Genomic DNA, 125,526 nt, shown 5'->3' on the forward strand with positions numbered 1-125,526 from the left:
CTAAATATATAAAAAGTTGGCGTAATAATGATTTATTCAAGTATAGTTTTTTAAAAATAAAAAATTGGCACATGTAGCCAACATAAATTAACATTCAACAAAAATAAAAAATAAACATGTCTCTCAAGTAGCCCTCTTGAACATATTTTTCGAAAAAAGGTGTCCTCTTGGTCCTCAACCTTGAACAGACCTCATAAATCACAGATTGTGATATGTTTTCTTAAAAGTGGCCTCGTTGGAGTAGTGACTGGCAGAAGCCTGGTCATCACTGGCAGTGCTGGGATCAGGCCTAGACTCGCCATGTTGTCACATACATACCAGGATTTTGGGGGGGGGGCCTGATTGAAGGAATTGGGGATGGGATGGGATAGGGAATGTTACTGTGTGTAACTTCATATCTGTAGGTTGCCTTTTCAAAGCTAGAAGGATAGGATGGGGGATTATAGGGGTAAGGTTGGTGTTGTTGTTCTGGGTAGTGAACATATCTGGGGTAGTTAAGGGGAGGTCTTGGTGGTGGCACATATGGCACTTGAAATGAAGCTTCCTCACGTGGCTCTGAGAAGGAGTGCAGCACTTGTTCGATAGTGCTTTGCATTTCAAAGTAGCGCTCAGGTTTGACTTTCTTTATTAGCGGGACAAAACTGAGCGTCAGTATAGTATCCGGACATAAAAAAGCATCCACCTTTTCAGACATGTTTTTCAACATTTCAAGTAGGCGCTCACTTATGTCAGGTTGCGATAGAGGTGGTCGCCTCCGTGGCACTTTGGCTGGCAGAACAATGTCTGCAGGAGCAGAGGAGGGCCCAGGGATAGCCTCTGCCACTGCAGATTGCTCATCTGGGTTTTTTTCCCACAGATTCAAGGATGTTTGGATTTGTGACAGATCCTCTGTGCCTTCTTCCAAAGAAATCTGGGCTTGGGTCTCCGGTTGTGCCTCCAGTTGGTCATCCATAACATCTTGTTCCTCCCAACTAGCTTCTGTCCTGTTTTTTAAAAAAAAGAGTGTAACTTAACTAGGCAAAATCAAAGTTAAGAGGTTTGCAGATACATAGATGATATAGATGAAAACTTACTCCCTCATCTCCACAATGGGTTGCAGAAAATCTAAGTCCTTGGCAAACATATAGGGTACCTTAGGCGCTGCCCCCGTGCCACTCCTTGCTTCTTTGAGATGGCGTATATATTTGCGGTAAGCATCACGCATTCTGCACCACCTTGTCTGTAAGTAATGCACTGAAAAAAAAAAAAAATAGTTTTTTATGTCTGCCTTTAGGTACCTAGCAACAGGAAATTCTTTTGGAAGTTTGCACTTTGAATTTAAGGTTGGGAAATCAACTATTAGTGGCATTGTTAATGAAACCTGCCTAGTCATATGGGAAGAACTGAAGGATTTGGTTATGAAGAAGCCAAACAAACACGAATGGTTGAAGGTAGCAGAGCTATTCTGGCAGCGTTGCAACTTCCCCAACTGTCTGGGAGCCATTGATGGGAAGCACATCCGCATCCTCAAGCCTCCAGCTAGTGGGAGCCAATATTTTAATTATAAGAAATATTTTTCGTTGGTATTAATGGCAGTGGCAGGCGCCAATTATAAATTTATTTATATTGATGTGGGTTCTTATGGCAGCAGCTCGGACTCGGACTTTGGTCGCATGCTGCGTGAGAATACACTAGACTTGCTCAATCATTCTCCCCTGCCCGGAACAACAGATCCTTCCCTCCCACATGTATTTGTAGGAGATGAAGCGTTTGCACTTGCAGAGCACATGCTCAGGCCTTTCTGACAACAGAAAAAAGAGTGTTCAATTATAGGCTCACTAGGGCACTAGTAGTTGAATGTGCATTTGGGATACTATGCAATAAGTGGAGATTCATGCATACTTCAATAAATCTGAGTATTGACCATGCTATCAGTGCTGTTAAAGCAGCCTGTGCACTGCACAACTATGTGCGTGAACGTGACGGATATCTATTTGAGGATTCCCTGAGCCATAACATGGAGGCAGCACAGTGGAATGTTACTAGGGGCTCCACTAGTGGTACACATATTCGTGGTGAATTCCAAAAATTCTTTATGTCGCCAGCTGGGGAGGTGCCTTGGCAGATGAATCCTATATAATTATAAAAATTGTGTATTGGTTTGCATTATATTATCAGGGCCTTTAAAAATTGAAAAGTGTGCTGTAACAAATAATGTTTTTTTTGGTAATTTTGCTTTATTTAAATAAAAAAAATATTGTGCACATTTGTGTTGTATATTCTTTTACTAACCTAAGCGAATCTTAGCTTAGTAATTAATTTGGGGACTCCTCCGTCGCTGTCTGACGCCGTTATGTGCACAATTTTGAGGGCATGTGGCCTGGTATGGATTTGTGGGCAAATATTCCAATAGTTAAATACAAATGGACAACATAACTAACCAATAGGACAGCATCTACAGGTAGTGAAAGGGAATCAAAAACTTACATTTGGCAGCCTGAACTTGGGGTGAGCACATGCTCCACTCTAGAAAGATGATTCTGGCAATTTCCAGCCATGCACGTTTTTTAACAACGTTGTCCTTATATTTAGGATGCCGTGTGTCATAAATCATTGGTTTCTCCCTCACAAGTCTGATCAGCTCCTCACAATCCACAGATTCCTTCGCCTTTGATGCCACTTTTCCCCCTCTTTTTGCCATGCTTGCTCCGGTCAGCACACCAAAACAGACAGGAGAGGAACTGGAAGAGGGGGAGGAGTAGGAGGAGGGGAGATCATTTATGTTCACACCGCAACACAGCTGCGAATCAGATGCGTCCCTATAGAAGATAATGGGCTTGTAATTCGCACCACAATTACCAGAAAACACACACGTTTTTTGTGCAATGCGCAGTGCGAATGCAGCGCACATATGTGAACCAGCCTCATTTAAATGAACCTAGTTTAAAATGTCCTGCGAATTGGATGCGTTGTAAACCGCATCTAATTTGCATAGGTGTGAACGGGGGCTGAAGGTTTTTTTTACCTTTATGCATTCAATGCATGAAGGTAAAGAACCCTCCGTATGCAGCCCCCCTAGTACTTACCCAAGCTCGATTCCAATCAAGCAATGTGCATGAGAGCAGTTGCTCTGCCGGGTCTCTGCCTCCTCATTGGCTGAAACAGAGAAGTGGGCACCATTGGCTCACGCTGCTGTCAATATTAGCTAATGAGCCAATTAGGTAGAGAGCAGGGGCGGAGCCGAGCCTGGTTTTGTTTGACTTATTAACACACAGTGCGGGGCTTCTCAAGTGGCTTGTTATGGGGGGCACTCAGAGAAGAAGAGGATCCAGGAGTGCCAGCGGGGAACCCCAGAAGAGGAGGATTGGGGCTGCTCTGTGGAAAACCATTCCACAGAGCAGGTAAGTATAACATGTTTGTTATTTTTTTTTTTTAATAATTTAACCTTAAATAGGAACCTTAAATAGGGAGCTTAAATAGGGAGAACCACTGCAAGGGTAGTTTTGTGTTTATTGCTTTTTATTTTTTCTTGTGCCTGGCGTTGGGCTTTTAGCCCCCGTTCACACAAGTGCGACTTGTCATGCGTTTTGACCGTTCCAAATCGCCTGACAAGTCGCACCCTATTGCCGGCAATGGAACCATTCAAATCGGTGGCACTCTAACTTTGCGGTGCCGCACCAGTTTGAAAAAAAGGTTACGGCACTGTTTTTTTCTATTTCAGGTGTGACTTACACAGACATCTGTGCATGACGTGGCACAGATGTGGCACAGATGTCATCCAAGTAGCACCTGAAATGTGAAGTAGCACGTGAAGTGAAGTAGCATGATTTCAAAGTAGCATCAATGTGATCTTTATACCTATACCTAATGCACTTTAAATGTCTGGTTATGAAAACATGAAAGTGACACTAAACAATATCCTTTGCCTCCCTATACTGTATAACCCATACACATCCACTAGTTATTGGCACTGTAATACATTTTTCATTAAATCGTTTCTTATGTCTCAACAATTTTTTATTGCATTTTCAAAGAGAAACAACAAAAAAAAGACAAAAGGAATAAACTCAATGAAATAATCAGATAGTGGAAGAAAGAAGGAAAAAAGAAAAAAGGGGGGTGGAAAAAAAGAACAGAAAAGAAGGGAAAAAGGAGGAAAATGCTTGCAGGCTGCCATTCGCTGTCAGGACCAGTCTTGTATCAGTCAGGGCCGACTAAATTTAAGCTATAGATATGATTTAAAGCTGTCCACGTCTATGTTTATCAACCGCGGACACCAAAATATCAAAGTGGACTTATGTCCTCTCATGCATCTGGGCTGTCAGTTCCTCCGAGCATGTGCAGAGTTGCCACCAGAGCTGCAAAATCCCTAGATGAATTGGGGACATGGACAGAAGGGGGAGATAGAGAGCAGCAGGATCAACCAGGATTTTTGCAGAATACAGAAAACAAATCTCCTAGTGAATGACCTTTCCTTTTTGGGTTCTTTATGAATGCTTGCCGGAGGTCTTTGGCTCAGGAGAGCTTGGGTATTATCTACATCATCCGGTGAACGTTCAATTCCCCTGGGACACCTGCTCTGTCCTCAGTACCAGCATGGGATTCAGAGCCATCTGCCTGCTGTTGGGATAGAGGCCCGGACCAGGTTTGAGGTCACAAGCTTATCTTGCTTGCTGTTTGGTAAGCTTGCATTTTTTATGGTGGTCACTTTTTGGATACGGTGGTGGTCTGTCACTGAATCAATATAATTATCTCAATATATTTATGAACTTTATCACCTCATCCACACTTTTTGAACATTTATTGATTTTTAATTATTGAACTTTATATTTCTATATTTTTATTGAACACTTTATGTAATACATGGTAGATATTGATTTCATATCAGTATATATTCTCACAATTAAGGTTTGTTCACTTAATTAATTTTTATGGAGTGATTTATTTATTTATGTTCAACATTGATGTTAACCATTTATTATCAATATTTGGGACTTCCACTTATTTCATTTCCTTTATTTTTTTTCAATTTTAGTGCTGCTACTGTTTTTCTTTTTATGATATGAAATAACTCCTTGGCCCATTCAGAAATCGTCGGGATTAAATAATTTCTTACTGTGTTTTACTGTATCTTTGTTATGTCCTCCCATAAACTTCCTGAACCCCACCCCTGTTCACTTTCTTTTGTTTGGAAGGAACAGTGTATGTTATGTAGCACCCTCTAGTGTGCTACTGGACTAGTGGTAGTGCAGGTAAATTACCGTTTGGCTCAGGGCTAAGCCTGAGCCATGGGATCTGGGTCACGTTTCATTAGAGTTCAAGGCTTGATGACTCACACAGGCAGCTCTCTGGTGCCTCCCCCTGGTTCTAGAATGTTGGAGAATGTTCTAGAAAATTGGCAGGCGGACTACTTGAGTCGCCAGCAGTTGTTCCCGGGAGAAATGGTTCCTTCACCCCGATATCTTCCTGTCAATATGTCAAAGATGGGGGATCCCAGACGTAGATCTGTTTGTGTCCAGGTTCAACAAAGAAATCGACAACTTTGTGTCAAGAACAAAGGATCTGCTAGCATGTGGAACAGATGCCTTGGTGTTCCCGTGGAATCAATTTTCACAGATTTATGCATTCCCTCCTATTCTGCCTGCGTCCACGACTTCGTCGCAGGATTTAGCAGGAAGGGAAGTCAGTGATTTTTGTGGCCCCCAGCGTGGCCCAGGGGATCTTGGCATGCAGAGCTCATAAGGATGACGGTAGGGGTCCCATGGACCCTACCACCACGTCCAGACCTTCTCTTGCAAAGGTCCGGTATTCCATCCTACCTTACAAATGCTAAATTTAACGGGTTGGCTATTGAGACCCACATTCTGAAGAAATGTGGGCTGTCAAGTTGAGTGGTATCTACCTTGGTTAATGCAAGGAAGCTGGCCTCCAGAATCACATATTATAGAGTCTGGAAGGCATATGTCTCCTGGGATGAATCCAGGGGTTTGCACCCCAGGAAGTATGTCATGGGTAGAATCCCTGACTTTCTGCAGATGGGGTTAGAAATTAAGCTGGCCTTGAGTACTTTCAAAGGCCAGGTCTCAGCCTTATCGGTATTGTTTCAACGACCACTTGCTTCGCATTCTTTGGTTCATAGTTTTTTTCAGGGGGTAACACGGCTTTATCCCCCGGTTAGGTCACCCCTGAACCCTTGGGATTTGAATTCAGTTCTGTCGGCATTACAAAAACAGCCTTTTTGAGCCAATACGACGTATTCTCTTGGACCTTTTGACAAGGAAAGTTTTTCTGGTAACCATATCTTTTGCAAGAAGGGTATCAGAGTTGGCTGCTCTTTTTTGTAAAGAGCCATATTATTATTCACAAGGATGAGGTAGTATTGAGTCCTCATCCTAACTTTCTACCGAAGGTAGTGTCAGATTTTTTTATCTAAACCAGGATATTGTTTTACCCTCATATTCCAGAACCCTGTTCTATGGAAGAAAAATCACTACATTCTCTTGATGTGGTGAGAGCAGTCAAGGTTTACTTAAAGGCGACTGCTCAGATTCGAAAAACAGATGTTTTGTTTGTGTTGCCTGAAGGTCCTAAAAGAGGACAGGCAGCATTGAAATCTACTATTTCTAAATGGATTCGACAAGTAATCATTCTAGCTTATGATTTGAAGAGGTAGATTCCACCCTCTCAATTCAAAGCACACTTCTCCAGGGCTGTTAGTGCTTCGTGGGCAGTGGATCACCAGGCCTCCATGGCTCAAATCTGCAAGGCCGCAACTTGGTCTTCAGTGTATACATTTACCAGATTCTATCAGGTGGATGTAAAAAGACATGAGGATGTCGCCTTTGGGTGCAGTGTGCTGCAGGCAGCAGTATAAGTCCTCTGATCTCATGTTGCCCTACTTTGGTTGTGTCTCCCCCCCCCCCCCGCCTCAGTTGGCATTGCTCTGGGACATCCCACATAGTAATTAATATGGCTCTGTGTCCCATGATGTATGATTAAGAAAATAGGATTTTTATAACCGCTTACCTGTAAAATCCTTTTCTTTGAAGTACATCACGGGACACAGAGGTCCCTCCCCTATTTCTGGTATACATGTGTATTGCTTTGCTACAACAACTGAGGTATTCCCAGTAGTGGGAGGGGTTATATAGGGAGGCAACTTCCCGTTTAGGGTGTGCCAGTGTCCATCACCTGAAGGTGGCCTATAACCCAGATAGTAATTACTATGGCTCTGTGTCCCGTGATGTACTTCAAAGAAAAGGATTTTACAGGTAAGCTGTTATAAAAATCCTATTTTTTCTGCCTCTAAACGCCCCTGCCTGTTAACCTACTGTATGTGTCTATGTACACATAGGCTTTAGAGGCAGAAAAAAAACCACTGCTTGTGCATCCAGGAGCAGCAGCGTTTTGGCAAAAAAAAAAAATATTGACGTCTGTAAACCTGTCCAAATTCGCCTAAGCGCTAGGCGCGTTTAGCTCTTGAGTATTATTTAATTTCAATGGCCAGAATAAATTATTTTGGCCAGTATAATGAATTAACACCCAAGCGCTGGGTGGGCCTAAACACGTTACACACTTTTACAAGTGTAAGGCGTTTTTTCTGCCAAAGCGCTGCTGCCAAGAGGAAAGGCTTCTGGGGGAATTAGCAAAATTTTCTCTGTACATGAGGCCTTAAAGTGGAACTTCAGACCCTGCTAGATCACTTCGCTGGCCCCTTTTTCAGGTATACAGTAGCTATGTTAGACATTAAAAATAGGTGCCTATACTGTTTCAAATCCAGTAATATCCTGCTCTGCACGTGCTCATTTGCTCTCTATTTTTTGGCACTGTTCCTAAAATGTAGAGGCTGATCTGCTGACAGCCTAAAGATTTATTGCTGCTCATGGGCTCTGGGCTTCAGCAAAATGGCAGCCTCCCGCAAGAAGAAGCAGGAGCAATGCTAAAGGCAATTTACAGCAATACACTCATTTTGTTAGCATAACACCCAATGTGAGCAGATAAAGAAGCTGCTTACCAGATGTATCTGACTTCTTTAATTAAAAAGAAAGCCAAATAACGCTTTGGCAGGATAATGCCTGCTCGCATGTATGAGGAGCTCGGAGATATGCAGGAAACCTCTTCCTCAAAGTGTAAGGCAGGATATGCAAAAACAATCAAGAAACTCCCATAGCATAATACTGTTTAATAATAACATAGGAATAAAAAAGAAAAGCCAAATGGCTCCTTACATTAAAAAGTGCCTACCCGGCACTGGGGCTGCTGGCTTGTCACACATAGAAAGGCTGGGTGAGCTGGACCTGTGCCGCGTCCACCTCTGAAAAGGGTGTGCGTTCCACCGTCCACAGCCGACAACCAGAGACCCGGAAGTGTCGTAGGGTATGACGTGACCAGGTACCGCCTCGACGTAAGTTTCGTGATGACATCTTCAGGAGGTGTACCTGGTCACTGAACGTCACGTTATTTATAGTGCTAGCTTGGATTGGTAAATATTTGCGGATGCGTGCGCAGCCGCAGTGGCGGTTTACATTGCACCCATCTACCAAATAAATGCATGAAGATCTAAAATAGGGATTAAGATTCCAAATGCAAAATAAGAACATAAACTAAAAATGCAATAAAGTATAAGTATAATTTTTTTTTTTTTTTGTATGAAAAGACAAACCTCTCTACTTTTTTAGTTTATAAGTGATTAAGCTTGGTGGTGATTTAAGAAAAATCTAGTTGAAAATAGAGGGGAGACACCCTAACCCGAAAGGAATTCACCCATCTTACACGAGAGATGGCATGTAATACCTAGATGGATCTAAACATGAAAAATAACTGTATGCATTTAAATATACATACGAAATGATGGATAAATATCTAAATCAAAAATATTAGCTCAAATAAATCTTGGAGGAACAGCACCACTGATTTAATCATTGGATATATAGCAGTTTAGATCCACCTCGATGTTCATGGCATATGGTTGTATAATATGTAATCTATACAACCATTTGGTTTCATTTTGTGAAACTGCCCTCTTCATATGTGTTCCTCTCCAATGTTTGGAAATCTTATCAATTCCATAAAAAGTACAGAGTGTGGGGTCGCTATTATGAAATTCTTTGAAGTGTCTAGACACACTATGTTTAGGGAAACCTTTTTTTATATTGATCAAATGCTCATTTACTCTGACTTTAAAGAGGGAGTCCCGCGAAAAAACATTTTTTTAAAGTCAGCCGCTACAAATACTGCAGCTGCTGACTTTTAAAATAAGGACACTCACCTGCCCCAGGGTCCAGCGATGTCGGCACCCGAGTCCGAATCGTCCCTCGGTCCTCGGGTGCTGCCGCTGCCATTCTCTGTAAGGGAATCAGGAAGTGAAGCGCTGCGGCTTCACTTCCCGGTTCCCTACTGCACATTTTGCACTGGTGCGGAGCTTTTTTGTATGTACTTTACACTCATTTTGGCAATAATTACTAATGTGGAATGTATGTTCCTAGCTAAAGAACATTATTTTTTATCAAGTTGTTATGGGTAAAGTTCCATATTGAAGGGTCAGTGTTCAACTGTTGGCCTCTGCATGCGTTATGTAAGGAATAATGAACTGTTGAACCATACGTGACGTCATGTTCTTGTATAATCAACACTTCAGATAAATTACAAGGCTAGGTTAATGTGTTATATACAAGGCTTTGGTGAGATGGTTTCTCACCATCTTCTGCAGCTTGTCTCTAGTCTCCAACCAAACTTATATCATGTCCATAGTCTGGCAGTCCTCTCCTGCATTACATATATTGAACATTATGTGCAGCCTTTGGTAACGTCAAGGGCCACAAATGAGGCCTCTCTATACCTTGTAAATTGACAACCACTGGTCTAGGGCTTGGAAACCACTTAACCACAGCCAGTAAAGCTAGAATTCATGAGAATCTCTAATAATTTAATCATCTATGGCAACCTTTCTCAAACTTTTTAACATGGAGGAACCCTTGAAATAACATTTTTTGATGTAAGGCAACCCCTACTAATAATCAAGGTAGTTGCCTTTGTTGCAAAGTACAGTAAATTAATAAAAAGGATTTAACCAGACAGTATTCTTACAAATACATATGATCAAATAAAAAATATATACATACACAAATATGCAATGAAACTAAAAGTCCATAATAAGTAGTCCAGATACCATGGCCAGTGCAAATGAACAAATCCAAAAGTGATAAAAAAAGTGACACCAAAGGAAAAAAGGGTTCTTCCTCTCTCCACAGTAGAAACACACCGCACTCAGCAAAAATATATGTCCCCCTTTTCTCAAAGAAGGTCATAGTTGGCTTATAGTATTTCCTACTGGTATTCTCCCACATGCAACCCTTATGCCCCGTACACACGGTCGGACATTGATTGGACATTCCGACAACAAAATCCATGGATTTTTTCAGACGGATGTTGGCTCAAACTTGTCTTGCATACACACAGTCACACAAAGTTGTCGGAAAATCTGATCGTTATGAACGCGGTGACCTAAAACACGTACGTCGGGACTATAAACGGGGCAGTAGCCAATAGCTTTCGTCCCTTAATTTATTCTGAGCATGCGTGGCACCTTGTGCGTCGGATTTGTGTACACACGATCGGAATTTCCGTTAACGGATTTTGTTGTCGGAAAATTTTATAGCAAGCTCTCAAACTTTGTGTGTCGGAAATTCCTATGGAAAATGTGTGATGGAGCCTACACACGGTCGGAATTTCCGACAACAAAGTCCTATCACACATTTTCCATCGGAAAATCCTATCGTGTGTACAGGGCATCAGGCTCTCAATCTCTTTCATTCACTATGATATCCTGTACACATATATGACTGTACATCACCATATGCTTAATAGCGCTCCAGCGCCTTTATGAAACTCTGTGCAAATCCCACTTGCAAAGCGGAAAAGGTGAAGGAACCTCTCATAGTGTGGTAGTTCAAATAAGAACTGTAAAATTGCACTTACATTTGATTAAAAAAAATACTCAGGCATATAAAAACATGAAATGGAAACTTAAAGATTGCGCTCCACCTGTGTTCCAAAGACCGGAAGTGACATTTCATCAGCAACCTCATCAGACTTTGTTTGATGACATACAGCTCTTTAATTTATATAAATTCATTTATAGCTGTTGGGTTGTGTAGTAGACACAAAAAAAGAAAAAAACAAACTGCGCTAAAGTCAAAAATTATAAAACACATATACCCAATCCCTAAAGTTACAGTGAAATACCACGTAAGCAATACCAGCAGCAATTCTCCTGCACAACATAAATACAGTAATCAAATTGGAAAACATAGAATCACGCTAGACATATGAAAAATACATAAAGTGAAAGTGCTCTCATGCACCAATCAGATAACAAAAGAGGTCATATAACCAAATCTGTATGACCATATAGTGAGCAACAAAAATACCGTATTTATCGGCGTATAACACGCGCCGGCGTATAACACGCACCCCAAGTTTAGAAGGGAATTATAAGGAAAAAAATGTTTTAAGGGAAAAAACTTACATTTAAATGCCCATCAATGTAGCCTAGCACAGCGTCCATCTGCATGCTTGTCCAGTGTCATTTGCAGCCTTGCAGTCATTTGCAGCCTTGCAGTCAGCAGCCTTGGTGTCATTTGCAGCCTTGCAGTCAGCATCCTTGGTGTCATTTGCAGCCTTGCAGTCAGCAGCCTTGGTGTCATTTGCAGCCTTATCAGTGTCCATGTGATGCCTTGCAGCTTTTACAGTGATGATCTGCAGCTTTCTGTGTCCATTTGCAGCCTTGCTCAGACTGCATTTAAACTGCAGTGACTTTTCATTGTCACTGCAGTTTGAAAATGGCGCAGCCGGCGCCGAAATACACAGAGCCAGTCCTCGGCTCTTCTCGGCGGCTCTCGTTCACTTTCGGCTCCACTCGTAGTCCCACCCGGGATGGGCGTGACTGAGCGGAGCTATCCCAACCTAGCCGAGTACACTCGGCTAGGTCTGGGCGGTGCTCGAGTGAAGCCGAAAGTGGCCGAGAAGAGCCGAGGACCGGCTCTGTGTATTTCGGCACCGGCGACGCCATTTTTAAATCGCGGTCGGCGATTTTGAAGCTAAGTCAGCGGGGGATCGCAGGGGATCGGCGTATAACACGCACCCGCGATTTTCACTTCACCTGCGGCTTCACTTCCCGGTTCCCTAATGTGCATGCGGGAGTCGCGCTGCACATCCTAACTGGTCCCCGCTGTCTCTGGGACCTGTGTGTTTCCCAGCAGACAGTGCGGTGGGGACGGGAAGAGGCATAGACTCCCGTGAGAGTCTATGCCAGAAGTGGGTGCAAATACCTGTCTTAGACAGGTATCTGCACCCCCTCCCCCTGAAAGGTGCCAAATGTGACACCGGAGGGGGGGAGGGTTCAGAAAAGCGGAGGTTCAATTTTTGTGTGAACTTCCGCTTTAAGCTGTCGTGTTGTTTGACCTACGTATTGGAGTGAACATGGACACTCCAAGACGTAGGTGACATGGTCTGAATTGCATGTAATCAAAGGTTTAATTTTGAAACTTTCATTGGGGACCGTAGATTGAAAGTGTGAGATTTTTTTGGGGGCCCCAGATTTTCTAGTAGTCCTACAGGCTTTACACCTAGTACAGAAATAAAATCCAAAAAAATCTCACACTTTCAATCTACGGTCACCAATGAAAGTTTCAGGATTAAACCTTTGATTACATGCAATTCAGACCATGTCACCTACGTCTTGGAGTGTCCATGTTCACTCCAATACATAGGTCGAACCACACGACAGCTTAAAGTCAGAATAAATCAGCATTTGACCAATTTAAAAAAAGGTTTACCTAAACATAGTGTGTCTAGACACTTCAAAGAATTTCATAATAGCGACCCCACACTGTACTTTTTATGGAATTGATAAGATTTCCAAACACTGGAGAGGAACACATATGAAGAGGGCAGTTTCACAAAATGAAACCAAATGGTTGTATAGATTATATACTATACAACCATATGCCATGAACATCGAGGTGGATCTAAACTGCTTTATATCCAATGATTAAATCAGTGGTGCTGTTCCTCTAAGGTTTATTTGAGCTAATATTTTTGATTTAGATATTTATCCATCATTTCGTATGTAATTGTGTCTAATATTTAAATGCATACAGTTATTTTTCATGTTTAGATCCTTCTAGGTATTACATGCCATCTTTCATGTAAGATGATTGAATTCCTTTCGGGTTAGGGTGTCTCCCCTCTATTTTCAACTAGATTTTTCTTGAATCACCACCAAGTTTAATCACTTTTAAACTAAAAAAGTAGAGAGGTTTGTCTTTTCATACAAAAAAAAATAAATATATTTATACTTAAACTAAAAATGCAATAAAGTATATGTTCTTATTTTGCATTTGGAATCTTAATCCTCTTTTTTAGACCTCAATACTGCAATTATACAGACTTCTATATATCATTCATTACTTATATGTGTCTTGTAAAATATGCCGTCCTTCATGCATTTACTTGGTAGATGGGTGCAATGTAAACCGCCACTGCGGCTGCGCACGCATCCGCAAATATTTACCAATCCAAGCTAGCACTATAAATAACGTGACCAGGTACACCTCCTGAAGACGTCATCACAAAACGTACGTCGAGGCGGTACCTGGTCACGTCATACCCTACAACACTTCCGGTTCTCTGGTTGTCGGCTGTGCACGGTGGAATGCACACCCTTCTCAGAGGTGGACGCGGCACAGGTCCAGCTCACCCAGCCTTTCTATGTGTGACAAGCCAGCAGCCCCAGTGCCGGGTAGGCACTTTTTAATGTAAGGAGCCATTTGGCTTTTCTTTTTTATTCCTATGTTTTTATTAAACAGTATTATGCTATGGGAGTTTCTTGATTGTTTTTGCATATCCTGCCTTACACTTGAGGAAGAGGTTTCCTGCACATCTCTGAGCTCCACATACATGCGAGCAGGCATTATCCTGCCAAAGCGTTATTTGACTTTCTTTTTTAATTAAAGAAGTCAGATACATCTGGTAAGCAGCTTCTTTATCTGCTCACGTTGGGTTTTATGCTAATGATATGGTGAAGGAGTACCCACTATCAAGCACAAACCTAGGATCACTTGCTTCAATCCGTTTTATTTGGAAAATCACATTTTTTTGGGACTGTCGTTCTTAATATTTGCTTTTTATTTTTTTTTCAAGTTCCTTATTATAAGGGTTTTGCTAGGAGTGTTTTGTCTAGTTTTTCTGAATGTGTGATTCAGTTTTTGCACATTGTTTTCACATCATTTGTAATTCATATTTAGATGTACTAAACGAGCTCCCCCTTTTTCACGTTTTTGCCATCTAGGAGTGTATTTCACTTTTCAGGGGAGCAGCCCATTATTTATATTCACCTTTATAATTTAATTTTGCACTGGTGCAGAGCTTTTTTGTATGTACTTTACACTCATTTTGGCAATAATTACTAATGTGGAATGTATGTTCCTAGCTAAAGAACATTATTTTTTATCAAGTTGTTATGGGTAAAGTCCCATATTGAAGGGTCAGTGTTCAACTGTTGGCCTCTGCATGCGTTATGTAAGGAATAATGAACTGTTGAACCATACATGTCGTCATGTTCTTGTATAATCAACACTTCAGATAATTTACAAGGCTAGGTTAATGTGATATATACAAGGCTTTTAATGTATTATACAAGAGGATTTCATAAACAGTTAAAGTGGCTGTAAATCAGCCTTTGTCAACCAAGGTTGTGTAGAACCCTAGGGTTCCTCCATAGGTTGCTAGTGGTTCTTTGAGCAATGGGCAAGTTCTTTCTCTTAGATCAGGATTCTCCAAACATTCTAAACAAAGGGCCAGTCCTTCAGACTTTGGGAGAGCCAGACTGTGACTGTTGGGAGTAGAAAAGGTCTGATGTCAGAGGGAAAAAGCAATGTCCCATCTTTGGTGTTAGTGGGAGGAATTGTGCCCCATCGTTGGTGTCATTGGGAGGAATTGTGCCCCATCGTTGGTGTCATTGGGAGGAATTGTGCCCTATTATTGCTGTCACTGGGCCCCAATATTGGTGTCATTGGGAGAAATTGTGTACCATCATTGGTGTCATTTGGCTCCGTTGTTGGTGTCACTGGGAAAAATTGTGCCCTGTTGTTGACTTCATTGGGAGGAACTATGCCCTATTGTTGACATTATTGAGAGGAATTGTGCCCCTTCATTGGGCTCCATTATTGGTGTCAAGGGTGGAAATTGTGCCCCATTGCCCCATTGTTGGTGTCAGGGGGAGGAATAGTGCTCCATTGTTGGTGTCAGTTGGAGGAATGGTGCCCCATCATTGGTGTCAGTGGGGGGAAATTTTGCCCCATTGTTGGTATCAGTGGATGAAATAGTACCCCAAGGGCTGGATAAAAGCAAGCAAGGGGTCACATCTGGCCCCTGGGCCGCAGTTTGGAGACCATTGTCTTAGATAACACTTAGATAACCACTGACACCAATAATCTTTTTAGCTATCTGTAAGGGGGGCTCTTCCGAATGACCATCACGCTAATGATTAATGAGCAGTAGATACTGTATGTAATTATTAGTAGGGGTTGCCTTACATCAAAAAATGTTATTTCAAGGATTCCTCCATGTTAAAAAGGTTGAGAAAGGTTGCCATAGATGAATAAATTATTAGAGATTCTCATGAATTCTAGCTTTACTGGCTGTGGTTAAGTGGTTTCCAAGCCCTAGACCAGTGGTTGTCAATTTACAAGGTATAGAGAGGCCTCAATTGTGGCCCTTGACATCACCAAAGGCTGCACATAATGTTCAATATATGTAATGCAGGAGAGGATTGCCAGACTATGGACATGATATAAGTTTGGTTGGAGACTAGAGACAAGCTGCAGAAGATGGTGAGAAACTGGGGACAGCTTACTTGAGTCTAGTCAAGATCACTGTTGTCATCCCCTTACCATCCAATGCACCCACTGCAGACTGCTGGGATCTGAGGGTCATGTGCTGCTCTCAGGCCCTTATGTTGGGAACCAGGGCTCTAGAGAGTGGTAAGTGTCCCTGACTGTTTGAGATACTCATCATCTACATTTATTACCTTGGACACAGTTTTGGGAGAATCACAAATTAACGTTTAGATGGGCAGATCTCTTCACTCTTCATCCTCTGCGAAATACTGTATCTACCAGGCTGTAGATACCACACTTGGACATCAAGGTAGTTGCCTTTGTTGCAAAGTACAGTAAATTGATAAAAAGGAATTAACCAGACAGTATTCTTAGAAATACATATGATCAAATAAAAAATATATACATACACAAATATGCAATGAAACTAAAAGTCCATAATAAGTAGTCCAGATACAATGGCCAGTGCAAGTAAACATATCCAAAAGTGATAAAAAAAGTGACACCAAAGGAAAAAAGTGTTCTTCCTCTCTCCACAGTAGAAACACACCGCACTCAGCAAAAATATATGACCCCCTTTTCTCAAAGAAGGTCACAGTTGGCTTATAGTATTTCCTACTGGTATTCTCCCACATGCAACTCTTATGCCCTGTACACACGGTTGGACATTGATCGGACATTCCGACAACAAAATCCATGGATTTTTTCCGACGGATGTTGGCTCAAACTTGTCTTGCATACACACAGTCACACAAAGTTGTCGGAAAATCCAATCATTATGAACGCGGTGACGTAAAACACGTACGTCGGGACTATAAACGGGGCAGTAGCCAATAGCTTTCGTCCCTTAATTTATTCTGAGTATGCGTGGCACTTTGTGCGTCGGATTTGTGTACACACGATCGGAATTTCTGTCAACGGATTTTGTTGTCGGAAAATTTTATAGCAAGCTCTCAAACTTTGTGTGTCGGAAATTCCTATGGAAAATGTGTCATGGAGCCCACACACGGTCGGAATTTCCGACAATAAGGTCCTATCACACATTTTCCATCGGAAAATCCTATCGTGTGTACAGGGCATTAGGCTCTCAATCTCCTCCATCCACTATGATATCCTGTACACATATATGACTGTACATCACCATATGCTTAATAGCGCTCCAGCGCCTTTATGAAACCCTGTGCAAATCCCACTTGCAAAGCGGAAAAGGTGAAGGAACCTCTCATAGTGTGGTAGTTCAGAGAAGAACTGTAAAATTGCACTTACATTTGATTTAAAAAAAATACTCAGGCATATAAAAACATGCAATGGAAACTTAAAGATTGCGCTCCACCTGTGTTCCAAAGACCGGAAGTGACGTTTCGTCAGCAACCTCATCAGACTTTGTTTGATGACATACAGCTCTTTAATTTATATAAATTAATTAATAGCTGTTGGGTTGTGTACTAGACACAAAAAAAGAAAAAAACAAACTGCACTAAGGTCAAAAATTATAAAACACATATACCCAATCCCTAAAGTTACAGTGAAATACCATGTAAGCAATACCAGCAGCAATTCTCCTGCACAACATAAATACAGTAATCAAATTGGAAAACATAGAAACACGCTAGACATATGAAAAATACATAAAGTGAAAGTGCTCTCATGCACCAATCAGATAACAAAAGAGGTCATATAACCAAATCTGTATGACCATATAGTGAGCAACAAAAATATATAAATTGTAAATTAACAAACACCTAAAAAGTTTGTGTATTAAAGGTATGTAAAATTATCCAAAAAAAGATGACATATCAAAATGAAAAGGCCAGATAAGGTAGTGTCCAAAGGGCCCACACAGCAATTACACCCGTGAACTAAAATAATAATTGGTGTCCATCCATAAATGGTGCAATCTTCACAGTTGAATGAAGGACTAGTGCAGAAATCCACCACCAGAATATAAGGGGTTACTGCTCACCAGAAGCCCGTGATCCCCCGTTACAGAGGATCAAGGGAAGCCTGTATATAGAAAAGCCCTCCAGATCATATCAGGTAAATCAACTATCCTCGATGTGTTGGGGGTGATAGTACGATCTCCAGAAACGCCCAAGGACCCTCATAACACTCCAAAACTCCTCATTTCATATCAAACTCATGAGTGGATGTGCATGGCATGGAAAGATAAAAAGACTGAAGGTACTTTTACCTTCATGCATTCAATACATGAAGGTAAAGAACCCTTCGTATGCAGCCTCCCCTACTACTTACCCAAGCTCGATCCCACTCCAGCAATGTGCATGAGAGCAGCTGCTCTTCCGGATCTCTGCCTCCTCATTGGCTAAAACAGAGCAGTGGGCGCCATTGGCTCACGCTGCTGTCAATAACAGCTAATGAGCCAATTAGGTAGAGAGCAGGGGCGGGGCCGAGCCTGGTTTTGTGTGTCTTATTAACACACAGTGCGGGGCTTGTGAGCGAGCATATACAAGTGCCCTCATAGCAAGCAGCTTGCTATGGGGGCACTCAGAAAAGAAGAGGAGCCAGGAGTGCCAGCGGGGGACAGAAGAGGAAGATCGGGGCAGCTCTGTGCAAAACCATTACACAGAGCAGGTAAGTATAACATGTTTGGTTTTTTTTTTATATATAATTTAACCTTAAATAGGGAGATTAAATAGGGAGCTCCACTGCAAGGGTAGTTTTGGGTTTATTGCTTCTTATTTTTTCTTGTGCCTGGCGTTGGGCTTTTAGCCCCCGTTCACACCAGTGTGACTTGTCATGCATTTTGACCGTTCCAAATCGCCTGACAAGTCGCACCCTATTGCCGGCAATCGAACCATTCAAATCGGTGGCACTCTGACTTTGCTGTGCCGCACCGGTTTGAAAAAAAGGTTCCTGCACTATTTTTGTGATTTCAGGTGTGACTTGCACAGACATCTATGCATGACGTGGCACAGATGTCATCCAAGTAGCACCTAAAATCGCGCTGACCTGCTACGTTCAAATTGTGCTACTTCAAGTGAAGTAGCACGATTTCAAAGTAGCATCATTGTGAACCAGGACTAAAACCGAGACACAGGATCCCCTTCGACAAGTAAACTCTTAATGCTCTGTGTATGTACTTTTTGGACTATTGACCTATACGTGTCTTTTTTTAATCTCTTACAGTCCATGCTTATGTAGCACAGGGGTTTGCTATCAAAGTTATCATGTTAAGTAATGTAATGTTTCTTAACCACTTCAATACTGGGCACTTATACACCTTCCTGCCCAGACCAATTTTCAGCTTTCAGTGATGTCGCAGTTTAAATGACAATTGCACGGTCATCCATCACTGTACCCAAACTGAATTTTTATCATTTTGTTTCCACAAATAGTGCTTTCTTTTGGTGGTATTTAATCACCTCTGCGTTTTTTTTTTCTTTGCTAAACAAATAAAAAAAGACCAAAAATTTTGAAAAAAATAAAAGTTTTGCTTTTGTTTCTGTTAAAAATTTTTGTAAATAAGTAAGTTTTCTCTTTCACTGATGGGCACTGATAAGGCGGCACCAATGAGCGGGCACTGACGGGCACTGATGATGGGCACTGATATGCGGCACTGATGGGCACTGGTAGGCGGCACTGATGGGTGGCACTGGTATGCAGCACTGATGGGCATTGATAGGTGGCACTGATGGGCACTCATGGGTGGCACTGGTGGGCCCTGATGGGCACTGATAGGCGACACTGATGAGCACTGAAAGGCTGCAAAGATGGGTTCTTATGGGTGGCACTGATGGGCACTGATAGGCGGCACTGCTGGGCACTGATGGGCACTGATAGGCAGCACTGCTGGGCACTGATGGGCACTGATACGTGGCACTGATGGGCACTGATACGCTGCACTGATAGGCATCCCTGGTGGCACTGGCAGTGGTAGGCATTGTGAGTGGGCACTGATTGGCAGCTGCCTGGGCATTGATTGGCAGCTGCCTGGGCACAGATTAGTATTTCCCTGGGGGTCTAGGGAGCATACCTGGTGGTCCAGTGTGAATGGCCATCCTGGTGGTCCTGGGCGGCTTCCCTGGTGGTCCTGGGCGTCTTCCCTGGTGTTCCTGGGTGGGATCCGAGGGGGGGCTGTGCTAATAAACAATCAGCACAGACCCCCCCTGTCAGGAGAGCAGCCGATTGGCTCTCCTCTACTCGTTTCTGTCAGACGCGAGTGAGGAAAAGCCGATCACCGGCTCTTCCTATTTACATCGTGATCAGCCGTGATTGGACACGGCTGATCACGTGGTAAAGAGTCTCCGTTGGAGACTCTTTACCTAGATCGGTGTTGCAGGGTGACACCCTGCAACAACGATCGCCGCGATGCGCGCCCCCAGGGGCGCGCAGCAGTGCGCAGCGGCTCAATATCCTGAGGACGTCATATGACGCCCAGTCAGGGTATTGAAACCACTTTGCCGTCGTCATTCTGCTATATGGCGGGCGGCAAGTGGTTAAGTAAGGGTTTGGCTCCCTCTAGTGACCGCTGAAACTTTATCAGGAACTTTTCTTCATTTGAGGTAAACAGTTATGCATTGTGGGATATGTAGTTTGATGAGGAAGTGACTCATGTTGTAAAGGGGAGTTCCACCCAGAAAAAAAAGTCATTAATGTGCATGAAATAAATAAAAAAAAACATTTGGATTTACTCACCTTTAAATGGCTGTTGCTATGCGGTCCCTCGAAATCTTCCTCCTTCATCGCCAAGGTTCGTTTCATCACTTCGGCGCCTCCACTCGCTACTGCTCCTGGGAGATGTGTGTCATCATTTCTTAGGAGTCAGTTGGGCAGCGCCAAGGGCTAGGTTGCCATAACAACGAGGCGGGCACTTCCGACGCCGACGCCAGTTGTTATGGCAACCTATATACTTTACAGCGCCACTATGACGCATTACTATGCATGCGCGAGAATGGGGAGAGAACGGGCGGTGCATGCTGGTCCAGCAGCAGCACCGTGTCCCCGGAACTGGATGCTTGTGGGCTTCACATGCCCACATGCAAAATGAAAACTGACAGGACACGATTATATAACTTAATTTTTTATATTACAGCGGACATTGGGGGAAGAAATCTACTAAACAAGTGAGTTTTATATTGTAATGTTCTGACCTTTTAGAAGTGTTTAAAAAAAAAAAAATTGAACATGTCGTTGGAACTCCACTTTAACTCAGTTTGGCAACTACTGAACCCACAACACCAAGTCACAGACCCACAATGCTAAGTCACAGACTTTCGGCCTCTCCGGACGCCATTCAACAACCAGCAGGGAGGTCTGTATGTGTGTGGTCAAAAGACTGCGGCCTATACGGGGCGGAGTGGGATTGCCAGCCTCTTCAGAGTACAGCCTGGCCAGCTTAGCAAGCGGATTGATGTGTAGTGCCAGGACATCTGGAAGTTCCCTGCATCCCAGCCATCCAGAGGAGCGGTACAGTGCGGCAGCGCCATCTTTCATCAGACTGAGGCAGCAAGAGGGGAGTCTGGACAGAGCCTCACAGCCTCTGGGTCTATTGCGTTGAGAGGGCACCTGCCCATTTCAGTAAAGTGCACTGTTTGCTGAGTGAGTTATTTACAGACTGCTGATAAAACTTGTTGTCCCACAAAAGTGATCCTGCCTATTTACAGGCCACACACAGCTGAATTCTAGGGTCTGTTATTCCCTGTGCTGTAAAGTCAGTACTGTATTACACTCACAGATAAGTAGAAGGTGTTACAAGTGCTCTATTCAGTTAAACAGCGTATCATTTATTCTATAGTTTGCTTTCTATCCGTTTCCTTGTTGGATTACAAATACTGCAGGTTAAACTAAAGGCTAGTTGAAGATATCAGAAGACAAGGAACGAATAATTTACTACAAAGTTTTACGGACAGGGCAGGACTTAGGGTGGTGGGGGCCCCTGGGCTTGAGTCGCTTTCGGGCCCTACCTTCTATACATTACCGTATTTATCGGCCTATAACACGCGTCGGCGTATAACACGCACCCCAAGTTTAGGAGGGAATTTTAAGGAAAAAAACTTTTAGGAGGGAAGTTTAAGGAAAAAACTTATATTTAAATGCCCATCAATGCAGCCTTACACAGCGTCCATCTGCAGCCTTGTCCATCCATCTGTAGCCTTTTCCAGTGTCATTGCAGCCTTGTCAGTGTACCCCTTGTCATTTGCAGCCTTGCCCCAGTTTAATTTGCAGCCTTGTCATTGGAGTCTTGTAGTTTAAAAATAGCACCACCGAGATACAGAGTCCTGTGTATCTTGACGGCTCTCGGGTCCTCTTGGCGGCTCTTGAGTTCTCTCACAGTCCCGAGCGGAGCCGAGAGAAGCTGAGTGTTTGGGTACAGCATCACACAACTGCGCAACTGTCAGTTAAATCGTCGCAGTGCTGTATCGCAAAAAAAGTGATTGAAGTGCAATATTTCTATTATTACATTGTTATATAAAATAAAATAGTTCAACTCACCATAAGCAGAATCAGTCGGAGCCTGAGCGTGTCACTTGCCAACGTCACCTGCCTTCAGATGCAGAGTGTCACTTGCCACGTCACTTGTCAGCGGATGCAAGGTGTCACTTGCCATGTCACTTGCCAGCGGATGCAGGGCGTCACTTGCCACGTCACTTGTCAGTGGATGCAGGGTGTCACTTGCCATGTCACTTGTCAGTGGATGCAGGGTGTCACTTGCCATGTCACTTGTCAGTGGATGCAGGGTGTCACTTGTCAGCGGATGCAGGGTGTCACTTGTCAGCGGATGCAGGGTGTTACTTGCCACGTCACTTGTCAGCAGGTGCAGGGTGTCACTTGCCACGTCACTTGTCAGCGGATGCAGGGTGTCACTTGTCAGCGATGCAGGGTGTCACTTGTCAGCGGATGCAGGGTGTCACTTGCCAGGGGATGCAGGGTGTCACTTGCCAGGGGATGCAGGGTGTCACTTGCCAGCGGATGCAGGGTGTCACTTGCCAGGGGATGCAGGGTGTCACTTGCCAGGGGATGCAGGGTGTCACTTGCCAGCGGATGCAGGGTGTCACTTGCCACGTCACTTGTCAGCGGATGCAGGGTATCACTTGTCAGCGGATGCAGGGTGTCACTTGCCACGTCACTTGTCAGCGGATGCAGGGTATCACTTGTCAGCGGATGCAAGGTGTCACTTGCCAGGGGATGCAGGGTGTCACTTTCCAGGGGATGCAGGGTGTCACTTGCCAGCGATGCAGGGTGTCACTTGCCAGGGGATGCAGGGTGTCACTTGTCAGTGATGCAGGGTGTCACTTGCCAGGGGATGCAGGGTGTCACTTGCCAGGGGATGCAGGGTGTCACGTGCCCCATGATATCTAACATTCGGGGGGGGGGGACGGCAAACCCCCCCCTGCTAGCCAGCCTGATTTGTCGGCACCGCTGCTTATTATTTAACGGGGACCGATCAGGCTTGTGTACTCTCACTTCCTGGTAGCGGTGGAACGCACGATAGGGCGGACGTGATGTAATCAGCCGGAAATGATGCAAGACATGGGAGGCCCTATCTTGCGTTCCACCGCTACCAGGAAGATCCTTGAGCCCACTCAAGCCGAATGATAAGTCCGGCCCTGATCACGGGTTCTATTTTGTAGTTGGGACACTGAATTACAACCTAGGGGGAGCCCTTGAGCATCGGCTAAATATTGTATTGTACTGCTGTATGTAAGTAACATTATATTATAACGGTTTGGTGTGTGTGTATTGGGGCTTCAGTGGGAAGGTGTTTAATATAGGTTTTGGAGCATATTGAGCACCTGTCCCATTGTACGCCTGTCTGCATATACTCCCTACTGTGATTATTGAACCTCACATATACACATACTGTTATCGCCTGTCATTTATTGTTTCTGATTGATCACATTGTTCATTGTGTTTAGTATTTAGTATATTAGTAAACTTTCTGAGTTGTTAATTGGTATTCTGTGTGAGCCTCTATTTACTATCACAGCTGGTGAAGTGACTTGATCCGGGGCTATGGTAACTATATTTTATGGTTTATCATTAATGTGTTTCTCTCTATTGCTGGGTCTCACACTAATATTACCAGGCTGGTGTGCCAGAGGGGTTGAGACCGTTCTTGGGGTTGAGAGGCAGGGTGCATAATCAAACATACATTAATCTGCTCCTCAGGGGGTAGCGATACACTTAGGATAATATGCCAATAGGAAAGTTCTATAAAGAATGTAGCGCTGTTTACATAGATATATGATTGCAGACTTATCTTTATATCTAATGCACTTTAAATGTCTAAATGGTTATGAAAACATGAAAGTGACACTAAACAATATCCTTTGCCTCCCTATACTGTATAACCCATACACATCCACTACTTATTGGCACTGTAATACATTTTTCATTAAATCGTTTCTTACGTCTCAACAATTTTTTATTGCATTTTCAAAGGAAAACAACAACAACAACAAAAAGACAAAAGGAATAAACTCAATGAACAAAATAATCAGATAACGGAAGAAAGAAGGAAAAAAGGAAAGGGGGATGGAAAAAAAAAAGAACAGAAAAGAAGGGAAAAAGGAGGAAAATGCTTGCAGGCTGCCATTCACTGTCAGGACCGGTCTTGTATCAGTCAGGGCCAGCTAAATTTAAGCTATAGATATGATTTAAAGCTGTCCAAGTCCATATTTATCAACCGCGGACACCAAATGTCAAAGTGGACTTATGTCCTCTCATGCATCTGGGCTGTCAGTTTCTCCGTGCACATGATATGAAATAACTCCTTGGCCCATTCAGAAAATGTTGGGATTAAATAATTTCTTACTGTGTTTTAGTGTATCTTTATGTCCTCCATAAACTTCCTGAACACCCCCCCTTTTCACCTTCTTTTTTTTGGAAGGAACAGTGTATGTTATGTAGCACCCTCTAGTGTGCTACTAGACTAGTAGTAGTGCAGGTAAATTACCGTTTGGCTCAGGGCTAAGCCTGAGCCATGGAATTTGGGTCATGGTTCATTAGGGTTCAAGGCTGAACGACTCACCCAGGCAGCTCTCTGGTGGCTCCCCCTGGTTCTAGAATGTTGGAGAATGTTCTAGAAATTTGTGGGCATAAGCTAGGAGGGTTGTCTTATATATTTAGGGGCCTTTAGGAAGTTGGTCTGGCAGGGGACTAAGTGAACCCTTAAATAGACATGCATCATGCCAGCAAGAGGAGTCAGGTGAAAGATGAAGATGCAGTGCTGAGGAGGCTGTCAGTGGCCCTCAAGGGGTTTTACCTCGGCCTGGGGCTCAGGTGGCTGACCTGGAAGGATCTTACCACAGAAGAAGTTAGAAGCGGCTTTCCTGAGAGGCAGCGGGAGCAAGGAAGGACAGAGTGAGCAGATCAGCATGGTGCAGGGACAGACAAGGGGAGAGACTACCACTTGCAGCAGATCTCTCTTGAAGACAGCGGTGTGCTAAGTCTTCATCAAACCTTGCCCTGGGAAATCTCCAGTGTGCCAGTCAGGTGGCCTGTTCGTGTGTGTCAGTCGGGTAGACTGGAAAGAAGAAGCAGCCAGGTGGGCTGGTAAAGAGGCAGCCAGGTGGGCTCGCATTTCCTGCTGTGATAGAACTGGAACCAGTGTCTACAAGGGGAGCTGGAGGTACTCCAGGGGGCAGTCCACAACCACTTTCTTGCGCTACTTCTAACAGGGGGGCCGGAAATTTCCTAGCCTGTAAGGGGCTTTTGCATTTTAAGAGACTGCAAGTACTGAGGAGAATCAATTGGAGTTGTAGCTGTATAGAGGATCAAGTTAAGTTGTGCAGGAGGATAAAGAGGAGCTGTAAATAGGGAGAGATTGTCCCTGGTTTCTTCCTACTGTTAAGTTGGGCATCCCATAGTTCCCAATCCCCATCCAAGTTATTACCCCCTCAATAAAAAAAAACAACTAAACAACAAAAACAAGCTCAAGGACTGTTTTTCTGCGTCTGGATGCCAACTGAAGATGCTATGTGCCTGGCTGTGCAGCAGTGGGGAACCCTGTCACTTGCAGCCCCTATGGGGGTAGGGGTGGGGGTATGGGGGTATCTGCAGTCATGTGCACTGCTCTATGCACACTAAACATCCCATAGTCTATAGTCCATCACGGAAGTGAGCATAGAGGGTGGCTACATTCCTACATACAGAGGGACCATACAAACTTAATTATATATTTTTATTTTAAGCCAAAGTATCATTTTAATGTAAAGGGATTTTTTTACTGAATTAGGCTGGTTATACGCATATCGCAAATTTGGTTGGTAGGTGTGTACCCCAGTTTGCTCAACAGAAGCAGGTTGTTCAGCATCTGCAGAATGGTCTTGTTGAAAAACCAGCATTTGATCAGTACTTGCAGCCAATGGCTGCAGCTCTGATTAGTGTATTCTGGCGGTGGAGGGGATGGAGTTCCCTCAGTCAGTATACAGTAACGCAGCAGGGGAGATCCCTGCAACCAAATTTTTTGCGGGCAATTTATCAGGGAAATGGCTGGTGTTGGCGCGTCAATCATCCTAGCGCCATGGTTGATATGCTGTCAGGATGATTAAAGCGCATTATTTCCATGATTAAATTGTTATTATTATTAATAGTTCAACTCGCCATAATGCAGAATCAGTGGGAGCCCTGATCATTTCACTTGCCACATTGCCTGTCACCAGATGCGGATTGTCACTTGCCCCGTTACCTGCCACAAGTTGCGGATTGTCACTTGCCACGTTGCCTGTCACCAGATGCAGATTGTCACTTACCACGTCACATGCCACACGTTACAGATTGTCACCTGCCACACATTGCGGATCATCACTTGCCACGTCACCTGTCACACATTGTGGATTGTCACCTGCCACGTCACCTGCCACAAGCTGCAGATTGTCACTTGCCACGTCACCTGTCACCAGATGCAGATTGTCACTTACCACGTCACCTGCCATACACTGCAGATTGTCACTTGCCACGTCACCTGCCACACATTGCGGATTGTCACTTGCCTGCTACAATTGTCATTTGCTGTGTCACTTTCCTGCTAAGGTGGGGATTGTCACTTGCTGTGTCCCAGAGTGAAGTCAGGCAGCAGAGAGATGATGTAATCTCTCTGCTGTCCGCGGCTGCCTGCACAGTGAGGGCGGAACTGCAGGGATGCAGGGCAGGCGCTAGGCGGTGAGAGATGATATCATCTCTCTACTCCCCCGCGTGCCAGCCCGCTGATTGGCCAGCCGCCCGCTCTCCCACCGAGCAGCCCAGCTGCCCGCCCGCACGCTCACCTGTCTGCCGAGCTGCCCGCTCACTCACACGCGACTAATTTCTCAGGGGGGGGGGGCAATTGCCCCGTTGCCCACCCGGAATCGCCCCTGGCGTGTATACCCATCTTTATTGTGTGCACATCAGTGTAACATTACTTGTTTAATGAAACACGTTGAGTTCATCCCACGGGTGGCGCTGCCAGTCTGAGTGTGGCTGTAGTGAAGTACAAAGAGTTCCACAAGTTTGTGATAAAGACCGGAGCCTTGATGTTGGCCAATAAAGTGAGTTCTTCCTGACCAATTTGTTTTCAACCCACAATCTCTGCATCCACTCTGAAGCAGTATTGAAAATGTTCACCAGGAACTTTTGACTTTACTGGAGACGTAAAGGGTTTGTAAACCCTAACAATAAACTGATCTTTGGTCTGTAAAATAGATCATTGAATCAGTTGTTATATTTTGTTCCATGAGTGCAAAAAAAAAAAACATTAACCTAAACTCTTCCTCCCAGTTCTTATCTTGTTCTACATAGCAATTAGTCCCTATGCTATGGAGTGAGAAAAATGGGCGGATTCAGTAGTTTAACAGACAACTAGGCAGGGTGACATCAGTTTTCATCCTTATAATGTGGTGTCATTCCACAAAAGGAATTTATAGGCTGAATGCCTTTCTGGCAGATAAAAATGTATTTTCCTGTACTTGCAGTTTCTTAAAAGAGATAAAACAAACAAAATTGTCTGGCGCTATGTTCAATCGCAGAAGTTAAAAGGACCAAAATATTGGATAGGATGTCCACAGGATGGTAAGGCCCGGCTGCTGTTTAATGTGAGCCAAAAATCATAGTCCAATACACTGAAACCAATACACTCAAGGTCCTCCCCAATCCAAACCAATAAGTGAATATTCCTTAAGATAGATGAATACAGTACAAGAACTGCCACAGCAATGTAAAAAAAATCACAAAGTATTTATTATAAAAACACACCAATGTCCCAAGAGTCATATGACTCATACAAGAAAATAATTAATCCATGGTATAAGGATCAATATAGCAGATGAGCAAAGTAAAAAGATATAAATGAACAGTTTTCTGCGATCCAAGCAAGCTTACATAGTCCAGATGGGTGGGTGTTGGCAGTAGTGGCAGAAATGCAACCTGGTAGGAGTGAGGACCCTCCCAGCAGTAGTCTGTGTCAATAAGAAGCCGGGTAACTGCTGTCCATACCGGAAGTGATGTACAGGATGTGATGTCACCAGACTGTCAAAGAGCAGCCGAGGATGGAGCCACCTTCTGGAACATTTGGAGAGGCTTGGAGTTCAAGCAAATCTAGGATGCCACGTTGTCATGATGACGCATTTCACGCATTCGCACTTTGTCAAGTCCTTAAAAGGTATATAATATGTGGAATGGGCATGTATTGCAGAGATGGGCTTTTTCTTTTGTTTTATTTTGCTCTTTGTATGCCATAAAACATATCCTACATACATACCACAAGTATCTTACTTTAAAAACATCAAACGTAAGGTATAAAAGTCCTTGAAATAGTGTTAAATCAGATTTTACCTGTCATATTACCCCTGACTGTTAGAAATTTATAAACCATTTGGCCTTTGGGACACATCTGCCATTCTACATAAAGCTAACTGACTTAGTATAAGCTTAGATTGTATAACCTGTTACATTGTTCTGTAAGTTTGGGCACAGCTGGCCTTTGAGCTCATTGCATTTCATTGCAGTGCAACTGCCTCCTTCCTGCAGTCTGTCCAACTGATATGCTTTGCCTTTCCAGGGTGTGAGTTACAATGATGAATTTGACAAAATGGACCTGAAGGACCAGGTGGCAATCCAAGAAGCCATGGAATAGCAAACAATTTTTATCACCCGAGCTGTTGTTAAGGTAATCCTTGCAAAGAGCAAAACTGGTTTCCCTCTTTCTTCCATCTCCATCCAAAAATGGGACTTTACTGACTTTTACCTTTCTTCATCAGGCAGCGTTGAAGACAAGGACATCCATCTTGATTGCTGCAAATCATGTTAGTAATCGTTATGACGGATCAAAGTCCCTGAAACATGACATAAACTTGTCTGATCCAATCAGGTCAAGATTTGACTTCTTCATCCTGGTTGATGAATGCAATGATGTGCCATCATTGTCTAGGCTTTAAATATATTTTAGGGTATTTTTGGTTATAAACCCAACCGCTATTCCATACATTGCTTTAGTAGCCAGGTTTAGTAGCCTTGCCTTCCCGCACCAAAGAATCCATTATTAGAGTGTACACCCTCGATGAAGTCCATAGATATTTGCTCTTTGTCTGGCAGATCAAACCTAAAGTAAATTTTCTTAAAGCAAGATTTTCTGTTTCTTCAATTTTTCGTTTGTCCTTCCTCATTAAAATATCTACTTGTAACAGATGTAGCACCCTGTTCATGCACAAAGATGTCTTTTTGATAGTCTTTACCTTAGCTTGCAGGGTCTTGGAGTTGACTGTGCTTTTCGGCAAGGAACCTTTCCTTGTTAGTCACCAGGATATGGTGGTGTTGAGGCATTGAGCTTCTTTCCTTCCCAAGGTGGATTCCTACCTTTTAATTTGGCTAATGTCTATTCTGAAGTTGGCTGCATAAACCAAGTAGTCATGAATATGAACTCCTCTGTGTCCTGTGATGTGCTCCAAGAAATAGATTTTACAGGTGAACCAAAAGTCTTATTTTTTTTTCTTTTGTGCTTTAATTACTACTGACATGTATATTAAAAACTTGTACTTAGTTAGGGAATATATAGGTCACTATTGCTGACCAGCTGCTGAAAATGCTAGCTTTCTCTGGTTTGAACTCATATTTTTGCATGTTTTCTGAGTCACCGACTGAGAGTTGTGAATCCACTGAATCTGAATTGCCATGGAACTGCCATTTTTAGGAAAAATTGGCAATGACACCCATATTATGTCTTTACCAAGGGTTCCTTCACGACCCTTCTACTGATAGTGTTGCACAGTGTGAAATCTCTGAGCTGCCATAGAAGAGCATAACTGTAGTGCTATTACTTGCCTAAAATCATTGCATGAAGGTGTAAGATAATCCCCAAAAGTAGGTAATGTTGCTGTGCATGTTTTTCTAAACATTTTATGAAATCAAAGTGTTGCACTGTGTTCACTGTTTTGGGGGGCAGAATGGTTTTTCAGCAACTGCACTATTGCACACAGATACTGACGTATGTTATTGTATGTTGGCTGGGTATATTCCAAGATGCATTTAAGCTTGTTCAGGTTACTAAGTAAAAGAGAAAGCTTACATTTATGGTGAGGGTCTAAAGGTTTGTTGTGAGACATTGAGGTAATTGCTGTACATGCATGGATTAAAGACTCCATAAAATCAGCTTTTTGGATGTGCTCCCAACACATCCACAAAGGGACACAGGAAGTCTTAAACCTTTGGGTTATCCTGACATCTACAGGAGGAAGAAAACAAACTGTAGGCCAGCCTAGGTTTTAAGCCCTCCAATTCCAGCAAGCCTCAGTTTTTTGCTGGTGTCCTAGGAGGATGGACATTTTTTTTTAACTGTATCCTTCATTCTGGATGGATGCCTCAGCTTTTCATTCATGCATTTCTTGGTGGCTCACACACATCATTGAAGCTCAATCTCAAGGATCGGGTTCCACCTTTTCCTTTCTAGGTGCACCCTACTAGATCTATGAGTGCTTTTCAGCATTTAGCATCTGTTTTCCAGCTTTGCAAGGCTGCCACCTAGTCTTATGTTCACATATTCTCTAAGTTCTGCCAGGTGGATGTTTCTGCCTCATCTGATGCCAGCTTTGGGTATAAGGTCTTTAAGGTGGCTCTTTGAGCTGTAAGCAGTCCCCAGGTCTCTGGTGTTTTCTTGGGCCTGTTAATGTTTGCTGCGTTTCTCATGTCTCAGTTGGACTGCTTTTGGAAATGCTGAAGGTTAAGACATTATGTATTCCTAAAAGGACTTTTGCACTTAATTTCCGTTGGAGTCATCCCCCTGTGTTTGTGATTGTGATCTCAGTGCTACTTTGCTACAAAACTGAGGCTTGTTGGTAGTGAAAAGGATTATCTTGGGCTGGTCTTCAGTTTTTTGGCTTGCCAGTGTCCAATCCTGTAGGCAGCAAAATAACTCAAAGGTTAAGACTTCTTGGGGTTGATTTACTAAAGCTGGAGAGTGCAAAATCTGGTGCAGCTGTGCATGGTAACCAATGAGCTTCTAACTTCAGCTTGTTCGGTTAAGCTTTCACAAAAAACCTGAAAGCTGACTGGTTTCTATGCAGAACCACACCAGATTTTGCACTCTACAGTTTTAGTAAATCAACCCCCCCTTGTCTCCTTCAATTGCCTACACTGAAGAGTTCCATTGTTCCTAAATTAACTCTTATGGTGAGCACAAAAATCTTATTTTTCACCACTACTTCCCTTAATCATACAGGCAGCTTTGGGACAGACAGATGATTGATACATTGTAACAAGAATAGAATTCTCTTCTTTGCATGTGCAAAAATGTAACTTTTTTTTTTGTGCAAATTACATTTACCCGGGGATTTCAGTTGTACCATTTCATATGAGCATTTTACCATACTGATGTAATAAAATGTATTTAATCTATGAGGATGTTTAAAGGAGAAGTACAGCCAAAGCTTGTTTGGCTGTACTTCTCCTGTGGATCACAGGAGTGCAGTTCGTTCTGCACTCCTGTGACCCATTTTCAGCTGACAGTGGACTGAAGCCCGCTGTCGGCTGACGTCACAGAGCCGGTCCAGGCTCAGGAAAGATCACGACTATATGGACTGACAGTGACCAGCTCTCTGCTCATGGAGCACAGAGAACCAAGTGATCGGCAGTGTTTGATCGCTTGGTTCTCAGTCTTTGAGCCAGCGGGGGACCGATGCAGCATCCACCTAAGTAAGTATAATTCTGAAAAAAAAAAATTCCCATACTACTCTTAACAAAATCGCAAGTGGGAACACTTGCTCCCGCTATGTGAAAGTGCGAATGGAGCCTCAGCGTTTTCATTATCAGAGAATCCTTCAGATCTGAAAGTTACAAGGGTTCCCTCCTTGTTAATGAGTTTAAAAAAGGTTGCCATAGAGCGGGGTTAGGCAACCTTTCAGAGGTTGTGACCTACCTAAAGAACATGGAGGAAAGCAATGATCCTCCCTTCACATCACCTACCACAGCAGTGTCCTCTGCCCCCACCCCACAGTAATGTCTTCTGCCCTCCTTAACATCACATCACCCCCCCATAGCATTCTCCCCTGTCACCCTTCACATCACCCCCTCACTGTAGTGTCCTCTGCCCACCCCCTCATATCAGCGTCCTCTGCCCCCGTCACCTCACCCCCCCCCCCCACACACACACTGTAGTGTCTTCTGCCCTTTCAACCCACCCTTTTTTCCCACCCCACCCCACCCAAATTTGGTGTGCTAACACAGTGGAACTAACACTACAACATATCCAAATATTGGGTCCCTAGCACTAAGTGGCCCTGAGATATGGGGCCCCAAATTCGGGGCACAAAATGTAATTCTCTGCTGCAGAAAAGTGCTTGACATTTTGCGACCCGATTTTGGGGCCCCATATCTCGGGGCCGTTTAGGGCTAGGAACCCCAAATTTAGATATATTGTAGTGTTAGTTCCACTCTGTTAGCACACTAAATGTGGGGTTCCTAGCACCTAGTGGCCCCGAGATATGGGGCCCCAAAATCAGGTCACAAAATGTCATTCTCTGCTGCAGAAAAGTGCTTGACATTTTGCGACCCGATTTTGGGGCCCCGTATCTCGGGGCCACTTAGTGCTAGGAACTCACAAAATGTCATTCTATGCTCTGCAGACGCTTCTAAAGCAAACGCGGTAAAACGCGGCTAAACGCGGCAAAAAGGGCGGTTCTAAACGCCGGTTTCAGCTTTTAAAAACATGTGTTCAGCAGAGTTTGCACCGGCGTCTCGTGTGCATGAAGCCTTATTCTAGTAATTGAAATGTGCTAAATGCATTATTCCAAAAGTTTCATGCTATTACATAGTGTGTATGTGTTTATGTATGTAAGAACAAATATATATATATATATATATATATATATATATATATACAGTATATACTTACAGTATATCTGTATATAAAGCAGACCAACCAGGCAAATGTGAGAAATACATTTAAATTAGATTATTATGTGCTTTCCATAAGCAGAACCAGTCTCCTCTGTCCTGACCACCCAGCCATATATGGCTTCCTAATTTTCAATGGGTCCCTTTGCTAAACCAAGGGTATCATGTCCTACCCTGAATCCTGTCCCTTTCAGCTAATAATTAACACTTGTTTCTGTTCAGATACATTCCATGGATTTCCTATATCATACATTAGCAAATCTTCATCAATAAAAAGCTTTTCAGCAGTTTTCTTATCTGTAGGAAAGATAATAAGGAGTTTATGGTCTCAGAGCAGGTATAAGTGTCCTAATACCAGTATGTTTGTACCTTCTGATCAGGATGGCGCTGGCCTGGAGAGGACTTATTTTAGTTCTCCTCTCATCACTGTATCATGGAAACTGTTCTGCAACTGCTAAAGACTTGATTACAATTGCTGGGCCTCTGAGAAGTAACAACGAGGGCTTACACAATGAAGCAAGGTCATTTGATGTGTTTGATTGCCACGAAAATGATGTACATGAGATGAGAGAGCGGATTTTGGTTCTGCAAAAGTATGGAGTCACCCACTACAAGATACATTTAGAAGAGAGCTCCATGGTCAAGGGTGACAGTCAAGTGCAGTGTTACAGGAGCCTTCTCCATGTCCTGGCTGAGGCTGGGATCAAACCTTTAGTAGTATTGCATAGTGGAGATGGGCTATCCATCCGCCATACTACTAAGCATAATATGTATGTAGACTATGCTGACTTTGCCTTCCGCACGTTCGGGGACCTGGTCCACACTTGGATCACCTTCGATATCCCCAAACATGAGACAACTGTCTCTTTAAAAGATCTGCTACAAGAACATGTGAAGATATCCAGCTTATACCGCAGCAAGTATTCCACAACTGGTGAGGCGTCCTATTGCATTTTGAATTATATCATGTTGAAGTCCTTTTATTATGTTGTATCTTAGCAACCAGATATTTTGGCTGTTTTCCTTATTATTTCCCCCGTTTACAAATGGGCATAAACCAATCTGCCACTTCGGAGCAGCTTTTTCCTCTGCAATGTCACTGTACATCACTGTTAAAGGGCAGTAATCACCTGATAGAAATTGATGTGATCAGCATCCTGCTCCCTCCATGGTGACTGTGACAGTAGTTGGATGCCCATGATTATGCCTTGGTCTGGGAAATATGTAATAATTAGATCCACTATAATTATAAGTGTGGATCTGCATACTAGTAATGTGTAAAACATGACTTACCGGCACAAAGAGCTGCTTGTAGTAGGTATTAAAGTTATACTCCAGCCAGGTGGCTGCTGTACTCCTGGGGAGCCTATCCTTATCATACCTTAGACCTTGAGCAATGGTGTCCTCTAAAGCGATGCTTTGAGATACATTGCTGTGTATGCCTAGGTTGCAAACCATTTCACCAGCTATATTTCCCTGCAGTATGGGTCCTGGTGGTTATTCCACCCAAAGCAAGTCTCAGGTGATTTTGATTCAATTCCCTGCTCTCCCTAGAAACATACAATGTAATTTATCCGCTGATCTATACCACCGGGTTAATAACTTATATCCTGATTCTTGCATTCTAGATGAGATAGATGATTTATGTATAAAATGAAAAATAAAGTCTCTTTGCTTATCAGAGATAGTTATGTTCAAATCCCTTTCCCATGTGGCAATATAGGATGAAATATGCGATTCCGGAGGTGTTATCAATTCTGCAGTTGCCCTAGAAAGGCCTTGTCTAAGGATTTGGCCCATTGCGCATAATTGCTCAAAAGCAGTAGGCCCAAGCAATCAAATGGTAAAGATGTAAGATAGTGTCGTAGTTGGGTTACCTGCCATATCGGAAAAGGTGGTAATAGCATTGACTGAATATCAGCTATAGACTCCCATCTTCCCGAGTCCCTAAAATCTTGCATTTTGATTTTATTCATTTCTATAAATTGATGGAATTTAGCATCAAATAGTCCTTGTACAAAATCTGGGTTTCCAATTACTGGTGTCATAGTTGACATCTCTGAAGGTTTTATGAACCTTGGTTTGGTTAAGCACGCTACTTTACAGGTAGTGCCCACGATAGGATGTTCCCTTACCTGGTTGGGGAATTTATTACATGGTAACGACGGGCGAGCCTTAAATGGGACGGTCATAATGGATTATTCAATAGATATCCAACTCTTTGTCCCTGTGTGGGTTGCACCAGTCCAAGATTCTGGATAGATGTACTGCTTGGTAATAGCGGACTGGGTCTGGAAATCCCAAACCCTCACATTTTTTAGGTATAGTAAGTGTATCTGCCTTGATCCCTAGTGGGCAATCTGCCCATAGGAATTGTATAAACTCCTGACCTAATTGGCTTAGGAAGTTAGCTGGAATTGCCACCGGCAAAGTCTGAAATAAATACAATAATCGAGGCATTACGTTCATTTTTAAAATATGGCAGTTGTGGAAAATTATGACGCATCGTATTGGTTTTGCATCATGTAAGATATATTCCCAAATACTTAATTCTCTCCATCACCCATTTAAACGAGAAGCTAGATTCCAAAGCAGAGACTCTAGCTTCTGGAATTGGTAAATTCATCGCCTCCGATTTTGCATAAATATTTTTATAATTTAATAATTGTGAGTATCGATCCAGCTCTCTAACTAGATTAGGTAGAGATATTTCCGGATTGATAATAAAAAAAAGTAGATCATATGCAAAGGCAGCTATTTTATGAGATGTCCTTCCAACCTGTACACCTGTTATATCTGAGTTACTTCTGATATGTCTCAGCAACGGCTCTAGAGTAAGTATAAAAAGAAGGGGTGAGAAAGGGCATCCCTGGCGAGTGCCGTTTGCCAATGTAAAGTTAGTAGATAATGCACCATTGGCCTTAACCATTGGGTAATCATACAATGCTTCCATCCACTTCATTGCATTTTTTCCGATCCCTATATGTCGAAGGACACCCCTCGTAAAAATCCCAAACTTACCCTGTTAAATGCCTTTTCAGCGTCTGTGGAGAGAAGCACAGCTAGGAATGTGGCGTTATTACAGAAATAGATGATATTGAGAGCTCTGGTGGTATATCCCTCGCCTCTCTGCCAGGCATAAAACCTACCTGGTCTGCATGTATAACTCTCTCCAAATAGGGCAAGATTCCTATTGCCATTATTTTTGTAAACAGCTTTAAATCTGTGTTAAAGAGGGAGTCCCGCGAAAAAAAAAAAATTAAAAGTCAGCAGCTACAAATACTGCAGCTGCTGACTTTTAAAAAAAGGACACTCTCCTGTCCCAGGGTCCAGCGATGTCGGCACCCGAGACCGAATCGTCCCTCGGTCCTCGGGTGCTGCTGCTGCCATTTTCTGTAAGGGAATCAGGAAGTGAAGCGATGCGGCTTCACTTCCCGGTTCCCTACTGCACATGCGCGAGTCGCACTGCGCTTCCTAACTGGTCCCCGCTGTCTCTGGGACCTGTGTGTGTCCCAGCAGACAGCGCGGTAGGGACGGGAGGGGGCGTAGACTCCCGTGGGAGTCTATGCCGGAAGTGGGTGCAAATACCTGTCTTAGACAGGTATCTGCACCCCCCTCCCCCCTGAAAGGTGCCAAATGTGACACCGGAGGGGGGGAGGGTTCCGAAAAGCGGAGGTTCAATTTTTGTGTGAACTTCCGCTTTAAGGAGATTGGTCTGTAGCTGGCACAGAACGAGGGATTTTTATCTGGCTTCAACAATACAGTAATATGTGCATGAGAGGTATGCTTTGGGATAGGGTTGCCTTGTAGTATTGAGTTAAATGCCGGTACAAATTTAGGAACCAGGACTTGACTGAATGTTTTATAATAGAGTAGAGTAAACCCGTCGGATCCTGGTGCCTTACCCACTGGCAAATTCTGGAGTGCCAAGTTAAAATCTTCTTCCGATATAGGTTTATTAAGTACTACTATTTCATCACTAGTAAGTTTTGGGAGAGAAGAGTCTGCTAGATATTTATTTATGAGATCCTCTTTTTCGGTAGACACGCAATGTTGCATTTGATCCGGAAGGTTGTACAGAGCTGAATAAAAATCCCTAAAACAGTTTGCTATTTCTGTTGACTTATGCCTCATTTCCACTGAGCGGATCGGTTCGGGTTGGTTCGGTACGGTACGCTATTTTGAGTGTTTCCATTATGAAAGCTGCCCATACAACCGAACCATACTGCACCATTCATGGTCCTGCTTCAGATGTGGGGCCATAGAAAATGGTACGGTACTGTTAGGGCAGAGCTACTGGCATCACACGATACATTCCACTGATTGGCAGATAGAAAAAATGTCAATGCTCACGTCAAAGACATTTTTTCTAAACCCCGTATGGCCCCTGGCTGTCCAACTTGCAGTGGAAACGCTCACCTGAATAGGCCAGACCATTCTAACCCTTCCAAACTGTACCGACCCGAACCGTTCCGCTCAGTGGAAACGAGGCATAAGTGACCTTTTTATTCTCTTTGGACGTTATGGCCTGAATTAAAGCCTGCATTGCTGGAATCTGGTAGAACATGCAAGGAGCCTGCCTACTTTATTTCCATATTCATAGTATAAACGCCTTCTATACAACATCTTTATTTTAACTTTAGATAACATAAGGGAGTTGACCTGTTCTCGCAAATTAGCTAGCTCTGTCATTAATTGTATCGCTTGTGATTTTTTATGTTGGATTTTGATATGGTGTATGCGTGGGATTGATGAGTTCAACTTTCCAAGATGTTCTTTTTTGCGCTTCGAATCAAGTTTAATCAAGGATCCCCTGATGTAACATTTATGAGCTTCCCAAACTGATAATGATCTAATATCACCTATATCATTTACCGGTAATTCAAAAAAAGTTGAAAGCTCTGCAAGGAGTTGTATACTCAACACTTCCTCCTGTAAAATACTTTCATGAAGGTTGTTTTGAGGGGGTTGTGTAGAAGTGGTGAGAGACAAGGTAATAGGGGCATGATCTGGCAAAATTATTGGTTCTATGGTACTCTCCACCACATCTTCCACAAGTGCATGGGAAATAAAGAAATAATCGATCCTAGAATAGGTTTGATGTACTGGAGAATAATATCTATAGTCTCGTGCATACATCACATACAAGCATGTGGGCTGGATGTGAGAGGTGGATCAGCAGGATGAGTGTGCCAGGACAGGTAGATGTGTCTCATCCCTGATTCCTTTCACCACTCTGCATATCATGCATATCATAGATGAGAAGAGGGTACAGCGGTGGAGCAGATGAGCAGGAGGGTACAGCAGTGGGGAAAATGAGCAGGAGGGGTTCAGAGGTGGGAAAGATGAGCAGGAGGGTACAGTAATGTGCCAGATGAGCAGGGGGGGGTGTAGTGTTGGGGCAGAAAAGCAGGGGGGTAGAGCAGTGGGGCAGATCTGAAAGGAGGTGTATTGGTGGGGCAGATGAGCAGGGGGTTACAGTGGTGGGGCAGGAGAGCAGGGGGAACAGAGGTGGGGCAGAAGAACAGGGGGGTACAGAGGTGAGACAGATGTGCAGGAGGTACATTGGTGGGGCAGATGAGAAAGCGTGTTACAGTGGTGGGGCAGATGAGCAGATGGGTTCAGTGTTAGGACACATGAGAAGGTGATTCAGTAGTGACACAGAAGAGCATGGGGATACGGCGGTGGAGCAGATGTGCAGGGAGGTACAGTGGTGGGGCAGAAGAGCAAGGGGGTACAGTGGTGAGGCAGATGTGCAGGAGGTACAGTGGTGGGAGGGATGAGAAGGGGGTTCAGCGGTGAGACAGAAAAGCAAGGGGGTACAGTGATGGGGCATATGAGCAGGGGGGTTCAGTGTTGGGCCAGATGAGAAGGGGGTTACAGTGCTGGGAAAGATTAGCAGGGGGTTCAGTGTTGGGGCAGAGGAGAAAGGAGGTACATTGGTGGGACAGAGGAGCAGGGGGTACAGAGGTGGGACAGATGTGCAGAGGAGAAAGGAGGCACATCGGTGGAACACATGAGCAGGGGGTTAGTGGTGGGGAAAAAGAGCAGGGAGAACAGAGGTGGGACAGATGTGCAGGAGGTACAGTCGTGGGGCAGATGAGAAAGGGGGTTACAGTGGTGGGGCAGATGAGCAGGGTGGTACAGTGTTGGGGCAGATGTACAGGGGGTTACAGTGGTGGGACAGATGAGCAGGGGGGTACAGAGGTGGGTCAGATGTGCAGGGTAGTACAGAGATGGGTCAGATGTGCAGGGTAGTACAGTGGTGGGGCAGATGTGCAGGGTGTTACAGTGGTGGGGCAGATGTGCAGGGTGTTACAGTGGTGGGGCAGATGTGCAGAGTGTTACAGTGGTGGGGCAGATGTGCAGGGGGTTACAGTGATGGGGCAGATGTGCAGGGAGTTACATTGGTGGGGCAGATGTGCAGGGAGTTACAGTGGTGGGGCAGATGTGCAGGGGGTTACAGTGGTTGGGCAGATGAGCAGGATGGTGCAGTTGTGGGGCAGATGTACAGGGGGTTACAGTAGTGGGGCAGATGAGAAAGGGGGTACAGTGGTGGGGCAGATGTACAGTGGTGGGGCCGATGTGCAGGGGGTTACAGTGGTGGGGCAGATGTACAGTGGTGGGGCAGATGTGCAGGGGGTTACAGTGGTGGGGAAGATGAGCAGGGGGGTACAGTGGTGGGGTGGATGTGCAGTGGGTTACAGTGGTGGGGCAGATGAGCAGGGGGGCACAGTGGTGAAACAGATTTGCATGGGGGACAGTGATCTGAGGTGGGAAGGTGCATGAATTGGAGTTCATCTGAGGTGTGGAGTTACAAAATTTGGGGCTGATCTGAGGCGTGTGAGTGCAGGATGTTAACTTCTCACTACTAAAGTAGTTTACAGCATTTACTTTATAATAAATCCTTTTTGTGATTAAGAGTGTGAAGTTGACATTTTTTTGTTATAAAATCGGCACGCTCAATTTCTTTGAAAACATTTTTCGGCACACTGTGCTCAAAAGGTTGCCTACTCCTGCTGTAAGTCATTACACCTAGCCTGATTTCTAGTTGATAAAGAAACAGGTTTTTTTATAAGTAGATTTAATTAAATCTAATATATAACAATGTTTTTAAAATTCCTCCACCAGGTGGTCAGCTATCAATTGCTGCAGATCCAGCCCTTATGGATGCATTCCCTACCATTCAAGAACATTTCTTGGTAAACGTAACCTCTTTACCAACCATTTTTTCACTTATATATGTTGTTTTGTTTTTTTTTGTTGTCTGTGGTATATAAACTAAACAGTCTAATGTACAGAAACCTAGCTCAAGCAAAATAATATATCATAAAAATAATTTAAGAAAGGACCCTTGGTGAAATTCACTCTGGATAGCTACAGCTCATGTTTCGTGGCTGTCAAACCCCTAGCACCCTTCTTCATATCTAGTGGGAATGCCCTAAGATTAGATCTTATTGGACTTGCATATACCAAGCGGCATATATACTTTTGGGGCAAAGGTTTCCCAGAGTCTCCAAAAGAGGCCTTACTTAACCTGAAATTTCACGCTTGCACGAACACCCAAATTACACTGACACTCTTGTTTACCGCATCCAAACAAGTTCTTGCTAAAGAACAGGGTTTTTAAACTAGGCGATGGGGGGGAGGGTCCAGAGACAGAGATAGCCAGCGCGGAAGATATTCCAGAGGGTAGTATTGGGGGCATTAGTGGTAGGTTAACCAAAGCACAAAAACACAAGGTGAGTATAGTAGCAAGTCCTAGTTGCAATCTTGAAACACCCAATACGAGGACAATATGCGACCGGTCTAAACTATGTGGCATGTTCACCAATGCCAGGAGCATGGCGGACAAGATGGGTGAACTAGAGATACTGTTGTACAAGGAGGATTTGGATTTTGTCGGAATTTCAGAGACCTGGTTCAACAGCTCTCATGATTGGCTGGCAAACATTCAAGGGTATACCCTATACCGCAAAGGATAGGGTAAAAAAGGGGGAGGGGTATGCCTATATATCAAGAATAATGTACAAGCGAATGTGAGAGATGACATCACTGAGGGAGCTAGAGAGTAGGTGGAATCCTTATGGGTAGAGCTCCAAAGGGATGAAGCTAAGGGGAAAATATTACTGGGAGTATGCTATAGGCCCCCTAACCTGAGGGAGGAAGTGGAGACGGATCTCCTATCACAAATTGGATTAGCAGCAAGGATGGGAAGTGTTATCATAATGGGGGATTTTAATTATCCAGACATAGTATCAGGCACTACTTACCAGACCGGCGAGTCCAATCGGGCAGAGGGTAGGCTCCCTTACGCGTCCGACTGACGGCCCCTGGTAGAGTAAACAGAAGGCACGAAAGTACGGAGTGGTATGAGAGCCTGTATTCACTGTCCAGATACTGCAGGGTTAACAGATGGGAAGGCTGAAGCTGGCTGGAGCACAGGCACAAGACTGAGCAGGTTTGTTTGGAAAGCAGGCTGGGCAGACAACAGACAGGCAGCTTGGATCCAAGGGAGCAGGCAGACGGATGGTCAGGAGACAGGCCGGGTTCGGTAACAGGCAGACGGCAAAGGTACAGTGGAGCAGGCAAGCGGATGGTCAAACAAGCAAAAGTCAGGTACAGGCAGAGTTCAGAGAGAGATCGGGGGACAAGGCCGGGTCAGTAGGTAATCAGGAACAGACAAGGTACAAGGTCAGGCACTAGAGCGACTAGCTGTTGATTAGGCAGCACTGGTCACAGGGGCACGCCGGCTTAAATGCAGCTTTTGGCGCCAAACGACGTGCACGCGCGCGCCCCGGCACACACAGGCACGCGCACCCGCCAACGCCCGCGCGCGCGCCCCCGCGTGCCCCCGCACACCGGCGCGCACAGCAGGATGACCCTGGACACGCACACCAGCACCGTGAGGGACACGCACGGCGGGGTCCACAGGAACGCGCGCGCCAACGCGCGCCGACGCGCCCTGCCGCACACCACCGCGAGCGCCCTGCCTGCCGAGGTACGCCCTCTGACAGTGCCCCCCCCTCAAGGGCAGCCTCCGGATGCCCAGCTGGGCCAACCTGGGTGCATGGGAGTCCTTGAAAGCTTGTAACAATTCGTTAGCATGGAGATTACTTTCGGGTTCCCAAGAATTATCCTCGGGTCCATACCCCTTCCATTTAATGAGGTACTGGAGCTGATTCTGCCTCTTTCTACAATCCAGGATTGCCTCGATTTCGAATTCCTCCTCATTGTTGACCAAAGCAGACTCCGGTGGCTTGGCCTTACGGTCAGGAAAGGAATCAGGGATAACTGGTTTCAATAACGACACATGAAAGACCGGGTGAATTCTAAGGGACTCCGGCAGACTAAGCTCAAATGCGACATCATTCACTTTTCTTTTCACCCGAAACGGACCCATGAACTTAGGTCCCAACTTCCTGGAGGGACAAGCCAACTTTAAGTTACTTGTGGAGAGCCACACTTGGTTGCCAGGTTCAAGGACAAGTTCTCCTCGTCTTTTCTTGTCAAACATCCTCTTGAAGGAAGCCTGGGACTGGGCCATGGTCTCCTGCAAGATCTTACAGTTTTTAGAGAAGAACTCCATTGTTTCAGTTACCGCAGGTAGGGTACATTCCGGGATAGAACTGGGAAGGAAGGAAGGGTTGAATCCATAATTGGCAAAGAAAGGAGTCTGGTTGATGGCTGAGTGTAGGGAGTTGTTGTAAGAGAATTCAGCGACTGGTAACAGGGACACCCAGTCATCTTGCGTAAACACAGAAAAGCAACGGAGGTATTGCTCCAGCGTCTGGTTAGTTCTTTCTGTCTGGCCGTTTGTCTGAAGGTGGTAGGCCGAAGAAAATGCCAATTCAATTTCCAGAGCACCACACAGTGCCCTCCAGAACCGGGAGGTGAATTGGACACCCCGGTCCGATACAATATTCGCGGGTACCCCATGTAGTCTCACTATTTCTTTGACAAATATCTTCGCCGTTTCTATGGCTGTGGGTGTACCCTTCATGGGGAGGAAGTGTGCCATCTTGGATAGTCTATCGATCACCACAAAGATGGTCGAGAAACCTTCAGAAGGAGGTAGCTCCACGATGAAGTCCATTGATAACATTCTCCAAGGCCTGTCAGGAATCGGTAAGGGTCTCAACAAACCCCAGGCCCTTGAGCGGTTGCATTTATTCCGGGCACAAGTGTGGCAGGAACCCACATACTTTTTACAGTCCTCCAATAATCGTGGCCACCAAAAGGTGCGTTGCACCAATTCCGTCGTTTTCCGGGCTCCGAAGTGACCTGCCAGCTTGTGGTCGTGGCACAATTCCAATACCAGCACTCGAAGTTTTTCAGGTACAAAAATCTTGCCTTCGTGCCAGAGCAACCCATCACTTAAACTGGTCCCAGTAGGTTGAGGAATTTCTGAGGAGGCTTGTTTAATTCTGGAAATTAAATCTCCCTGGAGGAGTAAAAAAATTTCCCACTGGCAGGATAGTATCTGGAGGAGCAATTTCCTTGGAATCATGAAACATTCGAGATAAAGCATCAGGTTTTCCATTCTTGGATCCGGGTCTGTACGTGATGTGAAAGGAGAAGCGGGAAAAAAAAAGTGCCCATCTAGCCTGTCGTGGTTTAAGTCGCTTGGCTGACCTTAGGTATTCCAAGTTCTTGTGATCGGTATAGATGAGAACAGGATGTACAGCACCCTCCAGCAGATAGCGCCATTCCTCCAGAGCCGCCTTGATGACCAAAAGTTCCCGGTCTCCCACATCATAATTCCTTTCAGACAACGAGAGTTTACGGGAAAAGAATGCTACTGGGAACAAAAGGGCTTTGGGGCCCTGCCGTTGAGAAAGTACTGCCCCCACCGCGATCTCCGAAGCATCAACTTCCAGCACAAACGGTAGCGCAGGGTCAGGGTGTTTAAGGATAGAGGCAGAAGTGAACAGTCCCTTTAATTTCTCGAAAGCCGCTTGTGCTCTGGACGTCCAACAGAATCGTGCTCCCTGTTTTGTAAGTTCCGTTATTGGCGAAATGATTTTAGAAAAGTCTTTAATGAATTTCCTGTAAAAGTTAGAAAATCCTACGAAACGTTGGACCCCTTTTTTGTCTGTAGGAGCAGGCCAGTCCAGGATGGCCGACACTTTTTGTGGATCCATCTTGATACCTTCTACAGAAATAATGAGTCCCAAAAACTGGATACTTTGAAGTTCGAACTCACACTTGTCAAGTTTAGCGTATAGGCCATGTTGCCTGAGCCGAGCAAGAACATTCCTGACGTGCCTGCGGTGATCAGCCAAAGAAGAGGAGAAGATGAGTATGTCGTCCAGGTAGACAATGACGTAGAGGTCCAGGATTTCTTTAAAGATGTCGTTCACAAAGTGCTGGAACGTAGCTGGGGCATTACAGAGACCGAAGGGCATGACCAGGTACTCGAAGTGCCCGAAACGAGTGCGAAAGGCGGTCTTCCACTCGTCACCCTCTCGGATGCGAATTAGATTGTATGCACCCCGAAGATCCAATTTAGTGAAAATTCTGGCAGTGCTCAGCCTTTGGAATAACTCAGGTACCAGGGGAAGCGGGTAACGATTCTTAATAGTTATCTTGTTCAATTCGCGGTAATCGATACATGGCCGCAGAGAATGGTCTTTCTTCTCTACAAAAAATAAGCCAGCACCGGCCGGGGAGGTGGACGGGCGGATAAATTTTTTCTTCAGGTTTTCGTCTAGATACTGCTTCAGGGTGCCCAGCTCCTGCTCAGTCAATGGGAAGATCCGGCCAAAAGGTACCTCGGTTCCTGGAAGTAGTTTAATAGGGCAGTCGTAGGGCCTGTGAGGAGGTAGTAATTCTGCACCCTTTTTGCTAAACACATCCGCGAAATCTTGGTAAGGCTCAGGAATAGCTTGAAGTAGATCAACATCAGGATGTAAACAGAGAAGTTGGGTAACCTCACGGCCGACCCCTTGCAGACAATGTTGTAGACAATATCCTGAGAGAAACTCAACATTACCAGAAGCCCAGTTGATTTGAGGGTTGTGAACCTGTAGCCATGGTATTCCTAGAATGACTGGAAAAAGGGGTGAAGAGATGGCGTCCAAACAGAGATATTCCCGGTGTCGATGGCTCATGATAGCTTCTAAGGGAACGGTTTCTTGAGTGACCGGACCAGAGCGGAGAGCAGAGCCATCTGCAAGATGAACAGCCAGGCTTTGAGTTTTGGGTTGGAGAGGAATGTCATGTTGGGAAGCGAAGGTCCGGTCGATAAAACAGCTGCAGGCTCCAGAGTCAATGATGGCTGGGACTTGGATAGCCTTTCCGGGAAGCTGTAAAGTGACAGAAATAGTTAGGTGTGTGCCAACAGTGGGTACAATAGTAGCACAGGTACGATCAGCAGAGCGACACTTACGCGTCTTGTTGGGGCAACTGCTGGCGTAGTGCCCGGGTTCCCCGCAGTAGAGGCAAAGGTTGTGTGCCCGTCTGCGTAATTTCTCTTCTGGGGTCAAAGAGGGACGGAGTAGACCAAGCTGCATAGGTTTTGGTGCATCACTGGCCGAGGCTGGTGAGGGAGCGGGAGATCTGCTGGGAGGACAGGGTACTTGTGGGAGCATCCAGGTGGGACGAAAGGTACTGGTGGTTCTTTCGGTACGTCGTTCTCTCAACCTACGGTCTATTTGGATGGACAGGTTGATGAGCTCTTCCAGGGTCTGAGGTACCCCTACCCGTGCCAACTCATCCTTGAGAGGATCTGACAACCCCATCCTGAACTGATGGCGCAAAGCAGCGTCATTCCACGCTGTGTCAGAGCTCCAGCGTCTGAACTCGACGGCATAATCTTCTGCCGCTCGACGGCCTTGACGAAGGGCATGTAAGGTAGCTTCCGCGGTGGCGGTAAGCTGGGGATCTTCGTATAGTTGAGACATAGCATCGAAGAAGGCATCCAAGCTCTCCAAGACAACTGACTTCTGCTCCAAAAGTCGGTGGGCCCATGTTTGTGGTTCGCCAGATAGTAAGGAGATAACGAAGCCCACCTTAGTGGCTTCTAGGGAGAACGTGCGTGGCTGAAGGGCAAAGTAGAGATTACAGGCATTCTGGAAGGCACGATACCTACTTTGGTCTCCAAGGAATCTTTCTGGTACTGGTACCTTTGGCTCTGGAGGTAACATGACCACGGAGGGTGCTGAGGTTGCAGCTGCGGACCCCTGCGGGCCGGAAGGTGCGGATAAGGCCTGTACACGCTCTTCCAGGCTTGAGTATCCCTCTTGTAGGCTCTTCACTGCCTGGGTTAGACCCGCCAGATGTCTGCAAAGTTCATCCATGGGAGAAGCCCCCTGCCCGGACTCGGTCATGGCTGCCTAATACTATCAGGCACTACTTACCAGACCGGCGAGTCCAATCGGGCAGAGGGTAGGCTCCCTTACGCGTCCGACTGACGGCCCCTGGTAGAGTAAACAGAAGGCACGAAAGTACGGAGTGGTATGAGAGCCTGTATTCACTGTCCAGATACTGCAGGGTTAACAGATGGGAAGGCTGAAGCTGGCTGGAGCACAGGCACAAGACTGAGCAGGTTTGTTTGGAAAGCAGGCTGGGCAGACAACAGACAGGCAGCTTGGATCCAAGGGAGCAGGCAGGCGGATGGTCAGGAGACAGGCCGGGTTCGGTAACAGGCAGACGGCAAAGGTACAGTGGAGCAGGCAAGCGGATGGTCAAACAAGCAAAAGTCAGGTACAGGCAGAGTTCAGAGAGAGATCGGGGGACAAGGCCGGGTCAGTAGGTAATCAGGAACAGACAAGGTACAAGGTCAGGCACTAGAGCGACTAGCTGTTGATTAGGCAGCACTGGTCACAGGGGCACGCCGGCTTAAATGCAGCTTTTGGCGCCAAACGACGTGCACGCGCGCGCCCCGGCACACACAGGCACGCGCACCCGCCAACGCCCACGCGCGCGCCCCCGCACACCGGCGCGCACAGCAGGACGACCCTGGACACGCACACCAGCACCGTGAGGGACACGCACGGCGGGGTCCACAGGAACGCGCGCGCCAACGCGCGCCGACGCGCCCTGCCGCACACCACCGCGAGCGCCCTGCCTGCCGAGGTACGCCCTCTGACACATAGACTGGGCGGAGGGAACCGCGCATTCATTTAAGGCTCGCCAGTTCCTTAATGTCTTGCAGGACAATTTTATGGGTCAGATGGTAGACGCACCAACTAAAAATAAAACATTACTGGATCTACTGATTACCAACAATACAGACCTGATCACGGATGTGGAAATACGGGGCAATTTAGGTAACAGCGATCACAGGTCAATTAGTTTCAGTATAAATCACACAAATAGGAAACATGAAGGGAACACAAAGACACTGAATTTCAAAAGAGCCAACTTCCCTAAACTACAAACCTTGCTAAAAGGCATAAATTGGGATAAAATATTAGGAACAAAGAATACGGAGGAGAGATGGGTTTGCTTTAAGAGCATATTAAATAAGGGCATTAGCCAATGTATCCCATTGGGTAATAAATTTAAAAGAGCGAACAAAAATCCTGGATGGCTTAACTCCAATGTAAAAATGCATATAAAAGCAAAGGAGAAGGCCTTCAAAAAATACAAGGTTGAGGGATCATCCTCAGCATTCAGACTTTATAAAGAATGCAATAAGAAATGTAAGGGTGCAATTAGGACGGCTAAGATAGAACATGAAAGACACATAGCGGAGGAGAGCAAAAAAAATCCCAAGAAATTCTTTAAGTATGTAAACAGTAAAAAAGGGAGGACAGACCATATTGGCCCCATAAAGAATGAGGAAGGACATCTGGTTACAAAGGATGGGGAGATGGCAAAGGTATTGAATTTATTCTTCTCCTCAGTCTTCACGAGTGAATCGGGGGGCTTCAGTAACCAAAACTGCAGTGTTTATCCTCATGACACAACACAGGAAGCACCTCCATGGTTAACAGAGGACAGAATTAAAACTAGACTTGAGAAACTTAACATTAATAAATCACCGGGACCAGATGGCTTGAATCCGAGGGTACTTAGGGAACTCAGTCAAGTGATTGCCAGACCGTTGTTCCTAATTTTTACAGACAGTCTATTGACTGGAATGGTACCAGCTGATTGGAGAAAAGCCAATGTAGCACTAATATTTAAAAAGGGCCCAAAATACATCCCTGGGAATTACAGACCAGTTAGCCTAACATCAATAGTATGTAAACTCTTGGAGGGGATGATAAGGGACTATATACAAGATTTTAGTAATAAGAACGATATCATTAGCAGTAATCAGCATGGATTCATGAAGAATCGTTCTTGCCAAACCATCTATTAACCTTCTATGAGGAGGTGAGTTGCCATCTAGATAAAGGAAGGCCCGTAGACGTGGTGTATCTGGATTTTGCAAAAGCATTTGACACAGTTCCCCATAAACGTTTACTGTACAAAATAAGCTCCGTTGGCATGGACCATAGGGTGAGTACATGGATTGAAAACTTGCTACAAGGGCGAGTTCAGAGGGTGGTGATAAATGGGGAGTACTCAGAATGGTCAGGGGTAGGTAGTGGGGTTCCCCAGGGTTCTGTGCTGGGACCAATCCTATTTAATTTGTTTATAAACGACCTGGAGGATGGGATAAACAGTTCAATCTCTGTATTTGCAGACGATACTAAGCTAAGCAGGGCAATAACTTCTCCGCAGGATGTGGAAACCTTGCAAAAAGACCTGAACAAATTAATGGGGTGGGCGACTACATGGCAAATGAGGTTCAATGTAGAAAAATGTAAAATAATGCATTTGGGTGGCAAAAATATGAATGCAATCTATACACTGGGGGGAGAACCTCTGGGGGAATCTAGGATGGAAAAGGACCTGGGGGTCCTAGTAGATGATAGGCTCAGCAATGGCATGCAATGCCAAGCTGCTGCTAATAAAGCAAACAGAATATTGGCATGCACTAAAAGGGGGATCAACACAAGAGATAAAACGATAATTCTCCCACTTTACAAGGCTCTGGTCCGGCCGCACCTAGAGTATGCTGTCCAGTTGTGGGCACCAGTCCTCAGGAAGGATGTACTGGAAATGGAGCGAGTACAAAGAAGGGCAACAAAGCTAATAAAGGGTCTGGAGGATCTTAGTTATGAGGAAAGGTTGCGAGCACTGAACTTATTCTCTCTGGAGAAGAGACGCTTGAGAGGGGATATGATTTCAATTTACAAATACTGTACTGGTGACCCCACAATAGGGATAAAACTTTTTCGCAGAAGAGAGTTTAATAAGACTCGTGGCCACTCATTACAATTAGTGGACTTTTGTGTGATCGTATGTAGGCAAGTCCGTTCGTTAGAAAGTCCGCCGCAAGTCCACCAAAAGTCCGTCGAAAGTCTGTCGGACGTGCTGTCGGACTTTTGTAGCCGAAAAGTCCGACCGTGTGTACGCGGCATTAGATGGCTTTCTAAAAAATGTTTGTCATAAGAAATGCAATTATTAAGTTCAAATATCAAATCCAATATAATCAGAGGATGCAGGGAGGTCCACTTAAGGGCAATTTGTCTCTGAGTCACAAACAGTGCACGTATTACAATAGAACACTTTGGTGGCTTAATCAATAAATGACCAACAAATCCCAATAAGCATGTAAGAGGATCCACTTGAAGATTCGCCTCTAAGATTCCAATAATTGTACCCAGAACCTCTGCCCAATACCTCTGGAGTTTTGGCAGCCCCATAATATGTGTATCGGAGACCACAAATTACCGCATCTAGGGCAAGCCGAATCGGCTCTTAAGCCAAAAGCACAGAAATTCAGGGGTTCTATACACCCTATGTAATATAAAAGAATGGGTTAGCCTGTGCGAAGGTAAAAGTGACACAGAAGGAAGAGTCCGAAGAATCTCTTCCCAGGCATTATTAGGAATGGGCCCAATATCCTGTTCCCACTTTTAGTAGAAGTTGTTTGAACTACTCTCTCCAGCACTGGCACTGGAGGAAACCAAACGGGAAGCTGAAAATAGGCGTAGCTGCAAAAATTGATAGAATCCCCTCTGGTTCAGAAGAAATTCTTTTAACAGCTGCTCAAAGAATTTGAGTGAACCATTCTCATATAATTGAGACAGAGTAAGAACCCCCACCCGTTCCCACCCCTGAAAACCCTGCAGGGTTGATAGCTCAGGGAGCCTTTAAATACCCCAAATAGGGGAATATTTATTAAGGGAGGAAGCCCCCATTAACTTCTTGACAGAATCCCACACCTTGAACAGCAGTACAAAGGTGGGCATGACTGAAAAAACAGAACACCCAGACAACCCCTCCAGGGTAAGCAACGGTGGGGCGTACCTGGAACACAAAGGTTGCTATTCTTAATGCCTCTGTTCATAAAATTTGAATGAGTTCGGACTCCATAGATAAACACCTATTTCCCTATGGACTTTGACCATAGCATTCCTTTTGTGTTAGGATAGGATCCATTCTTAGATCTCTCATCCCTTCCCTCCCATTTAACTTGAGATGAGATGTCCCTCCCTCTATTCTACTTTTTTCTTCTCACCTAAAAGATGTTAGGCCCTGGACTCGCATGTCAAACATTCCAGCCTGTAATCAGTAGCTGACCTTGTTCTTCCCATATCTATGTGATTTTTGTAGCTCTAGGTTCCTGAGCCTTTTTTGATGCTAACCAGACATCATGTACCCTAATGGTTTCATGCCATCTGAGGATATTCTTTTTTTAGGATTGTTAAAAACAACTTATTGTCAAATATTTGTTTATGATTAGAGATGGGTGTGGGCTAGTGAAGGGTCCCTTAATATCAATACAGGTACCACTGTTTATATCTTGTACTTATATCTCATCAACTGTTCTATTGTCAAACTCTCAATAAAAACTAATTAAAACAGAAAATAAGGGCCAATTCAGACTATATGTACAGTAAAATGTATGCTACACACGGTAACCCAAGTACAGCGTTGTGGTATTTTGCAGAGTTATTGATTTTGAAAGTATCCTAACGCAACAAACCAAACAAAACCAAAGAAAATTCCCAGCTCAACTCACCACCCGGCCTGCAACCAACCAAATTCTCTTGTCTAACAGTTTGCATTAAAAACAGGGGTTTGGTTTTCACACATTTGCAAGTACTGTATATGAGTAAGCTGAAGAGCTACGCCATGGCACCCCAATATTATCTGCAGTCCTATGGATATATAGAGGGCAGGTGAGCCTGGAGGGAGCCCACCCCTCCTTAAAGGCACATGGGCGCGTTACTCCCCTGAAGAAGTCACGTGATCGGTGACGTCACGCGTAGGGACGGAATAGGCTTTTTCACACTGCTGGAAGCATAACGAGCTCGCTGCTTGTAGGAGAAAGGATTTGTTCATACATTGCTTAATGTGAGTACATTCACTTATGTTTCTGAATAAAGCGCCACCTTGTTAAAAACCTACTTTACTATCTAGTACCTTTGTCCTTCATACCCGTTTTTTACATACACCTGAGATGTGGAGACTGAGTTAGGACCCGCGCTGGTCCAGGACCCCAGCTAGGACTATAGCTATTTGAACCCAGCTGCCTAAGGATCACTCAACGCCGCCAAGCGTGGAGATAGGGACGGGACTGAGGCTCAGGACCCTGCGGTTTAGCTACTATTTTGCGGTTGACCTAGCACCGCTAGGTAAGGGGCCACTACCTACACTAGTGTATTATGCACGAAGAGGACACAGAGTGAATTGTATCCCAGACACCCCACTGTTGTCTACTTGAGCACTAAGACTTTTTTGTACACCTGAAAAGACATTAGCACATTGCACTTTAAGTTGCTGCACTTATTGGCATGTCATTTACTGTTCTAATTGCAGATTAAGCACAGTATTTTAGGATCACCACTGTTGGGACATTGTATGATTAATATACCACTTATCACTTTATCATTTATTTTTTTGGATTGATCTGTCTAAATAGAGATGTTTAGGTCACCATAGCACCGGAACTTTATATCATATGTTTTGCACAATTATTAAGGATGCATTTTTGTTTTTTATTTATATGAATTGAATGTGTTTTAGATATACTCACTTTTTATTATCATTTATATGAAGATGTCTCTGCACATTGCTTTTTATTGACACAAGATCTTTATATCCCTTATTTTTTCACAAGGTTTTTAGTATGAACACAAACCTATGCGATTTTATTCATTATGCGATTTTATGTATTATGGGATATCAGTATACAGTTTAATTGATTACATACAGAGATTTACAGCAGTTTGTTCTTCTGGCTAGCGCAGCACCCCCCCCCCCTCTTCTATTAAAATAAACAATAAAAAAATAAATAAAAATTTAAAACGTTCCGTTCCACGTGCGCCCCCCATCCCACGTGCGCCCCCCCTCCCACAGAATCAAACGCATACATAAGTCGCGCCCACATATGTGAACGGCGTTCAAATCACACATGTGAGGTTTCATCGTGAGCGTTACAGTGAGAGCAACAATTCTAGCCCAAGACCTCCTCTGTAACTCTAAATAGGTGACCTGTAAAAATGTTTAAAGCGTCGCCTATGGAGATTTTTAAGTACCAAAGTTTGGCGCCATTCCACAAGTGTGTGCAATTTTAAAGCGTAACATGTTAAGTATCTATTTACTCGGCGTAACATAATTTTTCATATTATACAAAAAAATTGGACTAACTTTACTGTTTTTTTTTTAAATTCATGAAACTGTTTGTTTCAAAAACACGTTTGAAAAATTGCTGCGCAAATACTGTGTGACATAAAAAGTTGCAACGACTGCCATTTTATTCTCTAGGATGTTTGGGGGTTCTGAGTAATTTTCAGCAAATAGTTTAGCTCACTATGCTCCACCTATAATTAAAATAAAACCTTTGGCAGACTGACGCTTTAATTTGTTTTTTTTTTTCTAACTTTAATCAAATTATTGTGTTCATTTAGAGTAGAATAAGCATTTACGTCTTTATATATTATTTATTTTCCAGGAGTCAGTGGATTTCCTGGCACTAAACCTGGAATATAATTGCCAGGATTCTAACCTACTGCCAACATGGACAGCCTATAAGGTAAGATTTGTGGCCAGCAATAAGAGGTATTTAAAATAAAAAAAAATAAAAAAGCAAAATGTCTTTATTATTCTACTTTGAGATCCTAGTAATTTTCATATAATTATAATAAACACATGGCAGCACTCCAGTAGAGATCCTTGGCATCCTCTATTACATCAAATGGCTAAAAAGTAGCTTGACAGAAGGGCACTCTAGAAAGATTCAACTTCATATGGGCCTCTTGGAGACGCCATGTATCTGAGTCACATCCGGTCTCCTCTAGGCTAGATATGGCGTTGCTTGCCTTGGCGGACTCAGACTTTCAACTACTTGTACAGGCGCACCATTGGGGTCGACCCCCTTACCTGACACTTTGACTTGGCGGTTGCAGGTTCTTGTTTGTACTCTTTTTTTTCAGCCTGCGTCTTAGACGGGGTTGCTGAGTTTTGAACTGCTGGTTTGCCATGCATCCTTCCCATCCTTTTTTTTTTTTTTTATTGGGTGCTGTTATCGTACGCTTTCACATTTTGTTGGCTCTATTCCTTTATTGTTTTGTTTTTGTAGACTGCAGCCTACGATTTGCCTTATTTTTTTTTATTGTTGGTTGGTCTGTTATCGATGTATGACGATTTACATAATCTGATCCCTCCCTTGGGTGCTTTTTCTTTTTCGTTTTTCTTTTTTGCCTTAGAACACGCCTCTCTATTTGGGAGCTCGAGGCACTACGTCTCTCAACTACTTGCCGCCCCTAGGACATCCATGGATGTCCTTGGGTTTCAGTAGTTATACCGGGATGATGCCTGTACTACAGGCATCATCCTGGTATGGATCTTTTCAGTTGGCGATTACCTTTCCATCAGAAGTGATTAGAGTGGCTTATTAGCAAATCGATCAATTTGTGGGTGGTGGAAGGGGGGTGATTTAACCTGTTACATTGCATACCTTGCTCACAAGTGGTTACAGTCTATTATTCTGTCTTTGTATTTGAAAATTCGAATTTAAGAATACTTAAAAAAAAAAATGTAGCTTGATAGATATGCTTACGTGTTTCAGCCACTCCAGAGCCCTACTTACTACTATGCATAAGGCCCTGAGTGGCTGAAACACGGCAGTGTAACCATCAAGCAGCTTGTTAGACTTTTGATGTAAAAATTATTACCAAGGATCGTTACTGGAGTGCCGGCTTGTGTTTATAATGATCGTTACTGGAGTGGCTTGCAGAGACTGAAGCTGAGCACCAGTGTTCCCTGATGAATGGAATTGGGTGAGATCAGGTGTGCACATGTTCAATGAGAGATTATTGATAGATATAGATATTCATAGATATGTTTATTAAAACAATCTTTTGCTCAAAAACTTTTGACACAAAAAAGAAAAAAAATAATTTGGTAACATTTTTATTAAATCTTCTACCATATTCCTTTTCCATAGAAATTTTTTTTGTTGATGAAACCACACTTTTAGTGCAGTGTGCTTCAGAAAAATACAGTACCTGGGCCCTTTTACTGGGATATTCGCTCAGATTGCCAGTCCCTTTCTATATGTTTATCTCTCTAACAGCTATTGTCGATTTCCCCCACATAAGCTGATCTTTTAATTGTCCACCATTTCCTTTTCATAGCCAGAATGTGGCTCATAACCATAGGGGTGCGCGCAGGGGATGCTAGGTGTGCCTGGGCACACCCTTGACATCCCATGTGGCTCAGATTCCCCCTGCTGCCGGGGCCCTATGTCATTTACTCACCCCTTCCTTTTGTGAATGAACATGGTGAGTGATCGGTACTGGGTTCACACCTATGCAAATTGGATGCGGGTTTCCCCGCATCCAATTCACATGACAGGAGACTGTGACCGGCTCTCAATGGAGCTGGTTCACACATCTCCCGGGCGGCCACAGAGCGTACAGCAGAAGGGACCTGTGCGTCTTTGGCTCCGTTTTCAGCTCTGAATTCAGGCAAAAATTCAGACCTGAAACGATAAGCAGGGATGCACTGGACCCCCTGCTGTGCCCCGCGCCGCACATAGTGTGAACCCAGCCTAAAAAAAAAGGAGAAAATTAACAGCTTAGAAGAGAACTGAGCATGCTCAGTAGATGTAGCAATGGCTGGTCTACACAGTCTCAGGCTGCAGCGGGGACACAGACAAGGAAGGATCAGCAGGATCAACCAGGATTTTTGCAGAATACAAAAAATGAATCCCATTGAGTATGATCACTATGTAAAAACAGGTGTTTGAGCCGTGGTTTTACTTTCCCTGGCAACCCACTTAAATTCTAACATTACAGGCTGTAGATAGGGCTATGCACATGCTGCAGCCTTGATGCTTTGCTTCACAGCCCCAGCATTTTTAACTTGGCTAGCAGAGTTTGACAGCCAGTACCGCCTGCCAAGCTCACCCATTGAGGTAAATGGAAATGGGCTGTAACAGCAAGCCAACAGGATCTCCTCCTTAAAGAGGAGTTCCACCCATTTAAAAGTCAGCAGCTACAAAAAGTGTAGCTGCTGACTTTTAATAAACAGACACTCACCTGTCCCACGGTCCAGCGATGCGGCCGCCCGAAGCCTCACTTCTCTCCCCCTCCTCTCTGCGGCGCCGGCATTGCAAATGTGGGCGCCCGGCTGTAGCGTCACAGCTGGGCACGCACTGCGCATACATGAGCAATGCTGCACGTTATGAATGGCCGGGCAATCTTCTGGGACCTGTGACGTGTCCCAGAAGATTGCAGGGAGGGAGGGGGGAAAGGTGAACTTCCTTCCGGCGCCACGGAAAACTAGGTACCTGCTCCCCCCCCCCACAAAAAAATGACATGCCAAATGTGGCATGTCAGGGGGTCATGAGTACTTAAAGCAGAAGTTCCATTTTTGGGTGGAACATCCGCTTTAATGCCTGTCAGCCGCTGTGTGAAAGAGCTTTTTGAAGTTGATAATGTAGCTTCTGTGTCAGACAAAGAACTGCTTAACTAAGTTTAAATTGTATGGAACTGCTTATAAAGTGTTAGCTGGCTTTAATTTGTTAGTGTATCTAAATCTGCTACTCCATCTAACACTCCCCTCCCCCCAGATTAACAATGCTGCTGTCCTAAGGTGTCTTTGTTGCTCCTTAAAGTGGTGTTCCAACGAAAAAAAAAAAAGCATGAATGTTCCTAAAAAAAAACTAAAAAAAAACATTTGGAAAAAAATTTTTTTTTTTACTCACCTCTAAATGGCTGTTGCTAGGGGGTCCCTCGTAGTCTGCCTCCTTCAGTGCCTGGGCTGGTGACATCACTTCCCCTTGGTGCAGGAAGGGCTCAGCTCTGCTCCCTCCCTCTTGTCAATCATCTGGGACACATTACAGGTCCCAGATGACTGAGCGGACATTCGCGGCGCCACTCGCGCATGCGCAGTGAATGCCCGGCTGTGAAGCCACAGCTGGCGCCGCCGAATGGAGGGGGAGACGAGCAGAGCCTCTATCCCCCGCATCGATGGACTGTGGGACAGGTAAGTGTCCGATTATTAACAGTCAGCAGCTGCAGTATTTGTAGCTGCTGACTTTTAATTTTGTTTTTAAAATGGGAAACTCCTCTTTATTACAAAATGTAGCCACCATAATATAGAAGGTATGTTACTGGCAGGATCACCAGGTAAAAATAAAGGAAAACAAGCATAAAAAGAAGAAAACTAATGCAGCCACCACATCTAATGACTGGTAAGCTGCAATATATTACTTTTTGTTTTTGGATTTAACAACGCTTTAATGGTCTTTACATTTTTAGAACCTGAAGAAGAATCTAAAGATTTTAGTGTTTGGTTTATCCCTCACAAATTGTAATGGCAATCTGGAGAGCAGTAAAAATCTTATGGCATTTAACATACACACAGGTAAGAAAGTGTCATGTTTTATGATGTTGTGGCTGCACCCAGCTTAGACGTAATCCACCACCCAAGCTACCATATACTTACCTTTCCTTTGCCCCCCCATCCCCCCACATCTACATTCAAAGAAGCCAAAAGATAAGATAGTACTTCCAGGTTCTGAGGATCATGTGACTAACTCCATGTGACAGCACAGGGCCAATCAGTGGAATCCATAGCCTTGTGTGAGCTGTGACTCAGATAACTCATAGTTTGCAGAGGATATTCCTCCAATTCCAGCAGCTAAACAGAGAGGCGGGGAGTGAACCAAAGCCAAGTATGTTTTTGTGGAGAGGGCAGAGTTAAAGAGAATCTGTTGCTTTGCAAAAAAATATTTCTTTTACATTCCTTGATAGATACAGCTCTTCTAATTCTTGAGCATAGGGTTTGAGTACCACCTACAGGAGTAGGACACTAGACAGAAAAAAATACAGAGAGAATAGAGAGCTTTTTTTCTTTTTTTGGGCAAGTCCTCCACTTTCAATGACAGGTACAGGAAGTAAGGCAAGATCTCCCCAACAGGACTAAAAAATGGCAATAACAACCCTTTTGAGAATCTAATCTATATCCAAAGTGAACAAAAAAGGTTTGGTTGAAGTTCGACTTTAAATTCAGAGCAGAGATACCTATATTCTACCCCATTCCTCGTCAATTTTTTTCACTGCTTGTTGTGCCTGCAGGTTATTAACTCTGTTTTCTTCTTTTCAGCTATAACTGGGACAGGCACCACCTTCTTGGGATATGATGTCAACAATTTCCTCCCTGTATCTTCAGGTAAAATAGGGTAGGTATTTGTTGCATTTATGGGGTCAGTTTACACCAAAATGGTGCTTATTTATTGGTTTAGTCAGATGTTTGCTTACATCTTTTATCTCTTAGAAGTGAAAACTCCCAGAAATAGTTCAGAGACCCCAAGAGGTAGAAGAGAATGCTTTGTGAAGGGTGGAAAGAAGCTGAATATGTCAATAACCAGCAGCGGCTCTTCCATTAGGGGCGCCAAGGGGCCGCCCCCTCTCTCCTCTCCACCCCCTATATGCAGTGGATAGATTCATGCATAGCATGAATCTATCCACAGCCGCCGCTGCTGCCCCCTATTCATGTGTCCGGCCCCTTTCAGGTCACCTGGTGCATGAATTACAGTGGCCAGGGTTTTTTTGAAGCACCTGATTAGAGCCATAGGCTCTAATAGGCCTCAAAATTGGGTGGGCTTGGGTCACAGAGGATGTGTCCGGAGCCCACCCAGGTGTGTTGCAACAGCGAATGAATAACCGATGTGGCAGCACTCATCATCCTCCTCCTGTTCAATAGGGAAGCAGGTATGAAACACATTTCCCGACTGGCTAAAATGTCAGGCGACCCTATTGGATGCCTAGCGCCGGGAGGAGCAGAGAGGAGATGCACCGCAGAGAGGACTCCAGGATAGGACACCGGAGCCCACCACGCTGCTCTCACCGCCCACATCCATGGTAAGGATAGCAGGTGGTGGAGGGGGGGGTGTTAGCGCTGCGCGGGGGGGGGTAGCTGGCAGTTGTGCTAGTGCTGGCCGGGGGGGGGGGTTATTTGCCGCCCCCCCCAAAAAAAAACTACCAACCGCCACTGTCAATAACTGTCCATAATGGTGCTAAAAGCTAGATGATTATCAAGGGGAAAATTCAGTCTTTAAGCAAGAGAAGGGTGAAGGCCATCACAACAATTAAAAAAATGTACTAATGTAGACTTATCTAGAAGAAGACTTTGAAGACCGAAGCAAGGTGAAGATGACAACATTAGATTACCTTGGTTCCTCAGCACATTAGAATTCACATTCATGCCAATAAATCTTTACATAAATACATACTTTGCCATTGCCAGGGAAACCAAGGCCAGACCACGCAGCAGTATTTCTCCGGAACCTTAGCTTAGCCCAAGTTATGTAATTGACAGACAGAAGAAGACAAACTCCAAGAGTGTCTTCCTGAATCTGAGATACCTTTCTCTTTTCTCTTTTAATGATTTTTATTGTTTTTATCAAAAGGAAATAACAAATATATTCTCCCTTGGTCAAATAAAAACTTTACAGTGTTCACACATTTCACCAGATCAATACAATGAATACAACATTTGCCAGTTTGTTAGGCTACTTTTTCCATATACAGTGGGGAAAAGAAATATTTTTAATCCCCTGCAGATTTTGTAAGTTTGCCCACTTACAAAGAAATGAAGGGTCTATAATTTTTATCATAGGTGTATTTTAAATGATAAACACGGTGAGTCCCCCTCCTCAAGAAGGCACATGTACAGTCATGCCAATGAACATTTAAATGATTCAAAGAAGGATTGGGAGAAAGTAGTGTGGTCAGATGAGACCAAAATTGAGCTCTTTGGCATTAACTTGACTCGCTGTGTTCGGAGGAAGAAAAATGCTATGACCCTAAGAACACCATCCCTACAGTCAACCACGAAGGTGGAAACATTATGCTTTTGGGCATGACTTTAGTATAACAGATGTTTAATGCAGAGGCTATCCCAGCCAACCCACTCCAACCTTATATTACTCCCCTTTTACCCATTAAAGGAGACCACACCATTTCTGGAGTATTTATTGGCCGTAGCAGCCCCTTTATTAAATTTCTATAAAATAACATACTTGAAACAACAACATCTGTTAAACCTCAACTGGTAATGTTGGTCTATGCAGGACATCCTTCCCCCCCCAGCATCACATCACGATCATCCACCATGCACTGCGGTACCTTCAACTGAAAATAGGCCTCCAGCTGACAAGCTAGCTCAGAGACAACCCGAACACAGCCCGCAGTGCACCCATTTATCAAAATTCCAGCTAAATAACATCAGCTGGAATACACCAACGGGCCCATACTAACGATGAGTCCCGCATTCACCTTATCTGGGGGGGGTTTCTTCCTTTACCTGCAACGACCAACACCCGCCAACTGCCACGATGTGCTAACGAAGGTCTCTCTAAATAAAAGCATGTTAACAATACATAACCCAACTTATTACAGGGAGGGAGGGTGGGAAGCTGCTTCCTATTCTCACACTGATGCTGGGGAGGGACCTCCTATCCCTTACTTTCCTTCCAACTCCTCCTCTTCCCCTTTAGCCACCAATCCTATCTACTTTTACAAATCCCATTATTCCCCTGTTCACCCAGTCATGTAAGCCCTACGTTTATTTTCTTTTAGGCATTACTCCGGGCTTCTCTTTTTCTCTGCTAAAAGTACAGGCCGACTATGCCGCATTGAGGGACCATTGGACAGGGCCATCAATCTTGGTTGAGAACCTTCTTCCCTCAGTCAAAAGGTCTTCAGACCTTAATCCAATAGAAAATTTATGGAGGCGGCTGAAACTTTGAGTTGCCAGGAGACAGCCAAGAAACCTTAAGGATTAAGAGAAGATCTGTAAAGAAGAGTGGACCAAAATCCCTCCTGAGATGTGTGCAAACCTGGTCACCAACTACAAGAAACGTCTTACCTCTGTGCTTGCCAACAAGAGTTCCTCCACCAAGTACTAAGTCATGTTTTGCTTGGGGATCAAATACTTATTTTACTCACTGAACTGCAACTCAATTTATAACATTTGTAACATGTGTTTGTTCTGGATTTTTGGTTGATATTCCGTCTCTATAATTTAATATACACCTATGATAAAAATTATAGACCCTTCATTTTTTTGTAAGTGGGCAAACTTACAAAATCTACAGGGGATCAAATAATTATTTTCCCCACTGTACATTGTTGTTGAATTATATTCTATGAGAAACTCCATGCAAGACTGGGCACAACACCTGGCCCAACAAAAAAGCATTGAAGAAATCAGGTATGACCAAAAAGATTAGTACTAAGACATAGAAAAGTGAAAGCGAGGAGATATAAAAGGGAGGGCCAGAGTCTCCAAGAAAGGGAGAAGGGGGAATAGGGGGTCTAAACTCAAGTTGAATAATCTGTTATGTCTTATCCATTATCTGTCCCAATGGGGTCAAAATCTTTATGTTCTTTATGCTCTGCCAGTATTATATTTTATCCATGGATCCCACACCTTTTTGAAATGCTTTCACTTTATCATTTAAAATGGCCAATCATTTCTTATTTGATAATTTGCAGTTTACCCATTCATATTGGTATAGACATTGGTTTCCATGATCACCGGGTTTCTGGTGGACATCAGGTCCGCCAGACACACTGATTGGCTCCCACTGTGTCCAGTCACAGTGGGAGTATACCTCCAGCTGTGCGCCCCAGACCAGGAAGAAGAAATCACATACAGGTTTGTGATTTTGCACTGCCACAGTATATGTACGTGAGGCGGTCCTTAAGCAGTTAAGGGCTCATTCATACCATACATGCATGAAAACTGATGGGAACTGAGGGGAAAACTGACATTAGTTTCACATAAGTTTCCATTAGTTTTCATGCTCGTCAGTTATGTGCCCTATTCACACCAATGTTGATGTCATGTCAGTTTTTTTTCCTGTGCAGAAAAAATCTGCATGTGATATCAGTGTTGGGGTGTAAACAGGGCACATAGAGAACAATTGTTTTTTTTGTGCCCTTGCAGAATGCGTGCAGAAAAACTGATGTCTCTGCAACATGGTGTGAACGAGGCCTTTTAGTTTCAACTGAAACCCTCGCAACCAAGAGAAATGTTATATTCAGCAACTTACAACAATGTACCTTTTTTTCTGGGAAAATGATTTCTCTCGTTTAGATTCCTGGCACCATGGGAAAAGGCTGATTGTTTCTTTGGTTGCAGATTACAGAAGCAGCTGGATAGATCTTCACGGTCAGCATTCACCACTGTTTGGGAGAAGTTTGCCAGCCAGACACCAGATGATCGTGATGCCTTCTTATACGGAAGATTTCCTGGTGGTGTTTTGTGGGGTTCTTCCTCTGCTGCCTTCAAAGTTGAAGGGGGCTGGACTGAGGGAGGAAGAGGACAGTCTATATGGGATGTGTTTGGAGAACAAGGCAATGCTCAAGACAATGCCACTGGAAGTGTGGCCTCTGACAGCTACAATAAGATTGACTATGACGTATACCTCCTAAAAAGTCTACAGACTAAGGTTTACTACTTCTCCATCTCCTGGTCCCGAGTCTTCCCAACAGGGCGAAAGTCCACAGTTAACACATCGGGGGTGAAATACTACAATAAACTGATTGATAGATTAATAGAAGAAAATATCACACCAATTGTGGCACTATACCACTGGGATCTACCCCAGGCTCTGCATGAGGCAGGTGGCTGGCAGAATGAAGCCATCATTGACGCCTTTGAGGAATATGCAGATTTCTGCTTTAGCAGTTTCGGAGACCGTGTGAAGATTTGGATAACCTTCCATGAACCCTGGGTGGTCAGTTATGCGGGTTATGGCACTGGAGAGCATGCCCCTGGGATTAAAGATCCAGGGAACGCCTCATTTAAGGTGAAACTTAAAATAAAAAAAAGCATAATGTGCTTTCTAGATTTCAATCTTTTTATTACATGTTTATGCATTTAAGAAAACAGAGCACCCATGAGGGGGAAAAAGTAGACAACCACTTGGGTACAAATTCCCTTCATGGGGTAACCAATAAAGTGAAGACAAAGCCTTCAATTAGGGTAGAGAAGAGAATTACTATTACATCTCAACAATTGCTACAACGCTAGAGGAAAGAGCAGGTTCTAAAGAGGTCATCTCTCTTATTCGACATTCTTGCTTGCTGTCTTACTTGCACCAAGTGCCTAAACAAAAGCAAATTACTATCAAGTAGAAATTTTTCTTGGATGTCCAAAAGAAGGAAGAAGGAGGCAGGGCATGGGGGAAAATTTAAGAAGATTAGAGAGAAAGGACAGAAGTAGAAAAGTTATGATCAAGATCCCCGGCTTATGCCGCCCGACATATGGCCCATGTGTCCGGGGCTTAAGAAACACTACATTAGTGGTGGAAAAAAATTTCTGCAAGAGAAATCGCTGGAGAGCAGGTGAGTATCGCATTCAACACCTCAAGGGAGACTTTTTTTTTTTTTTTTTTTTGCTCGGAGTTAGGTTTTAAGAGCTGATTTTAGGGGTTAACTCTAAAGTGATCAGAGAGGACAGGGTGTGTAAAGCCACAAAACTTTTTTTTTTAGATTTAGGCTGGGTTCACACTTATGCGAATTGGATGCAGTTTTCCCCATACCCAATTCGCATGACAGGAGACTGTGACTGACTCTCAATGGAGCTGGTTCAAACAGTTCCGGAGCAGCCGCGGTCCACACTGGAAAAGGGTCCTATGCATCTATGGCTCCTTTTCAGGTCAGAATTCAGGCAAAAATCCGCACTTGATTAGCACCTGAAATGGAGAACGGCGACACACTGGACCCCCTGTTGCGAGCTGACCACCTTAGACAGTAGAGTAGGGAATGGCAAAAACCCCTGATGAGTTTTTTTTTAGTTGCTACCTCTAGCCTATTGGGGTGATTTCCTTTCACATTCTGTCTTAAGGTACAAAAGAAAAGTGAGAGGAGAGCTCCCTAAAGTAAGAGAAATCTGCTCCCTCTGGACAGGAGTAAAATCTGATAGGGGCTGTAATCCCAATCCTATCCAAAACTTGGAAAAAGTTTTGGCTTGACATATACTTTAGCCATATTTGAAACTTTATGATTTGTCATTCTGTAGAACTGCCTGCTCAGTAACAATCTCTTATGTTGTTTTCACAGGTTACCCATAATATTGTGAAGGCTCATGCAAGGGCCTGGCATGTGTTTGATGAAAAGTACCGTGCCGAGCAATTAGGAGCGGTGGGCATCTCTCTGAATTCAGACTGGGCAGAGCCGGCTAATCCCAATGACCCAGAAAGTGTGAGCGCTGCAGAGCGATATGTCCAGTTCATGCTGGGGTGGTTTGCTCATCCTATTCTGTTGAATGGAGACTATCCCGAGGTTTTGAAGACACAGGTAAACCAGAAGAACACGCAGTGCCCCAACATAGTGGCTCCATTGCCCACTTTCACTGAAGCGGAGAAAAACTATATTTTAGGTACTGCAGACTTCATTGGGATCTCGCACTACACATCCCGACTGGTCAATGTCTCTAGCAGCTCTGTTTGTGAGTCCAGCTATGAAAACATTGGTGGGTTTTCTACGCATGTGGATCCATCCTGGCCAACCACCGCCTCTCCATGGATCTCAGTTGTGCCATGGGGCCTCAGGAGGCTTTTGAATTTTGTCAAGGAAGAGTATGGGAAAGCAGTAATGTCAATATTCATAACTGGTAATGGAATGCCAACATCCAGTACAGAAGATGTATTCAATGACACGGCCAGAGTCCAGTACCTGACCTCCTACATCAATGAAGCTCTTAAAGGTAATGCCCATTGAATAAGAAATGTAATATTTAAAAGGCTTGAGAATTTGCATTTACTGTAAAGAATATCTTTTACTTTGCCTGTTTGCCTCTCAACCCACTGATACTTACCTTACTTTGCCACTTAATTGTCAGTGCCCTCAGAAATACCCGCTTATTCTAGTATGGAAGAGTATGTGACCTCTTATTAGACTGGTGGTACATAAGTTGATAGATAGATCAACTTGTGTATAATCAGCTATCTCATACTGTCCAGCTTTAGACCCACAGTCAGGGCTTTTTTTCTCAGAGAATAAGTGCAGGAACTCCCCGCTCCCAAGTCACCACTTGTCTCCGCCCCCTACCCACCTCTAAGCACTGTCCCATGTTTCCACCCCATACCCACCTCTCAGTACCACCTCTTTTAGAGAAAACAGAAGTATAATTTTGTGGTGCTAAGTTATCTGTATGGAATTTGGTAATTATAATAAGAAAAGCAGGAAAATGGATCTCATGCAGCCAGCAACAATAGCCCCCCCCCCCCAAGCAAAAATAGACCCCCCCAGCAATCAAAAACAACCCCAACAATATTAGATACCCCCTGCAACAATAGACAGCTTGCAACAAAATACCGCCTCACAACAGGCCCACCCCAGGAACATAGACCCCACCAGCAAAAATAGTTCTTCCAGCAGCCAGCAACAATAGACCCCTCCTCAACAGTAGTTCGCTCTCTGCAACAATTGACCACCAGCAACATAAGATACCCCCCCAGCAACAATAGACCCCTCCCTCAACAATAAATCCCCCCCAGCAACAATAGATGCTCTAGCAACCAGCAACAATAGATCCCCCACCAGCCAGCATTAATAGACCCTCCAGCAGCCAGCAACCATATACCCCTCCCTCAATGGTAGATCCCTCCCAGCAACAATTGACCTACTAGCAACATAAGATGGGGGGTCTTATGTTGCTAGTGGGTGAATTGTTGCTTTGGGGCAGCAACAATAGACCCCCCCCAGCAACAATAGATCCCCTGCCAGCTGGTATCATTGGACCCTTCAGCTTGCTATTGAGAGCACTGGTCATGGGCGAGGAGCCAGGAGTGCCAGCGGGGGGACCCGAGAAGAAGATGGGGGCCGCTCTGCGCAAATCACTTTAATTGAATGTACAACATAGCATATACAGCACAGGAGTTAAAATTATAATGTACAAAACAGTGAATGTAGTCAGGAGTATAACATATAATATAACTTATATAGTGCAGGGGACAGAGAAATATGATGTACACCATAGCATATACAGTGTAAGTGTCAGGAGTACAATTAGCAACATGGCAGGGGTCAGAAGTATAATGTGGGAAATGGTGAATGCAGTGCAGTGGACAGGACTGTAAGATACAGCACAGTGTACAGAGTGCATTGGTCAGTAATATTTTGTCCCTAAGTTGTGGTCAGTGGGAGAAAAAATGCCTCAAAGCTGGTGTAAGAAAGTGGAGTAATAGACCCTTCAATCTCCGTCATATAATGGAGAGTCCCACTTTGCTTCCCCTCTAAGAGCACTACAGTGCCTGGGTGTCTGTGTGGGTGCCTAGTGTGGATAGTGTCTGTGCATAGTGTGGGTGAGCAGCATCTCACCCCCCCCCCCCTCCACCAGCTCCACCTTTTCCACTTCTTCATCTTCTAAGCACTGTTCCAATCGCTTTGATGGACACCCTTATTGGTCAATAGGGATGTGCTGCAGCTAAAGAGGGGCCACGTCAGGAAGGTTTGGGAGGCTGCTGGCTAAAGATGCACACCCTTCATACCTGCCACATATTACCCCCCCCCCCCCCCCCCAGTGGTGTTTTAAATGCTCGTTTATCATGCTTTATTGGAGTATCCAGTTGATACAATAAGTCATTTTTGACCCTGCTCTTACATATTTTTTATATATTCTGACCTTTGTGCCTCTTTATTCTACTTGCAGCATTCAATTCTGATGGTGTAGTTATAAGATCCTACATAGTCCGGTCCCTCTTGGATGGCTTTGAGGGCCCTGAGGGATACAGCCAGAGGTTTGGCTTACATCATGTTGATTTCCAAAACTCAAATAGACAACGTACCCCAAAAGCATCCGCCTATTCATACTCCACAATTATTGCGAACAATGGCTTTCCTAGCTTTAAAACTAACAAAAAGTTTTCAAGTGCAAAATGGCCGCAGTCTCGAAAGTTGGCTTCCCAGCCAGCCTCGGAGGTTCCTTCAAAAGCAAAAGTTGTGTGGGAGAAGTTTTCAGGGCAGACAGCCTTTGAAAGAGACATGTATCATTATTCAGCTGTTCCAGAAGATTTTAAATGGGGGGTTTCAACGTCAGCCTACCAAGTGGAAGGAGCCTGGAATGAAGATGGAAAGGGGCCCAGTATTTGGGACACATTTACACATGTACCTGGAAATACATTTGCAAATGGCAATGGGGACATAGCATCCGACAGTTACCACCAGCTAGATGCAGACTTGTACATGCTTAGAGGCATAGGAGTAAACAGTTACCGTTTCTCCATCTCCTGGTCTAGAATATTTCCAACTGGACAAGGCACGCCCAATGACAAAGGTGTCGACTACTACAACAGACTCATTGATGGTCTACTAGCAAGTAACATTTCTCCAATGGTGACCCTCTACCACTTTGATCTTCCCCAAGCTCTCCAAGATTTAGGTGGCTGGGAAAATGACGCTGTCATTGAAGCCTTCAATGATTATGCTGACTTTTGCTTTAGGACATTTGGAGATAGGGTCAAGTTCTGGATGACATTCCACCAACCGTACACCATTGCAACAGCTGGGTATGGGACTGGTACACATCCACCTGCAGTAAAAGACCCTGGCTATGCTCCATACAGAATAGGTCACAATTTGTTGAGAGCCCATGCCAGAGTCTACCATACATATGATGATAATTATCGAGGAAACCAACAAGGTGTGATCTCATTAAGCCTCAACACAAACTGGGTGGAACCCAATGACCGAACAGACCCAAAGGACATTGAAGCTGCTGACCGTTACCTGCAGTTCGCACTGGGGTGGTTTGCTCATCCCATCTTCATAAATGGTGATTACCCTGAGGCCATGAAATGGCAAGTGGCCAACAAGAGTGAGCTACAAGGTCTCTTATCCTCCAGACTTCCAACTTTTACAGATGAAGAGAAGACCTATATCCAGGGCACAGCTGATGTTTTCTGTATTAACATCTACACCACCAAAATAGTTCAGCAGAAAATTGTCAGCCTGCACCCCCCATCTTTCAGTGCTGATATTGACATTGTAGAAAGATTTGATGATAGTTGGCCTACCACAGCTTTTCATGATGTTTACAGGGCAATAGCTTGGGGAATGAGGAGGCTTCTCAATTGGGTTAAAGAAGAGTACGGAGATGTCCCAATCTATGTCACTGAAAGTGGACTTTCAATGGACAGTAACCCAGATTTTGATGACATTGCTCGAATAGAATATTACAAGACATACATTGATGAAGCATTGAAAGGTCTGTAAACTGCCTGTCTGTCTATCTATATCTATCTTTATGTAGGCTGCCACTGATGACTTCCCTCTGAAAATTGCCTAACCGGTTATCATTTTGGTTTGCTGGCTTTACTACTTTCCAAGTCATAGGGATTGATTTACTAAAACTGGAGAGTGCAAAATCTGGTGCAGCTCTGCATAGAAACCAGTCAGCTTCCATGTTTTTTACCAAATCTTAAGGCCGGGTTCACACATGCAGTGGGGACGGAAAGTATTCAGACCCCCTTCAATTTTTCATTTTTTGTTATATTGCAGCCATTTGCTAAAATCATTTAAGTTCATTTTTTTTCCTCATTAAGGTATGTACACAGCACCCCATATTGACCGAAAAAACACAGAAATGCAACAAGTTTTTCACACCAGGATTTGGGGATCCTCTGCCATTCCTCCTTGCAGATCCTCTCCAGTTCTGTCAGGTTGGATGGTAAACGTTGGTGGACAGCCATTTTTAGGTCTCTCCAGAGATGCTCAATTGGGTTTAAGTCAGTTCTCTGGCTGGGCCATTCAAGAACACTCACGGAGTTGTTGTGAAGCCACTCCTTCATTATTTTAGCTGTGTGCTTAGGGTCATTGTCTTGTTGGAAGGTAAACCTTCGGCCCAGTCTGAGGTCCTGAGCACTCTGGAGAAGGTTTTCGTCCAGGATATCCCTGTACTTGGCCACATTCATCTCTCCCTCGATTGCAACCAGTCGTCCTGTCCCTGCAGCTGAAAAACACCCCCACAGCATGATGCTGCCACCACCATGCTTCACTGTTGGGACTGTATTAGACAGGTTTTGAGCAGTGCCTGGTTTTCTCCACACATACCGCTTAGAATTAAGGCCAAAAAGTTCTATCTTGGTCTCATCAGACCAGGGAATCTTATTTCTCACCATCTTGGAGTCCTTCAGGTGTTTTTTAGCAAACTCCATGCAGGCTTTCACGTGCCTTGCACTGAGGAGATGCTTCCATCGGGCCACTCTGCCATAAAGCCCCGACTGGTGGAGGGACTGCAGTGATGGTTGACTTTCTACAACTTTCTCTCATCTCCCGACTGCATCTCTGGAGCTCAGCCACAGTGATCTTTGGGTTCTTCTTTACCTCTCTCACCAAGGCTCTTCTCCCCCGATAGCTCAGTTTGGCCGGACGACCAGCTCTAGGAAGGGTTCTGGTCGTCCCAAACGTCTTCCATTTAAGGATTATGGAGGCCACTGTGCTCTTAGAAACCTTAAGTGCAGCAGAATTTTTTTTGTAACCTTGGCCAGATCTGTGCCTTACCACAATTCTGTCTCTGAGATCTTCAGGCAGTTCCTTTGACCTCATAATTCTCATTTGCTCTGACATGCACTGTGAGCTGTAAGGTCTTATATAGACAGGTGTGTTACTTTCCTAATCAAGTCCAATCAGTATAATCAAACACAGCTGGACTCAAATGAAGGAGTAGAACCATCTCAAGGATGATCAGAAGAAATGGACAGCACCTGAGTTAAATATATGAGTGTCACAGCAAAGGGTCTGAATACTTAGGACCATGTGATATTTCAGTTTTTCTTTTTTAATAAATCTGCAAAAATGTCAACAATTCTGTGTTTTTCTGTCAATATGGGGTGCTGTGTGTACATTAATGAGGAAAAGAAATGAACCTAAATGATTTTAGGAAATGGCTGCAATATAACAAAGAGTGAAAAATTTAAGGGGGTCTAAATACTTTCCGTCCCCCCCACTGTATGTGTATTGGATGCAGGTTTCCCCGCTTTCAAGTCACATGGCAGGCAAGTGTGACCGGCTCTCAATGGAGCCGGTTCACACATGTCCGGGGTGGCCACAGTCCGGATTGAAAAAGGGTCTGGTGCATCTTTGGGTCCAGTTCAGGTGCAAATTCAGGCTGAAATTCAGACCTAAATCACACCTGAACTGGTTTACAGAAACGCACCAGACCCCGGCCACAAATCCCATGGCTGCACGTGTGAACCCAGACTCATTGAACAAGCTGAAGTTAGAAGCTGGATACCATGCACAGCTGTACCAGATTGTGCATTCTACAGTTTTAGTAAATTAACTCCACTGGCCCAGAACAAGTATGCAGATAAGCGGCTCTGATTACCTTGGGTTAAAGCCCCCCCAACTTTGTCCTCAGGCCATACATGGTACAAACAGAGTGTCTGCAGATAGTTTCCTGTAATGGACAGCCCTAAAAGTGATTTTAAACTCAAGAAGTATGGGGTATTGAAAAAACAAATCTTAATCCTTGCCTCAGCTGTCCCATGTCAGCTCTAAGACTCACATGACCGCTGATAACTCGGTTTTCGGCCTCAGATCTCGGTACCGCCTATCTGCTGTGAACCTCCAGCACTCACTGGAGCTCTGGACTGGGCAGGTTACGGATGCAGCTGGCTGCTGCTCTCATCTTTATGCTGGGAGGTGCAGCCAGGTGGATCCTGACAATATTGTTGGGACCCTTCCAGAGCCTGGAGCAGCCCATCTTCATTAGCTGATAGTGAACAAACATAGGTGTACTCCTGTGACCCACAAGAGAAGTATGGCCAAAAAATCTTTTGTCATAGTTATCTTTTAATCCATTATCTGCATTAAGGTAAACCCCGCCCCCATCACTAAACACTTGCCTGGGTCCTGTCACCAATCCAGGAAACACTGAGGGCAGTCGGAGCCATGAGCTCCTGTTGCTGTCAGTCAAACTCCTGTGAGGAGGGAGCAGGGTAGTGGCTTACCAGTATTGTGCATGTCTATGGGTGCACACAGCCGTCTCGGGAGTGCGCCTGCACAGGTGCTCCCATAACATGCAGCACTCAAAGGAAGAAGAAGCAGATAGCGCCAACGGGCGATTTTCAGAATAATGCCCCGTACACACGGTCAGATTTTCCGATGGAAAATGTCCGATCGGAGCGTGTTGTCAGAAATTCCGACCGTGTGTGGGCTCCATCGGACATTTTCCATCGGATTTCCCGACACACAAAGTTGGACAGCAGGAGATAAAATTTTCCGACAACAAAATCCGATCTCGTCAATTCCGACCGTGTGTGGCCTGTTCCGACGCACAAAGTGCCACGCATGCTCAGAAGAAATTCCGAGACGGGACAGCTCGTTCTGGTAAACTTAGCATTCGCAATGGATACAGCACTTTCGTCACGCTGCAATGTTAAAAATGGTTTAATACAGCGCACTCTCTTCTTCTTTATAATGTGACAAGAATATAGTAGTTTTGCTGCTCATATTCACACAGACTTCTCACAAACTTATTTCGTTACTATTTATCGTGATTCCCTCAATATATTTTGATTTCTCACATCTGACAACATATTTTTGTATATTTTTTAGTTTTTTTTGGCTTTGATGTAGAATCTTTTTTTGTGTTTCTATTTTTTTTTTTTTTTTGTAATTTAGATTTGTACTCCCGAAAATGTGTGTGTGTGTTTTTTGTGACAAGTTCCCACAACACCATTGATATGTTGTTCTATTTAATCTGTAGGAGATTGTTTGGTGTTGTTGTCCCTTGTTAATTTCACATTTTATGTTAGAAATGTACCTGAATCCTCACCAACAAACTGTCTTTTTTTGGATGAAAACACACACAGGAGAGTATAATTTACCAAAAAAATTTATTAAGGGCTCACAACTATAAACAAAGAGGGAGGCAACGCTGGAGAAACTGCAGAAGTGGGCGAAGCCTTGGACCCCCAGGGCAGACATCAATTATTTAAAAGCAAAATTGGTGGCCTGAGGAGTCCTTATCTAAGGGAGGGCAGTCTGGTCCAGAAGTCCCAGAGATCCGGAAAGCAGCAGATGACATCTGTGTCCCCAGGCTGTGGTCATACAAGAGACTGCATCTTCTGTCAGACCAGACTGAACCCAGGGCAATCACTCTTTGGTCTTCCTTCCACGCTTCCTTACAAGCGGTGGCTGTGGTGGTGGAGTTGTGGCAGCAGGAGGAGGAGGATCGTCCATCTCAATGACATCCGTCTTGGGTGTTAGTTCCCCACTGAACCTCTTACGTAGGACTTTATAAATCAGGTCCTCAGAGAGCCTGCGTTGGCCCTCCTGCATGCCCTGCAATTTGGTGGCAGCCATGCAGGCAAAGGCCTCTTCAGGACTGGGGAAGGCTCTGAGGGACGCAGAAGCCTCCTGGATCAGCCTGTACGCTGAATCCTGCACGGGACTCGGAGTGGCCTTCCTGGCCCTTTTGTATGGAAGGCGGAGGGGAGGGACCTGAGACTCAGTCAGGCTGCGACTGGTCCCAGGCTTCCCTTGGCTGACACTTAGCCCCGCCTCCTCCTGGCTGCCACTAATCCCCGCCTCCTCCTGACTGCCACATTCCACAGCCTCCTCCTGGCTGAGGTCTTCCTGTGTATGAAAAAGGGACATAGTTTTAATTTTTTCTTCATCAATCACACACAATTTTCACCTCCTGACTGCTGCAAATTGAATGTTAACAAATATAACAGACTATCATTCTGAGCCCAGCATTTTTCATTCTTGTCCCAATTTTGGGGGCCCACTACTGTCTATTGATATGTAAAACACTTTTTTCAAGCAGCAATTAGTGATCAATACTAACATCTAGTAAACATCATTTATTTATTGACCAGAAATCAGTAGAACAATGCTATACCTGACTCCAGCTGGGCTCCTCCACTTCTTCCTGGCTGGAAGGCCCAGGTTGGACATCGGAAGCCTCAGCTGGGATGGAAGGAAGAGTGGAAGGAAGAGTAGAGAGGGATTCCCTGACTTCAGTGTGGTCTGACAGAAATCGCAGTCTCTCATAGTACCACAGCCTGGGGACATAAACGTCATCTGCTGCAGCTCCGGACCTTCTTGCGCTCCCTCAGATATGTGCTCCTCAGGCCACCAATTTTGGCTTTTAAATAAGGGATGGTTGCTGTGGGGACCACCGGCTTCACCAACTCCAGCAGTTTCTCCAGCGCTGCCTGCCTCTTCTGTTTGTGATTATAGTGGGGGTGTCTGACCTGCCACAGACAGGGCAGCTCCCTGTACTTGTCTATGAACAGGGGCAGGAAATTGTGGTAGTTGAACCCATCCATTTTCTCTGCAAGACACAACACAAGACAAACCCTAATGTAAGGCCAAACTCCCCTAATCTTGTTACAATATAGGCTTCCATTTCGAAGCAGTATAGGCGCAAGTTTAGATCTTACCTTCGTTATCACGATCGGCGTCTCCGATGCTCCTTCCTCCGCTCACAGATCGTACGTAAGACGCACGTGTGTTACGCTTTATACACACTGCGCATGCGTATAACTCCGCCCGCCCCTGACGTTCTTTCTAGTCTATTCCCCGCCCCTTTTCGTTCGGCGCAGTGGGGGAAGAGCACATGGCAGATAGACAGCAGGTGCGTGCTAATTGTAGCAACAAGGAGGAGGAGGAGGAAAGGCCGGAGTCTGAAACGTCCCGATCCAGAAGGAGATTTATTGACTCAAATATGTCCTTTGGAGAGATGTTGGAGATGGTGGACATCCTGAAGAAGGCCGACTATGATGGAAAGTATGGGCCTTACCCCAACCCCAATGTCCGAAAGGCCAAGATCATGGCGAAAGTGGTCAGGAGTCTGCACCGGAATTTCGGGGTACGAAGATCGAAAGATCAGCTCAGGAAGCAGTGGTCGGACCTGAAATTAAGAGAACATGAGCAGTACAGAAAGATCCGGAGAGTGCTGCAAAAAAGTAAGTAGTTGTGCTGTGTTCCTATTCTTTTTGTGTTTATTACGTTCGTGCTGCTCCATGTGCTTTTAGGAACTGTTGTACAGTTTAAAATGGAAACTTTCATGTTCATGGGCACATTTTTCGTTCGGATCAAACATTTTTCGTTCCAAATATAAAATACCATTGTTTAGCCCATATGCATTTGGCCACCATTTTGACGCACTATACTTGTCTTAAAAGAATTGGGTTGTGTAGATGGCTTTGTTACTAGAATGAAATGCAAACTAGATTCTGTGTAAGGAGAGGACACTCAGCAGCTGTTTACACATCTGGACACTGGAGCACTAGTGTGGGACAAAAGAACACCATTTTTATTAGGGGGGCCACACAGGTGCTCCAGTGTATACTATAGGGGAGTCTCCATCTGTGAAGCTTGTACAAAACAGGTAAAGTATTGCAGGTTGACAAAGGGCATTAAAAAAATTACATCTTGGAACTCTGCTAAAATAGATAATTGTACCCCACTTCCAAGCAATGTTTCCTATTTATAGTTCTGACATTAAATATCTGTGTGCTAATTATACCATTTTGTTTTACATAGGGGAGCAAAGACTCGGAGGACACCCCTCATCTGAGGAGACCAGAGCCCCCCCCTCTGGAAGAAGGTGAAATCCACCCAACACAATCTAAACAGGAGGAGGAAGACGTGGTGGAACTAGTCACCACAACAGGTGAGTGTCTGCGACCACAGGCTCAGATAAGAGATGGATTGCGGCATTTTTTTTAAACCAAATTTATTTTGGGGTTCCTCTCTTTTTAGGTGATCGTGAGGTTGTGGATCCAGATCCTTTCACATCCGAAAGTGCCCAGATCCTGATCGGGGAGATCATGGGGTGTAATTTACAATTGGAAATCATCAAGCAAAACATCAATGATGTTATTCCAAAATATAAAAACATCATTGATGTTTTGGGGCGAGTTTAAAACCCCTCCAAATAACTTTCTTCTTTTGTGTGCTACAATGTGCTAAATGTTTTTGTGATTTTTCTCAAAGCCAAATTTGGAGGATGCACACAGTGTGTCAACATGTGTTATCTGCCATCACGGGAGATCAATGGACGCGTTTTGGGGGTGCAACCCCTTCCTCAATAATAAAGTAGCGGTGAGGAAGGGCTTGCTCCCCCAAAACACATCCCTCGATCCCCCGTGATGGCAGGTAGCACATGTTGACATTGGGAAATTTGTGTGCATCTTCCGAATTTGGGGTGATTTCCCCCCATCTGAATGCAATATCAAACACAGTTCCTAAATACTCATGAAAAAAAGAGAGGGGCAGGTGGGACTTTAAATGAAGCATGTCAATTGAAAGTATAATAATGAATACATGTGAGTAGGTAAAATGATTGGATTTAATTAATAGTCAAGTCCATGATTTTGATGCATACAGTACCAATAAAGTAGTATAAATACAGACATAATCGCATGAATTGATATAAACGCATATTTAGCAGTAACAATCGAGGAAACTCAGTAGTGTAAACAAATCAATGGACATACATATATGCAATTCATAACAGAAGTACATGAATTAAAATCGCCAATCAAAATCACAAAATCGCATGAAATGAGAAAACTCAATAAAAAATTGATAAATGTCAGGGATATGATTTAGGCTTGATAGGGCATCCTTAGTTTGCGAACCCGACGCGTTTCTTGGCTTCTTGCCAGTCATCAGGGGTGGGATGCATAATTTAACTGAGGAAAACAAAAGAATATCATAAATATTGATACATGTGGAACCTCCGGCCAATAGAGAAAATCGTATCAGAAATGTCCAAATTGTCTACTTTGAATGGAAAAGCTACTTACAAAAATAGCCCAAAAGTCAAGAGGGGTCACCAGCAATGGGATCTGTTAGGGTGTGAGATATAACCGTCTCAACCGGGGTTGAGGCAGGGCACCGACCATCCTTCCAAAGTAATTGGAGGGTGGGCCAGGAGAGACCACAGCCGACTGATTCCTGAGCCCTCAGTATATTGGTCAATGAGTTGTAAATGGGAAAATCTGCAGAAAATTGAAAAAAATTGAAAAAAATATGGTGTGTCAAAGGAAGTAAAACTGGAGTAGAAAGTGTTGGATGAATGAAATGACTGAAAGAAATATGTGCTTGGTGCATATAAAAAAGTAAATGTGTAAAAAATAGGATAATAAGGGGAAATGAAATGGATGCATGAAAGTGCACATAAAAAAGGATAAGTAAAGAAACCCATAGGGAATGTGTGAAGATAGAGGATGTCCTGCACTGGGTAAATAGGTGAGAGGATGGGAATATGTGTACTGTAAGCAGAAAAGAAGATGTAAAAAATATATATTAATTACCCATGTGTTGAATAGTGGCTGCTTAACAGAGCGGTCCTTTCCCAGTGAAGCACAGTGAGGGAGTGAACCGTCAGTCTGTCGGTCCCAGCTGATATACTCTGGCCCTGGGCGGGTCCCTGCCAGCGTCATGCATGACGTCATTGGTAGCTGAGAGATGAGAGAGCAATCACAGCTGAGAGTAACTCAGTGGATGTCTACTCATCACAGCTGTAGGCGTCAGATGGAGAAAAAAACAAAACCCGGCTCACACCTTGCGGCGTCAATTGATGCCACTTGGGGGGCCATTTTGTGCATGGCGCCGATGCGTTGAGATCGGGCCCCAACCGCCCCGAAATGCATGAGGGGAGGTGGGGAGGGAGCTGAGCGCATCGCAACCCCGGACAAAGACTGCAAAATATCAAAACACTCCAGCCCATGTGCTGGATTTAAATCAATAAGTGGATTCCAGGGTGTAACAAGGGGCTAAATTCTGTGTTACATTTATTCATAGATTCATTTATATATTTACCCTTTTAGATATGTGGTCAGTAAATGCAATGATTAAAACACAAAACAAAGAATGTAATAAAAGAGATTTACTTAGCTTCGATTAAAGATGTATTACAGATTTTACAATACAGGATAAATTTAGCATTCAATCCAGGGAACCTCTCAACTTCTGAGTTTTCAGATAGTTCTGGAAGCGACAGTCCAAGATCTGGGGACCTCTTACGTCCTCAGCGCAGTTCGATCCCCTGCTCTATTGTCTGACTTTATAAAGGCTAAATAAGGCGCGAAAAGCTGGTTTTGTCTGGTACTAACAAAGCCTAACCAGAGAATGGTTCAGAGACAATGATCCTCTGTGAATGACCATCTGTTAGCTCAGAAACATACATTTTACATATATAGAAATACACACATATACATATATATATATACACACACATACACATACACATATATATATATATATATATATATATACATATATACACATATAAGTAATCACCTTAAAACTATTACTAAGTTTCTTGTAATTCAATAACTAAAGTTACACCCATACTACATTCCACCCCTTGACTTACAAGATTCTTAGTTTAGTTTATCATACTCAGGATTACTTATAGATATATCAAGATGTTCTACTTAAGGTAGTCCTTTCGCTTGTACTCCAATATAAACATTTCTGACTTCATTAATTTCATCCTTCACATTTCCAGTATTATAAGTATGTATGCGAAACACTCCTCATTATTAAATATGGTCCCATATATCCCACCCCTTGGGTATTTTCCACATGTAAATCAATGTATAACAGTTTTACATCCTTCCACACCTCGTCTTATTTATCTAAAGTTCTATCTCTTGACCCACTTTCTCTGTCTGATTTACCTGTCCAGGAAATCTCATTCTGCTATGTTAGGGCTGAAAAATATAAAAAATGTCCAGGCTTATAAAAACAACTATATGTTGGACTAACAGAATAACACCAAACTTCCTTTTGAAAGTACAGGCATGAGCATCAAAGTTCCCTTTCCAAGAGTTTAAACGCATAGATACTTGTCAAAGTCCTCCATATCTGGTGATGGACAGCAGAGTCTTAGACATCCGGTTACCAGATCGCAGCTGCAGCATGACACTTGAAACACTGTAGAACTGAAAGAACTGTAGAATACAAAGTCCATATCCTTCGGACTATTGCAGCTCACAAGTCACAAACGTGTAGGCACATAACCACATAGTAGCTGGAACTTCTACAGACAGTTCAGGCACATGACCATCAGAGCAGATAAAACAGTTCAAGTACTTCACCATCAGATTCAGGTACTTAACCATGATAGCGGATGGAACAGTTCAGGTACTCGACCCTCAGAACAGGTGGAACTTGCACCAACAGTTCAGCTGCTGATCATTGGTAAAGACTTTATAGACTATTGCTGCTGTCAAAAGTGTTTGTCTCCTTTCTCCAATATGCTTCTAGTTGACATCCTGACATGTGTGTTACCAAATATGTCAGTCCAACATTCCTTAATTAACAACAATGCCCATATAGCCCATTATAGATTTCTGAACAGGCAAATCGATAATCATTAGTGACCTGTCTTAACACTGAAAAACTCAGCTGTCTACATTAAAGGTGAAATATTATTACAGGTATATTACTCATCCCCCACCTGAACTATACACTACTCTGTCTCAAATTATAGGCCCAACTTTAAACTACTTCATGTGTGTTTCCTCTATGCACTTTGATCTCCTTCCACACTCTAAAGACATTCTGGCAGGCTAACTGGCTCTTTTGTCTACACTGATCCCAATATGTGCATATAATATGCCCATGCATATGTGTCACTGTACTCTACATGCCAGTCCCGTCCCAAGCAATCAAGGAGAATTGAGGAAAACAAAACCTAAGAACCTATTTTATAACTTTTTCCTTTACCAAGAAAATTTTATGAAAACTCAACCAGGTGTATAGAACAGGGTGATCAAAGAATCACTGAGTGTCAGATATAACTGACCATATATATAACACTAGAACACCTCATGTTGATAGAATTAAAAATTGTGTTCAGTGCAATAATATTAACCTAAATGTACAGTTATAAGTAGACATAAGTACTTTTTTTTCTTGAAAAAACAAAATGATATTTTTAAATTTAAACTGTCAATCATGCAGAAAAATGTACTTTATATGTAAAACCCCAGGCACACCCCACTTCTGGTACCAAAATAAGTATGGCAGAATATACAGAAGTATAGATGCCGCCATAATTTAGCTTACATATACACAGAAAAGAACAATATGTAAATGTTTGGGTAATCTTACACCCTTCAAACCATTTCAAGTATTATATCATTCCAGATATCAAAACAATCTTGCTGTCAATATTCAAACATTATTTGTTCTATATCATTTTATATTCAACTCAATCAGAGGAAACCCTTATAAATCTATTATGCAGCATCGAGAGTATTAGCTGCTCTGGTTTACAATCAGTTCCAATGAAAACTTTCAGTACATTTGCATATTGCATAAAAATAACAACAAAAACAACATAAATGATTTAGTTTGACTGTGATCTTCATCTTTAGTTCTTGGACATCAAACCATATCAGACAGGTGGGTTGATGCTGTTTAATATTGTCTAGGAACTAAACAAAATAAAAAAGGTATTTAGTGTGATATTTTTACCGTTCCTTCCTAGAAAGTAACAAATAGTTAGCAACAAACACATTTAACCAACACTTTCCACAAACAACAAAACATATGGCCATTATTTCTGTTATTCATGAGTGCACTTTTATTACCCTTATTAATTGAGCTCATATTACTTAATTATCACCACGTGGATTTTCATTAAAGGACGTCCATTCAAAGTTGTCATTAACCATGGTTGAAATAATTCACAAGAACATTATATGGTGTTCATTACATTTGTGCACAAACATTATACATCACCAAACTCATGTTGATGTTTCTATTGTAACCTCTTGTTCAATACCATACAGATCTACGAAACTTCTAGGAATAGATCTGGTTCCTTCTGTATTAACGAAAAACTTAAAGAAAAAACATTAGTGTTGTATCCTAGAACATAACACTTCATTACATTCACCAATAAAATTATAATAATCATGACTGCTATTCAGGATTTTAAAGGGTGTTAACATCAATCAGCCATTTACTTTCTTTGTTTCAAATAATCCTAGATTTTAAAACCTAACAATTTTAAATAGGATGTTATTTTTTCAACATAATTAGACATTTCTCAGATGTTCAGCACTGTCCTGTTTTATCACAGGCATAAGCTTTTTTACAGAGGGGGGGGGGGGTTTGAGGGGGAATATCTGCAACAAACTCTATCCCCCTCTCTTAGGGATGTCTCATTCAGGCAGACTCTCACAAATACAGTCTAAAGCTGCAGCTCTTATTTTCACAAAATGCTGGACTATTGTCCATTGTCCGGGGAGTGGGGGTTTGAGGGGGAATAGCTGCAACAACTCTGTCCCCCTCTCTTAAGCTCTCACAAATACAAGCAGTCTACAGCTGCAGTTCCTTTCACAACATGCTGGACTATTGTCCATTGTCCGGGGAGGGGGGGGGGGGGGGTACTGAAAGTTGCAGCCATTCCTGTATGTTTAACTGATCTTTTCAGTCAAACATACAAAAACTCACTTAAACATCAGTAGCCAAGTAATCACAATCTAAGCATCAATACAGGTCATATTTTTCCTTTTCCTACCTGTTTTCTGCTCATCGTTTTCAAACCTCAAAGAACAATTATGTGAGCACCAGCGAAAGGGCCACTCATCCACCTAACGCGGTCATCAGCTCATCTGTTCTATATCTCAAAAGATCAAAAGCTTGCCGGGGGCTCGCTAAGCACACAATGAGTGGAAACATTTGACCATCTACCCCCTTTTTGTTTCAATGCCTGCAAAAATATCCATCCTAATATAGATGCAGCTTTCTGTTCCGATTTTGAATATCGAAACAAATCAAGAATCAGGAGACAGTGGCGGGGGTCATCCACTTTAAATGCATCCTGATACTTGATCAATTCACGAGCCAGAGTAGACCAGCGTCTAGAATCTGACCACTCTGAGATGGGGCTCTTTTGACTGTCTCCCCCCTTCGCTTCTTTTATCCAGTTAAACATATCTGCCACTAACTGCCACCAAAGCAAAGCTAGCAACAAACCTCCCATCACAGTGCACACTAATAATACAGTTTCCCAATTGTCAAAAAACATTACAATTCACAACAGTATTACTAGGATTAATCACTGCACTTCAAACCAGCACTGAAAGGGTTAAATATCCTGCTCACAGCGCCATTATGTAACAAGGGGCTAAATTCTGTGTTACATTTATTCATAGATTCATTTATATATTTACCCTTTTAGATATGTGGTCAGTAAATGCAATGATTAAAACACAAAACAAAGAATGTAATAAAAGAGATTTACTTAGCTTCGATTAAAGATGTATTACAGATTTTACAATACAGGATAAATTTAGCATTCAATCCAGGGAACCTCTCAACTTCTGAGTTTTCAGATAGTTCTGGAAGCGACAGTCCAAGATCTGGGGACCTCTTACGTCCTCAGCGCAGTTCGATCCCCTGCTCTATTGTCTGACTTTATAAAGGCTAAATAAGGCGCGAAAAGCTGGTTTTGTCTGGTACTAACAAAGCCTAACCAGAGAATGGTTCAGAGACAATGATCCTCTGTGAATGACCATCTGTTAGCTCAGAAACATACATTTTACATATATAGAAATACACACATATACATATATATATATACACACACATACACATACACATATATATATATATATATATATATATACATATATACACATATAAGTAATCACCTTAAAACTATTACTAAGTTTCTTGTAATTCAATAACTAAAGTTACACCCATACTACACAGGGAATAAAGACCCTGGAGTTGGTACAAAATAGTTCTCAATAGACTCAAGGGAACACATGTAAAAATATGTTATGTAGTCACAGACTGTTACTCTGTTGGAAAATAAGTAACGGATTTGGGATAAAGATACAAAAAAATATATTTAAACTAAGGATAGCAAAAATAATGATAGTGCGATTTGGTCACCGAGGGAGCGGGTGTCTTCCACCCAAATATATATATAAACAAAAGAAAGTGACCAGTCGCATGAACACACCATATTTTTTTCAATTTTTTTCAATTTTCTGCAGATTTTCCCATTTACAACTCATTGACCAATATACTGAGGGCTCAGGAATCAGTCGGCTGTGGTCTCTCCTGGCCCACCCTCCAATTACTTTGGAAGGATGGTCGGTGCCCTGCCTCAACCCCGGTTGAGACGGTTATATCTCACACCCTAACAGATCCCATTGCTGGTGACCCCTCTTGACTTTTGGGCTATTTTTGTAAGTAGCTTTTCCATTCAAAGTAGACAATTTGGACATTTCTGATACGATTTTCTCTATTGGCCGGAGGTTCCACATGTATCAATATTTATGATATTCTTTTGTTTTCCTCAGTTAAATTATGCATCCCACCCCTGATGACTGGCAAGAAGCCAAGAAACGCGTCGGGTTCGCAAACTAAGGATGCCCTATCAAGCCTAAATCATATCCCTGACATTTATCAATTTTTTATTGAGTTTTCTCATTTCATGCGATTTTGTGATTTTGATTGGCGATTTTAATTCATGTACTTCTGTTATGAATTGCATATATGTATGTCCATTGATTTGTTTACACTACTGAGTTTCCTCGATTGTTACTGCTAAATATGCGTTTATATCAATTCATGCGATTATGTCTGTATTTATACTACTTTATTGGTACTGTATGCATCAAAATCATGGACTTGACTATTAATTAAATCCAATCATTTTACCTACTCACATGTATTCATTATTATACTTTCAATTGACATGCTTCATTTAAAGTCCCACCTGCCCCTCTCTTTTTTTCTTGTATATATGAACCTGGGATGGAAGCATGCCATTGATATTTAGTTCATGCGACTGGTCACTTTCTTTTGTTTATATTTCCTAAATACTCATGTCTGATATTGCCTTCAAGTTCTACCAAATGTGAACTTTGTAAGATCAAGATTTGTGTCTTTCTTGTTGGTTTTACACAGGCCTGTTTTCTATAAAATGGACATTTTGATTTTGGATAATGCCACCATAAAAATCGTTATACAACAAACATGTTGGTTTGTCAGAAAAACCTTTGGTAAATGCACATGTGATTGTGCAGGTATTAAAAAGATTGTTAATCAAGAATGTGTGGATTATTGTCTCAACGCTACAACACTTTTGGGGTGATGTAATTGTTGTTTTATGAGAAAATGGGGGTTATTTCCTAAGGGCAAATCCACTTTGCACTACAAGTGCAGTTTCAGTGCAGTTGCAAGTGCACTTGTAGTGAAATGTGTTTTTGCATTTAGTAAATAACAACCAACAGTGCTTTGTATAAGGTTACCCAATCACGCCATTTTCTGGACTCCACACATTTCTGTCAGGGTCAGCTCAAACAAACACAAGCAGTAAATGTCCACAAAGAATTTTTTTTTTTTTATTTATTATAAAAAGGCTTCACAGATTTTCAGGCATATTGATAGCCCCCTTACCCACAAAGAACTCCAGGTATCGTAACCGGACATCACAGGCACTCAGGGAGGGCAAGCCAGGACGGCCGCTTTCAAGCGCCGTCAGTGTTGTTTGATGTATCATTCCGGCCTCAGGCCCAACTGAGCCAGCATAGTTTGCCGAATGTTTCCTTAAAAAGTTATGGAGAACACAGCACGCAAGTATTATATGGTTCAGTTTATACTCCGCCATATGGATGGGTGTCATAAATAGGCGGAACCGGCTGGCCAGGATTCCAAATGTGTTCTCCACCACTCTTCGGGCTCTGGCCAGCCGGTAATTAAAAACCCTCTGTTCCGGGGTGAGGGTCCTCATCGGGAATGGCCGCATCAGGTGGTCCCCCAGCGCAAACGCTTCATCAGCAACAAACACGAATGGGAGTCCTTCCACATTGTCCTCTGGAGCTGGCAAGTTCAAGCTGCCATTCTGGAGACGCCTGTAGAACTCCGTCTGGGCGATGACTCACCATCGGACATCCGGCCATTCTTCCCCACGTCCACATACAAGAAGTCATAATTAGCCGACACCACCGCCAACATCACTATACTATTGAACCCCTTGTAATTATAATAGTATGACCCCGAGTTGGGTGGTGGGACGATGTGGACGTGTTTCCCATCAATTGCCCCTCCGCAGTTAGGAAAGTCCCACCGCTGGGCAAAGTGGGAGGCCACAGTCTGCCATTCCTGTGGTGTGGAAGGAAACTGTTGAGGAAACAACTATAAACATTACTATTTTTTAACAGAAACATGGCAAGCAGATTAGACACAAACATTATGGGGCAACCTCCAGATAGCATTTATTAAGGGGAATTTAACAACGCCAAAGTATAAGGTACACCTATCATATTCCCCCTCCCCCCCCTCTCATGGGCCATTTCTAACCTTATAGGGGGTGTGTGGAAATCTTGGACAGGTAACCCTCTTCACTTCATTGAGAGATGAATGGCTAAATAATGGGTATTACTTTGAACAGCCCCTCCTTAGTTACACTATTGGTAGCCCACTGGACAGGTAAGAAGTGTCATAATACAAAGATATAAATACACACTGTACACATTTGAGGACATTTGGACATTCTGCTATTACCTGTCAAGATAATAATAGGATACAAGAACTTTAAACAGTACCATTGGAAAGTATACAGGCAGGCCCTTGCACTACATGCTTTGGGTAATTCATCCATAAATCTGACCAGTAAAAGAGATGGGTATAGTGTGTATGGGTTTGGCAAAGTCAGCAGATAGATGATTGAGGATAGATAGAGAATTGGGATCAGCTGACTTAGCAGTTGGGGGAGGGAGGGTTAGTAACAATTATTTGGGGACACCACAAAAAAAAGCCTCTGGCACTCTGCCTGAATTTAAATCAAAAATAACATTACCAAACATTTTAGGGGGTGTTTGGGGTAAAGCACTACTATGGAGCTGATAAAATACATTGTTAAGTGACTACATGAGGTGAATATAGGGCATGAGACACCATGCTGGGGAGGTTATTGAAGGGCAAATATGTATGAAGGACCTAAAATAATAATTACCTAAAAATCCAGCATGCATGAGGACAAAGGGGACATTCACAGCATATTACAATCATTGTAATTAGGGAATGAGGAAAGAAATACAATATATTAACAAACATTCAATACAATAAAATGTGATATTAAAGGATAAAAATCTTACCTTCATATACTCCTTCTGCAGGACCTGGATGATGGCAGAACAGGTCTCTGGGATAATGATCCCCAGAGCCTGGGGGGAGATGCCTGTCGAGAACTTGAGGTCCTGCAGGCTTCTCCCTGTGGCCAAATACCGCAAGGTAGCGACCAACCTCTGCTCCGGAGTGATGGCTTGCCTCATGCAGGTATCCTGCCTGCTGATATAGGGGGTCAGCGAAGCCAACAAACGGTGAAATACGGGGTCCGTCATACTGAGAAAGTTCCTGAAATCATCAGGATTATTCTCACGGATCTCACGGAGCAAAGGCATATGAGAGAACTGGTCACGCTGAATCAACCAATTCTTGGTCCATGAACTCCTCCCCACCCTGTTCATGGACTGGACTTGTGTCAAGGTCAGGACCCCAACACCAAGCCCCCGCACAGCACGAACTCTACGAGGAGTACGCATAGGAAACATGGCTAGAAAACGGTCGGCTGCTCAGAACGAAGTAACAGAACGCACTGAAGAACAGCAAGGCCTGTGAAGAGCGACCTGAAAACCAGTAACGAACGAACAAGAATACAATGACTACCTAAAGTCACGCGGAACTTGCTTGCACGCACTGAAGAGCAGATACAAACCCACAAGCACAAACTGAACGGCAGAAAACGATCTGAAAGCCACGATTCTGAAAAAGCGCGAATCGTCTCTCACCAAACTTTTACTAACATGAGATTAGCAAAAGGAGCCCAAAGGGTGCCGCGCTTGGTTCTGAACCGGCCTTTTCTAGTCTCGTCGTACGTGGTGTACGTGACCGCGTGGTTGGCGATCGGAAATTCCGACAACTTTGTGCGACCGTGTGTAGGCAAAACAAGTTTGAGCCAACATCCGTCGGAAAAAATCCTAGGATTTTGTTGTCGGAATGTCCGAACAAAGTCCGACCGTGTGTACGCCCTATAAGAGGTAAGGGACCACTCCCTGCAATATCGTTGCACAGAGCAGGTAAGTATAACATCTTTTTTATTTTAGAAATGTAGCCTTTAATATCACTTTGAAGATACAAATTGCAGTACTGATGCAATGATGTCTCTCTCTGCATCATTTTATGTCAGTGCAATGCGTCATGATGACACCCAGTCCATGATGCCTTGCCATCAATAGATGTCCTCAGTCTGCAGGGTTAAATAATTCTGCGCTTCGTTCAACCCACAAGACGGGGACATCTAGCGGCAGAAAGGAATTAAAGAGCCACTCTCTGGGGGATGTAAGTTTTGCATGCAGAGCTGCTTTTTGTTTTAATTGGATTTTCTTTATAGACCAGAGTGCTGTAATGGTGGTTGGATGAGTGACTCACAACATTACAGCCCAACACAGAGGTCAGGAAAGGCAGCATCCATGTTTAAGTTTTACTCTTTATAGTTTTTGATGATATGTGTAAATGGGGGAAGCCTTATTTGCTAATTGCACATAAAGCTGTGTTCCTTGTTTATTAGTGCAGCATAGTGACTGTGCTTCTGTATTCTCCTTTTTCCACAAAAGCCTGTTGAGAGAGCTCTGTCAATAAGTGTAGGGCAGCTTACTGTTTAGAAAGTGTACAGTAAAACCTTGGATTGTGAGCATAATTCATTCCAGAAACATGTTTGTAATCCAAAGCACTTGTATATCAAAGCAAATTTCCCCATAAGAAATAATGGAGACTCAAATTTGTTCCACAACCATTTATTCATAGGTCCTTCAGTTTATAGTCCATATAAAAAGATTATAGCAATGTGATTGGTTGTGTAACCATAAAATGTTCATCCACATATGGAATCCTCCACAAGGGGATTAGAAGCAAAATCCAGCAGGAGCTACAGAGTATTAAAGAGAGGAGAGGCGCCTCTAACTGAAGCAATATGTGGCTAAATGTTGTACCTTCATTAAGGCCCCTTTCACACGGGCTGTTCGTTGTTACTCCTCCGTTTTCCCAGCGGGGATCGCTCCGTTGATCCCCGCTGAGCCAGCGGATGACAAGTCCGTCTCTGCACTCTGTGCAGGGACGGACCTGTCAGAGAGACCGCTCTCCTCTATGGGGGGATCGGATGATTACGGACCGCCTGTCCATTTCCATCTGATCCACCAGACGGATGGAAAATAGCACATCCATCTGTCTGGAATTTGTGGAGCGGATCGGGGCGGATCGGATGTCAGCGGACATGTCACCTCTGAGATCCGATGCTCCATAGAGCTGTATGGAGCGACCGTTCAGATCCCCCTGAAAAAAGTGACAGGCAGATCTGAATGGTCCGCACATGTGAAAGGGGCCTAAATGTAACTATATTGCTACACTTAGAGGCACCTCTCCTCTTTTATACACAGTTGTGACATGACGCTACTTGTATATCAGGACATCGCTTGTATATCAAGTCAAAATTTATTTTAAAATGTAGCTTGTCTTGCAAAATGCTCTCAAACCAAGTTACTTTTAAACCAAGGTTTTACTGTATAGTGAAAACAAACGATTGTACTTATTGTTGATTGTACTACAGGATGTTCCTATAAAACTATAAAAATTAGATTTTGAACATTTTTACTGTTTTGTGAAGCTTACAGCCTGGATAGTGTCAACCTAAAGGGTTACTGTGCGTGGTCCCTAATGGACACCTTTGAGTGGGATCAAGGATACCGACTCCGGTTTGGACTTCATCATGTGGATTTCAATAATCCCAATCGCCCAAGGACAGCCAAGCGCACAGCCATTTATTACACCGAGGTGATACGCAACAATGGAATATTACAGTCTAGAGATGATGAGTTCCTGTATGATGAATTACGCCCTGACTTTGCTTGGGGTGTGGCCTCCTCGTCTTATCAGGTACAGTAATTGTGCTTTTCTGGATTTGTTTTTTTCCTAGCAGATAGTTTCCCTGACAGGCATTAACATATAATTTCCTGTGAAACTGCAATAACCCGTAGTGACTGATCAGATGTGGGGTTACTGTAGCCATTTTAGTTAAAGATACATTTTGACTGGTTGCTGCAGGTTACTATACATTGAAAATGACTAACTGGTAACATGGAACTGTGGTCAAAGCTATTCCTTGTCAAAGATTAAAATTGATTGGGCTGAGTGTCAAAACTAAAATTATTTCAGTGACTAAAAACGAAAACAGTTATAGCTGCACTCGTGTTGTGCTATCCAGATAAAGTGCTAGTGGATCAATAATCAAATGAAAACAAATAAAGTATTTAAACAAGCAGAATTCATGCAAGATAGATCATTTCATAACCATCCAAAAATAATTATTATAGAAAAAAGTGCACAGTACAAAACAGTCCATCAATATATGCTCAGTGCAAAACAGTCCATATGCGGGACGCCCAAATCCAAAGATGCTGCGTGTATACACCACTTCACACCCGGGTGCGCACCCCACTCACAAGCTGCTTACCGACAGGTAAGACCCCCCAAAAATGGAGGTCTGGCTGCACTTTTAGGGGGAAATCCCACTGGGATGGATGGCACAGTCCCTGGCTCAGGAACGATGATTTCAAAAGTAACATAACTCCTGTACCCCTGGATGATGTCCTATTGGATGAAACACGTTGGGTGGAGCAACAGTGGTGACGTAATCACGCTTGTCAGGGTGCTGACTGCGCTGATCTGGTTTACATGCTGTTTTTGACCTGGCTTTGTGAGTAACTTTTTATCTAACTAAAGGCTGGTGTTTTATATTGCTGCACTATGAGGTTGAAAGGGCAAAAAAGCTGTACACTTTGCAAAGTGCAGTTGCACTCTCCATGTGCAGTTGCTCCAAAGCAAATGAAGCTCAGGAAGTGAAAAATATAGAGAAGGGACTCATAGAGGTTGATTTACTGAAAGCAAATTGTCTGTGCACTTTACAAAGTGCAGTTGCACCAAAGCTTAGTAAATGGGGCAAAGCGTCACTTTGCAAAGAATACCCAATCACGTTCAAGAAAACTAAAAAAACAACATTTTTGCTTGCACTTGATTGGATGATGGAAGTCCGCAAAGCTTCTGCTCATTTACTAAGCTCTGGAGCAGCTGCACTTGCACACGTTTTTTTTAATTTTCCTTGCACGTGATTGGGTATTCTTTGCAAAATGAAGCTTTACCTCATTTACTAAGCTTTAGTGCAACTGCACATTGCAAAGTGCACAGCTAATTTGCCTTTAGTAAATCAACCTCTATGAGTCCCTTCTTTACATTTATCATTTCCTGAACTTCATTTGTGGACTGCCTTGGTTACTTTTGATATCATTGTTCCTGAGCCCCAAAACTGTGCCATCCATCCCAGTGGGATTTCTCACTAAAAGTACAGTCAAAGCTATTCTTTAGTTTCGATGGAGTTGCAGTTAGAAGCTGTGCAAGGTTTTTATTGCTGCCGGAGTTCATGTTAAGGAAATAATCCTCACTTTCTGTGTGGTCACCAAAATAGAAAACAGCAGGTTCGGGCGTTTGACACAGGCACCATTCAGAGAATTCTTATTTTTCTCAACGAATGCAACATATTCTCTGATTGGGAAAGCAGAGTGCTGACAGCACATGCTCCACCTAGTCCAATCAGAAAATTCTTGCAATTCATTGAGAAAATGCAAAGCATTCTCTGGATAGCACCTGTGCCAAGCAGTCAACCTCCTTAGTTTACAATGCAGCAGGGCAGCCGCTTGGCACAGGACCCAGAAGCTAGCAGCGACCACTGTAGTAGTGGTGCCTACAGCAGTTATTTCCAGCTTTCACGAGGATTCCACAGGTATGGTATTATCCAGTTTGTACCTGCAATTCTCCCTTAATGCGTGTTACCAAAAGGGGAAAGAAGTAAATCCAGCCCTAGTGGATAAGTGAAATATAAGCCTCTGTATTCACTGTATTTTAATTGGCAGGCTTAGGGCTTTTGTATTTTGGACATCCTTTTTTGGCCCTTTTCTCCATTCAGTTGGGGTAGGTGGTAAGCACATCATGAAATATGTGTCTCAGTTACTCAGTTACTTTAGAACTCTAGAAAGGAGCAGGATCCAGGTCTACGTGACAGCAGGAGGGGTCACAGGACCCAAAAGACCCACATCATGTGTAAATGGTCCACTTAAATTACCAAAGGGTTGTTGTGCAGTTGGACAGTGTTCACAAATGACTCATCCACCATTTTCAGACCACTCTCTTTTTTTTTTTTTTTCGATATATCATTAAATCATTAGTTAACAAGTCAACATGTACCCAGGAATGTATTGTGCCCTAACCTCATCTCCATTCTGATCTGTAGATTGAGGGAGCCTGGAGGGCAGATGGGAAAGGGATTAGCATCTGGGACCAATTCTCACACACAGAGTCAAAGATTGTAGATGGAGGGACTGGAGATGTAGCATGCAACAGTTATAACCGCATTGATGAAGATGTAGAGATGCTGAAGAGTCTGAAGGTCACCCATTACCGCTTCTCCATCTCCTGGCCGAGAGTTCTCCCAGACGGTACAAAAAACGTTGTGAATGAACCAGGGGTCAGTTACTACAGTCGTCTGATTGATACCTTACTGAATGCCGGCATTACTCCCCAGGTAAGCCAAACATTTTTGTTTCCTTACACTTTAGCTCCAGTCTTCAAAGTCCAACATTTTTACTTTTCAATAAAGAGGACACTGATGACCACAAGTTAGCTGAAGCTGAACATGCCGTAATTCATTCTTATGATTAAAAGATTCCCTCTTTAATGAGGCAACCCTAAATGTGTTTTTTGGTGTTTAGTTGGTGATAGTGGCTCAATATGGCTAGCAGATTTATTGTGTGATTTTAAATGTTTTTTTTTTAACATTATTTGTAATAAAATTTATGATTTTTTTAAGGAATTGTTATATTTTGGTGCCTTCAAAGTCCATGATTTTGTTCAAAAACTCCTAGATTAAAGGTTTCAGCTTAAAGCCTGGACACAACCTTTTTTTTTTTTCTTATAAATCTTTTTCTTAGTTTTTTAATGCAATACAAAACGTGTGAATGTACGTATAAGACAAACAACAAACAAACTTACAGTTTCGGCATTCTAACCATGCAGGGGTGAATAAGTCACAAAGAGTAATATATGGTAAAACAGGGTAGCTTAGCCAACTGTATCTCCCCTATAACATATTTATCAGTATCAAGACCTGTGTACCACCGACCGGAGTGTTCCTATCAATAACTTAAAACCCCAAAACCAAAACATGGTTAATATTCCAGCTTAATAGAGAGTGTAGGTGGGGTTGCCAGTAAAAGTTGTTAGTTGCCCATGGCCATGGATGGTCCTGCAAGCCATTTGGCCCAAATTTTTTCATACTTCTTGGGGCAACCTCTGTGAAGGTATGTATCTCTATAATAAGGAAGAGCGCTATTAACAAAACATTTCCATGCAGAGGGGATGCCTGCTTCTTCCAGTGTGGTGTGATGGCTTTCCTGGCATAGAATAGTAAAAGACCAATCAAAGTCCTGTCTGCCAACCCAGAGGCTACGTCCTCCACCAGGCCAAGCAGGCAAACCTTTGGAGAGGGGTTTATGGAAGTACCGGCAATGAGATTGATCACCGTAAGCTGGACACAACCTTTAGCTGCTACTGTACCTTGATGGCTCTTGTGACCATGGACAAAGTCATTTTGGCTTAAATTATAACTTTAATCCATCCCTTCAGCCTTGCTCAGATAGGTAAATATGCTGCGTCAGGCTTCCGCTGGCGGTGGCCACATGACCAAGAGCTTAGGTGTTTGGTCATATGGTTTCTGCTAAAGGTGAGGATCAGCCAATCTGAACATTTATCCTCCCTTTCAGCAGAATCTTCAAACTAAAAGCTTAGGCTTTAATCAAGAGACAAGTACTGAAGGGAGCCTTGAACAGCATTTTCTCCATGAATCCTAAGTATTTAATGACTTCTGTTACTCTTTAATCATCTGTCTGTTTATAATAGCTTCAATATAACATATGTCTACGTTGCAGTTTAAATTTAATAGTAATCTATATGTTCATAGGTAGCAGAAGGCACCATCTGCCAACCATTTTTCTCAAGCGAAAGCTAGTGATTGACCAGAATGGATCTTGTGGCCTGATTGCTTGCCTTTCTTCAAGGTCAGAGGTCTCCAAACTTTCTGAAGAAAGGGCCAGTTTATTGTCCTTCAGACTTTAGAGGAGCCGGATTGTGGTCGGCGGGAGTGGAAATATTCTTAGCATCAGTGGGAGTAAACATTGTTACATTTGGTATTAGTGGGAGGAATAGTGCTCCATTGTTGGTATCATAGGGAGGAATAGTGCCCCATTATTGGTGGTGTCGGTGGGAGAAATGGTATCCCATTATTAGTGTCAGTGGGACAAATAGTGGGTGCCCCATTATTGGTGTCAGTTGGCAGAATTGTGTCTTGTATCAGTGGAAGGAATAGTGCCCCAAGGGCCGAATAAATACAAGCATAGGGCCACATCTGGCCCCAGGGACACAGTTTGGAGACCACTGCTCTAGGTATTTCTGGAAATAGGTATTTCTGGAAGCTGCTTACTTCTGAGACATTGGGGTTGATTTACTAAAGGCATATAGACTGTGCACTTTGCAAAGTGCAGTTGCGCCAAAGCTTAGTAAATGAGTTAAAGCTTCACTTGCAAAGATTACCCAATAACATGCAAGGTAAATATTTGAAAAAAAATGCATTTTTGCTTGCACATAATTGGATGATGGAAGTCAGCAGAGCTCATTTACTAAGCTCTGGAGCAAGGGCTCTTGCAGAGTGGAACTGCACTTTGCAAAGTGCAAAGTTTATTTGCCTTTAGTAAATCAACCCCATTGGTACATAACGTTTGCAATGTCCTATCACCATCTAGCTCACGTTATCGCAACTTGGCAGTAAGACAAATATATCTTTACATCCAGGTGACAATATATCATTGGGACCTGCCACAAGCTCTGCAGAATGTAGGAGGCTGGGAAAATGAAACTATAGTGGAGAGATTTAGAGACTACTCGGAACTGCTGTTCCAGAGACTGGGGGACAGAGTGAAGTTCTGGATCACCCTCAACGAGCCGTATATCATTGCCTTTCTGGGATACGGAGAAGGCTCATTTGCACCTGGTAAGTGTTATGAAACTACATAATTCACTGGATTTATTAATCTATGCAGGGCCAACCAATTGGACCCAGGCAGCACTTTGAGAGGGGCAGCAAATTGAACCACAGCCGCCTCTCCTCTTCTATTTACCCAGCAGTTTTGTGTGTCATGATGACAACTGCCCCCGGGCCACTCCGCCTGCCCTTATACTACCCTAGTACACCCCTATACTGCCCTAGCCTGTCTATAAACTACCGTAGCCTGCCCCTATACTGCCTTAGCCTGTCCATTTACTACCCTAGCCCGTCCCTATACTGCCCTAGCCCACCCCTTGGAATTGAATATAATGGTATGTTATAAAATTTTGCATGTAGACAAGGTGCTGTTGCATGCAAATCTGACTTGATAAATGTAATTTTCATGATATAAAATAATGGATGTGTGGGCCTTTTGGTGGGCATAATTGTTTTTTTTTTTTGGGGGGGGGGGGCAGCATTTCATTCTTGGACCCAGGCAGCACAATGTCTTGGGACAGCCCTGAATCAATAGAATATACTTTTCATCTCAAATTGAATGTGCAGGCTGCTGGAGGAGGGATAACCGTCAATTATTAAAGCTTTTGCTGTATGCCAGAATTTTAAGTGACATTTTTAGCACTGAGCTTCTACCACACTGTCCCACAAATCAACAGGTTCTTTTATAAACACCTATTCTGTGAAACGCAGCTGTGATTAACTAAGTATATTATATATACATAACACAACCAGAGCTAAAGTGCAATTATGTACTACAAATACCACTTGACCTCTGGAGGATTTACCCCCCTTCATGACCAGGCCATTTTTAGCGACACGGCACTGCATTACTTTAACTCACAATTTCTTCATAATTTAGGCTAATATGTATTCTGCTACAGGTTTTTGGTAAAAAAAATTCCAATAAGCGTATATTGTTTGGTTTACATGAATGTTATAACATCTACAAACTATGGGATATATTTATGGAATTGTTATTCATTTATTTTTTTTTATACTAGTAATGGCAGCAATCAGCAGGACTGCGATATTGCGGCGGGCACTAATTGACACTTTTGACACTTTGCGGGAACCTGTGACACTAATACAGTGATCAGTGCTAAAAATGTACACTGTCACTGTACTAATGACACTGGCTGGGAAGGGGTTAAACTTCTAGGGCGAACAAGGGGTTAACTGATTGCCTAGTCTGTGTTTTTGTGCACACAGTGTGCTGCCTTCATTAGGGGAAGAGACAGATTCTAGTCTTTGCTTTGCAGACACAGAAATGTCCCTCCCCCTGTCAGAACTGAGATAAGCCTTGTTTACATATCTCAGTTCTCTGTGTTTTACTAACGATCGGTGGGTGCCGGAGGACATCGAGTCCCTGGGACCCGCAGATCAGCTTCTGCTGTGAATTATTAGCTGGATTTCTACTCACTTTCTGTTCTATGGACACTACAGGAAGTGAGAGGAAATCTCTTTAGTGTAAAGGAAATCTTCTTTTAGGCAGTTATCACTGAAACACGTGTGGCCATGGAAAGGTATCCTCTCTCTTTCTGTTGCTTTGACAACTCAAAAAAATTGGTTTTTCCCTTACTTTGGGGTTGTTTTACTAAAGGCAAATAGACTGTGCACATTGCAAGTGCAGTTGCTCCAGAGATTAGTAAATGAGCAGAAGCTCTGCTGACTTCCATCATCCAATCATGTGCAAGAAAAAATGCTGTTTTTTTTTATTTTCCTTGCATGTGATTGGGTATTCTTTACAAAGTGAAGCTTTGGCTTATTTACTAAGCTCTGGAGTAGACACAATTGCAGGGTGCAACTGCACTTTGCAAAGGGCAAAGTCTATTTGTTTTTAGTGAATGAATGAATGAATGATTTGTAAAGCGCTGCAAATGCGAACTGAATCGCCTCAAGGCGCTAAATGCGTTTTGTGTTGAACAGCTTCTTAGAAGAGGAAGGTTTTGAGTTTTTTCCTGAAGGCCAGATGGTTTTCCTCCATGCGGATGTGAGTCGGAAGAGTATCAGTAGTAAATCAACCCCTAAGAGTCCCACGGGTTGATTTACTAAAGGCAAAAAGACTGTGCACTTTGCAAAGTGCAATTGCACTCTGCAAGTGCATCTAATCCAGAGCTTAGTAAATGAGGTGAAGCTTCACTTTGTAAAGAATACCCAATCACATGCAAGAAAAAAAGTCCTGAGTACACGTAGGTTCCCGAGTCCATTCAGCTCCCATCAGCGCTGGACGCCACCTGCACGAGCCTACCCGGTCCACCTCGGTTCCCGCCTTGTGGCTTTCATATCAGGACCAGGGCAACTCAGTTTGTCTATCCACAGGAGCAGTCACACTCCTGCCTATAAACCGTCAAGAGAGAGCGGCATGCCATTTGACCGCTGACCACGGTCTCACCCGATCCCTGCCAGTACACCAGCTGGCTCTGCATACTGACATGTGAGATACAGCGCTTCACCTCCCTGTGGCCCGCAGCCTCCCCCCCACACAAATCCAGGCCACCTAAGGGGTTCTTTGTCCAGCCGAGTGCAGCAGGGAGATTGGCCCCTCCCCCCCACAGGCTCACTCCATCCGTGGATGCCGTCGGCTCCTCGTTGCTATTGGAACCCCAGTGACACCGTCAGCTGTTTATAATACATTTATTCTTTCCATCATCCACATCATCATTGTATTGACTTTGGATTTTGGCTTTCTTGTGTGCATTATTTATTAAACTTGTTTTTTCTTGCTGCTTCCCAGGGACCCTTTTCTACTCCAAACCCGTTGAGCGCTGATACCCTTGGTTCTGTATTGCTGTCACCCATATTCTCCAGTTATGGTCATTGTCCGGCTGCTCTGGGTTTAGCCCCTACTATAACACCTGAGATCCATTGGTTAAACTTTGATATAAAATGATACATGTGCTTTGAGGTGACCCTGTTGTTCTCTTTCCATTACTAGGCATTTATTCCCCTGGTGATTCGGTGTATGTGGTAGGACACAACCTAATAAAGGCTCATGCTGAGGCCTGGCACTTGTACAATGACAAATACAGAGCCACACAGGGGGGCCAAATCTCCATCACCCTCAACTGTGACTGGGCCGAACCCATCAACCAATACAAGCAGGAAGATGTGGATGCGGCACGAAGATACTTGCTGGTACGTTGTATCTGTTTGAAAAATAAAGCGGTATTAAACCCAAAACCAAAAATGTCATATATTGCAGCTTTAAACAGAGCTCCACCCAAAAGGGCAAGCTCCACTTGTTTGCACTCTTCCCCCCTCCAATGCCACATTTGGCAGTTTTTGGGGGCGAGCGGGTACCTGGTTTTGACAGTTACCCACTTCCACATCCAGGTAAGATTGCCGATCGGCGATCTACAAAATTTCCAACGGACCAAGCTGTCCTGCAGATGTAGCAGTTAGGCAGCATTCATGTCTAAGCGTTCCGGGAATGCAGGTGGAGACGTGCATTTATGACCGCATTTTCAGAAACGTGCAAAAAAAAAAAGTGTCGAAATTCACAACGTGCTTACTATGCCATTATTGCTTAGGCAGTCCTGCATTTTTTTTGCACATGTATCGTGTGGCAAATCATGTTTGGCTCCATGCCAAAAAGAGGTAGATGAGCTACTTTGGCACATTTGTTGTGCATAGGGCAACCTATTCAAATGAATGGGCTGCCCTATGCTGTCATGTGACAAATGCACCTAAAAACTTGATGCATCATGAAGGTGTGAATATGGTGTTTTGCATGGCTGTGTTTTTTCTTGACAACTCCTCCTTCCCATCCATTAACAGTCCAGCCATTTTGCTTATCCAGGGAGCTTGGGAGTCATTTGATTTTAAGGGTCATCACCTTGTGATCTAATCAAACCTTAAGGTGTATTTAGAAAATGCTTAGCATCTCCCAAAGACTCATGAGATGCTTTAACTGGTTACCGAACATGATGGGGGGCTATTTTTTTTGCCATGCAGCAATGCAAATCAGTATGTGCATGCCCTCATAAGGCTGCTTTTGCAGCTTGGAGCGTTGTTTAGACGGGGGGGGGGCAAGCGTAAACTAGGTTTTACTGCTCCTTCTCACATTGCAAGCCTACGAGTTGCTTAATTCATCCCATTCTGTTTTATTGTATATTCCTAAAATGAAGTTGTTTTGCGGAGGGGGGGGATCAGCAGGGGGCGGTAAAATAGTGTGTGCTCTATAGTTCTATATGATAAATGTACCAGTTGGTATTTATATGCAGTTTTATTCTAAACAGGTGAACAATTAGAGCGGAACTCCACCCAACAGGGGAAGCTCCGCTTGTTCACCCCCCCTCCACTTCCACATTCGGCACTTTTTGGGAAGCTCCCACTTCTGGGTAAGATTGGTGCAGTGATCTATGAGCATTTCCGGCCCCCCTCCTCCCCCACTGCCTTCTGGGGGGCACACTGGTCCCAGAAGACGGCAGGACAATTCATAAAGCACAGCACGACTCACGCATGTGGAGTAGGAAACCAGCTGTAAAAAAAGTAAAGGCTTCACTGCCGGTTTCCATTACTTACAATGCAGACGCCTGCTCCTGAAGCAGATTGACGAATTGCCTTGGGGTGCTGACATTGCGGACTCCCTGGACAGGTAAGTGTTCTTATATTAAAAGTCAGCAGCTGCAGTATTTGTAGCTTCTAACTTTTTTTTTTCCAGGCTGGAGCTCCTCTTTAAGAATTGGTCAGGGTCAGGTTTTATTCTGTTCAATAGCTGCTATAGAGAAGACATTGATGACTCAAGCTGTAACCTTGGTCTCATTGCTCCTGCTTGCAGAACAGATACCCCCCTCCCCCCCCTCCAGCCCTGGATTTCACTGGGGTATCTCTCAGCTATAGTCACCACTTTATACAGAACATTTTTATGATTTCTTCAGTCAGGCAATAAATAATGTTATAGTAGACGGCTGAACATCTAGTGATGATTAGTAAAAAAATGTGTAGCCAATCAAAATACAAAAAAAGGCCTCCTCTTTGTTTCTTCCGCCTGCTGTGCCTCAGCCTCATTCACATTGGTGTACTACAATATACACCCCTGTGAGAGCCATGTTTGCCCACACAGGGATGCACCGGTGTTCCGTGTATTCCTGTGCATGCAGTCCCATTCATGTCAATTGGGATGCAGCAGGTGCATGGACACAGCCGTTGCTCCCAATCTGACAGCCGTGCGGGTTCGAGTACACAACCCCCAACGCAGACAGTTTTGGCCTTATAGTAAGTCCAGTCCTGTGTCTATTGCATTATTTAGATAATAGATTTTATCACATAAATAATAGTTCTCTACTTTTTGCCTTAGTTTTTTGGTGGTTGGTTTGGATACCCAATATTCAAAACAGGGGATTACCCTGAAGTCATGAAGACCAATGTGCGGGAGAGGAGCCTTGCCTTTGGATTGCCTAAAAGTCGGTGAGCATTACATGTTCCATGTCACCTGAATACAGTATGTGTATTGTATTGTATACAATATGTATAGAATTACATGACACATGAGCCCAGTATGCATGGGGACCTTTGTTAATTGCTTCATGATACATGAGCCCAGTATGCATGGGGACCTTTGTTAATTGCTTCATGATACATGAGCACAGCATGCAGAGAGACCTCTGTAAACTAATACAAAGATAAGTGTGTCGCTCAAAGCTCCAATGTTTTCAATCCAGTGATTCCCACATATGGATGGTTGCAGCTCCAAAGAGGCCTGTCCTACCCGAATAGATAGACAACAAGCAGAAGATAGGCGTGCACTCCGAAAGCTGCCCAATTCTTATGCCCTGTACACACGGTCGGATTTTCCGACGGAAAATGTGTGATAGGACCTTGTTGTCGGAAATTCCAACTGTGTGTGGGCTCCATCACACATTTTCCATCGGATTTTCCGACACACAAAGTTTGAGAGCAGGATATAAAATTTTCCGACAACAAAATCCGTTGTCGGAAATTCCGATCGTGTGTACACAAATCCGACGGACAAAGTGCCACGCATGCTCAGAATAAATAAAGAGATGAAAGCTATTGGCCACTGCCCCGTTTATAGTCCCGACGTACGTGTTTTACGTCACCGCATTCAGAACGATCGGATTTTCCGACAACTTTGTGTGACCGTGTGTATGCAAGACAAGTTTGAGCCAACATCCGTCGGAAAAAATCCTAGGATTTTGTTGTCGGAATGTCCGAACAAAGTCCGACCGTGTGTACGGGGCATTAGACTTTAAAACAAGTTTCATCTTTCTCTGTTCCCAGACCACGCCCCTCTAACGCATTTCACCCACTCCTGGGCTTAGTCGGAGCAAGACATGACACATGAGCACAATATGCACAGGTACCTTTGTTACATGTCACATGACACAAGAGCACAGTAAGCATGGGCACCTTTGTTACATGTCATATAACTCATAAGTACAGTATATGCAGGGACCTTTGTTACATGACACATGAGTACAGTATGCACATAGACCATTGTTAAATGACACATGACATTTGAGTACAGTATGCACACATGTAACACATGAGCATGAAATGGCTGCTTCATAGTGCACATGTGCGCTGCAGCCCCATTCATTCCTATTGGACAGCTGTATTCCAGGCCACCATTTGTGGCAGCAGGTTTTTACATAGGAATGAACTGGGACGTGACCCACATTTGTGGTACTAAGTGGCCATTTTTGGGAGAAAAGCTATGTGGTTCTAAGCAGGGTAGCACAGTGCAGATCATTGATCAAGGCTGAGGGACATATGAGACTTAAGCCGGGTACACCCTACAGTTGGCTGAGAGCACTGATCAGTAGTCGGCTGGCATGCAAATCCGACATGCACACGGGCAGAATGTCAGATGTTTTTTTTTTTAAACCGGCAAATGTCTCCTGACATTCTGCCCTTCTATACAGGGCTTTAGTATAGAGTGTGAGAAGTTAATCACAGACAACTGTACAAAGGTATAAGTGTTCTTTAATGTTATGTTTCTGCTTTCTTACCACAGTTTGCCAGAGTTCACAGAAAGTGAGAAACAAAGGATTAAAGGGACATACGATTTCTTTGGCCTCAACCACTACACTACAGTCCTGGCGGGGCGAGCTGTCTATGAGCTCCATTACCAGGCTTACCAAGGAGACAGGTAAATCTCAAAACAGGGACATTATTGTAGTCGTTGTTCCAACATTAATGAAATATACACCGTGGATCAGACAGGCTGCCTGACACTTCTGCTCAGTAGAGGGTGACCTGTTCTGCAACATATTTGACCATTGGTGGTGAATTGACCAGATGGTTGACCTGTGTTTGGATCACCTCTGACTTTGCAGGTTGTTAGTATCAGCAGAGCACTGGCATTTCAAAACACAAAGCAAACTAAAGGTCATTTTGAATAATAAATCTCAGTTAAATCACATTTTCACATATATGACACTATGGGGTTGATTTACTAAAACTGGAGAGTGCAAAATCTGATGCAGCTGTGCACGATAGCCAATCAGCTTCTAACGTCAGCGTGTTTAATTAACCTTTGACAAAAAAAATGGAAGCTGATTGGTTTCTATGCAGAGCTGCACCAGAATTGGCACCCTCCGGTCGTAGCAAATCCACAGCTATGGGAGAGATTTACTAAAACACACAGAATCTGGTGCACCTGTGCATGGTAGCCCAGTCAGCTTCCAACTTTAGCTTTTTACACTAAGCTTTGACAATAAAACCTGGAAGCTGATTGGTTTTTATATAGAACTGCACCAGATTTTTCACATTTCTGCTTTAGTAAATCTCCCCCTATGTGAGCTCATTGGCAATTATGGTGGTGGGCTTCTGTTCAGCTCCACCGCTCCCACAGGGCACAATGCAAGTCACGCCATCAGTAAAATCAATACAACTGATCTAAGCAGGACTTCAGTTGGGAAAGCCAGTTATCAGACTGAAAAAAAGGACACCATACTGGAAAATGTCTGATGTTGGCCAGTGGTGAGAAAAAGTAGAATAACAATGGCAGTTGGCTGTGTTTCCCAGTTACTTCTTTTACTAGTCATATTTTTACAAAATGAGTATCAAATAAACAATAATAAAATGTAGAAGTGATTTTAAAATAAATCTGTCCTTAAAAGGTCTGTCCATATTTTATTTTTTTTGCGAAAACCTTGAAGAATTAAACCTCCAGCTAGGTTTTTTATGTCTGTCATAACCTCAAGCTGTGGCAGTGAGATGCCTGTGCTTACATACCCAGCCATACACACTAGATACAGGCTTAGCAAGGTGGTCCAACTGTTCCTGATGTTTTCTTTTTTTTTTTTTTTTTTACTTTTATAGTTTGGGGAACACAACTGGGAGAATTGAAACATCTAAATGTGGGCTAGAACAGACCCAGGGTCTAGCAGGGAAATCTCACAATTGGTGGCCTTAGGAAGCCAGCAGATGTCACTGCGGCACTGCTGCAACTTTAATATTGTTTTTGAATGGACCAGCCCTTTAAAATCATGCATATGAAAATCAGGAAATTCAAATGGCCTGTATTCGGAGAATGAGCACGTCTCCCAAATTCCTCCCTTTAGCACTTGCCGATCAACTTTTGTTTAAACCTTTTCCCTACACTCCTGACTTTCAGGAGGCCTGGATGTGTAAATATGGCGGTCTGTCCAACTAATAGATGTGTTTTATCATGACAGAGAAGTCTACCTATGGAGTGATCGCAGCTGGCTTGGGTCAGGCAGCTCCTGGCTAAGGGTGACTCCTTTTGGCCTGCGAAGGTTATTAAACTGGATAAAGGAGGAATTCAACAACCCCCCCATCTATATAACTGAGAATGGAATATCTGAACAAGGGACAAACTTGAAAGACGTATGGAGAGAACACTACTACAGATATTATATCAACGAGGCCATGAAAGGTACAGAACAGAAGCATTTCCATATAACTGAGCAGATCATTGAGAAATATATTAAAATGCATAAAAATACATAACCGAAGGCTACCATCAGGGAATAAATATCAAAATGGTCAGTAGTAAACCTAACATCTGTCTGAGGTGGGAAAGAAGGATACTTTTTAGCAGAAATTGTTTAGGGAAAGGACATACAGTATCCTTGTCATACATGCACCCCCTCATCCTCCAACCACCTCGATTTTTTTAAGTGTATCTAAAGCCAAGGCTTTAGACACACCGTGTTTGCAACCTGCATTTGGGATATCATTTACTTAATATTGTCACAGGCCGCAGATCACAACTGCAGTGTGTTTTGAATACGGTGCGGGAAACACGCATAAAACACAGGTTTCCTGCACCATATTCTGGTGTGAACAGGCCCTATAAGGATTTTGTTGTTAGTATAGAGAGTCCACTAGATGGTACACAATATAATATATCCATTTTATGGGCCTTCTTATGGAGTACCCCTAAGATGTTATATCTCACACTTATTTGACAACAGTATGCTGGCTTTCAGCTGAGCTCTCAACCTTCCATGGCCTTTTTTAGGAGTTAGCAAAGTTTTTCCACTGGGGTCCTAGAAAGAAGTGAAGACCCAAAAAAGGGAAAGAGCCTAGCCAAAACTTCACTGAAAATGGAAGAACACCTTTTTGATGCGGTTAAGCTTTACATTTAGGTATTAAAGAACGCTTTCTATTGGTTGTTACAAAGTAAAGTTAGTGGAGAAATGCTGACCAAGTCTTAGTGGTTAAATCTAGATTAGGAAAAACAAATCTGACATTTTAAAATCATTGTCTATGTTTTTTCCCACACAGCTGCAAAACTGGATGGGGTGGACCTGCGTGGGTACTCAGCTTGGAGTCTCATGGATAACTTTGAGTGGGCTAGTGGTTACGCAGAACGCTTTGGTTTGTACTACGTCAACTTCTCAGACCCGGCTCTGCCTCGCACTCCCAAGGATTCTGCCAAATTCTACAGAAACATTATTAGGTGTAATGGTTTCCCCAATCCCCGGAATATCTCTCATCCTTGTTTCCAACCAGAGAATTGGCCTGAAGGTGAGTCAAGGGGAGGTTTGTGTGACCTAACCGGATTGTTGTCATGTTAGGTCATAGTGACTAAAATAAGGAGACCTTGCTGTCTCTGTAAGGCAATTGCATAATGCATTATGAAATACTTACCTTAGAACGAAGCCCTCGAGTGGTGCGCTGTCACCGCTGAGAGAGCTGAAATCTTACCCTGGTCTGTTTTCCAGGTTCGCGGTTTCCGGGGCTGCGAGTGGCTGGAGCCGTGATAATGTCACGGTATGCCAGAACTTCAGAGCACATGCGCCGGTAAGGTCACCAGCTGCATCCAGGGGGAATATCTCCTAAACGGTGCACGTTTAGGAGATATTAATTTTACCTACAGGTAAGCCTTATTATAGGCTTACCTGTAGGTAAAAATCACAAAGCGGACTTTACTACTGCTTTAACTGTCATTGAGAAATAGGTAGGAATTGTCTGTAGCTTGTATATCCTTTTCTTTTGTCTAATCACCACAAGACAACAGGGGGAGCTGTGATTTTTAGCAGCTGGAGGGACGCCTTTTAGCACAAAGTATGTAGGCGAAGAACTGGCCCTGCCATACCATCAGAATCCTGAAGAATTACAGTATTACACAAAAATGAAGTACTTTTTTTCACCTCTATGTTTTTTTATACTGATTTTTCAAAGTAACAAATGCAATAATTTAGAGATTTGATGAACAGTTTAGTGCAGTATAGCACTTTTGATAGATAAATGGGACATATTTTCCTAGAGGCTTATATAAAGAAACCAAAGAGAGGGACAGCTGAGGAGGAGAGTCTCATTTGGTTGCAAATGAGGGACATCTGGGTGCTATGCAATCCAGTCAAAATGAAAGCACCAACCTCCCCACCTTCATACTGCCTCTGTTTTTAATTTAAATGTAGCTGTAGTCAATCTACTCCACTACGCATAATTAATGACCTTGCTACAGTGATATGATGATGTGGAAACTCTGTTCCCCTGCTTCAAATAGAAGCAGCTCCTCTCATATAGACCTGAAAGATTTGCAGAAGTAGAATTCTGGTGTGCACACTGCAACTGCATGAGGGACCTCTTAGATCTAGACCCCTTCCTGCTGTCACATAGACCTGAACGCTGCTCATTTCCTGGGCAGGTGAGAAGTAAACATTCCTCATTAATCTCTCCTTGTAATTGAATGGGGGAAAAGGAGGGGGCAGATTTATTATAGGGGTTTTCAATCTACTGTATGTCTGTCACTTTCTTCATTTCCAAAAATGTGTATTATTTATATTTCAAGAACAATACAACGTGATATACCATTGAACACATCAAGTAATATAAAATGTTTCCCATACAATACAAGCAAGAGAAAAAGACAAGACGTTTTTGGTGGTCATAGAAAGCAGTTTAAGAGCTTCTAGGTACCATTACATCAGCTGAGGTCTGTCATTCCCCTAACATAGAGGTGACCCTCCTCGTATGTCTCCGGGGCCTCCCCACTAGGTGGCATTATAATGCTTGTTGAGGGGTGCTTCTTAAGATTCACTTGAGCAAGAGAGTAGATAAGGTTGTATAGTCGTGTCCAAAATAGTTTCGGGCATGTCCACCAAATTTGGAATGGTGTACCCTCCTGGCCAAACCCTCTGAAACAGTGTGGAGAAGCCCCCCGGGACATAGGATACCACCACTGACTTATCAACTGACCAATGACATCATCAGTTGATAAGGAGGATGTCAGTCGCCTGTATAGCGTCCTTGTTTGACCCTCCCCTGCCTCTCTCCATCTGCTTTGGGGTCACATTAGCTGAGTGATGGAGAAAAACTGAGGAAGAAGAGAAACATTGGAATACTGGTCAATACCAGTTTGCACCTCTAACGTTGGGTCTCCTACGTATGTGAATGTTGCTGCATTATGTAAAACAATTAGAATAGTGTTTACATTTCAGAATGGGGGCGTCAAGACTGTCCATAATTTTAAAAGGTGCCTTGACTTAAAAAAGGTTTAGAAACACTGCCACATACCATCTCAACATCACTTTATAATTGGTCTCTATGACTGAGGTTTAATATAGGTCCTGAAGGTATACTGTGCCAGCTTGTACCAGTCATCCAGCTCAAGTATCTCACCCATATCTCGCTCCAATTTCTCCATTTAAGGCAACTTTGTAGATGTAGAGGTGAGTATGGTGTAAATCTTAGATATATAGCCCTGCAGCTTGTCATAATTCCTGCATAGGTGTTACTTTGATGTAAAAGTGGTCAGGTCAGAATTACGTTTTAAAGACCTTAAAAAATGTGCTATCTGGGTATATAAAAAAAATTCTGTAGAAGGTAGCTGATACTTGTACTGCAAGAATTGTTTTTACACGATGCCCCTTTTGTCACATAAATCTGCAATTTACAACAAGCTCTTGTTGGTCAACCAGTTAAAGTTTTGTGGAGTTAGGCCCAGGGTGAAAGCGGGAGTTGTAGAGTTGTGGGAATAGGAGGCTATACATGGATCTGAATTTATAGGTAGTCAACAACCTATCCCATAAATTGAGCAAAAAGGATCGAGTTGGACGGAGGATAACAGGTCTGCCCTTAGCCAACACATCAAGTGACTAATCTTTCTGGATGGGTGAAGAGAGGACTCCAATTTTATCCATAAAAGGAGAGGACTTCTGTGTATGAAATCTTAATAGCTGTGCCAATTGTGCAGCCTGGAAATACTTGGCTAAGTCGTCTGCCACTTTTTTATACTAGGGTTATCTGTTCTGATAACATGTAAGCATGCTTACTAGTGTGGCAAATGTGGCTGCTGATTGATTGGCTGCCTGAGCAGCAAATCTGCGCCTCGGACTCATCCAAATCCATCCCCTTGCCGTGGATGAAAACAGGAAGCAGCTGGAAGGATCAAGTCCGTAGAATGCAGGGAGATTATGCCACTTATAGGTTTATCAGCACCTGAATTGCAGTTCTTAAATAGTCAGCAGTGGGGATCGGGGAGTTGTATAATATGGCTGTAAGTCACTCAACATAAGGACAAATCAGCTTGAAAAATATTTTTTAAAGAATAGCTAAGCTTCTTACTAAAGATCTTGTTTTGCTCTGCAGATACAACCACCAGCACATCAAGCACCAGCAGCACCACCAGGAATACTCAGGCAGGCGGCAGCCCAGAACCCACCAAGAAAACAGAATCTGTCAGTTTCCTGGGATTGAACATCTCTATGAAAGATGCCTCCACTGCCTTGTACGTGGAGTTTGCCCTGCTACTCACTTCTGTCTTGGGCATTATTTTATCTATTGTGATGTACAAAAAAAAAGGCAAAAATTCAGTTAAAACTGAAACATTCTAACTGTGTTTGTAACTAATGTATAATGTTATATAAAAGATCTTCCTGAATGGCCTGAAATAAACTGATTCCAAACAAAAATCACATTTTTGTTTGTTTGTCTGATACTTTGTATGGTCAACCACATAGTCATCCCAAATGTAATATACAAGTAAACCAAAAGCATAACCAATTCCTTCTCAGGTTCAAGGCACCTTTAGGTGTATACTCCTGTTTCCATATTCTTTGTAGAGCGCCCCAGAAGCTTAAAATCGCGAGGTACCATACATAGAAAATTGCAACCATAGCAATCATGGTTCCGGTGTAGCCCTTCCCCTTCATGCTGCCTTTGCCCAACTATTGAGGAGGATATGAATGACATTGCTGGCCAAAGAAGGATGCAGTGGGTAGGAATAAGTGGGTGTTCACAGGGACCAGGCAAGCACTGGCTGCAATTTCCATTAAATAGTAAAGCAGGATTTTCAGCTACTGAGGTACTGTTCGAACAAACTAAATAAACATGGAGGAACCCTTGAAATAACTTGCCGGTCTCAGGTAACCCCTGCTAATAATTACTATATCTACAGTTCAGAATACATTGTGATGATCACTAGGAAGAATGTTCATTACATTTGTGGTCTTTACAGATAGCTTAAAAGATAATAGTTTCAGTGGTTACTTATCTAAGAGGCAGAAATTACTCATTGTATGGTGGTGGTGCTGCGCGGCAGGATGACTAGTAAAGATGAAAAGATCTACAGTATAAGGTGCAAGTGACAATCGATATGTAAATATAAATATTATACCCACAATATTCTTACGGTAAATTTGCAAATGCGTGGAAAATCTTCAATATTTGCAAGTGCAGATGGCAAACAATGTGTACAAATGTATAAATATTCCCACAGTAACTTGATAAAACAATATAGATTGCACAGTAAATAGGTCAAAAACTTAATGTGCGGACAAAAACAAAGGTGCAATACAGTGCAGTACACTTAAAATGTCCCATGTGTCACCTTAGGCACAAGTGGCAATCAGAAAAAAATAGTTCATATAGCAATTAAAAGATGATGTGTAGGTGATGATGCCCTTCACCATAACCAGTGATTAAATGGCTGATGCCTAGCCAGTCCAATCTGGTGACACCTCAGTGTTCGCTCGCCTCTCACCTTACTGCTGCAAGGTAACAGCACTAAACTAGGACGGATGCTTCAGACGGCCTCCGGGGGTTTTCTGGGGGTCCCTCTCCAGTGTGGTGGCAGCCCACCCTCTTTCCCCAAAGCTTTTCTACATACTTAGACCTTATAGAGTTATAGAGTTTTGGGAAGAGAGGGTGGGCTGTAAAAGCCTTAGCAGTAGGTCTAGCTGGTGATGCCTTATGATGGGTAAGTCTTCCTAGATGGTTTCCTCGGTGCCAGTAATAAAGGTAAAAGGAAGATCCCGGATAGTGTAGTAACGTTTGGTAAAAGGTTTATTAAAATAAAATTGTGGCTGATACACTCACTTTTTTGAATTAAGCTCATAAACAAGCAATCTACGAGCAGCGAGCTTGTATTCCTGCGTCACACCCAGTTTTGCCTATTGCTCAAACCAGAAGTGACGCAGGAATAAGCCTTTTACCAAACGTTACTACACTATCTGGGATCTTCTTTTTACCTTTATTACTGGCACCCTCTCTTCCCAAAACTCTAAATCTCTATAAGGTCTCAGTATGTAGAAAAGAAAATGTTCTTGGGTTTAGTTATCCTGCTGTGATCCAATTTTGATGGGATTTCTAGTGTGATTATGTAGTGCAATTTTGTCACTAATTGGTTGCATTTTGGATGTGGCTTGCATATTCTATGAGGCCAAAATCATACCGTTAATAAAAGTAAAGTAGTAGAGAAACAATTTTTTTTAAAGTACACAGCATGGAGTCGCATTGTTACGAACGGGCACCATTAAAAGCGCTGTGATTTCCATTGTCATGCAATTCTGTGTGACTCAATTTGCATCTGAATTCGCACTAGTGTGAACCAGGCCCTAATCTGAGTTCATTAAAATCCCCAGATTCACTCTGAATAATCAACATATTAATCATTTAAAATAAATACTGACTAAAACCATAGTATAATTTTCCCTAAATATTTTTTCCCTATCAGTCATATGATTGGTTACTCATTATACCTGCTAATCATATCAGAAAATTGTAGATTTGTTGATTAACAGATTGCAATAAATGCCCCTTTAACTGGGATCAAAGACCAAACTGATCCCGATAAGATATGGAAATAGAACACATCAACAATAAAAACAACAATCATGTGTCATCTGACAATCATGGCAGTCTATTGAATTATTATCTCAATTTTTCAGATTTTTTTGCTAAGTCCAAAAACATTATAGACTGATGAGCAAATTGGCCATTTTCCTTTCACGGGGCTCACTGGGTAATAAAATCCCAACATTTCTTTCTGCATTGCACAGCCTTCTTACCATTGCAGCCTTTGATTTCAAGAGAGAATGGTCTCTGAACTAATTACCAATAACTTTTTTTTGTACTAATTATTTTTATTTAAATTAACATTAAAGGTAAACCTTTTTTCAGTTTTGGGAAGAGGGTAGAGGGAATAGATCATATGTCACATTTTTATTGCTGTCTGTGCCCCCGTTGGGGAGATTCACCCACTCTATTTGTCATGTTTACCGCTATCACCGAAAGTGAATGAAAATCCCAAAGTTTTTTTTTTTTTGTTTGTTTTTCTTAGAAAAGTACTTTACAAAACAGAGCCTTTGGGCATTCCTTGGCTCAAAAGAAAACATAATACAGTAAAACCTTGGTTTGTGAGCATAATTCGTTCCAGAAACATGCTTGTAATCCAAAGCACTTGTATATCAAAGCATTTTTTTTACAGGGTATAAAAGAGAAGAAAGGCAACTCTAAGTGTAGCAATAAGCTGCTAAATGTTGTACCTTCATTAAATGTAACCATATTGCTACACTTATGCCCTGTGCACGCAGTTGGATTTTCCGACGGAAAAAGTGCAATCGGATTGTGTTGTCAGAAATTCCGATCATGTGTGGGCTCCATCCGACTTTTTCTGCCGGAATTTCCGACACACAAAGTTTGAGAGCAGACTATAAAATTTTCCGACAACAAAATCCGATCGGTTAAATTCTGATCGTGTGTACACAAATCCGACGCGCAAAGTGCCACGCATGCTCAGAATAAATTAACCACTTGAGCCCCGGACCATTATGCTGCCTAAGGACCAGAGGTCTTTTTCCAATTTGGCACTGCGTCGCTTTAACTGCTAATTGCGCGGTCATACAATGCTGTACCCAAACGAAATTTGCGTCCTTTTCTTCCCACAAATAGAGCTTTCTTTTGATGGTATTTGATCACCTCTGCAGTTTTTATTTTTTGCGCTATAAACGGAAAAAGACCGAAAATTTTGAAAAAAAATGATATTTTCTACTTTTTGTTATAAAAAAAATCCAATAAACTAAATTTTAGTCATACATTTAGGCCAAAATGTATTCGGCCACATGTCTTTGGTAAAAAAAATGTCAATAAGCGTATATTTATTGGTTTGCGCAAAAGTTATAGCGTCTACAAACTAGGGTACATTTTCTGTAATTTACACAGCTTTTAGTTTATGACTGCCTATGTCATTTCTTGAGGTGCTAAAATGACAGGGCAGTACAAAACCCCCCCAAATGACCCCATTTTGGAAAGTAGACACCCCAAGGAAATTGCTGAGAGGCATGTTGAACCCATTGAATATTTATTTTTTTTGTCCCAAGTGATTGAATAATGACAAAAAAAAAAAAATATTTACAAAAAGTTGTCACTAAATAATATATTGCTCACACAGGCCATGGGCATATGTGGAATTGCACCCCAAAATACATTCAGCTGCTTCTCCTGAGTATGGGGATACCACATGTGGGGGACTTTTTGGGAGCCTAGCCGCGTACTGGGCCCCGAAAACCAATCACCGCCTTCAGGATTTCTAAGGGTGTAAATTTTTGATTTCACTCTTCACTGCCTATCACAGTTTCGGAGGCCATGGAATGCCCAGGTGTCACAAAACCCCCCCAAATGACCCCATTTTGGAAAGTAGACACCCCAAGCTATTTGCTGAGAGGCATATTGAGTCCATGGAATATTTTATATTTTGACACAAGTTGCGGGAAAGTGACACTTTTTTTTTTTTTTTGCACAAAGTTGTCACTAAATGATATATTGCTCACACAGGCCATGGGCATATGTGGAATTGCACCCCAAAATACATTTAGCTGCTTCTCCTGAGTATGGGGATACCACATGTGTGGGACTTTTTGGGAGCTTAGCCGCGTACGGGGCCCCGAAATCCAATCACCGCCTTCAGGATTTCTAAGGGTGAAAATTTTTGATTTCACTCTTCACTGCCTATCACAGTTTCGGAGGCTATGGAATGCCCAGGTAATAAGGGGGTAGTGGCTGCGCTGTAATAGGGGGGAAGGGGGAGGAGTGGGGATCGACAGGGGGGTGGGGCTATGCTAAAAGATAATAAAAGTCATGTGACCGTGGTGAAATAAGGCAAACTCAACTATGGGTGTATAATCAAATACAATTAAATATAAAAGTATAAGCACAAACACAATGTCTGTATATATATAAAATAAATACATATATACCAGCAAAAATCATATGCAAAGATAGGTGAATCTACTAGGAAAAAAGCATAAATCCAAAGTCTATCGTGATAACATAAGAAATACCTCCAATAACATTACTAGAACCTTGTCTGTAGCACAAATATGAAATGATCAACAAATAAATCCACACATGAAAATAATAAATAATGTGAATACAAAGTGAAAAAAGGTGTCCATAAACAGTAGTCCCAGTGATTGGTGTTGGTGTCCCGCCAACACTTGGCGAAAAAAATACCATAAAAATAAAAAATGATAATAGTAAAAAATTACACAAACTAACAGCAGTCCCACCACCAAATATAACAATCCTAGATGTGAATACGATGTTGAATGAATCAGGGGAAAGGAAGAACCAGTGTCCTGACAGGTGGGGGCACCTTCGTGTTCCCAGGCCCCTTACCTTACGGCTGTAAGGTATACAGCATATGCCAAAGAAGCTCCACAGGCGGGGGAGTTCAGCAATACCGCAGATAACGTTGATTGATGTTGCCGTGTATCATATATGAAAAAACAAAGAGCGAATGCTACATAGTATGATACCGTTTGGTTTAGAGGCACAGGTGGGAGAGAGGAGAGGGGGGTTTGCACTCACTTTTAGTCAATGAGCGCACGCCTCAACCCACGAACGCCGAGCTCGTATAGTCCCAAGTTCTGGATCATCTGAGGGACTCTCCCCGCTTTCAAATCCACCACCCGTTATGCAGAGTTGTTTAGTGCGGTATATAAAAACAGAAACCGCACATAGCATAATCCCGTCTAACACATACTTTATTAAAATATCTCTAAAACTCGTACACTTACATTTAAAAACAGCTGGGGGGTAAAACATCCACGAGCGCCGAGCTCGTCACGTCCAGCTAGTGTGTGGCAGCGTCCCGTGCTCCTGACGCGTATCGTCACGTCACGTGACTTCTTCAGCCACTACCCCCTTATTACTAATATTTTTTTTGATCTGTTCTGGAGCAGTTTATTGTGTGTTGCAGCAGTACTCCCTTAGTATAGGATTCCTCTGACAGCGCAGGAGTCTTCTACATAGTCTATGGAATGCCCAGGTGGCACAAACCCCCCCAAATGACCCCATTTTGGAAAGTAGACACCCCAAGCTATTTGCTGAGAGGCATGGTGAGTATTTTGCAGCTCTCATTTGTTTTTGAAAATGAAGAAAGACAAGAAAAAACTTTTTTTTTTTTCTTTTTTCAATTTTCAAAACTTTGTGACAAAAAGTGAGGTCTGCAAAATACTCACTATACCTCTCAGCAAATAGCTTTGGGTGTCTACTTTCCAAAATTGGGTCATTTGGGGGGTTTTGTGCCACCTGGGCTTTCCATGGCCTCCGAAACTGTGATAGGCAGTGAAGAGTGAAATCAAAAATTCACGCCCTTAGAAAGCCTGAAGGCGGTGCTTGGTTTTCGGGGTCCCGTACGCGGCTAGGCTCCCAAAAAGTCTCACACATGTGGTATCCCCGTACTCAGGAGAAGCAGCAGAATGTATTTTGGGGTGTAATTTCACATATTCCCATGGCATGTTTGAGCAATATATCATTTAGTGACAAATTTGTGCAAAAAAAAAAAAATTGTCTCTTTCCCGCAACTTGTGTCGCAATATAAAATATTCCATGGACTCGACATGCCTCTCAGCAAATAGCTTGGGGTCTCTACTTTCCAAAATGGGGTAATTTGGGGGGGTTTTGAACTGTCCTGGCATTTTATGCACAACATTTAGAAACTTATGTCACACATCACCCACTCTTCTAACCACTTGAAGACAAAGCCCTTTCTGACACTTATTGTTTACATGAAAAAGTTATTTTTTTTTGCAAAAAAATTACTTTGAACCCCCAAACATTATATATTTTTTTAAAGCAAATGCCCTACAGATTAAAATGGTGGGTGTTTCATTTTTTTTTTCACACAGTATTTGCGCAGCGATTTTTCAAACGCATTTTTTGGGGAAAAAACACACTTTTTTAAATTTTAATGCACTAAAACACACTATATTGCCCAAATGTTTGATGAAATAAAAAAAGATGATCTTAGGCCGAGTACATGGATACCAAACATGACATGCTTTAAAATTGCGCACAAACGTGCAGTGGCAACAAAATAAATACATTTTTAAAAGCCTTTAAAAGCCTTTACAGGTTACCACTTTAGAATTACAGAGGAGGTCTACTGCAAAAATTACTGCCCTCGATCTGACCTTCGCGGTGATACCTCACATGCATGGTGCAATTGCTGTTTACGTTTGACGACAGACCGCCGCTTGTGTTCGCCTTAGCGCAAGAGCAGGGGGCGACAGGGGTGCTTTTTTTTTTTTTTTTTTCTTTATTATTTTTTTGCTTTTTTTTTTTTATAACTGACATTTTTTATTATTTTTCCACAAAAAAACAAATACAGCATTTTAGCATTGGGTACATGAAGAGAAAGAGATCATAATATCACAGTTCAATTTGGCACGCTATCACTCACATGTTGGGCGGCAAATCTTTACAGTATAAACAGATAGTGAATAAAAGAAGTGGATTTACTGGATAATAATACATCTCAAACAGTGTATACGCTAGTACCATATGCTTAAACATATAAATTCTCAGATATAGAGAGGAAGGAAGAAAGAAGGGAAAGACAGAAAAAAAGGGGGAGGGGGGCACTCGCCTCCAGGGCCCAGGCCAGACCGGCGGAGAGCGGGTCATTAATACATAAACGACATATACCTTCAGGTCGCAGGGGTCTCCAACAAAACCCAGGGTTCCCAGATACGATTATGCTTATCAAGTGTATCATTTAATGAGGCCGTGAGATATTCCATTCTCTTGACATCTCTGATCCTGGAATGCAACTCAATTAGCGAGGGGGGGTCTCTTTTTTTCCACTTTAGGGCCACCAGGCAGCGTGCTGCAGTAAGCACATGAGCTAAGAGTTTTTTGGACACTTTAGAGAAGGCGGCAGGTGGAAGGCCCAAGAGAAAGGTCCTCGGGTCGAGGAGCATTTCAACATCAAAGATGGACTGGAGTAGGGAGTGAACCATATTCCAATAGGGAATGATTAGAGGGCAAGTCCAATAGACATGAAATAGTGTTCCCCTATCTTTATAGCATCTCCAACAACGGGAGTCGGCCGAAGGGTATATGGAGTGGAGCAGGTCAGGGGTCTGATACCAGTGATATAGAATCTTAAATTGATTCTCTTTATAAAGCGTGCATATGGAGCTTTTAGTGGCCTGGGTCCATATGGATTGCCAGGTCCTTAAGGATAACTCTGTGCCCAGCACCTGCTCCCACTTAGCCATATATGAGTGTCGCGGCCCGTCTGGTGAGAAATCTGTGATCAGTATCTGATAGGTGCGGGAGATCATGCCTCTAGGGGACGAACCCTCTAAACAAAGCTTTTCAAAGTCTGTGAGGGGGGAAAATCTCAAATTCGACCCCAATGATTGTGCATAATGGCGTAGTTGTAGGTAACTGAAAAAAGCCTGCTTGGGGATATCAAAAGACTTTTGCAGGTCTAGGAAGGGTCGCAACATTCTGGTTTTAGGATCAATTAGTTGTCCATAATGGAATATGGCCTTATCCATCCAAAAGTGGGACATCTGTGAAGTTAAGCTGTCAGGAATATTGGGTGTGAATAGGAATGAAGTGACTGGGGAGGATGTGGTGGTGAGCGGATATTTCAATTTAGCCCGTCGCCATAAGGTACGTAGTAGAGCCATCGGTCCTAGCAGTTGTATGCTGCCGGGTGGTATATCGGAGCTCCAAAGCATGGAATTTGGGTGTATAGGGGCTAGCCACAGCTTTTCTATCTGTGTCCACCTATTGTGAGCATGTAGGGAGCACCAGGAGGCTATAGGTCTTAGTTGAGCTGCCAAATAGTACTTAGCTATGTTGGCCCCACGTGGGGCATATAAAACAGATCTAGCAACTCGATGTCTTTTATAGTTCCAGAAAAAGTTTATCAGGTCGGCTTGAAGTTTTTTTAGGTCTGAACACGGAATGGGAATAGGGAGTGTCTCAAAAAGATATAGAAGTCTGGGTAGTATCGTCATCTTCAAGGTTGCAAGTCTACCAAAAAGGGACAGTTTCAGAGATTTCCATATGGTTAGGGAAGCTCTGATAGAGGTGAACATTTGGGGGAAATTGGCTTTGTATAGTGTATCGTATGTGGATGTTATATGTATCCCCAGGTATTTTAGGGAAGAGGACCGCCAAGAGTATGGAAATGTTTGCGAGAGTGTGGATAATGTTTGGGGGGATAAATTAAGAGGGAGAGCCTCCGTCTTGGAACTGTTAATTTTATAACCCGAAAGGATGCTATACCTTTCCAGCTCTACTTGTAAGTTTGGGAGGGATATGCGAGGTTGGGCGAGAGTGAGAAGAACATCATCCGCAAATAAGGAGATCTTGAATTCTCTAGTACGGACTGGAATACCATGAATACTTGGATTATTTCTGATATGGGCTGCTAACGGTTCAATGCATAGGGCATATAACAGAGGGGAGAGTGGGCAGCCTTGTCGGGTCCCATTAGAGATCAAAAAGGTAGGGGAGGTGGCAAAGTTAGTGCGAACCTGGGCTGTTGGGGCCGAGTATAGATGGGTAATAGCTCGGAGGAATGGGCCCTCAATACCAGCCTGGTTGAGAGTCGCGAACAGGAAGGGCCAGCCCAGCCTGTCAAAGGCTTTTTCGGCATCCAGGCTGAGCAGTATTGCCTCCATTGAATTCCTGTTCGCAACCTCCACTAGGTCAATAACCCTCCGGGTGTTATCCCCAGCCTGGCGGCAGGGGATAAAACCCACCTGGTCCCTATGGACCAGGGATGGCATAAAATTGTTTAGTCTGTTTGCCAGCAGTTTCGTAAAAAATTTTAAGTCTGTGTTGAGGAGTGCTATTGGTCTATAATTGGCCGGAAGAGTGTGGTCTTTCCCTAGTTTTGGGATTAATGTCAGGTAGGAATTTTGCATATCTCTGGGAATGGGTGTGTCAGAGAGAAATGAGTTAAAAAGGTTTGTCATATGGGGGAGTAAATGTGACAGGAACGTCTTGTAATAGAGGTATGGTAGTCCATCAGGCCCAGGGGCCTTATTGTTTGGTAGCAGTTTAATTATTTCTGTCACCTCCTCCTCCGTAATGGAGGCATTAAGAGTCTCCAGAGCAGAGGAGGTAAGCCTAGGAGTATCCGTTTCCGCTAGATAACTATGGATGGCCTGGGATAGGTCAGGAGGGGGTGGGTTGTGCGGAACACTCGGGTCATTATACAGTTCAGAATAGAAGTCATGAAAAAGTTGTGCTATTTTATTAGGGTGGGACTGAAGGACCCCAATTGCTTCCCTAAGTTGTGTAGTTGTAGTAGTTGCTGCTTTGTCGCGAAGCTGTTTCGCCAGAAGCGTATGTGATTTGTTGGCTTTGTCGTAATACGTCTGTCTAAGCCTAATTAACGCCTTTTCTATTTTACCCATGTCGATATCTTTCAATCCAGCCCGAACACTAGTGAGTTCTCTAAGGGTTGCTAAGGACGGAGATGCGAGCAAACGCGCTTCCAGATGTTTAAGTCTATCTAAAAGGGCGCTGCGTGTTGTATTAGCATTTCTTTTCAGGGCTGTAGAGAGTGAAATGCATTGACCTCGAAAGACCGCCTTATGGGCCTCCCACAGAGTTGAGGTGGAGATCTCAGAGGTGCTATTTTCCGCAAAGTAGAGTTTCAAAGTTTGCTCTAATTCTATTCTAGATGGGTCATGTTTAAGTAGAAAGTCTTTAGACGCCAATGGCATTTACGAAAGGAGCTTGGGGAGAGTGTCAGGGAGAGTGTAATCGGGGCATGATCCGACCAAGAAATGGCCTGAATGTCTGGGTTCATGCATGTTTGCAGAGTCGGGGCGTTGACAAAAAAATAGTCCAATCGTGAATGGGACATATGGGGATGGGAATAGAAAGTAAATTGTTTAGCAGATGGATAGGTGGTGCGCCATGTATCAAACAGGGCATATTTCCTAGTGAGTTGGCGAAACTGGGCGGCCATTCTATTGGCTGTCACTTGGGTTTTCCTCTGACCCACTGAGTGTTTATCAAGACCTGGAGAATGAACAAGGTTAAAATCTCCTCCAATCACCAGGTATTGATGGGAGGCCTCAAACAGGCGGTCGAAGACTTTAGACAAAAAGGGGATTTGATTCGTGTTTGGAGCATAAATGTTGCACAGAGTGATATTCGCTCCTCCCCAAAGGCCTCGGAGGATGAGGAAATGTCCCAGTGGGTCAGAGTATAGGGATTGCAACTGGAAGGGGGAGCCTTGTCTAAAAAGAATTGCTACCCCTGCCCGTTTATGTGGGCCAGATGCCTGGTATATATGAGGGTATTGTCGCCGTGCAAATGTCATAGTGCCCATTTTATCAAGGTGGGTCTCCTGAATGAAAATAATGTCAGCTTTGGACCGTTTGAACTCTCGTAGCGCTAGGCTTCTCTTAACATTTGAGTTAAGGCCCTTTACGTTTAGTGAAAATATGTCAATCATGGTGGGTGTGTTGCGGGGAGAGACGGTTGCTTACCTAGTGGGCGTAGTAGAGTCTTGGAATATAGGATGTCCCTATATTGGGTCTCCATGTTGATTACGGTTTGGAGGTCTGCGACCCTCCGTACCTGAACCAGGTCCCGAAGGCGAGCGGCGACCAGAAAATTGAGAAAGGGAAGAGGAGCGGGGATAACAGTAGAGGAAGAGCAGAAAAAAAAGAGTAAAAAACAGAAAAAAAACACAAAATTAGTACAAAGTCAAGTTTAGTTAACCATTCACAATATAACCCACCTACATAGAGTGATGGGGTGGGAGACTCCGAAGGGCCCCCTCTGACATCGGAGGCAGAAGTGCCATTGTCAGAAAAAATAGAGGAAGGAGCCATTCGGAGGGGGGAGGAGAGGACGGACCCAACGAGGGGACGACCCCTCTCCGGACCTGCCTGCATCTAAATTCGCAAAAGAGGAACTAAATAACAGAAAAAACATGGAACCTGCATGCATCAACTGGCAACCGACATACCTATATTCCTGGTTATGACCCGAATAAAAGTATAAACCACTGAGGCTATTGATTCGTAAAGTTTGGAGCAATAGTAAGATGTGTCCTGGAAATTCAAAAACTGTAATATAAAAAATACAAGTGCAGAGGATACCTCTCTTTGTGGTAGTATTCTCCTATAGTTTGATCCCCGACAGGGGGGAAGCGAAGAGAAAAGGGTGAAGGGAGGGAGGGGATAACCCTCTCAACTAGCCCTGCCCCTCCTCTAATACAAAAAATAAGGGGGAGGGGAGAGAAAGAGAGTGAGCAAATGGGTATAGGTAAATGCATAAGAGGGGGGATGGGGGGGGGGGCAGAAAGGGGAAGGGAGAGGGGAGGAGAGGGGAAGGGGGGGGGGAAAGGGGGGGAAGGGGAGAGGGAGAGAGGATATGTGTGAAAGAGGAGGAGCGTGGGGGGGGGTGGCCTAGCCCGGCTCATTAAGCAAATCCTATTAAAACTTTACAGTCATAATCAAACATATGTCGCTAACTTGATAAAGGATCTGTTTGCTGGATAGATCCACACTACAAATGGGTAGGATGAGCAGAATATGGTTTCGGGTTCCTAGGTATAGAAATAGGGGAAGACTAATCAAATAAACCTGAAGTCAGTCTGGGGTAAGGACTTTAAATGAGCAGCAGTTCATCTCTGATGGGGTGGTGGGGAAGGGCCCGCAGATCGCGGTCTTGTGCGTTTCCGGCCTGCGACTTGGATCCAAGGGTCTGGGCGAGGTGGAGGTGCTGGCAGCGGTTCCCATCCAGGGGTAGGTGGTACCGGAATGTCCAGTTCTCTGCAGAAAAATTGGAGATCTTCCGGATATCGGAGGGTTGTGGACCTTCCATCTTTTTTTGCCATGAGGCTAAAGGGAAAACCCCAATGATAGCGAAAGTCATGTTCTCTTAACAGGGTGAGGAGTGGTTGCAAAGATCTTCTTTGTTGAAGGGTGATCCATGAGAGGTCTGGGAAAAGTTGTAGGGAGGCCCCGTCAAAATCAATGGTATGCATGTTTCGCGCTTTTCTCATAATGTCCTCTTTGAGGGTGTAGTTATGTACCCTGCAGATCACGTCCCGTGGGCGGGATCCTGGTCCACGGGGGCGCAAGGCTCGGTGCGCACGGTCCAACTTAACTCGTTGGTGTTCCGGGCGACCTAAAATGCTATTGAAAATGGCTTGTAAAGTCACATTCAGGTCTTCTTCTTGTGTCGCCTCCGGTAGGCCTCTGATCCTAATGTTATTACGCCTACCTCTATTGTCGAGGTCCTCGAGGTGGCGTTGGAAGTCTCTGAGGGTAGTGGCTTGTGAAGTTAAGCGGTCATGTATTTGTGAGATTTCAAATTTAGTGTCATTTGTTTCCTCCTCTAAGGATGCGACTTTAGTGGACAGTTGGTGAAGGTCAGTGCGAAGCATATTAATCTCAGTTCTGCAAGTGTCCCGTACTTCTTGAATCAGCATGCGAAAGTCCTGTTTTGTGGGCATACAACGGACGTAATCTCGCCAAGATGTGCATGCTTCAGGGTCAGGGTCAGAGTCTGATGCAATGTGAGCATGAGAGCCCTGCACTACAGCTGAATAGGTAGGTGGTATGAGGGTTCCCCTCTGTGGTGGTAGTGAAGAGGGGGTAGTGCTGGCATGCTTAGTTAGCAACGGGCCGTGCGGGCTCCCGGGTTGTGAATGAGCCCCCTGGTATCCTGGTGGCCTTGAGGCCTGTGAAAGTTCTGGGGCCTGGACTGCATCTCTCTGAAGGGGGGAGAGAGAGGGGGCTCTATCCCTGTGTAGCTGGGAACGTTGCGGCAGGGAACGAGGGTCCCATTCTGGGGCATAGGAGTCCCAGGAGAGGGATGGCTGGCCGGTGGATACAGATGGCGTAGGCCCTATGAGGCATGGGGGAAAAGTTTGTGATAAGCTGCCCAGGACATGGCCTCCGGAGGGGGAGCCGATCGACAGGTCAGCAGGGGGATCGGAGAATGGGTGGCAGGCAGGTCACCCTCGGATCCGTACCTGTTACTCCTGCGGTCCGCGGAGACTTGTAGAGGAGGAGAGGGTGAGATTGCTGTGTGTGGCGCCGGCGCCATCGTGGCCTCGTGGTGTCCGGCCGTAGCTCCTTGCCCGAAATACTCGGTAATGAGTGGCGGGGGGACCGAGGAAGAACGGGTTGTGTGTCCTCTGGGGTCCGTTTTTTTGTTTTTGCGTGGTTTGCCCATGTTTTGCTGCGGAGAGGTGCAGGTTCCAGCTCTATGCAGGCAGGCCGGAGCGGGAGCCTCAGTGAAACACGTCCGCCCAGGAAGCCATCCAAGCCACGCCCCATTTTTTTGCTTTTTTATCTTATTTTTAAACTGTTCCTTTCATTTTTTTTTTTAATCATTTTTATTGTTATCTCGGGGAATGTAAATATCCCCTATGATAGCAATAGGTAGTGACAGGTACTCTTTTTTGAAAAAATTGGGGTCTATTAGACCCTAGATCTCTCCTCTGCCCTCAAAGCATCTGACGACACCAAGATCAGTGTGATAAAATGCTTCCCCAATTTCCCAATGGCGCTATTTACATCCGGCGAAATCTAAGTCATAAAATGCTCGTAGCTTCCGGTTTCTTAGGCCATAGAGATGTTTGGAGCCACTCTGGTCTCTGATCAGCTCTATGGTCAGCTGGCTGAATCACCGGCTGCATTCTCAGGTTCCCTGTTGAGACAGGAGAGCCAGAGAAAAACACGGAAGACGGTGGGGGGGGGGGCATTCCCTCCCACGGCTTGTAAAAGCAGTCTAGAGGCTAATTAGCCGCTAGGATTGCTTTTACATGAAAGCCGACCGCTGGCTGAAAAGAATGATACCAAGATGATACCTAAACCTGCAGGCATCATTCTGGTATAACCACTCAAAGTCGTGAATGGCGTACCTGAAGACAAAAAAATGGTTAACAATAAAGCACAGTAAACGGTAAAGTATAAAAAATTGCATACCTGAAAAGCAAACATGATAAAACATAATAACAATAAAACATTGCAGAATAGAATACAGTAAAAAAGAGCAGAACAATAGAGAGAATAGAGAGAGAGAGAACAATGAAACGACAACTATTTTTTTTTATTTGATATATATATTTTTTTTTTTACACTTTTTTTGTAACTAACTTTTATAACTGTAACCGGTTCCAGGTTCGGGTCTCTCAAAATGCGATGGCATCTTGGGAGACCCTGTGAAAGTGTGCCTAATCTGTGCAATGCTGTACCCTACGCTAATACTCAACTAGTGTATGGTAGCGTTCAAAACATTCACCAATGCAAAGACCAGGATTGTCAGGACAGGAGGGACAATAATAGCGGGTGTCACGCCTATATCCGCGCTTGCTGCAGACACAACATCTTTTTTGGGGGGGTTCGCTGGGTAGGAGTACTCGGGAGAACATAAAGAAAATGCCTCTCATGCAGCCGACTGCATTTGGTTGGGGATATGAATGGGGGAAGTACGGGCGCTGCAGAAGCGGTGGGTTCCCAATTAGGATTGGCGAATGCAGCAGGAAGGGCACTATGGGCACGACGGGCCTGTGGCCTTGGTGGCAGCGGGACACTACTTGTGCTTGCCACCTCACCAGCTTGAACTGCACCTATGGGACTCGCCACGTCACCAAGTGTTACTGCAGTGCTGGTTTGACTACGACCGGGGTGTACTAGGCCGCTGGCGCTTGCCAGTTCAATAAAAAGCTACCAAAAAAACTGTTAGCGATCGCAGGGATCAGGCCTGACTCTGCGAACTCTACAGTTATGCGTTAAGTGTTTTGTAAGTGACAGTGATCGATCGATACTGCACTTGGGTGGGCTGAGCTGGGCCGGGCGGAGGGGCAAAATGCAGGTGCTAGCAGGTATCTGGGCTGATCCCGCTAACACTGCGTTTTTGGGAACCCTAAACTGCTGGGGACGCTAGTATAGATCTGATCGGATCAGATATTGATCCGTTCAGATACTATACCACTAAGGGAGGCGTATGCTGCGTGCGTGGGTGTTAGTGGTACTGGCGCTAACCTGACGCTGCTTGGGGCTGGTGCTTGCCAGTTCACCAAAATACTACCAAAAAAACTGTTAGCGATCGCAGGGATCAGGCCTGACTCTGCGAACGCTGCAGTTATGCATTTAGTGTTTTGTAAGTGTCAGTGATCGATCGATACTGCACTTGGGTGGGCTGGGCTGGGCCGGGCGGAGGGGCAAAACGCAGGTGCTAGCAGGTATCTGGGCTGATCCCGCTAACACTGCGTTTTTGGGAACCCTAAACTGCTGGGGACACTAGTATAGATCTGATCGGATCAGATATTGATCCGATCAGATACTATACCACTAAGGGAGGTGTACGGTGCGTGTGTGGGTGTTAGCGCTACTGGCGCTAACCTGACGCTGCCTGGGGCTGGTGCTTGCTTGCCAGTTCACCAAAATGCTACCAAAAAAACTGTTAGTGATCGCAGGGATCAGGCCTGACTCTGCGAACGCTGCAGTTATGCGTTTAGTGTTTTGTAAGTGACAGTGATCGATCGATACTGCACTTGGGTGGGCTGGGCGGAGGAGCAAAACGCAGGTGCTAGCAGGTATCTGGGCTGATCCCGCTAACACTGCGTTTTTGGGAACCCTAAACTGCTGGGGACGCTAGTATAGATCTGATACCAAGACTCGTGGCCACTCATTAAAATTAGAAGAAAAGAGGTTTAATCTTAAACTACGTAGAGGGTTCTTTACTGTAAGAGCGGCAAGGATGTGGAATTCCCTTCCACAGGCGGTGGTCTCAGCGGGGAGCATTGATAGCTTCAAGAAACTATTAGATAAGCACCTGAATGACCACAACATACAGGGATATACAATGCGATACTGACACATAATCACACACATAGGTTGGACTTGATGGACTTGTGTCTTTTTTCAACCTCACCTACTATGTAACTATGTAAGATATTGATCCGATCAGATACTATACCACTAAGGGAGGCGTATGCTGCGTGCGTGGGTGTTAGCAGTACTGGCGCTAATCTGACGCTGCCTGGGGCGACGCATATCACCGCCGGGCGATCAGGGGGCTAAACCTTTATTCGGTAATAAACGGCGGGTGCCCTGACACTATAAAAAATAAACGAACTAACCAGCGTCAACCGTAACACTTATACGGTGATCAGTGGTGAAAGGGTTAACTAGGGGGCAATCAAGGGGTTAAAACATTTATTAGGTAGTATATGGGGGTCCCTGTCACTATAAAACGCTGACGGCGAACCTAAATATTTACGTCCCTAACTAGCGTCACCAGCGACACTAATACAGCGATCAGAAAAATGATCGCTTAGCGACACTGGTGACGGGGGGTGATCAAGGGGTTAAAACTTTATTAGGGGGTGTTAGGGGGGTACCCTAGACCTAAAGGGGGCTAACAGTAACTGACCTAACACTGTAATGCCGCGTACACACGGTCGGACTTTTCGTCTACAAAAGTCCAACGGACGCTGACGGACTAAAGCTGGCTGGTAATCCGATCGTGTGTGGGCTTCTCCGGACTTTCAACGGACTTTTTTAGCCTCAAATCCGACGGACTTTAGATTTGAAGCATGCTTCAAATCTTTACGTCGTAACTACGACGGACCCCGAAGTCCGCTCGTCTGTATGCTAGTCCGACGGACAAAAAAACGACGCATGCTCATAAGCAAAAACTAAACGGAAGCACTCGGTCTAGTAAAACTAGTGTTCGTATTGTAGGTAGCACATTCATCACGCTGCAAAATCTGTGATCGTTGAATGCAGCGCATTTTATTTCTTCTTTACGAAGGCTCTAAAGAACGAAGGTGTTTTGCTGTTCCTAATCAGAGTTCTCCCAAACTGATTTCTGGATTCTTTTTCTCTTTGATCTCATGAATGATATAGTATGCATTTTAAAAACAATGTTTCCATACTAATAATACTTTTTCCCCTTTTTTTTTTTTAGGTTTGTAAAGTTAACACAAAGAACCCATTATTATTTTTTTTTTTTATAGTGATTATTTTTTAGTTTTTAGATAAAGTTAACCCAAAGCACCGTTTTTGGTTACGTAAATTTTTGGATTTTCAAGACTTACCACTTGAACATTATTAACATTAGTAATGTATTTTTGGTGTGTTTTTTTTCAAACTCAATGAGATTGTTGTCCCTTGTTAATTTAACATTGTGTGTAAAATCAATGATTTCAAAGAAAAAACATAAAGTATTTTGCTAAACTCAAAAAATGATCCATTTATTCATGGTCAAAATAAAATAAAGAGGAAGTCAACGCTGGAAAAAGTCGGTGTACCAGAAAATTGGGATCTTGCGGAGTCCATATAAGAGGGAGCACAATCTGGTCCAAGAATCCCAGAGATCAACAGCACCAGCAGATGATCTAGATGTCCCCAGACTGTGGTCCTACAACAGCCTGCGTCTTCTGTCAGACCAGACTGAACCCAGGTCATCATTTTCTTCTCTTCCCTGCAGCCTTTCCTCCACGCTGCCCTGCAGCCTTCCCTGTAGCCTTCTTTTGAGGCTGTGGCTCTGGTGTTTCAGTTGTGGCAGGAGGAGGAGGAGGAGGAGGAGGAGGAGGAGGAGGGGGGGCTGCCTCATGTAGTTGGGTGTTTTGTGTTAGCGTGCCCTGCAGCCCCTTATGGATTGTTTCCCCAAATAGGCGCTCACAAATGAGGCGCTGCTCCCTATTCATCTGAAGAAGCCTGCTGGCTAAGTAGCAGCCATAGGATTCTTCCGCTTCGGGGGGGCTCCTTAAAAAACGGGTGGCCTCTTGCATGAGGCGCAGGGATGCGTCCTGTGTGACCATCCCCTTCCTGGCCCTTTTTTTGGGAAGGTGGAGGGGAGGCACTTGGGATTCGGTCAGGCTCCTACTGGGCCCAGCCACCTCACTTGGCCCAGCCACCTCACTTGGCCCAGCCACCTCACTGGGAGCAGCCACCTCACTGGGAGCAGCCACCTCCTGCCTGACACTGGGCCCAGCCTCCTCCAGGATGATGGTGAATCCGGCCTCCTCCAGGCTGTCCATGGGCCTGGTCTCCTCCTGCCTGCCACTTTCCCCACATTCCTCCTGGATGGACTCATCCTGTGTATAAAAAAAGGACAATAGTTTGAGTATATTTTTTGGGGTTCATCAATGACACACAGTTTGCTTCTCATGAATAGCAAATTCAATGTGAATACTTCTCTTTAATAAAAGAGTCTAATCAGACACCCTAATTATTTCAAGCAGGTGCCAAACATATTTAGCCACTACTGTCAATTGATATGTATACACAATTTGGAGTGCCAAATTATTTTCCACAATTATAACATCCAGTTAACATCATTAATATTAGTACAGTAAATATTTGTTAAAATAATTTACCTGACTCCAGATGGTCATATCTGGTTCATCCAGGATGGAAGACCCAGCTTGCTCCTCATCAGCCTCTGCTGGGGTGGAGGGAAGGGTGGAGGGAAGGGTTGAAAGTGATGGCCTGGCTTCATTCTGGTCATCCAGAAAACGTAGTTGATTATAGTACCACAGCCTGGGTACATAAACATCATCTGCTGATGCTCCTGATCTCCTTGATTCCTGGATCTTCTTATGCTCCCTCTTATACATGTTCCTCAAGCCCCCAATTTTCTTGAGCAATGTCTCCATTGTTGCTTCCGG

General features: G+C 43.7%; 1 protein-coding gene across 1 annotated transcript; it reads left to right on the forward strand.

Annotated features, from left to right (window-relative positions):
• Positions 1 to 33,581: 33,581 nt before the first annotated feature.
• On the forward strand, positions 33,582 to 106,245 carry LOC141147131 (lactase/phlorizin hydrolase-like). Its single transcript, XM_073634259.1, has 17 exons — positions 33,582 to 34,134; positions 40,332 to 40,402; positions 53,164 to 53,244; positions 56,978 to 57,083; positions 57,825 to 57,900; positions 61,869 to 62,538; positions 63,794 to 64,439; positions 66,387 to 67,940; positions 87,399 to 87,667; positions 90,075 to 90,365; positions 92,687 to 92,885; positions 95,833 to 96,032; positions 98,197 to 98,306; positions 99,877 to 100,011; positions 101,543 to 101,763; positions 102,618 to 102,860; positions 105,930 to 106,245. The coding sequence occupies exons 1-17, from the start codon at positions 33,582 to 33,584 to the stop codon at positions 106,172 to 106,174; spliced, it is 5,670 nt and encodes a 1,889-aa protein (XP_073490360.1). The 3' UTR covers positions 106,175 to 106,245.
• Positions 106,246 to 125,526: the final 19,281 nt, after the last annotated feature.

Source organism: Aquarana catesbeiana, linkage group LG06, assembly GCF_042186555.1.
Source record: "Aquarana catesbeiana isolate 2022-GZ linkage group LG06, ASM4218655v1, whole genome shotgun sequence".
NCBI lineage: Eukaryota > Metazoa > Chordata > Amphibia > Anura > Ranidae > Aquarana > Aquarana catesbeiana.

Excerpts from the sequence above, each read along its gene's own strand:
- LOC141147131 (XM_073634259.1), top strand. The coding sequence starts at position 33,582 with ATGGCGCTGGCCTGGAGAGGACTTATTTTAGTTCTCCTCTCATCACTG. Across the intron at positions 62,539-63,793 it reads CAGGGAACGCCTCATTTAAG|GTTACCCATAATATTGTGAA; the intron begins GTGAAACTTAAA and ends TTGTTTTCACAG. Across the intron at positions 92,886-95,832 it reads AGAAGGCTCATTTGCACCTG|GCATTTATTCCCCTGGTGAT; the intron begins GTAAGTGTTATG and ends TTCCATTACTAG.